The sequence below is a fragment of the Grampus griseus genome, assembly GCF_964374135.1.
Source record: "Grampus griseus genome assembly, chromosome: 10".
NCBI classification, from domain to species: domain Eukaryota; kingdom Metazoa; phylum Chordata; class Mammalia; order Artiodactyla; family Delphinidae; genus Grampus; species Grampus griseus.
The window spans coordinates 86,359,017-86,487,847 of NC_139004.1; the positions used below are offsets into that span (position 1 = coordinate 86,359,017).

General features: G+C 41.7%; 2 protein-coding genes across 2 annotated transcripts; both read right to left on the reverse strand.

Moving 5' to 3' along the window:
• Positions 1-18,900: 18,900 nt before the first annotated feature.
• Positions 18,901-19,398, reverse strand: LOC309827879 (large ribosomal subunit protein uL11-like; the record flags this gene model as incomplete). Its single annotated transcript, XM_082662772.1, has 1 exon — positions 18,901-19,398. One exon carries the CDS (start codon positions 19,396-19,398, stop codon positions 18,901-18,903), a length of 498 nt encoding a protein of 165 aa, XP_082518898.1.
• A 5,643-nt stretch (positions 19,399-25,041) lies between these two features.
• Positions 25,042-114,070, reverse strand: SHQ1 (SHQ1, H/ACA ribonucleoprotein assembly factor). Its single transcript, XM_082664661.1, has 11 exons — positions 113,833-114,070; positions 108,909-108,973; positions 107,100-107,222; positions 105,945-106,105; positions 99,880-99,992; positions 93,284-93,411; positions 83,043-83,197; positions 80,735-80,788; positions 78,230-78,353; positions 61,204-61,324; positions 25,042-26,235 (listed from the first exon to the last, which is right to left on the reverse strand). The coding sequence occupies exons 1-11, from the start codon at positions 113,973-113,975 to the stop codon at positions 25,665-25,667; spliced, it is 1,758 nt and encodes a 585-aa protein (XP_082520787.1). The 5' UTR covers positions 113,976-114,070; the 3' UTR covers positions 25,042-25,664.
• Between the last annotated feature and the right edge of the window lie 14,761 nt (positions 114,071-128,831).

Genomic DNA, 128,831 nt, shown 5'->3' on the forward strand with positions numbered 1-128,831 from the left:
TTATATAAATTTCTATTAAATAAATTATATTAAAAATAAAGGTCATAAATACTCAAACCACCTCTTCCTAAGTATTTTACTATGTTTTACTATTATGTGTACTTCTGAGGTTATTTATATCTCCTGTATCTGTAAAGTGGGTATAGCACATAAGGGCATACAGCCACACAGCTCTTCTGAAACCCAGTTTCACTGACATCACGTGGGTAGCTTAACACAGGTCAAAGTAGGAGTCTTTACACCATAGACATTGGCCAACACTACACATCAGAGCTTAATCTATTGTTTTGTTGATTGTCTAGACTTAAGAGAATAGTGGCGAAAATGTCAACAATTAAGCGCATCGTATATACAGCTGTTACACTGTGAATAGAGCAAAAATCAAGGAAACAGTCTTCCAGTATTCAAACGCTGTTATCCAATTCAGCAAAGAAGTCACTCATGCCATTGATGAATGCATAACGTCCTGACATATGTCTTTGTTGTTTCACTTTCATCTTCCTCTTTAATATAAACAAAAATATCAACCAATATTCATGTCAGAGCCGCATTCATTTGTCAGTTGTAACTGCTGGTTGGATACTGATAGGAGAGTTGGGCAAAAACCAACAAAAGCATTTTGTGAAAATTATTTGGCTATGTGGAATGTATAATATTCTATGTTTTATTATTTTAAATTGTATCTTATACATCACTAATATCAGTAAACTTTATAAGCACATGGTATATATGCAAATACATATATACATGTGTATATATACATAATACATATATATACATGTATACACATACATGTACTTTTTTTTTTGGAGAAGCATTTATTAAGCATTAAACGTTCACCAACACATTGCTGCATCAAATCCTCCTCACGTGAGGAGGCTGGGGTCCAGAGGGGAGAGCACCTGCTCCAAGTAACACATCCAGGTCTCCCGACAGCCCCACCCCTGCCCTGTTCTGCTGTTTCCACCGCATCACAGCACCACCTCCCACCCTGTGGGGTTACAGGACAACCCAGCAAGATAGGAAAAGTCCCTGGGGTTCCATCATTTATATTTGTTCCTGAAATCCTCTCCGTGCCATACCAATAGCTAAGCCATAAATCCTAAGAGGTGCATAACTTCATTACTCTTATTATGCTTAATTAAAATAACACTGAGCCGGGGCTAGTGATTAACTCTCTCTCCACCTCCCTCAGCCTCACATTAGGGAAATTCACTTCTGAACCCACTGAACAAACACAGGCCAGGATTGTGTTTTTCCTCTGGGTATTTTAGTTATTTTTCACGATTATTTTCTTACCCCTTGAGGGTCTAATTCCTCGAGATGGACCTTACTTGGGAAAGTGGAAAGGAATGAAGGGCAGACAGACCGTCGTTCAAAAGTGGTTCTGAGGGCTTCCCTGGTGGTGCAGTGGTTGAGACTCCGCCTGCCAATGCAGGGGACACAGGTTCGTGCCCCGGTCCGGGAAGATCCCACATGCCGCGGAGCGGCAGGGCCCGTGAGCCATGGCCGCTGAGCCTGCGTGTCCGGAGCCTGTACTCCTCAGTGGGAGAGGCCACAGCAGTGAGAGGCCCGCGTACCGCAAAAAAAAAAAAAAAAAAAAAAGGGGTTCTGAGACACCATTAAGGAGATGAAAAGGCTGGCCACATACTGGGGGAAAAATCATATTATATAATGTAAATGTGTAAATGTGTTCACAATGTATAAATGTACAAATGCACAAAAATAGTATATATAAAGCATCATTTAACCTCAGTAATAATTCGACAAACAATCCAATTAAAAATGGGCAAACGATCTGAAGAAATACTTCACCAAAGAGGATACATTACTGGCCAATAAGCACATGAAAAACGATCAACGTTATTACTCGTTTGGGAAACGAAAATGTAAGCCAAAAGGAAGCACTGCTGGACACCCAATTCAATGCTGAAAGTTAAAAAGACTGACCACACTAAAGGTTGGGGAGGATGTCAGCCCGTTGGAACTCTCACACGCTGCTGGTGGGAACGCAAAGCGCGACAAACACTTTGGAAAAGAGTTTAGCCATTCCTTCTAAAGTTAAACACAGAGTGACGATACAGTGCAACAAGCCCACTCCTAGTCATCTACCCAGGAGAAATGATAATAGATGTCCACACAAAGCTTGTACAAGAATGTTCACAGTGGCTTTATCTCTAATAGACCCAAACCGGAAACAATCCAAACGTCCAGCAACAGAGAAACGGATAAAGAAGTTATGGTCTACCCATATAATAGAACAGCCCCAGCGCTGAAAAAGGAATGAACGGTTGTACACAGAGCAACACGGATGAATCTCCAATAATTATGCTGGGCCAAAGAGCCAGGCATAAATGAGCATTCGCTATATGATGCCATTGTATAACACGTTCCAGAAAAGGCAAAAGTATAAGGGCAGGACACAAATTAGGGGTTACCAGGGGCTGAAGGATATCGACTGCAAAGTAGCACAAGTGAATTGTTGGGGTGACAGAGAGGTTCTGCATCTCGCTTGGGTGATAGTCACGTGGGCGTATCCACTTCTCAACTGCACATTGAACGTGGATGCTCTGTATTATGTGAAATTTATACCTCAACAAAATTCATTTTTAACGTAGCTTTAGAAGTGTAACCTTGGGCAAGCTATTCTACTTTTCTGGGCCTTAGTTTCCTCATGTGTAAAATGATGATAATAACAGTTGCTATGTCATGAAAATTAACGGAGAGAATATTGCAAACACTGAGAATTTGGATGTGTACAATAAGCTTGGTTTGCTTTCCTTGTTGATTTTCATTAAACTATAAAAGGCCATATAACGGGTATTCATTCATTCATTCATTCAAGCAACAAGTATTTATTAAGCACCTCCTACATTCCAGACCTTGTTCCAAGCAAATGAAACACACCAAAGATTCTTTCCTTCTTGAGATTTAAAATTCTGTTTGGGGAAGACAAATACTAAATAGTAAAGATAATACAAATAACGTATATATGTTATACACAATATTATATAGGTATGTTAGAAGATGACAAGCGCTATGGGGGGAAAAAAAGAAAAAGTAGAATAAGGTGACAGAACGAGCATTCAGGGCTCACACAGATCGCAATTTGAAGTAAAACAGCCACGAGACATTTTAGTGAGTAGACAATGTTTCAGCAAAAACCTGAAGGATGCATACTGATGAGAAAAAGGAAAGAACAGAGGCAGGAAGGAAGGGAGGGAGTAATCATTATTTCCCAATTCAATAATCTATCAGTTGTCTAAAGCTGAGTATTACTTCTACCAAGTGGTGGGGGGGGGAATCATACTCTTTCTACCGTATCAGTTGGAATGATTTTGCTGGAGTATAAACACTGAGGAAACGACAACTAAAGTGAAGAATGTTCACAAGTCACAGGAAGGCACACTGGCGTCATGAATTCGAAACACCTAGACCGAAACGTCAGCACAGCCACCTATTAGCCACATGACCTCTGGCAGGTCACTCAACCTCTGGGAGCCTTAGTTTCCTACCTGAGGGAAGGTGATAAGGGCCCCCAAAGCGCTGTGAGGGTTAAAGGAGATAACGGAGGAAGCTTCTGGCATAATTCCAGGTGCCCTTCTTGGTTGAGACCCACTTGGATGGGCATGGCTGCCCCAGGGAGCAGGGCCCCCTCACTCTGCCTGCCACGGAACAACAATGACTCGTCTGCTGTCTGCAGTCCCAACACTGCTTCCCTGACTCACCAATTAGCTTGTGCAATTTCAACACTTCTCCAACGAGAAGATGTTAACTTCACATTCAGTAATTTATGGAAATGGATGCTGGTATCTTCCCCTCCCTTTTTTTCTTTTTTTTAAAGAGATTGCCCAATTTCTGACACTTGACGCAGTCGATGAGCAATCTGCCCGACGGCTGAGCGGTGCCACCTTTGTCGGAGCTGGGCCTCCTGGGGAGACCCAGGAGAAGAGAGCTTTCTCAAACATTCTAATTGTAAGTGGAGCTCATTAGTTCAGATTCCTTTACAATAAATTATTAGTCACTGCTTTCAATCTTAACAAAAATGGACGCCGCCATGATTAGAGTCTCCTATGTTTGTAGAAAGACCCTATAATAAACCTACACTTGATGATAACAGCAGCAGATTGGTCCTCAACCAAATCGGTTATTTGTCCCAAGAGGGAAATCCCCCCATCTGACAATCAAAATAGAAGCCTGGTTTGCTTACACTCAGAACATTAACACTGATCCACACGCAAATCCAATCATGGCAGGTGTTGGCTTAAAACCCTCCATGGTTTCTCATCATGCTTAGGAGAAAGTTCAGTCAAAAAATAATGTTCAGAAAATAAAAACCCAACTCTTTTTTCCCCAGTTGCATTGAGATATAACTGACATATAACATTGTATGAGTTTAAGGTGTACAACATAATGATTTAATATTTGTATATATTATGAAATGATCACCACAGTAAATCTAGTTAACATCTGTCACCTCACATAGCTACAACTTTTTTTTTCTTAGGATGAGAATCTTTAAGACATACTCTCAGCAACCTTCAAATATACAACGGTACTGTCAACTGTAGTCACCGTGCTGTACATTACATTCCCAGAACTTATTTTATAGCTGGAAGCTTGTACCTTTTGACCCCCTATATCCATTTCGCCCACTCCCTACACCATCTCTGGCAACCACCAGTCTATTTGCTGTATATTTTTGAGTTCCGGTTTTTTAGGTCCCACGTATAAATGAGATCACATGGTGTTTGTCTTTGTCTGTGTGACTCATTTTACTTAGCATAACGCCCTCAAGGTTCACCCATGCTCTCACAAATGGCAGTATTTCCTTCTCCTTTATGACTGAATAATATTCCATTTATATGTACACCACATTCTCCTTATCCGTTCATCTGTCATTAGACACTTAGACTGTTTCCATGTCTTGGCTGCTGTGAATGATGCTTCAGTGAACACGGTGGTGCAGATATCTCTTTGAGATACTGTTTTCTGAAAACCCAACTCTTATTGATATGGGATAAAAATGTGTCAGATGTTTATTTAACTCATTAATGAGAGAACCAGTGATATAGTAGAGCTGGTTCAAAAAGCATTTGATGACAGGGGGTTAAATAGTCCCTCAGGAAGGATGTATGGAAGTCAAGTTTTATTTACTTGTTCCTTTTTTTTTTGGGCCACGCTGTGCGACTTGCGGGATCTTAGTTCCCCGACCAGGGATCGAACCCGGGCCCACAGCAGTGAAAGTGTGGAGTTCTAACCACTGGACCACCAAGGGAAATCCCTACTTGTTCATTTTTGTAAGTTAGAAACAAAACTGACTAAAGTCCTTCAGGGTAATAAAGCGAGAAGCTTTGGGGTGGTCTTCTCTACCAGACCAAAAGCACTGACTTCTCTGCAGAAGGGCAGCTCTCTGCAGATATACATGTAACTTCAGAGAGATCAGGCCCAAACAGTAAAGAGTAAAATCAAACAAAGGTACAAGCTCATAGAGAATTAAGTCATCCTCGGGTGGGCTGAGTAAATAATGCTCTGGTCTGACATCAAAGAATCTGTGGGCTTCCTTTTTGCCCTCTTTCTAAGTTTTGGATCGTTTTTCTCACAAGTTCTAAGTTTTCAACGTGGCGGACAACATCAGCTCCTCCCCCGGCCCAGCCCATCCGTAATGCTGCCCTCCTGAGACAGCTTCCCCAGCCTGCACCACCACGGTCGCTTCCTTTGTCTGGAAGCACAAACCTCCTTACTCCTCCCCTTTCCTACTCCTCTGCTCAAGTCTTCAGCTGAAGTCTGTCCTCAGGGGAACTTTCCTAACCCCCTGGACTAGGTCACACCCCCATGAACACCTAAGGCAGCCTTCTGTGGGCCTCCCTCTAGCACTTCGTACAACTCCGGTCAATGACCTCATTGTGCAGTTAGTTGTCCAAAGTCTGGCTCCCTGACTGGACTATAAACCCCCTGAGAGCAGGGGTGGGCCTGTTTCACTCATCACCGGATACCTGGGGCCAAGCACATAGCCTGAAATGGGAGAATGGGGGAGGGCAGCATCTCTCCTTAGGACCCAGAGTCTCCACCCCCGGGGCTCTTGTGCCCAGATCTGGACAAAATCCCAACTGAGCCCTTCGTGTTCCAGGAAGCTCCCGTGAGGCCGGCTAACTGGTCACGGGGACACAGAAGCTGCACCCCCCTGGCTGCAGCCGCCTTCACCCCTCACCCCCATTTTGCTGGGCTCTTGGAAAGTTTTCAGACAGATTTCAATTCGTTGTCAACACTCAAGGTTTGGAGTCCAGAATTTCCAGTTCCTCTTGGAAAATCATTAGGCCCAAGAGGACACACTTGGCGGGGGCTGAACAGCAGCGATTTCCTATGGTCTCTTTGCTGACCGAGCTGGATCACCAGCTGCGTCGACCATGGTGTAGGCACCCAGCCCATGTCACATGCATCTCCCTAGTACGAGGGCATTTGAGTTTTCAAGCCTTGCGCTGAAGTCCCTACGAACCAATGAGGTCATCAGAAAGAGACACATTACTCTGGCTCCCACAAATATATCCCGCCCAGCCCACTGCTGAGATTCCGTGATGTCCCCTCCCTCTACTTTCAGAACTCCCCAGAAGGGAATCTCCATACATTCAGAAAAACTAAATCATCTGAGAAATTTAAATTAAAAAGTTGCTGAGAATCTTCCATCGTATTTCTCAGTTCCCCTTCTACAGAGAACCTCTCAAGAATGTCCCCTTAGCTTTAGCGGAAGAAAACGCTTTTCTCTTTTAGTGATCTGCTCTGCCTTGTTTTATTAGCAGATGAGAACTCTGAAACCCACTCACGTTTCTTTCTGAGCTTCGGCTGCCAGGAAACTCAGGGTTAAATTCTGAGCTTGCTTACAGCTACATTCTTTAGTTTCTGGTTTTCTGGCAACTTGGACACTTTGCTTACTCTGCCCTACACCCTCACTTCCCTTTTGGAGAATTATTCCTCCTGCCCAGACCCCCATCCTTACTCAGAAGCAGCCAGGATGTCAAGCGTGACCCCACCCCCACTCTGGCCATAGCTGATGGGTCCAGGAATGGACTCCGGGCTCAAGCCAGCCCCTAAGTCCTTAGCTGAGGCATGCTGGAACTGAGAGATGCATTGCTCTTGAGACGCTGGACTGTGGAAGTCAAGTTCATATAACAAAGGAGCTGTTGGCTCCATGTGGATTGGGGTGTAGAGAGCACAGAGAAAACCCAACATGGGGGTGGAGAACTCATCCTCCAGTGTTCAAGCCCAGATCTGTTTTTGCCCATAGCTTCTCTGAGACATTCCCACAGTCTTTTAAGAAATCTTCCCTTTTGTTAAAGCTACCTAGAGTTGGATTTCTAAACGTTTTAAAATGGTGAAGGAGGGGACTTCCCTGGTGGTCCAGTGGTTGACTTCGCCTTCCAATACAGGGGGTGCGGGTTTGATCCCTGCTTGGGGAGCTAAGATCCCACATGCCTCACGGCCAAAAAACATAAAACAGAAGAGGTATTGTAACAAATTCAATAAAGACTTAAAAAAAAGAGAAGAATGCAAAATACTAAAAAGAAAAGATTTAAAATGGTAACGGAGACTATGCCATTTGTCTGCTTCAAGCACCCAAAGTCCTTAAAATAAAAGTCGAACACTTTACCCGATAAGGCCCTGCACGATCTGGCCCCACCCAACCTCTACACACTGCTCTCCTTCCTTCATTTTGCTCCAGCCACAACAGCTTTCTTGCTACTCCTCCAACTCTCCCAGCTCCCACCTACCTCGGGGCCTTTGCACGTGCTGCTCCCTCTGTATGGAAAGTTCTCCTCCCAGAGCTTCACATGGCTGGTTCTTTCTTGTCACGTCACCTTGTCAGAGAGGCCTTTCCTGTTCACCCAACATGTATTTGCCCTCCACCCCACTCCGCCCTTTCACTCCATCCTGTTTACTTTCCTCATGTCTCTGTCACTCTGAAATCATCTCATTTATTTGGTTGTTTACTTGGGCTTTGTACAAGTAACACTCAAATGCAAGCTCCACGAGGTCACTGCTGTTAAGACCAGCAACGAGCATGCTGGCTGGTACGCGGTTAAGTGATCAGTACATAGTCATTGGATGAGTAAGTGTTCCTTGGAGCCCAAAGAGTCCTCCTTAATACAACAGACGACAACCCTCTCTCCTTACCCCTTTCCTTATGTGGTTCTTGAGTTCCTCAGTCATTTTACTGGTCTTTGTGTACCTTCACTGGTGGATTCCTCAGAGCCTTTCTGGAGTGGACAGAAAAAAAGTAAGAAAATTTACTTATTTGACAAATACTATGGGCCAGGTATGTTTCTAAGCACTTTACCCATATTAACTCATTTAACCCTCCTAACAACTCTCTGAGGATTGTAGCATTATTATCACCCCATGTTACAGATGAACAGACTGAGGCGACAGGGGTGGAGTCACTTTCCCAAGGAAAGCAGCCTATTAGGGGCGGAGCGGGGATTCACGCCCAAGGAGTCAGGCTTTGAGCCCACGGCCAGTCCCCTCCCGGGTGAAGGGGAGGAAGCGTCCTCACTCCTGGTAGGCGGTCATGAGTCCTTGGGCCCTTTTCTCACTCTTATATCTGGGCTCTTGAGCAGGACCCAGGAAAGCATGTACTCATCCCAGCACAAAGCCAGGGTGAAGCACGTCTGGTGAGGACTGTGACAGATTGCAGCGCGACACTGCAGGATGATTGAGGGCTTCGTCTAATCACACCAATTGGTATAAATTACTATGTTGGCCGCCCCGAGCGGCATCTGTGGGATTTACACCTCATTAGATCAGCAGTGCCAAATGAAGCAACAGGGTTGGGCCATCCCCTCCTCCGGAGCTGTGTCTGTGCTGGGCAAAAATCGTCAAGGGGAGCTGGAAAGTAGGATCATAACCCTCCAGGGAATGATGGCAACAGAACTGGAGGAAACAGAAACTAAAGTAGTCGCAATTTTGCGTTTGGGCGTTTCTGATTTGAAGCAACTCTTTACACTTCTGCCAAACTCCTGCTTCAGCTCTTCTGCAGTTGGCCATTTAGCCTGAGAACAAGCAAAACTGCAGCCCCAGGTGGTCCGGGGAGAGTGCTGGAAGGCGCAGAGGGTTCTGAGGTTTGGGGGTTCAGCCGAGGCAAGGATTCAGCTTTGTTGGGGGAGATGCCAAGGGTCAACTGAGCCTCCTCCAAGTTTCCACTGGCCACCACCCCCATTAAACAAACAACGTCAGAGAAAGTGGCACACACAGCTTCCAGATCACCCAAGCACTGCGCAAGTCCCACTCCAGGGCTTCGTGCAGTCACTCCAGGCAGCCGCCTCCTGCTCCTGCCAGCCCTGCCGGAGGTCCAGAGGATAAAAACAGGAAGGCAGGAAGCCAGGAAACCTGGATTTCCTTATTGGCTTCCGAAGGTGGGGGGTGGGAAGGGAAAGAGGCAGAAAATGAAGAAAGGGTACATCAGAGCCAGGAACAGGGCCCAGACTTGATTATAAAGTCAGGAGGCTTTATGTCATGATGATGCTTTAGCGGCCATGGGCTTTTTCTCCAGACAATGTCACAGATGGGTGTCTATGCTCACCCTGCAGTTGATGAATGGGCTTGGAGAGGGGGGTATAGATAATCACTTGGGTCGATTAGATCCAGCAGAATAGAAGTCTTGGACCCGGCATCAGGTTCACGTAAAGGGCGCCCGGGTAGACACTGGCTCTACCCTGCCCAGACGTCCTCTGCACACACCTGCAACCAGGGCAGCTCATCAGGCAGGAGGGCTGTCTGCCACCCCAAGAGCACAACCTGCGTGTGGGGAAAGAGGAACAGCCCCCCAGAAGCAGCCCTGAGTGATGGCCGATGAGGCACTGTGATGACTTCAGGGCAATGTTCTCTGCTGTTCCCCAGAGCTCCCCGCGGCGACCTGGGGCTCTGGTTGTCCACAGTGATAACCACCTTGATACATACCCAGATAATTCTGCCTCCCCCTTCCCTGTCTTACTTCCCTCCTCCCTGCTAGTGCTTCCTGGGATCCCCTCCCAGACAAAAGACTTGCACTACAATATTGGTCTCCGGGTCTGCTCCCAGGAAAACCCAAACTAAGACAGTGTCTTTGTACAACTTATTAAGAGGCACCTGTCTGGGTAGATGTGGTCTCAGGGGCATAGGACTTGACAGGCAACCCTCTCTGGCCTGATGAAGCCCAACGCCAGTGTACCGACCAGCAGGTGACATGCGGGCTAGACTTCAGCCCCGATTCCTCTGCTGGGCATCTTTGCCCGACACAGAGGCACCGTGGCATCTACCTCTTCTCTCTTCTCAGTTTCAGGGAAGGAACAATTTACTGGAAGGGACGCTCATCTTTTTAGAGGCATAGCAGAAATCCCACCAACATACTCTTGAGAGCCAAGGAATTCCGGGCAGCAGCAGAGTATGAAAGAAACAGTGCAGGGTTTGAGTGTGACTGCTCTGAATTCAAATCCCGCCGCTGCCACATCCTGGCTGTGTCACTTTGGGTTCATCATTTTAATGCTCCGTAGCTTCCACTGCCTCAGTTGAGAAAGGACACATGTGGCTTGAGGCATGAAGTTAGGAAGTAAATCATGGGTGCAGTGCCTGGCAGTCAGAAGGTGCCCTTTCAGTACTGGTCCCTCCTCATTCCTCCTGCGCCCCTCTCCCCAAATAGCCAGTGGGGCTCGCCGAGTGGTCAGGGCCAGACTGGAATGCATGCGCATGCGTCTCCGAGGCCCCCTGATACTCAGAACCGGGTCAACCCCGTGCTAGTGTTGAATGATCCCGCTGTTAGTGCCAGGCTATAAAATGTTAATGAAAGGAGGCCACCGATCAGGTGACGGTGACAAAGCGCCCGTCCCATCTGTTCTTCCCCTCCCTCCTCTTCGGGCTGGCATGAAAATAACTCCTCCACTACTCCTCTGCTGGGTGAAGTGATACACAAACACACCCCCCTCAGGAGACCCCACGCCAGGAGAGGGTACCCGCCTTCTCTCTGTATTTCTTGACTTTTGTGCTGTGAGTGTAAGGGCCATGGTTGTCACTGGATTTCTTAGCAGGTCCTCCTGGGTTTGGCACCGTCTAAGGTTTTCCTCACCTGGAGGTGCTGACCGACCATGAGTCCTGGGCCTCTTTACCTAAGCACAAACCTTGCCAAGCTTATTGTTTCACTCAAGGGAAAGAGCCAGGAGGACCTGCAGAAATAAGATTCTGGAAGCCTGAAGACCCTGACAGCACCTCCTCCAGGCTCCCCATCGACCCACCCCCAGCCAAGCAAGCCTGTTTTATCCATTAGGACACATGCATAGACACACGCACGTGGACACACGCACGTGGACACACACACACACACACACACAGAGGCACACACGCACACGCCACCTTCCAGGTCTCACAAACATGTCAGAGAAGAGGAAAAAATAAAAGGCACTGGCTTGAAACATTTAAAGAAAGATATGCAAAATCAGAATGAATAAATGTCTAATTCAATGTTTACAAACATTAGGTCCACTTTGTTCACTGTCAAGTTTAGTTTTCATAAAGATTGTATTACATACGAAGACAATCTGTGAGTTGGTTACCTTGCTTTGCAAGAGCTCTTGATTATGCGTGATGATTACTTAGAAAGCAGAGCCAATAGCAAATTAAATGAGTGACTATTCATAGCCGAGTAAGTTCAAAAGTGAACTTCTAAAACTTCTTTACAATAGAGATAACGTATAAAAATAAATATATCTACATATGTACATATGATAGGAGTACGTTATAATATGTATGTGGTATATATAATATAGGTATTATATATTATATTGTATATATATTATATAATATAGGTATATATAGTATATACTGTATATATATTATATATAAGATAGGTATTATATATAATATGTATGTATAATATATAATATAGGTATTATATATAATATATGTGTAATATATATTATATATTATATATATATACTTACGATGTGGTTGCGATGTAATGTTTGATACAACATATAATGTAGGGTGTGTGGCTCTAAAAGGGGAAGCAGAGCCACTAGCATCTTTGAATGGCCTGCTATGAGGCAAAAGTCACAATCGTTACTTATTCTTGGGGAACTCTTTACTAGAGTATAACTCCCTCCTGAGGAAACCCCTATTTTTTTCCCCTGGAGACTCTCAGCCACTGGTCATGAAAGATGCACACGAATAATTCCTGCCTATTATTTCAACATAGGAAAATGGCCATTTTGCCCCTTAGAATTAACTAGCAACCCATATATATGCCTTCCTCTGCCTCGTGTCCTACAGATTTGCTGCCACATCCGTTACCTCCAGAGATTTCTAGAAGCTGGTTGCGTTCACAGGCAACTGAACCTCTTCTTTAAACCTCTGAAATCTTACTGCCTTTCCCCCACCCCTGCTCCACCCCAGGAGCCAGCGGGGTGCACCAGGCCTCCCAGGGCGGCCACCGCAAATGTGCAAGAGATCAGGCCCCCCATCTTCTGTCCGTGATTCTCAGAGGCTGTGCCCTGTGAAACCTCTGAGACTAGAAAGCCACGTGCCCCCAACCCCCGCCCGGCTTCTGCCAGTCTCTTCAGAGCAAAGGTGTGAGGGGGCTGTTGGCCACAGGTCATTAGCGGAGCCTGAGCTGACGTGGCGCCAGGGCGATCCCCTCACAGTGGGCATCTCTCAGCCTTTTGTTTTCATGCCGCTTCAAGGAGCAAATTGATTTCAAATACACACTTTAGAGCCTCTTGTTCGCCCCATCATCTCTCCAATTAAGGCAAAAGGCTCAGGGGCTCGTCTTCACTCTGAGGAAACCACGGGGGTGCTGGGCAGCTCAGGGTACGGAGAGGTGTCAGCAGAGCTGACTGGAGACAGATGGGTGCTGGGCTTGTCGATGAATAATTCACACCCTGAGAGCCCTGCCGATACTTGGCGTTGAAGAAGGATTCTTTCTGAGCCCGGCCGCTGTGCAGATGCGGGGGGGTTCTCATAGGCGGAGGACCGGACAAGTCTGGGAGAAGGAAGGAAGAGGCACGGCTGGAGCTGCATCCACTGACTGCTTCAGGACACGCGTCAGGCAGCTCCAGCGGCTAACTCCCAAGCTGCTCTCCCAGGCAGGGCGGCCAGGGCTGAGCTCTTAACAACACTGCAGGCCACTAGACCTGGCTCCTGGAGGGCTGTTGAGTGAGATGAGCGTGGATCTTTCCCCTCCTCCAAGCAAAGCTTTGCTCCTGGATCCCCCTCCGCCCCCTGGTCCCAACCACTGTTGGGAAGCCACTGTTAATCACATGTGACAGAACTGCAGACTCACAGAAAGAGAGAACTCAATTCAACAAACACGTATGGAGTGCCTGTGATGTGCCAGGCACCGTTCTGGTGCAGGCAATACGGCATAAACAAAATGACCAAAAACCGACTTCTCAGGGAGCTTCAATTGCACTGCATGGACTCTCTGGAAACCTGTATGATTCAGTCTACTCTGGTGGAATAAAAAGTAAAAGGGGGCTTCCCTGGTGGCGCAGTGGTTGAGAGTCCGCCTGCCGATGCAGGGGACACGGGTTCGTGCCCCGGTCCGGGAAGATCCCGCATGCCGCGGAGCGGCTGGGCCCGTGAGCCATGGCCGCTGAGCTTGCGCGTCTGGAGCCTGGGCTCCGCAACGGGAGAGGCCACAACAGTGAGAGGTCCGCGTACCACAAAAACAAAAACAAAACATAAAAATAAAAAAGTAAAAGGGATTGGGCTCCAACTGTGGCCTTAACGATGTGTCAGGAACTTTATATTTCTCATTTGATTCTCTCCCTCAAGATGAAGTTATCACCCCTCCTCTAGAGACAAAGAAATCGAGGCCCAAGGAAGTTTGGTAAGATGCTCCAGGTCACAGAGCTAATGGGCGGTAAATCCTGACCTGTCTTCAAAGCAGGTGATGGGTGTCCTTCATGAAAGCTCCCCATTTCTCTAGCCCATTATTAGTCTTTCTTTAAAATAAAACCAAGTTTAGTTGCTAATGCCAATATTTCATATCTTTGTGAGCTTGGGCAAGAGACTTGGTTTTGTCATCTGTAAGATCGGACTCATGGCACCCATATCCCTGAGTTCTGGTAAGGATTAGGGGAGATCAGGCCAGTAAAGCCCTTTGTCCAGAGACTGGCACTTGGTAAGTGTTCAATAAGTGTGAGCTGTCACTAATACTAGTAGCAGTATTTTTGTATATGATATGAACAATCTCATATAGGGAGAGAATTATAAATTACACCTAGCAAATCACCCCTAATAAAAGAATAAAAACTAAGTCAGAGAGACTTTTATACTAAAAGTAAAAGCATACTGTCAGGCCTATAGAGGAACATGTGCTGGGGCGCATTATGAATGCAGCAGGTGTTCAATACACTGCAACCTTTTGACTCTGACTGTCACAGCTTTAGGACATAACTAAGAAAAATTAGAAATTGTGAGATGTGTATCTGACCACTCCACCCTAAAGACAGATCTGTGCTGGCTGTGAAAACTGCAATGAACACTGCCCAGAATGGCTGTCAAGGGGCAGGGCCAGGCACGGTGCCTACCTGGGTGGCCCCTCTCACAACTCAGTAAGTGTCAGGGGCTCCACGCTTAGTACAGATATACCTCATCTTATTGTGATTTGCTTTACTGCCATGGGTCCACCCCTGTGGTGGGACCAGAGTGTAATGTCAGCCCTTCAGACAGTCAGGGACAGAGCACCATTATTACAGAGGGGGACAGGAATGGTTTCCCCGGGAGGATGCCAGACGGACCAAACGACATGTCTACCATCGCCCAGGAGCTCAGGAGATTATGGGAAGATGCTTCGTATGACAAGCTTTGAAAAATGTTCAGAAAAGATGGGAGAAGGACTCCAAAAAGGGTTACAAAAGGGCCACAGCTTTTGGAAAGACGATCCTGAAGCAGGACTCCACCATTCCTACTCTCAGGAATGATAAGGCAGTTCTAAGTCACTTCCCATCCTAGGAAAACACGTATGACCCTGGCTGGCCCCTGTGACAACTACCAATGGGTTTTTTTTGTTTTGTTTTGTTTTTGAAAGCAGCCTCCATCCCCTTCCCCTTAATTGCCCTCCCAGACTGGCCACAGAAGCCTCACCCCTCTCACCCCAGCCTCTCTCAGACCCTCTCCCTGGGAGGGCCTGGAAAACCCCAGAAGCCCCGGGCCAGGCACCCCAAATGCTACTGCATAAGTACCCATATCCCAATTCTAAACCAGGGGTCAGCAAACTTTTTCTGAAAAGGGCCAATTGGTAAAATAGTCTAGGCTTTGCGGGCCAAGAGGCAAATTCAAGGCTATTACACAGGGAAACACACAATGAGATATAACATATGACAAGAGAAAAAAATGTCTACAAGTTCTTTTCAATCATTTAAAAACATATATATATATATATATATATATATATATTTAAATTCTCAGTTTATGGGCTGTACAGAAATAGGTGATGGGATGCATTTGGCCAGAGCGAGGTCTGCTTTGTGGACTCCTGCCCTAAACCATCCAAGGGGGAAGGAGCCATAAGTGAGCAGAACTTATAGTGAAGGGAAGGGGGTGCTCTAGGATCAAAATCACAGCCACAGAGGGGGAAGGAGGAAGAAGGGAAGGTAACTGTGGGGACAGAGAGTGAAAGAGAGAGTCAGAGAGGTTTGGAGGGGAAAGGTGACTTTTCATTTGGGGGCAGGCAGAGACTATGATAAAAGAGTGATAGAAAACAAGAGAGTAAGAAACAGAGAGAGGGAGGGGGACGGATTTACAATATTTGCTGCACCTTACAATGAAATTCACCAGGGACTATAATATTCAATTGCTTTTCACTTATTGTGTGTACGGGGTTTTCTTTCTCTCTCTCTCTCTCTCTCTCTCTCTCTCTCTCCCTCCTCCCCCCGCCCCCCGCCCCCAAGTCTGGGCCCACAGGGGCATGTAATTTCTATGGGTTGCTTTTCCAGTCCGCTGGGGTAGCTAACTCACCTCCCTCTCTGTCCCAGCCATTAGAGCAATCTGGTTCTCTCACCCATCACCGTCCCTCCACCTGGGACACGCTCTTCCCACCCCACCCTCCGCCTGCTTAACCAACTCCCGTTTATCCTTTCTTTCGCAATGTGCCTTGACTCCTACTGAGTCCTCGGCTCCCGCTGCGCGGTGTCCTCCCCCGGGAAAGCCTGAGCGCCTCTCCGCTTCCTCGCTTTGAAATGGGCCCACCCCTGTTGAAAACCAGGCAACGGAGAAGAAAACTGTAAAACTCATATTGGCGTTTGGTTCCAAAGACAGCCTACTTCCGATCGTCCCCTCTGTGCCTTCCACCCCAGGTGGTACTTCCATGGGCCCCTGGAGCCAGGTCTCCACACACGGAGAAATAACGTTATTGGGAGGGGAATGAAATACGCTTGTAATTTAAGGATCTGCTTCAGGCCAAACAATGTAGTCGGCTTTGGGGGTGGGAGCGGGCGCTCTGACTTCTCCATTACAGCCTCCCGGTGTTCCAGGTGATTATTTTTACGTATCAGGAAATTCTGAGCGCGCCCACCCCCAATTAAAGACGCAGATGTCTGCCCTCCCCGGCAGCTCCCAGCCTGCTACCTTCTCGAGCTCGGCTCCGAGCTCCATTTGAACCTGCCTCCTATAATTCTTAACTAAAACAGCCCCCTTCGTCGACTGTAATTAAGCATATACTCAGCCGCGGCGAGCTTGGCATCTGCACCTGCCGCTGGGATCCCCTTTCTCCCGGCACCTGCGCTCCACCGCCCTCCTGCCCCGCCCCCACCCTCACGCACGCGCAGTCGCGCAGCCCCGCCCGCGCCCCCTCGCCCGCCTCCCGATGGCGCCGGAGGAACAGATGGAGCGATCATCCCCTTCATTCTGCCAGAAGGGCCCCGTTGCTCTGGGGGGAGTTCTGCGGTTGTAAGACACATAATTAGACACTTCAATGGACAATGCGGCGGATTAGAGGGGGTGGGGCTCGCGTCACGGAGGACAGGCGTCCTCATTGATGTGCGGCCCTCACACCCCCGCCCAGCCCGGAGGGAGCAGGGGCCAAGCGAGCGCATCCCGGGTGGCGGACCGCCCGCCTGCTCCCGCGCTTTGAATTCCCGGCCCTCTTCAGCGACGTCTGACTTTTCTTTTTCTTTTAAAACACCGTGCCAGGACGAGTTATGCGCAAAGGATGACGGGCATGTTGACGGCTCACCTGTCAAGTCCCCAAGCTCCGCGGGTCAGTGGGTCCCGCAGCCTGCGCGGTAGACAGACAGTGACGATCTCCACCGACAGCCCTCGTCCCCCAGGTGTGAAGAAGTCTAGAAAAGCCCTCTGCAGTGGACACACGCTGGGACTCAGCCTTTCCTCCCACGAGGAGCTGGGTGACCTTGAGAGACTCAGGCCACCTCACCAGGCTCCTCGAGGACAGCATCTAAGGTTGTAAAGGGCTGCAGAGAGGTGAAGATACGATTTGGAATCCAAGGCTTGCCCCTTGCTGCCTGGGTGACATCAGGCAATCTACTCAGCCTGGAACCCTGGTCTCCTCGTCTGTATAGTGTTGGGGATCGTCTCTGCCCCTCAGGCACTGTGGGACTCAGTACGTTTGAGCTGAGCTCCTTTGTGAAATTAGAGGTTCACTTGGAAAACCAGGGTATGTCAAGGGGGTCCTGTGGGAAGCAGACGCCAAGAGAGAATTACAGGTGCATCCTCTGTGAAGGATAAAGAGGAGAGGAGTCAAGAGTAGGAGGAGAGGGCCTCAAGCAGAAAGAGGACTGACATGTGTGAAAGAAAGGAGGCAAGGAAGATCCGGTGGAGAGCCCCACAGGGTCCTCAGCCTGACAAAGTCTCAGAGCTGTGAAGGAAGTCCCACAGTGGGTAGCAACGGCCCAGCACTGGCACCTGGGAACAGCCTGGGGAACATGTGGCCCCCACATGAACGCCATGCTGTACCAGGAAATGAAGCTGTGGCGGCCTGTAGCTGTCGGCTCGCCACATTCCCCAGCAGGTTTTCCCTGGACCGCGGGCTGAGCTGACACTCCTCTGCCTATCCTGCTCCAGGGCTGGCCACCTGACTGAGAAAAAGCCAGCCAGCACATTTCATTGGCCAACCGTGAATGACTGAGTGTGTCCCTAAACTGATCCAATCAGAGTGAACCTGAAGACACGTGCTGTGGATGCTGGAACACAAATACTCTCTTTTCTGGATGGATGTTAAGAAGAAAGTAGGTAGTTGCAGGGGCTGCTGGCAGCCGCCTTGGGATGTGAGAGGTGTCCAAACTGGGATGAAGCCAACACTGAGGATGGCAGAACAGACAAACAAGAAACAGGGCTTTGGTCACAAAGTCAGCAGCTGGGTTAAGCCTCTCCTGAAATCTACGCTATTACCGGACTTTCATCATGAACTAATAAACCCTCTTTACAGTTTGAAGCAGCTGTCTCAGGTTTCCTGTTACTTTAAGAAAGACCTCTGATTTGACCAGCAATAAGGGAAACGGATGCTCTCTGATCTCAAAGAGTAAGCACAGGCATACAGTCAAGCCTAATGGAACTGGAATTGGTGAGAGGGTGGTGTAGGGATCCAGGGCTGCTCTTGGGTCCTCTTAACAGCTTCAGGTGTCTGCATCCTTCTCCATCCAGCCACTCTCCTTTCCATGACCAGCTGGTGTCTTCAGCCCTCTCTGCTGTTATCTTTTCTCCACTGCATAGATCCTCCTAAACTCGTATTTCTTTGCCCTCCTCTCTGAGTTTGCAAGACCAGCTCTAGATCCCGTTCAGTGCATCTCTCACCCTCAGCATCTGTTGCCAAGGGCCTGATGCCCTCTGCACTTCCCAGTGCAGATTTCTGAGAGCATGAATTTTTTTTTTTTTTTTTTTTTGTCAAATAACACTTGATTAAATTATTTTTCTTTGCAGTTCTTAACCAGCTGGGCATTCCACCACACAACTGTTGATTTCATCTATGATATCATGAGAGTGATGGTCATTAACACTGCAGCCCACAGACTGGGCAGTCCCCAGGATCTTTTTAATGGTTCCAGAGAATTCCCTAGCTAAAAACCGATGCAGCATCTGTCGGGCAATGCTGACAATCTCATCAAAAGTGATGTTTCCACTGTGCTTAATGTTTTTCTGCTTCTTTCTGTCTCTTGGTGGTTCCTTGATGGCTTTGATGATCAGGGCAGAAGCAGAAGGTACCACCTCAGTCTGGGCCTGTCTGTTCTGAATGGTCAGTTTCACTGTAATCCTCAGAGTCTTCCAATCACCAGTTGCCTTGGTGATGTCATCACCAGTGTTTTTTGGAGACATACCCAGGGGGCCGATCTTGGGGGCCAGGGCAGATGTCGCACTGACTTCCCTACCAGTGCACCTCAGGTACACGACTTTGACCTCGTTGGGGTGGAACTTAGGCGGCATGGTAGAGGTGGCTGGTGTCAGATGAACCCGGATTTGGGAGGACCGAAGAAAGTCACACCTTGACCTCCTCTGAGCCGAAAGCCGAAATCGCACAGGAATCTTATTATTCCACTTTTTGCCTGTTTAGACATCCCCAGAGACTCTGATTCCATTGTCTTCAGAGAAGACTGGGTATCAGTATTTCTCTAAAGTTTCTCAGATGATCCAAGGGTGTTGCGAAAATCGAGAATCCCTGGTTTTAATAAAGCATTCCGGACTAGCAGATCCCACCCTGGGTCAAGTTCAAGCCCGATCCAGTCAGCTAAGAACAGAGCTACCTGGTCTCAACATACCCAGAGCTGCCCCCATCGGCGGGTCTATGCCTGTAGAAGGATTGACGGGGAGACAGGCCCTGCGTGACGTGCTTAGGACAAGACGAGCCTAGCACAGAGCTTGGTACCATGCAGTGGCTCCACAGTGACGGATGTTATGAAAATCCTGCCTCTTCTCTAATTCAAGGGTATTCTTTCTATAAAATACACCAGGCTGCAGTAATGCAACTGAGGAAAAGTTGCCAAGGAAGTACCTAGAGAATCTAGGTGCCCATGCCTGGCTAATACACTACACAGCAGGAAAACCCTGATTAATACAATTTACATTTGAGAGTAATCTCGTCTATTTCAATAAGACTACATCAGTGCAGCTAGGAAAAGCCTCATTTTGGGAGGTTATTCAATGACTTATGAAAATAGTCATGACCTCTTGTTAGGAGAAAAAAATGGATTTACAATTTATGTAGTGCATGATTCTAATTTTTTTTTAATGTGGGTATATATATATATATATATCTGTATACAAATACACAGAAAAAGACTGGAACTACAGATGCCAAGCAGTTAACTGTGATTCTCAGGTGAGAGGGTTTTTCTTGTAGGTAAGTGTGTTGGATTTAGAGGACTATTATTCTGAAAGGTCTTTTTACATTTTTGATGCTAACACGTTTGTGTGGAAGCATGGTTTCAGTAGAATACGGCCTGTGTACATCCATGAACAAAATTAACCACTGGCAGCCTTGTACTCCTCCCTGCCCCGCACCCTCGTTTTCTTGTTTCTAATCTTAATTTTACAGAAGTGTGAATACAGAACTCTGGAACCCACTGCCCTAGGGGACAGCCTGGTAGGAATCTCTCTTCCCTGCTCCAATCCCTTCGTCTTTCCTTGGATTCCAGGCTCTTCCAGCAGGACCTGGCCCTGATTCAGTGGGAGTTCAGAGGAGGGAAATTATTTCCAGCCAGGAAGAATGAAGGGTGACCTCCTGGAGGAGGTGGCATTTGCATGGGCCAATCTGGGCAAACTCACAGGGAGAAGAGAAAGCAGTGCACGAGCAAACAGGTGGAGGTGGGAAAACACAGCATGTACGGAAACAAAGACAGTAAATATGGAACTCTGTGCTGTAGGTGAGGCTCCACGGGAGGCCCTGGGTTGCAGTAGGGCTCCTGTTTTCCGGGGGGTCTCTGGGCTGGTGGTGAAACTGCTGGAGCCTCAGGCTAGATGGGACTATAGACAGGGCTCTCCAGTCGCTCAGCTACTCCTTCCCCTGAATGCTCACTCCAGCAAGAGGTGGGGAATGTCCCCCTGGAAAGAGCATAAGAGACGATGCCCTACCACTTGGAATACCTAAAATAACCAGAGGCAGAGCCTTCAGCATGTGGTCCCAGCCAGGACCGAGGCTCGCGTGGCCAAATCGCTGCTTCCAGCATTTTCTGGGGGGAAAGGAAAGCGGATCCATGTAGCAAGATTCTTCTGGGAGGTACATCCTTTCTGTTTGTTTTTTTTCCAAGTGCTAAGGCATCTGCTCCCACATCCATCCTTTTCCTCCAGCTTATCTTTTCATGACTTTGGAGAGCAGTCTTCCTTATCTAGGAAACAAATGGTCTCTGCAGAGAGTTCAAAACAGCCGAGTCATTTATCTGTTTGACATGTGTTTCCCTGTTTGTTTTCTCCAGCCTTGAGACAAGAGTTGTGTCAACTGTGGATGGCTGAGCCCCAGTCACTGGAGAGGCATGAATCAATTTCCAGCTGCATTTATCACTTGCTGCCTTAAATCAAGTCTAATCAATGCTTCCTTCATTTGCTATGGATTGAAACTATACATGACGCACTTAGAAAATGGGCGGGAAAGGGAGCAGCCGATCACGAACAAAAACTCCATCGGGGATTTAGATGGAATGATGTTAAGATTTGCAATCTCTGATTTGCTTTCATGGAGACGCCTGACCAAACAGTCACAGAGATTTGTGTTTATGAAGCTTTAACTTCAATCTACCAGAGAGGCAATGACATTACATGACAGATCATTTTATACAAGAGGAAGAGGATGTCTACATCTTCCAAGATTTTATAATTTTCTGAAGAGTTGGTATATTTTTAATACAGCGGCAACTCTAAAGCTGCCTAGAGTTTCCTTCCTATATCGTCTTTCATTCATTTCCATTTCTTTTAGATGTATCTTTTGTCACCATTGACTATATGGGTCAATTTCTAGTTACAAGATAGAAAATAACAATCTCCTTATAACAAAATAGATATCCAGGAGTTCCCTTTGATTTAGAAGAATTTTATAAAGTCTTATGGCTGAGAAAACTTGATCCTTTCTCTCATATGCCCAATTCTTGGTAATAGAATTTGATCCATGCAACCCAAATGGATTTTTCACTAGCAGGTGTGAAAACCACCCCCCAGCTGTTCAACCAATTTAGAATGTGGTAGGGAGTAGCCCTGTGTCATTTGTAAATTAATCCCGTGCCAGTGAAAGATGGTATCAGTGTAGTCCCTGGCACCTAAAACCGATCATGTCCACGGTGAGGCCCCGTGTCATTCTTCAAGGATGATGGGAGGAGAGACAGAACACAGAACACAGGTCAATGATCATGCCCGCCCAGAAGATGAGGCAGTGCTGTGATTCACTGATGTAATTAATATTTCTGTCTAATCTGCTGAACTGTGTAGACTTTTACCACGAGCATGCCTCAGAAGCGACTGACAGGGCTCTCATTTTCCAAGGGTTGGCTCCCCCAGAAACCTGTTGTGAGGTAGCTGAAAAGAGCCCTGTGCAGCACTGGGGAGTGTGACAATAATAATAAACTCTTATGCTGGTTTAATACTTTCCAGTTGATAAAATGATGTTTTGAACATGCAGTCTCATCATCCTGTAAGATAAGCAAAAAAAGTCGTTGTATTCCCATTTCCAAGAGGAAGGGAGAGGCTCAGAGGTTGGCGTACCTCCGAACCATGGCTCTGGGACTCAGTGCCTTGTCTCCTCAGCCCCGAGGCCCTGGTTCTTGCCACTGAGCTGCAGCTAGGCAGTGCTGAGGTCCCCTCTCTGTGCTTTCCCTAACTTTTTATTTTTTCTTCCATCACCCAGGGTTCTTGGGAAATGCATATGGTTATAGGAAATCCCTCGAGTTGCCTGGCAGGTCATCTAGTTAAAAAATATATTAAAGGCAGCACCCTTGGATGTGTTTTGGGTTACACACATGGTATAGTGTTCTTAACTCATCTTAAACAAAGACAGGGTAATGCGATATTACAAAGCTTTAACCCTCTGAGAACAAAGAAAGGGTAAAAGTAACGCGGCAGACGCGGAATCTAAAATTAAGGCGCTCACTCACATTGTTTTTAAAACTCATGAGAGTCGTTCAGCGAGTTCCTCTGCTTTGAGGATGTCCGGGAAGGATCATGTTTGCCCATCCTTGGAGGAAGAGAGCAACAGATTTTTCTACCCAAGACAATTCTCACCAAAGTAGATCCTGTTTAGATTCCTAAGTAAGGACAGAAGGTGATGGAAGGAGAAATTTCCACGGCTTTAAACTTTTAGACAAGAGTGGATTTGCTCAACTTGACGTCAGTAGAAGTAAATGAGGGGAATGACAGATAATGCATTTTCAAACTGGCCTCAGGTCATGTGCTACTGAGGAGAAATGCATTTTCAATGGTCACAGGGATTCTGAAGGTCTCTGGGGAGCCTGAGAAAAGTCTTGAACACATTCTAAAAAAGCTGTTATGGTGTTCAGGAGTTAACATGTGTGTCAAATAGCACAGTCACCCCAACTATCCTGTTAATACAAACTGGTATTTATAGTGGAAATACAAATACTTGCAACCTATACAGACCCAGAGTAAAAGGGATCATACCCTTTCCTGAAATAAAAATGCTACTGAGATTAATACATATCAGATTTCATTTCATTTCCTCCCTAAAGCAAATTGGTTTATTTCATTTGTTCATTCATTCAGCAAATATTTATGGAGCTCTGAGAATATGGGCACTGATGATTCAGTGGTAACAAGACACGACACAGACATCACTCCCTAGGAGCTTACACTCAAGTAGGAAAATTCACATTTAAATTATTAATGGAGGCTTACGTTTCCAATCAAGATGGAGTAATACGGACCAGATGAATTTTCCCTCCTGACATAACCAAACAAGAAAAACAGAAATAATACATGAAACCATGGTTTTCAAGACACTGGACATCAGGCAATGAAAGACAGTGATCCCAAGGGATGGAAAACAAACCCCAGGAGCAGTACGAGGGTCTCGCCTACTGCCCTGGAAGAATGTCTAGGCTGCCCAGGGAGGGGCGACCCAGGCAGAACCCAATGGACTCCGGAGTTCAGGAGACAGAGCTGGGAGCTTGGGGAGTCCAAGGCAGCCCGAGTCTGCAAGACAGGGTAGGGGAGAGGGGAGAGCTGTAGAGAACCCCAGATACCTGGAGAGGGTCGAGGACTCAGAGGAGAGCCTATAAATGAGGCCAGGCAAGAACCACATGAAAGGATTAGAGGGACCAGTGCTCAGCACTCACACAGGTGTCTACTTCCATCAGCCGGACTGGAACACTCATAATCCCTGGGGCACGGGAAAATCGTTCTTTAGGACGGGGAAACAGTGTGTCCTAGACAGAGCACTGTTCCAGACCTGCCTAACAAATTACAAAAGCAAGACCCATAAGGATCAAACTATTTCCAAGTAACTTAACTGCATCCCAAAACAAAGCTAAAGAATATTTATAAGAACACATACCCGGTACCCAACGAGGTAGAATTCACAATGTTTATCCAATCAAAGATTATCAGGCATGCAAGGATGACTCCTCTGGGGATTTGTATCTAGAATTTATGAAGAACCCTCCAAACTCAAAAATAAGAAAAGCAACCCAACTTAAAAAAATTGACAAGAGATCTAAACAGACACTTCACCAAAGATGACAAATACACATGTGAAAAGACGCTCAACATAAGAAGTCTTAAAAATGCAAAATAAAAGGAGATACCACTTCACACCTATTAAAATGGTAAAAATGTTAAAAATGGACCACACCAAGTGATGACAAGAATGAGAGAGAAGCGGAGCTCTCACAGGCTGCTGGTGGGCGTGTTAAATGGTACAGCCACTTTGGAAAACAGTTTGGTGGTTTCTTCAACTGTTAAACATACACCTACCATACGGCTCTGTCATTCCACTCCTAGATATTTACCTAAGAGAAATAAGAGCATATGTCCACACAAAGACTTGCACACAAATGTTCATAACAGCTTTATTTGGAACAGCTGAAAGCTGGAAACAACCCAAATGTCCATTTAATGAACTACTACTCAGATATGGAAAAGAAAACACCGCCAAACCTCGATACACGCTACATCAATGTATCTCAAAATAATTATACTGAATGAAATAAGCCTGACAAAGAAGAGTACATGTTATACGATTCAATTTATATTAAATTCTAGGAAATACAACCTAACGTACAGCGACGGAGCAGACGGAGGCTTGCCTGGGGAATGGGGGTGGGTGGCATGCAGAGGCGCGGGTGGGAGAGGGGTGACGAAGGGGCAGGAGGACACTTGGAGATGGTGGGTAAGTACAGCATCTCAACTGCAGTACTGGTTTTATTCGGTGTATGTATCTGTCACCACTTGTCACACTATCTGCTTAAGATGTTTGCGGCTTACTGTATGTCCTGCGTATCTCTGTAAAGCTACTCAAAGTATTTTAGGGCTCTACCTTCTAGAGATTCTGGCAGAACTATTATTCTTATCTCCAAATATTAATTACACTTTGCTTTAAGAAAAACTTTAGAACTTTATTTTTAAAGGTGCAACAAGAAAACCGACTGGTGTCAACATTAGCTCACTGACAAACAATGTTGTATACACTAAGGAAAAGTACAAAGTGAAAATGAAGAATTCTCATTCGGTCAACAAAACCAAATCTGACGTAATTCTCAATAACGAATGAGACCACTCGGAGTCAATTCTTGGGTGTCTGCCGGCTGTCTCTCTTCAGCACGCTGTCCAGCAGCAGAGCCCTTGGGCTCAGAAATCTGAACCGAAGTCTCCAGTTGTTCTCCAAGCTCCTGGATTAGAGGCTCAGATGCCCCAGGAGCCCGGGGAGAGGCGAGCGGCTGTCCCTGACCATCATCAGACCCTGGGAGGACCACGCTTCTGCACATCCCACCATGGTCAGGAAGCAGGGCCGTGCTGCTTTCCTCAACAAAGGGACCGAGCAAGGAAGGCCCTGCCTCACGTTCACCACCTCTGGGCTCCTCGTGTTCCGAGCCTGAGTCCTCGGTCTCAGACGATGTGCTGCTCTCTGATTCCTCCGAATCGCTTGTCTCAGAGCTGGAGGAAGGCGTCTGCTGCCCGGAAATGCATCGGGCTCCTGCGTTCGATGCAGCTTCTTCCTCCTGGACCAAGAGTGCCGCTGCTTCCAGTTCCTGCAGTTCCAACCCCAGCTGGGCCTTGGTCGGGGATGCTTTCTTTAAGGCTTCCGCAAGAGCTGCCAACTTTCTGGACCTTGAAGACCATTTTAAGAAGAAATGTTAGGACTATTCATTAATTGGTCTGGGGATAACAGGGTCCACAGCTTAAAGAGATAACAAAATAAAGCTGGATCCATACTTCATACGGCACACAGGATGAATCCCCAAACAGATCAATGATATGGATGGAAAAAAGGAACCAAGTACTACAAGGACACGCAGGAGATTTCCCTCATGAGCCTAGAATGAGGAAGGCCTTTCTAACTAGGACTCAAAATCCAGAAGCCACAAAAGAAAGGCAAAGATTGATAAATTCTAATAAAAATCTACAAAAACTAATAAAAATCAACAAGTTGTGTAGGGCAAAAAGAAAAAAAGATTACAAGAAAAGTCAAAAGGCTAATGCAAAATTGAGAAAAATATTTGCAATTCATATCACAAAACAAGGCCTAGTTCCCCTAACAGAGTTCTTAAAAATGCAGATAATAATCCATCAGGAAAATGGGCAAAAGACACAAGCAGACAATTCCCATACAAAGGAACACAAATGGCTCTTAAATATACGAAAAGATGTTCAACAACTTCAGTCAAATAAGAGAAATACAAATTAAAGTCGTGCTGAGATATATTTTTCATTTATCAGATTGGCAAAAATCCAAACGTTTGGTAACACTGCCAGCAAGGCTGTGGAGGAAAGGCACTTTCATACACTGCTGGTGAGAGAGTTAACAGCTACAGTCCCGATGAAGGAGAACCTGGCAATACCTTTCAAAACTGGAAACGTAACATACCCTTGACCCAAGCAAACCCGCATCTGGAAATTAAACACGTAGGCTACACGACACAGGCCCAAGGTACTATTTACTGTGGCATTGTTTCTAATACTCCAAAATAAGAAACACCCAAATGTCCATCAACGTGGCATACGGCTATGGCCTATCCCACGAAGGAAAAGTCTACAGCTATGTAACAGATGAGGTTCTCCAGGGGCTAACCCAGATATATCGTGTAACAACAAAAGGCCTGCCACATGTATACGCTGCCTTCTATGTTAAACACACACAACAAAGGAAAGACATAAAAACATACTTCATTTGCTTGTACACTTATCCAGGAACTCTGGAGAGCTACAGAAAACACTAGTATTTATGTGGAGGGGGCACTGCAGGAGCTGGAAAGATGGAAGATGATGGTGAGAGGGAGACTTGTCACCACATATTGGGTCTTATTTTTAAAATTTTCATTAGAGTATAGTTGATTTACAACGCTGTGTTAGTTTCTGCTGTACAGCACAGTGAATCAGTTATACATATACATATATCCACTCTTTTTTAGATTCTTTTCCCATATAGGTCGTTAGAGAGTATTGAGTAGAGTTCCCTGTGCTATACAGCAGGTCCTTATTAGTTATCTATTTTATATATGGTAGTGTGTATATGTCAATCCCAATCTCCCAATTTATCCCTCCCCCCGCTTCCCCCTTGTTAATCATAACTTTGTTTTCTACATCTGTGACTCTATTTCTGTTTTGTAAATAAGTTCATTTGTACCCTTTTTTTAGATTCCACATATAAGCAATATCACACAATATAAAAATATGGAACACTTCACAAATTTACGAGTCATCCTTGCACAGGGGCCATGCTAATCTTCTCTGTATTGTTCCAATTTTAGTATCTGTGCTGCTGAACCAAACACTATTGTTCATTTTTAAACCTATGTGAATGGAATACCTATTCAAATTTTTTAACTAAAAAAGAAATAAAAAAAGCAGTCAGAGAGCAACATGGAGTGCTTTTCATTTTTAGCAGAAAACCATCTCATGCTATTTCAGAGGATATTTTTGCTACATTTATAACATTACATTATACTGAACAGATAAACTTTTTCATTAACCTGGATTCATTTTAGTAGTTCTGTTTCTGAAGCAACGTGTAAAGCATACTGCAGTTCTCCAAAAATGATATCTTTGCTGTTCCATAGAGGAAAATCTGGTGTGACAAGTGAAAAAAAGTGGCAATGAGTGACATGTCTTCTGGGTTTCCCTAGCTCCAAAGATTAAATGAGTGGCTTGAGACAAACTGGATGAGGTGAGTTCACAGGATAAATTCATTCGTCAAAGCGAAGTCCATCCCATAATACTGGGGAAATGAGACTTCATTTCAATAGAGCTTAAGTGATAGATGGGGACTTGGGGACTTTCATCTAAGTGCCTGGATGTACCTGAGACCCCTTTGTCTCAAAATACTTAACGTTAACAATGAGCTTCCGCGCCCCGCCCCCGGCCCTCCACAAGTGTAACCAGGACCCGAAGCTTCCACTGCAGTCAGTGTCCAAGGGAGGGTAGGACAAGGACAATGGCCGTCATGGATGCACAACTTTCTCTTAAATGAGGAAAACCCCATGTATTGGTGCTGGGATTGCCAGAGCTTAGAAAAGGAAAGATGGTCCGGGGTAGAGAGGAAAACTGGGATGAGATCCACAAGAGCTGGTGAATGATTCCCAAAGGGCTATAACTCTGAGTGAACCCTGGTGGGTTTGAGACATCTTTAAAAACACAGTTATGAAATAAGACGATTGCAGTATAATCTACATCCACGTCCAAGACAGCTGTAGATGATGCCCACCGTATATTTTGAAACCTTGGCTACCAGTGGCCACGGATCTGGTGAGAGCCAGTGGACCAGTTTAAACCCTCCTTACTGCAAGGCCCTGCCAGCCTAAGGACTAGTTCACTGCCATCTTTCTCACTGAAAAAGGTCCTCTCTGGGTAATGACACACAGCTTCAAGAGATAAAGAGCCATGAACTTGGGCAAGGAGACAATGCCTCACATTAAATTATCATATGCAAAATAAAAATCTGAACTAAAAGCCTTCACACTTCAGTAAGCACACACCTCACATGTTTAAGAGCCACGCTAAACACTTTCAACAATACGTGAAGGACGGCGCTCCACAAACGTCTCCTTGCGCTGGCTCCTAACCACAAGCCTATGAATCGGCTTCATTTTTATCCCCACGTGACACATGGTGAAACAGAAGCTTGGAGAGGTTGAGACCAGCTGAAGTTCACCCCGCTCATGAGGGGCAGTCAGGACGGGAAGCCCAGGCCTCTGAGCTCCCGCACTCTCTCTTCCCCACCACAGGGGCTCCCAGGAATTCTCAGGCTCTGAAAAGCTTCCCTTCTTAAGCCCACATTCTTGATTCCTTCCCAACGTGATACCACTCAACACCTCAAAGGAGCAAGTTCTGACTTGCCTAAGGCCCAGAATTCTCCAGAGAAACTAGGACTGGTCCCTTTGGCTCAGCAATCTTAAATGGAGTATACATTTAAGCTTTACCTACAGGGGTTGTAGAATCCCAGGGGGAAAAAATGTGAATTGTTTTTGTGGATATTCCTGAATACAGTAGATATATCTACTCAAGTTAAAACTATGTATATATTTGTTATTGTCTACTATAAAAATATTACATCTATCACTTATAAGTGCATGAATTTGGAATTTCAAAGCTCCCTACCTGTCATCTTGGCTCTTTTCAGAAAGCATCCCTCACAATGCTGGGACTAAAAAGTGTCAACTCTAACAGGCAGGAAGGTGGCAAGGATGAGGCCCAGGACCCAAACAGAAACTCGTGCCTCTTACCAGCTGAGATGACTTTTTATGCTTCCGAGAAAAGTTTGTTTCTCACTTTTAGCACTGTATTATGTTTAAGATGACCCATTTATATAATGTGTGTAAAAAACAGATTATATGTTTCTGTTTTTTATTCCTTGCCACCCTGATTCATCTCTCTCTTTTTTTTAAAAATAAATTTATTTATTTTATTTTTGGCTGCGTTGGGTCTTTGCTGCTGTGCACGGGCTTTCTCTAGTTGCGGTGAGTGGGGTCTACTCTCTGCTGTGGTGCGCGGGCTTCTCATTGCGGTGGCTTCTCTTGTTGCGGAGCATGGGCTCTAGGCACGCGGGCTGCAGTAGTTGTGGCGCACGGGCTTAGTTGCTCCGCGGCATGTGGGATCTTCCCAGACCAGGGCTCGAATCCATATCCCCTGCATTGGCAGGCGGATTCTTAACCACTGCACCACCAGGGAAGTCCCTCTATTTCTTATTATCCCACTTTTACTACCTCAAGCTGTCTAGTTTCCCAAGTTGATATTAAACTTCTTATAGAAACTTTACAGAAGAAGCATTTTGACCTCTCAAAGAATGCTGGGATAAAAAACGAATTAAAATGTTCAAAATATCATTGGTTTAGAATATGACCCAACAGCCTGAGGAATGAAAGTTGGGTTTGTTTCTATTCAATCATTTTACACAGATAACTTAGCAGTCACTGTTCACAGAAAAGGAAATTATTCCTTTGGAGAAAAAAATTAAGCCATGAAAGAGTAGCCTCTTTGTTCTTTCAAGCACTGGCACAATTGGAGTTGGTTCTAACTCTGCCACTTCTTGTAAATTCTAGAATCTAACTCTGTAATGGCCTTTCCATTTCAGAAAACACCTCATTTAACGCAGTTAGTGGTTTCTCACTGTCACACTCAAAACAGACCAGGCTAGGTTGTGTCAAAAAGCCTTGTCAAGTGACATTATTAGTTAACTAGAATGCTTACAAAAACCAGGTACGTGTGGATATACTCAATGAACACATACACTGAGTTACTAGTTGTACTTATAGTATATATTTTATATCTAAGTGAAGAACTCCTACTCGTTAAGATGTATTAATTACAGAGTGAAGAGATTCAGCATTTAAAAGACACATGATAGATCGTACCAATGTCGTATTTTAATAGAATTATACTCAACACAGGTTTTTCTTAGAAAAGTTTTGGAAATGTAATCCTGCCATGTAGCTTTAAAAAAACCCAAAACCCTGCCATTCTGTTTATAGATGTGAAATAATATCCTATCTGGAGGAATTTTTTTTTTAATTAAAGACTGCCTTCTGACAAGTTACAGTAAATCCAACTGCCATGAAAGAGTAACAGTAACAGCTGAGGGTATATGCCTTTACTGTGGCTAAGCTGATATAAAATTTCCTCAATTATTTTATATTTGGCAACTGAATTTAGGGGGGAAAAAAATAAAGGGAACCGTAGCCTTATGAAACAGCCAAAACAAAGTGCAAAAGGAGCCCTGAAATGCAGGAAAAAGAAAACTAGGTATAAATAGAAAGCATACATCCTGTTTCTTGCTGTAGAGTTTTGTCTCAAACTATCAATCAACTTTTCACCACTTCCTGCAATAGCAGGCCTACTATAAATCTTGTAGTAACTGACTAGGTTTCATTTCCTCCGCCAAACCCTGCTAACCTGCCAGGCATGACATACTGACACTAGAGCCAGCAACTGATAACGTAGGACACGACTCCAGTGAGGCCACTCCAGACACATTTCATACTGGATGATGATGGAATACGCTGACTTGGCCTTCTAATTTCAAAGCGCAGACACACACACAAACACACACTCGGGTTCTTTCTGGGAACAAACGGTATATCAACTTTCTTTTTAAAAGGCAATGATGATAATGACATATAATCATAATTCTTCTCTACTGAAAAGAACCAGTTCCAAACTTCAAACTCCTCCGCCCAAAATACATTTATGCAACCTGATCTAAATAAAAGGTAATGCATTAGCTTTAGGTAGAAGTTGCTGGTGAAACTCTACTCTGAAAAGTGCCATGAAAGACAAACAGCACCTGATGCACAGATGAACACAGCCTGTCCTTACTCTCTAAGAGTAAAAAACGTTTCCATCTCAGTCATTAACAGAAACAACTGATCTCTTGGAACAAGACATTACCGATTCTGTATGTCATCTGACATACAGAAAATACTGCAAGATAAGAGTCATTCATGGAAGCAACCTAAGTGTCCATCAACAGATGAATGGATAAAAAAGATGTGGCACATATATACAATGGAATATTACTCAGCCATAAAAAGAAACAAAATTGAGTTATTTGTAGTGAGGTGGATGGACCTAGAGTCTGTCATACAGAGTGAAGTAAGTCAGAAAGAGAAAAACAAATACTGTATGCTAATGCACATATATACGGCATCTAAAAAAAAAAAAAATGGTTCTGAACCTACGGGCAGGACAGGAATAAAGACACAGACGTAGAGAATGGACTTGAGGACACGGGGAAGGGGAAGGGGAAGCTGGGACGAAGTGTGAGAGTAGCATGGACATATAGGACATATATACACCACCAAATGTAAAATAGACAGCTAGTGGGAAGCAGCTGCATAGCACAGGGAGATCAGCTCGGTGCTTTGTGACCACCTAGAGGGGTGGGATAGGGAGGGTGGGAGGGAGACGCAAGAGGGAGGAGATATGGGGATATATGCATATGTATAACTGATTCACTTTGTTATAAAACAGAAACTAACACACCATTGTAAAGCAATTATACTCCAATAAAAATGTTAAAAAAAAAGAGTCATTTATGCCATATTGAGTTTGGGCCAATGAAATAATTTTTCATCCTATTTTCAACTTGACTTAATACCATTCTTTGGGGCTGGATTATGATAAACAACACCTAGTCCATTAGACCATTAGAATAATTTTCCAAAAACTCCCTGTATTAGTTTCCAGTGACTGTCATAACAAACTACCACAAACTGGGTGGCTTCAAACAGCAGAAATTTATCCTCTTACAGCTCTAGAGGCTAGAAGTCCAAAATCAAGGTATCAGGAGGGCTGCTTCCTTCTGAGGGCTCAGAGGGGAGAATCTCTTCCATGCCTATCTCTTAGCTTCAGGTGTTGCCAGGAATCCGTGGCTTACAGACACATCACTCTTAAACTCTGCTTCTGTCACCACCTGCCTTCTCTCTGTGTGGCTGTCTGTCTTCCCCCTGGATGTGTCTCTTCTCCTCATAAGAATACCAGTCATATTGGATTAAGGGTCCATCCTACACCAATATGACCCCATCTTAACAATAATTTATACCTACGACAACCCTATTTCCAGATGAAGTCACATTCTAGCGTTCTGAGAAGGATATGAATTGGGGGGGCACTATCCAACCCAGTACAGCCTGTCTTCTAGCCCCCCCAATTCATGGCTGTCCCACATGCAATATACATTCACCCGTCTCAACATCCCCAAGGTCTCAATCCATTCTAACATCAATTCTAGGTCCAAAATCTCATCTAAACCTCATCTCAATCAGGTTTAGGTGAGTCTCTGGGTATGTTCCATCCTGGGGTAAATTCCTCTCTGTCCACAGACCTGTGAAACTAAAAAACAAGTTATCTGTTGCAAAATATAATGGTTGGACAGGTGTAGAAAAGACATCCTCATTGCAGAAGGGAGAAAATGGAAAGGATAAAGGAGTTACCACTGCAAAGCAAGTTCACAACGCACAGGTCAAATGCCATTAGTTTTTTTTTTAAAACATCTTTTTTGGAGTATAATTACTTTACATTGTTGTGTTAGTTGCCGCTGTACAACAAAGTGAATCAACTATACATATACACGTATCCCCATATCCCCTCCCTCATGCGTCTCCCTCCCACCCTCCCTATCCCACCCCTCTAGGTGGTCCCAAAGCATGGAGCTGACCTCCCTGTGCTATGCAGCTGCTTCCCACTAGCTATCTATCTTACATTTGGTGGTGTATATATGTCCTATATGTCCATGCCACTCTCTCACTTCGTCCCAGCTTCCCCTTCCCCTTCCCCATGTCCTCAAGTCCATTTGCTACGCACAAGAGCAGACTTCTAACCCCGATCCAGGCGCCTGTCAAGACCAGCTGGTCAGCAGCTCAGCACACACACCACACCCTGCTGGGTACAACCACCTCTCGCATGTAGGCAATGGACGTAAAAGTCTGCTCAGGCTTGGACTTTCAAGAACTGCCTTAGGAAGCCTTGGATTTGAAAGCCACACTGGACAACAGTGCTGACAAGCGTTCACCTACAGAAAATCAGAACCGGGGAAGGCCAGTTTGCTTAATGGTTGCTTATGTTCTCTCAAAAACTACTTTAGGTCAACTACAGTGAAAAGCACTTGTCTATCGGAACATCCTTAAGTGACAGTCCCTAGCCTATCCAAGGAGAATTTTCAAAGTCTTAATGAAGGTAACTGATATCAATGACGCATATTTCGTTCCTCTCCTTAATAAAGCCCTGCTACTTAAAGTGGAGTCCCTGGACAGCAGCAGCAGTATCATCTCAGAACTTGTGAGAACTGCAAAACCCCAGGGCCTATCCCAGACCCCTGAATCAGAATCTGCAATTTTAACAAGCGCCCAGGGGACCTGTATGCTCAGTGAAGTCTGAGAAGCACTGCTTCAGACAGACGTGACCGTGTCGGAGTGATGATTATGACCACCTTACGCTTTACAGCTCTCAGCATCGCTGACTCAATCTGACCAAACAGCTGGCAGGATGGGACTGGCACGAGGCTCTCCCCCGCTCCTGGGTCAGCTCTGAAGCTTCAGCCTGCAGCCACTCAGCCACCTGGGCTCCAGGTCAAGGTGCGAGGAGCCCTTCTCTAATGGCCCTTTGGCTCAAGAGTTCTCTCCATGGCCTTTCTTCTAGGCCCGCTTGATCCTGAGGCTCGTTCTCAGAAACATCTCATCTCCCAGCACCGATTCTACAAAGCTGGGATCAGCTGCTTTCTTGCACAAAATCTTCAACCTCTGCAGAGATCTCTCCCAAGGCCAGGCTCCAGAAGCCTGCTCCTCCCCCACTCCCTCTCCAGCCCGGTTAGACCCCACCCAGGCCTGCCCTAGCCCCGCCCTGCCCTCCTCTGATTGCTTCCTTACCTCCAGTATGGGCCTCTCGCACAAGTAACCTCTACCTCCAGGTCTCACTGAAACAACGCGGCAGACGCATTTCTCATTCATTCATTCAATATCTACCGAAAGTACTATGTGCCTAAGCACTGAGCAAACAGATAAGGACCCTCATACTCATGGAGCTTATACTCTTGTTTAGGAAAAGATAGACAACGAACAGAAACTAAGTAAATACAGAGTGTGCTAGATGGCATAACTGCTATGGAAAAAACACAGCTGAAAAGTGGCCCAGGAGTGCTAAGGACAGAGGGGATTCAATTTTTTACGTGTTTAGAGAAGACCTCACTGAAAGGTGACATAAGGGACCAAATACATTGAATAGCCTAAAGTGTGAGACCTGGCTTTATTCTTGCTTTTTACTTAGTCCATTTCTTCCTGGCTTGAACCTCCAGCCCACTGAACTTGGTACAATACTCACATCCAACCCCTGCTCCCAGCCTAAAAGCCATGTGGATGTCAATTCCCACGTAGCTGTCTCTAATCTCCAGATCATGTATCCATGCCTAGAAAACTGCTTCTCCTACCTTCCACTCACCTGAGCCTGATACCCAATCTGTGCTGTCCCATGTTCAAGGAAAATGACAACGGGCTATCTTATTTCTAAAAAGGAAGACCCAGAGGTTTAGTAAAAGAGGAGAAAAATTCTGGCCAAGCCAGAATTTTATATATTTCATACTCTAAATATAAGCTAGATAAATTACTTAAGGGCTCAAGAATGTATCTTTCTACAGCTAACTTTTCTCTGCTAAGAAACTGTGAAAGATGCCATAGGAAGGCCTCATGCTCAGCCACCAGGGAAACAAGGGCAAAGATTACAGCAGATCCCCGCCCCTGGTATGGGTGGAGGATGGGGCATTAAAGGCACAATTAATTCTCCTTTAAGGACTGAGCAAGCCACTCCGTTGAAGTCTACACAAACACAGGCTGGAGGGAACCTGATAGATAACTGAGCCCAGGGTGGTCTGGCAGAGCTTTGCGTGAAGATGGAAATGCTTTAGATCTGTGCTATCTAACGTGGTAACCACGAGACACACGTGGCAACTGAGCACTTGAAACGTCCAGCGTGACTGAGGAGCTGAATCCTAAATCTTATTTTAATTAATCTACACTAAAATAGCCTCACGTGGCTATGCATACAAAATTCGACTAACAAGATCGAATCGAAAGTCCTAATTTCCTGTGACAAAGAGTAGGTCTAGACAAAGCTAAGAGTACAGGGCTACCACAGCCTGGAGCACTAATATTCCGCACAGGCACCAGACTGGAGGGTTCTGAACTGCTTTCGTATGCGTGAGCCCGTGTGATCCTTTCCTCAGTCACATGGGCTAAGCAGGTATGAATGACTCTCTACACTTCACCAGTGCTCACAGGCCAACATGGGCCTGATGCCAGAGGGTAAATCCGGGGGATGGCCAGGGCTTCTAACACGCAACCTGCTGTGTGCTAGCTCCCACCGAAGCAGTGACACCATCCGGGTACTCACAGGGCTTATTACCTACGTGAAACAAGAGGCTGGAAGACCACACTAGCCAGGACAATCACTGAAGAACCTTTCCTATGTTGGGGGATCCAACCCTTGGCAAAACATTTACGCAAATTAAGCCTGAAGAACCTTTCCTATGTTGGGGGATCCAACCCTTGGCAAAACATTTACGCAAATTAAGCCTTCTAGGATACTTGTATCAGGATGGGAACTAAAATTTATTCTCTATTTTAAGGTAGTGACCATGACTCTCAAAAATTAGTTTGTTGGACATCGCTTAAGAATTCTGTGTTCACTTTAGCATCAAGACATACAGGCGAAAACTCTGCTATAATGAGAACTGAAGAGTTGCCAAGATGTCCAATCAGACCCAAATTACTATCTACGAAAATTACTGATTACTAAAAATAAGAATGAAAAAGTGGCTCCAAAATATCGTGTGACTAAATACAGGAATACACAGCACAACTGAAACCCCCAGTTAGAGGGCTGTGAGTACCAAACCTGCTGGCTGAACAGCATTTCGTGTTCCTACGAGAACTGGATGCAAAAGCCTAATTATGGTTAGATTCAAACGATGTGATCAAAAAGCTTCCCACGTGGGGCGAGAGACGTAAGGGCTTTTCTCCTTTCGTTCCTCGTGGGGGCATCCGGGTAAGCTTTTTCTTGCAGCCACCTCACTCCAAAGGGATGAATCCAGCCCCACCAGGAACACTTGACAAAAAAGCAGGGACGGCTGTCGGCGGGGAGCGCGGGGCTGGGCTTTGATCGCAGCTGCGGCTCCCACCTGTTGAAAAAGGCAGCCATGGCGATGCGGCACTTCCTCCCCTTGCTCACAAACACGAGAAATCGGCAGAGATAAGCTGACACGGAAAACATTACACAAATCGCTGACCCTGCTGCAGGCGGAGAAGAGCTGCCTCTGCTCGGCTTTGATTTTCTGGAGCCAAGCCCGGGGGGGAGAGGCGGGTGGACTTTATTCTTTTCCGGGGCTCCCATGGCAAGGTGAGTGCAGATGGAGCCCAGAGGCACACCACGTGCAGAAGAAAGGGAAAGAAAGAAATAAACAGAACAAGAACCCGGGCTAAACTGAGCCGTGGCAGAGAGCTGCCATCCGCAGCCAGGAGGAACGATCACATCCCTAGTGAAAAGTAACTAGGGTTTTACAGGATTTGTGAAATCGCACAGAGCAGGGAACTCTGGCTGTGCTCTCGGTCATGCTGCTGTTCCTGCTGAATGAAGCCAATAAGTATGTGCCTTAGGTCTTCCTGATGCATTTTCCACTCCTATTGTTTAGTGTGTGTCCGAAGAAGAGAACAAGAGCGTACCTCCCCGGGTCCGGGAATGGGGCTGGAAACAGAGCAAAGCACAACCAGCAGTTTTCTCCTTGACACACACGCAGACCAGTCTCCACTTCATAAGTGGCCTATTTGCTGCTTAAGGGTCATCCACAGTTTGCCTTTTTAAAAACAGGGCTTAAAATGAGCCACTCGGTTGATTGCTGTGCACCTCATCCGTCTGTGTTCAGCTTCAGAAACTGAGCCTACTGTAACGTGGTCACTGCTGCCACCCGTGTGCCACACTGATTGAGGGCCCGAGATCTGCAGGGCGTTTCTCTAGCCCGAGCAGCACAGCAGTGCCCAAGCAAAGTCTGGATCCTGCTCTCATGGAGCCTGCAGTTTGAAAGGAAGAAAGGACAGGGTCCTCTGAGCCAGTCTCAGAGCCCGTATCCAAGAGGCCAAGGTCACAAACTCTGTTGCCCTCACCAGTCAGGCAGATGGAGTCACATGGAAGGGGCGGGGGTCTGTGCAGAATGGGGCACCCTTGTCCCATACAGGGGAGACAGCTGGCCTCAGCTCTGGCCAGTTGTCACCAAGCGGGGACGTGGGCTCAGCAACTGCCAGAACTTCTCCGTTAGTTCCAGAGCAGCTGTAAATCCAGACTTTGACATAAAATCTTCCAGTTTTTAAGTGCTGACAACCAATTCGAAGTTTTAGAAAACTCACCGAGAACCAATAGTGACCCAAGGGCCACCAGCTTGCAACTCGTACATGCTGCAGACATAACTGCATCTCCCCAATGCTCTAACATATTCTATATACCCCAGCACATTCCCGCTCCACCAGCGCGACCAGTTCACCACTGCTCTCACTCCCAGCACAACTGTTTTAACTTCGCGGATTTGCCTCAAGTTGTGTCCCTGCCTTGCACACCTCCCTCCTTTCTCTCTGTGCCTGGTCAGACCCCACCCATCTTTAGTTCCCAGGTCAAGCCCCGTACTCCACTCAGCCCTGTAGACCACGCCAAGTTCCCTCTTCTCTTAATCAATACCTTTTATTTTATTTTATTAATTTATTTTTGGCTGCATTGGATCTTAGTTGTGGCACACGGGCTCTCTAGTTGTGGTGTGCAGGCTTAGTTGCCCTGTGGCATGTGGAATCTTAGTTCCCTGACTAGGGATCAAACCCACGTCCCCTGCACTGGAAGGCGGATTCTCAAACACTGGACCACCAGGGAAGTCCCTGAATCAATCTTTCTTACGGCTGTATCACCCGCTGTATCACTGGCAATGAGGCGGATTCTCTCCGTAATCCACTAATTCTGCCATTTACATATGTTTTCTCCCCAGCAAGACTAAATGCTCATTAATAGAAACCACACTGGATCTTCGTCAACAGAGACAGAGCATGCAGTGTTAACAGAGAGGGTGGGTTAATGTTCTGGAAGATGACAGGGTAATGACTGACCACAGCAAGGTGGTTAGGAGCTCAGGTTCTGACAAGCAGGCCTGGGTTTCTTCATCTCTTTGAGCCTCCGTTTCCATACCTGTAACCTGGGGCCATAATAAAATGGGGACATAACCCAAATCATATAAAACCTATGAGATTAAGAGACATGATGAATATAAAGTACTCAACACAATGCCTGGCATGCAGTAAGCTACTATTATTATCATGGACCGATTGCCTGATTCAGCCAATGGCATTGTTAAGCAAGCAATGCATCAATGGAGGAACTGTGTTGTTTGCAAGCCATTAATTGACTACTTAGTCTGTGCTAATGTGCTCTAGGCATACTGCGTGTGTCAGCTCATCTAATTTGCCTAATTCTACCAATTTTGTGGATAGCTGAGGCACAGAAAGTTTAAATGACCTGTCCAAGGCCATACAGATCTGAAGCCAGCCAAGTGGCCCACTGGCTCCCATAACCTTAACCATGATACTCGATGGCCTCTCTACATTTCTAATGGCAAGGGACAAGTTTTCGACCTCAACCTTTTCAAGTCAAAAACAGGATTTGGCTTTGTGGACCATGGCTTAAGATGACAGAATGATCAGGGCTTCATTTGGACCAGACTATATCTCACAAGTCCCAAGAAGAAGGAGTTTGTTTTTCTGTCAATTTGGCCAAGGGCTGTCTGTTCAATAAAATGAGAATGATGAAGAAAAGAGAAGAAGGCCCAGGAAGTACCATAAAATTACAGCTATCATTATGGAAGGCAAAAACTGTGACACAGATTAATACTAACAGAAAAGGCATTTTGCTGAGCACAGAAAAAACTGGAGAGGGGATAAGAACAATGTTTCTAGCCTCCAACATCCACACAGAAGACAGGAAAGAGGCAAATGCATCTTGCTTATCTTTCAGACGGTGAAGAAGGAAAGTGATGAAACTGCAGACCGTGAACTCAAAACCCATGAACTGTGTGCATTCGGAGATGAAGTGGTGTCCCCAGGAGCTGGCATGGGTTCACAAAAATAGATGCCATCCCTTGGACTGGCCTCAGCCTGTGAGCCCTGGGCAAAGATTGTGCCTGGGTTTTAGGAAGGCATATGACAGTCTCCTGTGGCTTCCTTATGGGTGAAATACAGAACATGGGGTGTATGGTTATAAAGCTGACTGGATTCACATTTGACCTTACAGGTAAGATTAATTTCCACCTGAAGGAAGGCACCTAGTGGAAGAGTAAAAAGTTTTGACGCCAGACTTCTTCATTCAACGTGTATTCACTGTCTGAGGTGAAAACATAGAACATTCATTCTAATTCCTTAAGGGCATAAGCCTTACTAATTCCTCTTCAGTTCCCGGGTCCCTCATCTTGTGCTTCGCATACAGAAGAAGCTCCGAAAATGATTACTTATTGGATTTCAGGAGTCAAGTTTACAAAGAGTGTTACAAAAGTAAAAAGATCAGGAAAAGATCAGGAAATAGCTGGGATGATACATTCTAGTTTCAAAAAAGTTAAAGCAGGTGCATGGGACAAAACCAAATTCAACAGGGTAAAAACCAGGGAACAGATACAAAGTTCTCAATAGCTGATACATGAGAAATTATAATTGTAAATAATTAAATAACGTCTGAGACAAATTATAATTAATTCAACAACATCTGAGACAAAAATCTTAAGGGTTTTGGTTAATGGCAAACTAGGAATAAGGAGTGTGTTGAGGTTTCCAACTATAAGTAGATGAGCTCCCAGACCACATTAATACAGAAATGGTGATAAAAAATGAGAGTGACAGCTCCTTTCTACTTTCTGGCCAAACCTGGAGGATACTTTAAAAGGGTACTGACCCCAAAATGGAGAGGGGAGGCACTGAAAAAGTACAATTTGCCTTTTAAAAAGAGATCAGGAAGGGGGACGTCCCTGGTGGTCCAGTGGGTAAGACTCTGCACTCCCAATGCAGGGGGCCCGGGTTCAATCCCTGGTCGGGGAACTAGATCTCGCATGTATGCCGCGACTAAGAGTTCGCATGCCGCAATTAAGAGTTTGCATGCCGCAACTAAGACCCAGTGAAGCCAAAATAAATAAATAATCAATAACTAAGTAAATATTAAACAAAGAGAGAGAGAGAGAGACCAGGAAGGGCAAAGAAGTAGAAATTTTGGACCTGTAAGAATCATTTAAAGGCAGAAGAGGCTGATCGAGAAGACTCAGAAGGAATGCGATAGCAATCCCCTAGACAGATAAAAACAGGTATTTGAAAAGAGAAAGGAATTATTCCATGTGGGTCCAGAATTAAAACTAATGAAAAAAAAGTAGACTTCAGTCCAATTCAAAGGAGAACTTTCAAACAATCTAAGGTGCTTCAGAGTAGAACCAGTCCCCTCCTCCATCAGTCAGTCTCCAGACATGCCAAGTGCCTCATGCCAAGAACTAGAAATCACAGTGTCGACAGTGCACAGGGAACTGCCCCACAAAGTAAAGGCTGGCAAAGGAGGAGATTTTGCCAGACATCTCAACTCTATGACTGACTGGATTACGATGATCATCACCAAGACAAGTGATGCCAGCATTAGCTTCAAGCCTTACAATGGAGAGATGACTTTGTTGGTGTCATTAGAGAAAGCTTCAGGCAAAATGTAACATTTCTGGTAGAGAAAATGGAATGTACAAAGGCAACGAAGGGCTGAAGCTCTTGGCAAATTTGGGAAATGCTGAGTATATCTGGAAGGAGAGAGGGAGGGTGCCCAATCAGCAGGAGTGAGGGAAGAAGTAGAAAAGATGAGGAAGAGGACCCAAAGGGTCTTGAACCCAGCTCAGGCATCACTTAGGCTCTTAACCTTGGCAGGAGGAATTGTGGAGGACTGCTGAGCAGGACAGCCATGAGCAAAATGGCATTTCAGGATGACAGGGTTGGCATTGTTGTTGGAAGAAAACAAGACAGGGAGTGAGACTCTGGGGGCAAGGAAAACATAGGGGACACTCTGGCAGGAAGTGAGAAAATACAGGCCTGAATTAAAGGAAAGGCAGTGACACCAAAAAGAGGAATTTAAGTGAAAGAAGTTATATAGGACACATTAAAAAGACCTGCTGGATTGATCCAGTGTGGAGTGGGGCGTCAGAGACAGACACACTTGAATCAGGGAACCCAGACAGGACAACGTACCTAACAGTAAGACCAGAAACCCCCAAAACATCTAAACTGGTTTCTAAATTACTGATCCATCACAGCTGTATATCAAATGTTCAGTATACAAAAAAATATAAGATTTTGTAGTTATCTTTGAATCTGAAACCAGTCATCGAAAGTTTATTGAAACAATGTTCACAAAAATTAACTCCTCCAAGGACAGAAAGAAAATATGCCAGGCAAATATTAACCAAAAGAAAGCTGGGATCTCCATACTGGTATCAGACAAAATAGATTGTAAGGCAAAAAAGCATTATCAGTGATAAAAGAAGACCACTACATAATAAACACTGCAGTTCTCCAGGGAGCTATAACTGGGAGACAAAATATTAGTTATTGTAAACTACTAGCACCAAATAACATGCCTCAAATCATAAAGTAAAAACTGACCACAGGTTGACAGGAAGAAATTGACAAGTTCACTAATACAGTAAGAGACTTTCACACACCTTTCAATCCAAAAATTGATAGATTAAACAGACAAAATAAATCATTAAGGATATAAAAATGTAAACAGCCCAACCGACAAGTTTCAACAATAGACAGACATACAAATTAGCAGCTAACAATCAGAGCATAAACCTTACTTTCAAGCTTCAAAATTTAAGAAAATGATCATGCTAGGCATAAAATTAACCTCAACAAATTAAATTCTCTGACAGAAATGCAATGAAGTTAGAAATCAATAATAAAGACATTACATAAAAACCCCATACACTTGGAGAAACACACTTCTAAACATTTCATGAGTAAAATCAGAAAATTTTAGAATAGAATAATAATGAAAATTCAGTATATTTCACAACCTTGAAGATGCATACAAAGCAGGTATTTGGAGGAAAGTTTATAGATTTAAATGAAGAAAGGTCCAGAGTTAACCAGTTAAGCATCTATATAAGAAGTCAGAAAAAACAGCATAACAAATTTCCCAAAACAGAACGAATAAAATGACATAGATAAAAGCAAAAAGTAATGAAATAGAAGACAAAGAGAGAGGATCAAGAGAGTAAAATATTGGTTCTTTGATAAACTAATCAAATACACTCTCTTGCAAGATTGATCAAAAAAAGAAGAAACAAAAACAAGAAGCACAAATACACAGGAATGTAAAGTAAGAAAACTATAGATGCTGTAGAGAAGAAAACAGATAAGAGGAAATAAGAACAACTTTATGTTAGAAAGTTTTGAAAATTTAGATGAAAGGGACAAACTTCTAAAAAAATATAATCTATTAAAACTGACTCAAGGAGAAACAGAGAACTAGAATACTTGTATAGCAATTGGAAAATCTGAATGAATAGTTAAAAAATTTCAAAAAGAAAAAAGTCAAGATGGCTTTTGGGGTGAACTTAACTGAAAATTCACAGATGAGATTGTTTCAGTCTTACATAAGCTATTTCAGAGAACAGAAAAGGCAACAACCCCCAATACACTTTATCAGGCTGGCATAACCTTGATAACAAACGTAGATAAAGATAGTACGAGAATGGAAAATCATAGGCCAAACTCCTTCCCTTCCCTTCCCTCTCCCTTCCCTCCCTGTCTTTCTCTCTTCGTCTTCTGTTTCCCTCTCTTGCACATGCAACTCACACACACACACACACACACACACACACACACACACACACAGTTAGCAAACCAAATTCAGCATCATTATTTAAATAATGCATCATAATCAAGATAGGTTTATCCCACAAGTGCAAGGGCTAATTTAAGTTGGAAATTTTATAAATGCCATTCATTATGCTAAAAAGTTAAAGGAGAAAACACTTAAGGTCATCTCAAAAGATGAGGAAAATATGCAATAAAATTTGATGACCATTTGGGATCAAAACTCTTAGCAAACTACGAATAACGTGAACCTTTCTTAACTTGATACAGGCTATCTACAAAAACCTGCAGCAAACATCACATTTAATGGCGAATTGTTGAAAGCATTTTCTAAAAAATAAAGAGTAAGATAGGGAAGTACGTTACCACCATATCTATTCAGTATTTTACTAGAGGATCTAGTCAGTACAATATGATGAAGAAGAATAACAAAAAAGAAATGAAAGATATGAAGATTGGAAAAGAAGAAACCTAACTGTTATTATTGCACTGCTATTATTGCCTATATTGAAAACTGGGGAGAATCTGTACATAAGTTAATAATAGAGTTTAGCAAGGTAGCTGTATACAGAAATCAATATAAAAAAGTGAATTACATTTCTATATACTTTAAACAAGGAGTTTGAAAATAAAAAATTGTTTAAATACCATTTACAATAGCAACTCAAAAAATAAAGCAATAAATCTAGCAAAGACGTATAAAGTTTTTATGGAGCATATTATAAAATTTTATTAAAAGACATTAAAGAAAACTTAGAGAGTCACACCATGTTATCGCAAAGAGACTAAATGTTTTAGTCTCCCCCAAAACTGATTAATAGATTCAAAGCAATTCCAATTAAAGCGTTATTCATGGAACTTGACAAGCTGATTCTAAGATACAAAGCTGCAGTAATTAAGAAAGTATGGTATTGGTACATGATAGACAAGTAAATCGGTGAAACTGAAGAGACAACCTAGAAACAGATCCATGTGTATATGTAAACGATGTATGACAGAGTGAGCACTGCAGGATGCATGGGGAAAGGATGGACTATTTAATAAATGAAGCCGGGATAAGGTTATCCATATGGGGAAAAAATGAAAATGGATCCCCTATCTCATAAAATACACAGAAATTAGTTCCAGGTGGACTAAAGACTTAGATGCTAAACCCAAAAGAATAAAAATTTTAGAAGATACTATATGAGAATATCTTTATGACAAGCAAATCAAAAAACTTTCTTAAACAAGAAACAAAAAGCATACCCATAAAGGAACATATCGATAAATTCTACAACATTAAAATTAAAAACTTCTGTTTATATAGACACTACAAGGAGACTGGAAGATAAACTACAAACTGGGGAGAAATGTTTGCAACATATTTAATCAATAAAGGACTAGTATCTAGAATACCAGGGAAACCTAAAAATCAAAAAGAAAAAGATAGCCCTAATAAAAAGTAGGCAACACAACAGACAGACATTCACAGAAGAAGGGACATGAATGGCTCACAAATACATGAAAGGATGCTTAGCTTCATTAGTTACCAAGAACATGAAAATGAAAATGACAAAAGAAACTCTTTCACACCCATGGAGAATGCAAAATTTTAAAATCTGAACAATACAAGTGTTGGCGTGAAGGTTGAGCCAGTGAAATTCTCATTGCTGGGAGTATAAGTTGAAATAAATTGGTACAGCCACTTTGGAAAACCCTTTGGCATTACCCAGTAAAGTCTAACTGGCCTCCAACCATCCCCTAAATCCCAGCAATTCCATTCCTCGGTATAGGGCTTACTCAAAAAGTTGCACAAGTGTACCATGAAGCGTGAACAAAGATGTTCAGAACAGGATTTTCCTAATAACCCAAAATGGGAACCATTTATCAACAATCCAATCTACATTACAATACATGAACAAACTGCAGTCGATTCAGATAGCAGGAAAATAAATAAACTACACCTCTGTGCATCATCATGGTTAAATCCCCCCAAAAAGAAAAAGCATTACGTGAAAAATGCAAGTAACAGAAGAACACATACAGTATGATTCCATTTACATACAGTTCAGAAGCAAGTAAAACTAAAACTAAAACTAAACTTGGGATAAATACACAGATGGCAAAACCACAAGGAAAAGCAAGGTAATGATTAGTACAAAATTCAGGATGGTGGTTACCAGAGGGAGGAGGGAAATATGAGTGGGACTGGTCTCATGGGGTACCTCTAGGAAACTGGTAATGCTCTATTTCTTAAGATTGCTGGTAAGTACATGCATGTTCACCTTTTTATTATTCTTTAAACTGTACACATATTTTATATTATTTTAATATTTTATATTTCATAAGAAAATATTTTAAGAAAATAACCAAACTCTATACACATACAAAAAAGGCAAATAAGAGGTAACGATAATTGAACCCAATAGTTCCATTTAAAAAAAAAAAGGGACTTCCCTGGTGGCGCAGTGGTTAAGAGTCCGCCTGCCAACGTAGGGGACATGGGTTCGAGCCCTGGTCTGGGAAGATCCCACATGCCATGGAGCAACTAAGCCCTTGTGCCACAACTACTGAGCCTGCACTCTAGAGCCCACGAGCCACAACAACTGAGGCCGTGTGCCACAACTGCTGAAGCCTGCGTGCCTAGAGCCCGTGCTCCGCAACAAGAGAAGCCACCGCAATGAGAAGCCCGCACACCGCAACAAAGAGCAGCCCCCGCTCGCCGCAACTAGAGAAAGCCTGTGTGCAGCAACAAAGACCCAATGTAGCCAAAAATAAATTAAAAAAAACCCCATAGAGGCAAAGAAAGAAAACTAGCCATTACCCAGAATTATGAACTATAGTGCAGATCACCACAAAAGAGGCTAAGTTCTGTGAACAGAAGAACTTCTCTAACAAAAGCCAACTGCCTGAGAATTATTCTTCCCAAATGAGGTCTCATCACTTGTTCAGCTGCGCAAGCCACAGACTCAGGCGCTGTCCTCCGTGATGGCTTCTCCCTCTCTCCCCAAATCCATTTTAGTCCCTAAATCCTACTTCCCTGGTCAGGCTACACTCATCCCTCACAAGGAGCTTTCTAGCTGATGTAACATGCAATTCACACTACTACCCCAGTGATCTTCTCCCATCGTGTGCCTAAGATCCTTCTCCAGCTTCCCACAGTTCTCAAGACCAAGATAAAATTCTTAACATTGTGCAGAAGCTACTGTACAGTCTGGGCCTTGCCTGAATCACCAGCCGCATCTTGATCCATCCACACACACATATACCTTTTATGTTTCAGCCACCCTGGCTGAACATCCTAATGTTCTTTCAATTTCTTGAACACATACAAAACTCCCTCCTGCCACATGACCTCTGCAAGTAGTGGGCCTCCTACATTCTGTGAAATCCATCACCTCACTTAAGTTAACTCCTGCTTGTACTTTGGTACTCAAAGCAAGTATTTCCCCAAGGAAAGCTTCCCGGGTCATTATCTGCCTCCTCCTCGTATCCCCCCACCAGACCAGGCTGGATATAATGTGCTTTCACAGGAGCATGAATCTTTTTTCTTGGAGCACTTTCCAAGCTTTTGCTTTTACGTTTTGTGTATGCGATTCTTTGATTAACATCTCTCTTCCATTAGACCATAAATTCCATGGGGCGTGGGAGCACGTCTGGTTTTTGCTTACCACTGGAGGCTCAGAACCTTAGCACGGAACGCTGCCCATAGTAAGAACTCATAAATATCTGTTGAATGAACAGATGGTTGGGAGAACAGATACTCTAGCCTATAGCAGTCACAACTTACAAACCACTATCACCGCCACTTGGTAACAAGACCCCCAAAGATGTGAAACAGAGTAGGTGTGTGGCCTCACCTCTCACTCCCAAGCCTCAAGGGGAGAGCCCATCTTTGACTGGCAGGTGACCTTTGAAAAAGTATGATCAATGGAAACATGATGGAAGATCTGTGTAAGCTTGTGTTAACCAAAAACAAAAATGTTTTCCCATAAACCTGGAGCAAGACTGGATCTTTCTGATAAAAAGGTAACATAAACCTAGTACGTACCTCCTGAACATTCTAGATTTGAAATTTCCATCTGAAATCATGGGTTACGATAACACTTCTGAATCATAAGTATGTATAGTATAGATGTGTTCAGAATAAAAGCTTCACAACTTCCTGAGTTTTGAAAGCTTGTATTTTATTAATCTAGTATTTAGTCAAGTGGAGACCTTTTGCCAATAGTTTTATTCATTCAGATGGCTTTAGCTTACCCAGCTGAAGTGAAATCCTTTTAACTGTTTTATCTGTTAAAACAGGTATATAGGACGTGTGCTGACAACTGTAATTTTAAACATCAAGTTAGAAATGAAGTGAATTTCTTTCAGTAAGAACTAAACCCTTATTTTCTTGAAGCTTTAGGATATTCTACGGATAGAAAATCTAAACTGGCTGGCAAGCTTACTTGGAACGGCCTAGGGTACTTAATACTAGATGTGAGATGGTGTTTTATTCTTTGCTCAAAGTGTCTTTGAGTTCTAGGAAGGTATCAAAAACGAGATCGCCGAAGAACAACTTTGGGTGTGTACGCGGCTTGAGGTTACAGGGCGAGAAAGAGCCTGAAGAAAACAAGATCCTCAGAACAGACATCACTTTTCACATCTCACCATCATTTAAGGCACACCACATAATTATAAATCTGTGATGTAAAGTGATATTTCATCCATCACAAGGCTAACAGCAGTTCACCTACACAAAGGACAAATACGCCATGATATCAGAGTATATTCTGCCACTTGATGTATTGTAAATCTGAGAACAGATACACAGGAGACGTCTAATGGTCTGGTGTCTTTTTTCTGCTCTATATAATTTTATATTGAATAAATAATAAAATGGTGCACCCAGCAAGGAGAGAAACTCCACATCTGAAGATAATGTCAAATTGCTACTTAAATGCTAAGTTCATATTTGAGAAAGCTCAAGCAAGTACTGATAGATTATCTATTTATGTCTACTTCATTTCATTCAGGACATAAGGGCTTTCTTTTTTCATTCGTTTACTGATTTAGTTGGGCCTTAAGTGCAGATCATCACACTTTTTACTTCATTCAGTTCTGTAATATTCTCTTACATGTAAGGAAAAAAAAAAACAAGCACTGATATCACCCTTGTAATTTCCTAAAATGCCCATCAGGGAAAAAATAAAATACATGTTCACTGTAAACACACCCAAAAAGTAAGTATAAAGTAGAAAAGCCACCCATAAATCCACAAGCCAGAGATTACTTTTATCAACATTAATGTGCTTCCTTCTAGGGTTTTTGTTCTGTGAATACGTCTTTTTTCTTTTTTTTTTTTTAACAGTAACATCACTTTAGAATGAACAGCCATGTTGGCCAGACTTTTATTTTATTTTATTTTTTAAATTATTTATTTATTTATTTTATTCATTTATTTTTGGCTGCGTTGGGCCTTTGTTGCTGCGCACTGGCTTCTCTAGTTGTGGCGAGCGAGGGCTACTCTTCGTTGTGGCACGCAGGCTTCTCATTGCGGTGGCTGCTCTTGTTGCAGAACACGGGCTCTAGGCACACGGCCTTCAGTAGTTGTGGCACACGGGCTCAGTAGTTGTGGCGCACAGGCTGAGTTGCTCCGCAGCATGTGGAATCTTCCCAGACCAGGGCTCGAACCCATGCCCCCTGCATTGGCAGGCGGATTCTTAACCACTGTGCCACCAGGGAAGCCCAATACATATTTCTTAACGTGATTGAGCCATCTCAGCATATACAGCTCTATACACGTGGCTTTTGCCATTTAATTTTCCAGTTATGATTTTTCACAATAGTGTAGTGTCTTTAACCTTCCCAGACAGTGGGTTCCTTGATGTGGAAATTTTGACCTTGATCTAACCTCCAGCACTGAGCACAATGCTGGTCATAGTAGATATTCAATAAATTTTGGACTCAATCAGACTCTGAATTCATTTAAACAAATGAACCACAAAGAAAAGAAATAGTTATAATTACAAGTAATTGAGTTTAATAATTAAATAATTATAATTAATACACTATTAATAATTAACAAGCAATTACATCTATAAATATTTTAGATAAACAAGGTGTGATCTAAGACACTATTACACATAGGTATCTCCCTTTTGGAAAGAGAATTAAATTGAATGGCTATCCATGACATCCTTCAGTTACACAGTGGATCGCCCGTCTGTCTCCTGCTCGGGTGTGTAACTTGGAGATGACCTGGGGAATGTCCTGGAATTGAAGGCCAGAGTACCCTCCTCCTCCTCAACTGGCTCATGTTCTCTGTCTCGGGACTTGCGGACAGCGTGTGGCTGCTGGTCCCTTGATGGTCGATTCTTGCGTCTGACTCCTCGGGGAGGTTGCAGGGCAGTCCCCACACCAACCTCTGGGCCAATACTGCTCAACAGTAAGCAGGGGACATGGAAGTGATCTAAACATCCATCCATCCAACCATCCGAACCTCCACACACTGCTCTCTCTCCTACACCTCCAGCCCATTTTGACTTTCTCAGATCTGAGTAGATAAGCACCCGCAAAAAGCTCTGTTTCCTTTGGCATCCATCTGGACACGTAACATCTGTGTAGGTAAGTGCATGTATCCTTATCTTGTGATTAGGACAAGAAGAACAGGACATGCGCTGAAGGTCCTAGAGACAGAGGTTTAGTATCGTGTAAAGAGAGGGTAAAACTGCTACTTTTCATTGAAGCTTTTTACTGAATTAGAAAGAAAATTTTCAGTTCCATGAGCATTTACTAATAAGTGACCGGCATTCTGCTAGGTGCCAGGGTACCAAGTTGAATAAGTCCTTTGCCCTTTAGGACATTCACAGTCCAGACTTCTTTGGCTCCTTTTCTTTGGATCAGTAACTAACAATGAAATCACAAAATCACTCCTCATGGAATCGTAACATCTTGAGACTGAGCCTCCGTTACACTCCACTCCCAAACCTATATGAGCATCCATTTCACATTTCATTCTTTTCTTCTCATAAGGATAGTCGGCTTTTTGTTCTTTCACGTTTTAAGTTAATACATAAGAACCCCGAAAGCAAAAGACAAGGTGTCTGGGCACAAGAAATACATGTTATCATCATGACAAAGGCTCTGCATTCCCGAGTTAGGCTTCTTTCTCTCCACTCATCAAACAGAACATAAAACTGAAGCACGAAGGGACCACTTTACATCTGGCACAAATCTCAAGCTCTGGAAGTTGAGTTTCTCTGTCTTCAACTACGTTCAAGCAACTAGCAGAGGCTGACTGGAGTCCCTGAACCCCAGCTCCAGTTTCTTAGGCGAGACAACCCCTCCCCGGCCATAATTCAGGCTTTGAGAATAAATGTACTAAGTGCTTCCGTTTGGAAATAAAGATGGTTATTCCTCTAAACTTTGGATCAAGTAGCCCATCATTAAAAAAGTCTGGGACCCACAAAACATGACTTTTGCCGCTGATCCATACATTAAATATTAGTGAAGCTTAAGATTCTTCTTAATCAATAAACACTGAGCTATTATAGTTTTCCTGCACTCTAGAAAGATTGTTCTACGCGCTCCATGGCCTTAAGTGAAGCTCACTTTAGAGACCACTATAACAGAAGATTTGGAGAATAAACGTCTAAATCAAAATCACAATGTTACAATATCAGAAAACTATCCAGGAAAAAGAGGTAAGACAAACATATAATAAAAATGGAAAACAGTACCTCATGAAAATACTAATTTATCATTTTAACAAAAGCAGAAGCTTCTATGAGGAAAAAACAACATAAGCATCTAAGAGTTGACATTTTCTTTAGTTTAAACCTTCCAAAAGGCCACACTAAGTAAAAACATCTAAAACTGGATCAGAAATTTGCTGAAATTGGGCTTCCCTGGTGGCACTGGTTAAGAATCCACCTGCCAATGCAGGGGACATGGGTTCGAGCCCTGGTCTGGGAAGATCCCACATGCCGCGGAGCAACTAAGCCCGTGCACCACAACTACTGAGCTTGTGCTCTACAGCGCATGAGCCACAACTACTAAGCGCCCGCATGCCACAACTACTGAAGCCCACGCGCCTAGAGCCTATGCTCCGCAACAAGAGAAGCCACCGCAATGAGAAGCCCGCACACTGCAACGAAGTGTAGCCCCCGCTCGCCGCAACTAGAGAAAGTCCGCACGCAGCAATGAAGACACAATGCAGCCAAAAATAAATAAATAAAATTTTTAAAAAATTGCTGAAATCTATACACTTAAAATACACTCTGTCAAATTCCTCCAACGCTCTGTTAATATCTATATTTTGAAAGATAAAAACTATCCTTGGAAAGCTGTTTAAACTGAGAACAGCAAATAATCAATGATAAAATTATCTACAATTAACATCATATATCACTTACAATCTACGAATATACCTCAGGGACGCCGTTTTCCCACCCATGGCACAACGGTACTCTCTAAAGCTCTATTTATAATTTTCCCAGCTTCTATTTATTCAGGAAAGTAGTCAGAGCAGGAAATGGGACCAGTCAAATGATCACAATCAATCTCATCACCTTCATAACATGCTGTGAATGTAATTAATCTTCTATTTGTTTAGGGGACTTCACACCCCTTACATTAAGGCAGCAACTCCCAGTTGGCTTCAGTTGAGATAATTATGTTATAACAAGGATTGGGTTTCAGTCATATTTGGCAGAAGAAAAAGGAAATTGTACTTGAAGTTGTCAGTTTTTTTAAAAAGCTTTCTTGTGACTCCATTCAAAGGACGCTCTTGACAAAGCTCTCCTTAAACAGAGCACTTTCTAAGTAAGATAACCACACATATGCCACATTAATCAATGTAAGCCTCTTCTCTGAGTGAGACGTGAAGAGCATCCGAGCACAAGGAAAATTCTGTCTGAAGCAGAGAATACGGGTTCACAAAACCTGACTGCATCAATTCCCACCGGAACTCACTTGATCCTGCCAGTCTCCTCCACCGAGAATCCTCCCAAGACCTATGACGTGCAAAAGTACATTAGAACAGGGAGGTGAAGGAAAATACCAATTTGCTCACATAGTAGCTAATTATACTCTGTGAAAAGCCAGGGCCCCAGCAAGCCAAAACCAAGGATTTAAGAAGTCTGGAGCCAAGTATCTGGGAACAAAACGAGTAAGGACAGAGACAAAAACCAAACACAGCCACGCAGCCGTAGTCCTCGAATGGCCTGACACGTACAAGCCTCCCTGTACAGATAAATGCCCTCATTTTCCAGTCTGGGAGCTGCCCACTCACCCCGGCAAGTCTGTATCTTTTTTATAAGAACTTGTATTCACACTTTATCCTCTAATGTCTACCACCTTTAGAAAATTAATATGAAAATATAAAGCCTTGCTCACTCTACTTTTACAAACCTCAATTTTTATTAATATAGCAAAATCACAATGCCCACAGTACAGGTAGAAGTAAAAATGATAAATGAATTATGTTTCCAAATTTCTAAACATTTTCCCATCTGCCAAACCTATTTTTTTCAAGGTCTAGATTAGAATGTTTGTATGTAGTAAGCCCCTCAGGCATCTTAATATATCTCAATAATATTTCATTGCCTTTCAATAGCATTTAAGCTCTTGGAAAAACGAAATGTGCAAGAAACGGAGCTTTACGGATTTGAGTTCCAGTTCTTAGTAAACAACGAAACAAAATGTGGTATCCTAAAATAGGAAAAGGACATTAGGTAAAAACTAGGAAAAGCTAAATGAATCTATGGACTTGAGCTAATAATAATGTATCAATAATGGTTCATTAATTGTAACAAGTTACCATACCAACGTAAGAAGTTAATAATAGGGGAAACTGAATGTGGGGTATCTGGGAACTCTCTGTACCATCTTCACAATTTTTCTGTAAATCTACAACTATTCTAAAATAAAAAAGGTCACCTTAAAAAAAAAAAACAAGGATATTACACATTAAAAAAAACAAAGAAACAACAAGTAAAACAACAACAAAAAGCTCCACAAAACCTGAACATTCATATATAGAATTCTTTGGCTAGTTTTCTCAATGTGTACAGTCACATGGAGCATTCGTATCTTCACAAAGGCTTATTTTGTCCTGAAATCTTTAGGAACATTCGTAATCTCATGATTTATTGGCACATTTCTTGTTAGAGAAGTCTAATGAAGAGCAGCAGTCCCCAGTGGGCATTGCTGAACTACCGGTGATAAGGTGAAGAACCATTAAGTAAATCCTTTCTATATGAAACCGCACTGAAGGGCTACGGTGAATGGATATTGGCATGTACTAATCTTTTCTTATGGAGATAAAACCCACTCCCGTCCAGGACGAATTGGTGGATTTAATTAAAAATAAACAGTAAAACTGAGGAGCAACCTGACAGGCCTCAATAAGCACCTTCCCAAGAATGATTTCAATTCAAGGGAGGTTTAACTTGCTTGAAATTCTGCACAATTGTTTCTTGAAATTTCTACATGCTAACCGTTAGCAGCTAATGTAACCCTTAATGTTGTACCACTGTCAGAGAAGTAACTTCCCCTGCAGAAGTGGAACCACCTAGAGTCCCTGATGATCAGCCTGAACTGAACAGCCCTCTGAAATCAGCCTCAGCACTGTATTTTATTATGAGTATCAGTGACACAGGCAGTGGTAGGTGTCAGGGCTCGCCCTTAGCTATGGCTCAGAGTGCTGTCATGGAATTCCAGCAGCATCCTCTTAAGGGGTCTGCATGCCCCACAAGCACCCTGCTCTGAGAAAGGCCACTCACTGGTGACAAAGTGGGCCCTGGGACCGTGTGTGTACCACGTTAGGGGGCACCCCCACTCCACGCCCTCTGTGACCAAGGCAACTAGACCAGGAAAAAACACGGACCCATGCTGGGCCAACCACATTCTCCCTCCCTTGGAATCATAAACAAGGGACTCTAGTCCATCTCTACTGAAACTAGGCACATGGAAACTCAGAGCTGTAGAAGAGCCATTCTCCTCCATATGCACCAAAGGGAGAAGAGCAGCAGGGACCTGCAGAAATAAGCAACTCGAGGGACCACATGTCACCAGAAAGTAAGCCAACCCCACACTTCGTGCCTTGAGCTCACGGGGCCCAGCTGTACTCTGCACCTGGGTCCCAGAAGATAACCTGTAGCCTCCTAATAAAGTCCTCATTTTTACTATAAAAGTCCGACTGGTTTTCTCATATGTAACCAAGTGATTTTTTTTTTAAATTTATTTTTGGCTGCGTCAGGTCTTTGTTTCTCTAGTTGCAGTGAGAGGGGGCTACTCTTCGTTGCGGTGCACCGGCTTCTCATTGCGGTGGCTTCTCTTGCCGCGAAGCACGGACTCTAGGTGCGCGGGCTTCAGTAGTTGTGGCACGTGGCTTCAGTAGTTGTGGCTCATGGGCTCCAGGGCGCAGGCTCAGTAGCTGTGGCACACGGGCTTAGTTGCTCCGCAGCATGTGGGATCCTCCTGGACCAGGGCTCGAATCCACATCCCCTGCATTGGCAGGCGGACTCGTAACCACTGTGCCACCAGGGAAGACCACCAAGTGATTTCTAAGTCAAAAATACCGTGACAGTCTCCAGCACACCGAAGGGAGAAATAAGCGTTTCTGATCTGGCCCTGTTACTAAAACATCATGACCTCAAGCTAACTGCAGACTCTCTTACTTAACAACAAAGGGAAACTAAAGGACAGATAAAACTGTGATCCAAAGGCAAAAACGCCTCACGTCCATTCTTGCCCTTCTAAGCCACCAGAGCTACAACCAGGAAATCTGTTCTCCACGTTGCTTACACGTTTGACTTGTCGACTCCTCTGCATGATGCTATTTTCCCAGCCTGGAATGCATCCACTCCTGATTATCATTATACTCATATGTGTAACAGTACTGTACAACCAGATACCATTTTTTATGTTTTCCTATTAATTCATATCCCTTCTTTGTCCAACTCTTCTCTATACATCTTTTCCAGCTGTGATCCAAATGTTCCCGACTCTTTCTTTATGGATACTCCTTAGAGACCTCAAATCAACATTTCTGAAACTGAACTCCTCGTCTTTCCACCCTCTCACTTCTCTTCCAAACTACCCCCCCCAGTATGATTTAATTTCAGCAAAGGCACCTCCGACGGCCCCGTTAACTGGCCCAAGTCAAAATCCAGACCTCACCTTTGACTGGCCCCATTCTCACTCTCCCCTGAGATCCAATCCTTATTCAGTCCTGTCTCATCTACCCCTTAAACCTGACCACTAGTCTCCTTCCCCACTCTCACTGCCCTGGCTCAGGCTACAGCTGCCTTTTGCCTGGATCATTCACCTCCTAACTAGCCTTTCAGCCTTGAGTCTGAGCTCTGCCCTCACCCCAATTCATTCCCCACAATGTAACCTGATGGATCTTCCCAGAATCTAAATCTTACTGTGTCGCTCACACAGACACTCCATCGCTTAAACTCTTCAGCTGCTCCACACTCTCCCAGGACAAACCTCAAACATCTTCATGTGGCCAATGATCTACAAGAACTCTCCAGCCTCACTTCCTTTCTCTCATTCCTGTACCAAGATCCAACCGTTCTGAGCTCTTTAAAAGGGCCACATTCCTCCGTCCCTGTTGTCTGAAATGCCCTCCACCCCTGCTTCCCCATCTGCATCTGACCACTCCTTCCTGACCTTTCGGCTCTCAGCTTCAACTCTTCCTTCCGGAAGTGGTTTCCTATACCCCAAGACTAAGCATGTGGCCTCCTAGGTGCTCCTATAGCACCCATACTTCCCCACTGTAGCTGCTGCTATCAGGCTACGGCATAACATTTTCCTTCTGTCTATGTTCCCCACTAGAAGATCAGCTTCAAGGTGTTGTGTCCCTTGTTCACCGGAGTATCCCCACCACCTATCTCAGTACCTGGCATAGAGTAGGGCTCAATAATTAGTGGCTGAAAAAAATAAATAATTCCGTTTCTACATTCAGTGCCGATGTTTTACCTCTGCATATGCGTGACCCCCCACTCCCACGGCTTTTGGCAGATAAACCAGGAACAAGAGAAAGCCAAAAGGAAGAGAGCTACACTGTTCTCAGGAACATAACCCTATCCCCTACCAAAGCACATACACAGAAGAAGCAAAGCAGTATGAAGCAACGATATGGTCCTAAGTTTTCTAAAATTTTAAGATTTCAGTGCAGAAATGGCTCGGGTTTATTCACAAGTGAGGAAGCTGAGGTCCAGGATCTATCAAATAAAACAAAACTATTAGGTGATGGAGTTGTTTCCCTCTACAAACTTTGCACATTAGTGTCCAAAGGGTTGCAAAGTAAGATTTCATTTTGGGGGGTGGGGGGAAGAATGCAAAAAAGCAGTGCAAAAACAAATGCATGGAGAGTATTAATCACAGTAAACCATCTATCAGTTCAATGTAAAAAGGTTCAGTGTTTCAAAGACATACATTTTCTTTTTCCCCCTTAAGCACCTACCTTAAAAAACTACACTAGAGAACACAAAGATACAGAACCTTCATGACAAGCTCAGACTTGTACTAAAGTTAGCTGGGATTTTAGATCTTAATTTCTTTTAAACAAAAATAGACAATCAAAAATTTTCCACGCAGAAAAACAAAATAACACCATATTCTATCCCATGTCATTTCAAATTACACCATGCATTAAAACCATAAAGTATCAAGTTTTCTTCAGTGGGTGTGCACTTCTTGTATAATGAGGAACCAATTAGTTTATTTTAAAAATACTATGCTATGGATATTATGCTATAAAGGAAAATGATTTATAGGGTACTATTATAAGTATTAAACACGTTACAAAATGATATGTGCAGTATTATTTCCACAGGTTTAAAAATGCACTGGAAAATAGAGAAAATACTAAAATACTAACACTGGTGCATTAGATGAAGTGATGGAGTGACTTGCTAAGGTCTTACGGTCCATGAGAGGCAGGGCTGGAACATATTTTACAGGACAAGCTTTTCCACCCCAGCTTAAACCAAAGGGTGTAAAATGCTAAACTTTCAGTACGTCAGAACTACCAGTGCTACTGGTGAGTGCAGCCCACTGGAAAAGAAATGAGGGGAAGGGCGAAGTCTTTTATTGAATGTAGCTAAAAATGACAATAAAAATAAGTTAGAGCTAATTTACAGTTTGGTTCAAAAAGAAAAAAATGAAATGCTCCTTCAACTGGCTCTACTAGATACCATTCAATTCAACTAAAATTTACTGTGCTCACAAGGAACTGTAATGGGCCCAGATAGGTGCTCATTCACATGGACTTCAAAATTTTAGAAGGAGAAAGAGGTATGCCCAATGTGAGGCAGACAGGACATGTGCCTAAGTGATCTCTAAACCGAGTGCTATGGGAATATCCCGGAGGAAGACAGATAAATCTTTAATCCCTCTTCCTATAGGAAAAGCGCTCTACAGGGAGGGCTCCCCGCACACCGCCTCCCCCTGCCCCCCATACCATGGGCAAAGACAACGGCTTGTCTAGGTGGTATATCTGCAAAAACATGAAATCTGGAGCCAGAGGACCTGAGACTATCACAGACCTGTCTCTTATAAGCTATATGACCTCAAGCGAACCACTCTGCATGCTGCCACCCAGGGTGTATTTGCTGCAGGGGCCACCACACTCGAGAAACTTCCAATGAAGCTTACAGCAAAGGATGGCAGGAAGCGTTCCTTTTCAGAAAAATTATGTGCAGAGTCTATAACTCAAAAACGCAGGAGCTTCAGTTTTTAAGCTCTGCAAATGTGCTCTACAAGACACATATCACGAGGAAAACTAACTACGAAGCACTAAAGCAAAACTTACCACAGTTGTTGCCCTAACGTCATTAACTCAGTGTAAGAATGACTTTGCTACCCATATTCCAGTAAGTTTTTGCCAAAGTAAATGTCTGACTGTAAAAATGGAATGCTAGTCAGAATTTAGCACTTGCCTGGTATTTCAAATAAAATTTCACACAGTCATTATTATTATAATCAAAAACTTCAAATAGAGACTAAGAAAAATGCAGAACTATTTTAATACATAAAAATAAGGTGCTAGATTTCACTAATAAACTGTATGGGAAAGAAAGAAAATAGAAGGTGAAAAGTAAGGAAGAAATTAATTATGGAAATTATGGACATTCACCACAGTATTATTAATTCAGAGCCAAGAAAGTTCACAGTAAAGATGATACTGGAAAGTTCAATTATGCTGTGCTTGAAAAATTAAGAATAAAATTAGAAAATTTGATTAAAATTAGGTTCTCTTACTTCAAGGGGGAGGGGAAAACAGCTGGGTTAGACTAGAGTTAAAACGTAACACACAAAGTGAAAACGACACAGCTTATTTAGGGATAGAAAAGTTACAGTCAAATTGGTAAAGATGAAATTTTTTTTTCCAAAGTAATTTGAAGAGTTCCTGCTGGTTTCTCTCTTCTACCTTGCTCGCAATACATTAACATCTTTTTTAAAATTACTATTATCATAACAATGACTAGAAACCTAAGAATGTCGTTTTATTTCCTGCAACTTGAAACCCAGGGAAAAAAAATTTTTTAAGTGAAAAAAAGTCCTATTAATCCCCACATCAACTTGAGGGTGTATATACCCTTCTAGTTCAATGAAATACGATCTTCTCTCTAGTCAATAAAGAATGCCACAAACAGAGGAAGGAGGCATCCACAGAAATGGGATCCTAGCACAAACGTCGATGCTCATTACATGCTTATAAAATCCTCACCCTGAAAGAAAAAAAGAAAAACCTAAACCCTCACAAATAGGCTATTTCAATTTAATTTTATTATGAAAACAACTGGAAATGGCAGCAGGGTATTCGATAAGCTCAATTAGCAGGAGGATCAAATGAAGTGATGACATACCATCATGACCTCAGGGGTTAAAGATGCAATTTTCCATCTGGCGAAATCTAGATTTCCAACTCGAATGCTGACACCACCTGCTGTATGTTATTGGCAATATCTTGAGCAGTCCCTAAGCATTTTGCTTACAACAGGTAGGGCCTCAAGTTTTTTTCTTATTTCACTCTGCAATATAATTGCTTCCCCATGAACAGAAATCAAAACTAAATTCTATATAATGGTTCACTCAAAACAGGCATTAAACGCCATCCTAAAGCATTCATTTACCAATCACACTAACAGTAAAAATATCATGATCATTTTTCTTCTAAGTCACAAATGATGTTGTGCCATCTTTTTCTCTAGCACCTAAGAATTATTCCAATCAAAGGCTCTCTTTGTATGTTCTCCGTTAACAGTCTCTTGCTACTAAAATGGATATTTTGGGCACGTCTGGTAAGAATCAGGTCTATAAAACACCCTTTACAAAATGAAAATTCACTGCATTTTTAAACTTGATATGCTTCCTTGAGTGAGGCAATGGCAAACAATTAAAAAATTCTTTACAGGGCTTCCCTGGTGGCGCAGTGGTTGAGAGTCCGCCTGCCGATGCAGGGGACACGGGTTCGTACCCCGGTCCGGGAAGATCCCGTATGCCGCGGAGCGGCTGGGCCCGTGAGCCATGGCCGCTGAGCCTGCGCGTCCAGAGCCTGTGCTCCGCAACGGGAGAGGCCACAACAGTGAGAGGCCCGCGTATCGCAAAAAAAAAAAAAAAAAAAAAATTCTTTACATACCAAGTTCAAGGAGGCCATTTGTAAATGTTCAGACCCTTAGATACATTTTATTAGGCCCTGAAGACTTTCGTTCTTCTACTCTGAATAAAGGATTCTGTAAGCCAGAGATTAACCAAAGAGGGCACAGCTCTCGTTGTGATTACATTTGATTAGGTTTGTATCCTGTGATGTTTACACATATGCCTGCACACACACTCGCATTCACACCCCACTGTAATTAAACCACAGACACAGGTTCAGATAGACCAGTCTTGCGATTTCACTGAGGACAGTCAATAGCGTAACAGTGAAGAGTCACAACTGTCAGTTTTAACACATATTTTCCAGGCGGTACCAATTTCTTTCTAGGAAAATTAACCTTTTTGTCATCTGCACCTCCTCCCTAAGCAACTTCACCAAGTTCCCTATGCTGATACAGGACTTCTCAAATGTTTGGTACCTGTACGGGTTTGTCTCTGATTAAAACTTGTCCTCCAGGTTATTTCATTTTCTTCCTCCCAGGTAAGTAGGTGTTCCGGAAATGGGAGCATGTAAAATTCGTAACTGAAAACTTACTTGGCTTTCTGAATCCACACACAGTAGTCTGAGATGTAGAGATCGTTTAGAATGTAAGCTGGGTCATTTTCCTGAAAAATTTTGTGAATGTCCAGTAGACACTTTAAAACTGCACTTTTACCTGAAGGAAATTGAAAAAAAATCAAATCATCCTCAAGGAAAAACATCTGATTTTTTTTTAACTGAGAAATTCACACACTGAGGGGTAATATATTTACGGCAGCTCAGAGTTTTAATCATTATTTGAATATTTTTCATATTCTTTTATTGCAAGAAATCATATCAGTACTAAGTCCAAACCTCTTTATTTCTTTCCTTAAGAATTATGAAAAAATCTTTATACTCTATTGTTATAGCTGATTAATTGTGGTTACCTTAAAAATAACATAAAACATGAGTAGGTACATTAAATGACAGGGAGAGAAGCTTCCTAAGTAAATGAGTATTTAAATGCATCATAACTTTAGATAATGTTCTTCTATTTCAAGCTTTCAAAATACCATGGAAAATTATATTTTAGTTTTCAAATGTCTCTATTTCTTACATCAACATTTTTTGTCAAGGAATTATCTAGTACAAACTTAAATTTTTTCACCTTGAAGAACTGAAGAAAACTCAGACTGAAAACTAAAATATCATAGCCCTACTTCAAAAACAAGCTGACAAAATCACTTGGAAAAAAAAGCCATCAAATACTGAAGTCTTGTTCAACCTAATTACTTCCTCCTGGTTGTTAAATGAACCTAATTTTAATCCAAACCCAAGCCTACAAAAGGAATCGCACAACTCGACAACAATTCCCTAGGTGTTCCAAACTTCAAGACGGTCCCTGAAATTTATTAACCATAAGGCAAATGACTAAATCTACAGTAGTACCACTTCCTTAGCTCTGTGAAATACGGCATTTTCAGCTTCACTGTTTTATTCTTATCTTTATAGTCCTAAAACGTGAAAATACTGTACACTGATTTCGTGAGGACACTGGATGTGCTCTCATCGACATTTCCCACTTGGCTTTTAGATATGATAAAAGGATCGTGAGCTACCTAATGACATCACAAGATGCCAAAATTGCTGCCACTAAATTTTTAACACAATTAACACTAGAAAGTGAGCTTCATAAGAGCAGGGACTTCTGTTTTATTTAGTCATTAATCCCCAATACCTAGAACAGAACCTTGTAGCAGTACATTTTCAATTGAAGTATTTTAAGGATGAATGAATGAATGACACAGTAATCACCTGCTTAAAGGCTCACAATGTCTTCCATCCCCTAGCCTCACACACCAAGCCCTGACGATTTTTCTCTGGAAATGCCTCTTGTAGCTGCCCTTTCCCCACCACTCCCCGACCACCCATCCTCACTCATGCGGAGATTATAAATTCTTCCACGTCCCTCGGACTCTCTCCCGCTGAGCCCGCTGACATTGCATTTTGATGCACTGCTTTCATCAGGGCCCTCCCTGCGCTTGCTTTCAAGGCTCTGTGGACTTGTCCGTGGCCCATTGCTCAACTGCTTCCCCACACCTGGAAGGCCTTTTCCTCTCTGTTCCACCTGGAGGGATCCTAGCCTGCCTTCACAGCCCAGCTCAAGCCTTCATCCTGCAGGAAGCCCGGACTGACTTCCCTAATCGTCAGAGCTCTTACTAAACCCTGCAAAGGAGAGAAACGGAAAGGAAACTCGGCTGATTCTCCTCATAACCTCCTTTGCTCACTTCACAGAAGGAGAAACTGAGGCTCAAGGACCGTTAAGATACAGTGCCACTGAGTGGAGGGCCCAGGATCCAAATTCTTAATTTACTGACTCTCGAAGCTACCCGCTACGCTACCCATGTGTTCTTGGGCCATTCGGTCTACATCACGTTTTTATTATTTGAGTTAAGCAGGTAGTAAGTTCAAAACAGGGGCCATGTTTTTTTCAAAAATTTTCACTATGTGGCTTCCTCATACGCAGAGGGGAGGAATGTCAATAAACCTCCACTGCTCAACGGGTTAAAAGAAATACTTAGAAGGCCTAAAACTACACTTGGTTAAGTCAAGGTCTTTGTGTCTTATCAAAGTGGCCCAGGGCAACTATGTGTAGCGAAGAGTGGGGATCCCCCCACGCCCCAGGCCTAGAAGGCAGAGTCTGATGACAGGAGGAGAGAATACAATCAAAACTCACAAAACTATGAAACCAAGTTAGCCGTGTTATCCAAACAGAAAAAAATCAAGGGAGAACTAACTAAACTGTGAGAATTTTTGGAACAGTTTAAATTGCAACAGAGAAAAAATGTCAGGGCAAGGGTATGCCAATTTCTTACTCTCTCTCTCTCTCTCTCTCTCTCTCTCTCTCTCCCCCTCTCGTTTGTGGGAATGGGGACGGGGGGTTTATGAAAACTACTAACTTAAAGTTTTAAAAGTCAGCCATAGGTCTTTATCCAAAAAATAAACCATTCACTTGAAGCTTGTATAAGCTCCTCTATAGCGTGATGCCCCTGAATACTGCCTCTCGAGGACATGCCTTACTAACAGAAGTGGGTTAATAGAAAATCCAGGACTTGGAGCTGGGCCTCACAGCAAATAATTCAGCAAGTGAAGAAAAGGGGTAGGTATGCCAGCTTGGAGGGCGGTGTGAAAAGGAGCAGAGTGGGACTTAAAACAGGGTAGGTTTGGGGCACAACAGAAAAAGACCATTTAGGTGGAGCAGATGGTTCCAGGAGAAGAACAAAGGGAGTACACGGGCAAGCCTGGGAGAAGCCAGGCTGTGACAGAGAGCAGGAGATGAACGCAGTCAGGCAGGACGGTGGGGACAACACCTAAAGGCAGGTGTGCACGGCAGCGACAGAAGACCCTACACACCAGAGAGTTTTCTGAAAAGGAGTGTGGAATTAAGGTCACATATTTAATGAGAACCCATTGCAACCGTTACCTAATGAAATTAGAGGAGCTCTCTTCCATTGATACTTGCTAGATGGGATGCTGCCCGATTCATGAATCACTGAATAAAGCCAATTAAATCTTCAAATTAAAAAAAAAATTCCTAGTTTCGTTTTGCAGACATGCCTAAAGTGAGGTTGTCCCTTGCTAAGGGCCACAGGCAAGTTGAAATCTTCCAGTTATCACAAAATAACAACAATAATAATAATAGCAACACCCAAAGTAATCAAATTTAAAGTGAAGCTGCATTGTACTTACATGTTTTGATCCCTATTTTCTTAAAAAAAAAAAAAAGACAAATACACATGGAAAAAACTCATAAACACCACACATGGGATTACAGTTATTCTTCTTTAAACTTTCCCCTATTTTCAAAATTCTGCACAATAAACATTTATCTATTTAACAAAAAGTCAGACATTCCTTACTACATAGCTAACCCTTGAAACACTGACAAAGAATGTTAAAATTTTTAAATTCCTATTTCAATTTTCTTTACCTTGTATTTTTGCAAAACTGAGAAGCAATATTTAGATCAGGTGATTCTAGAAAATCACACGCGAGGCACTTTTGAAAGAGAAAGTTACGCATTCTTCAAAAGCTTGTGTTTTCATTCTCAAACTATTTTCAGTGTGCTATGTGACAAGTAAGTTAAATGAAAAGTAGGCTCCCGGCAGCTGACACTCTAGAACAAAAAGTACATTAAAACCATCCTGCCCCCAACATTGTGTACTGTTACCCCAAGGCCATACTTGACCTCGTGTGTTCCCACTAGATCACCAGAGGTGACTACAGCATCAATAGATGATTACATTACAGCCAGGAAGCTCAGGAAGCATGCAGCTTTTTTTTTTTTTTTTATAACATCTCTCTTGCACTGACTGCTCCTTCTCTCAGGTTGCCAACCACTTATCCAACAGCTATCAGCGAAGGAAAGAGCTGGCCCTCCTCCAGGCTGTCACACAGCCAGTGGTTAGAAGGGGACTCAGTGTACCTGCCTCCTGTGGGGCTGTATCCAGTCATGGGCTCGTCACACATCTCATGCGCCTGAAAAACTGCTCAGGCCTAAATCTGAGAGATTCATTTCTGCTCAAAGGCACTGCAGGAAAGTGACCGTTTTTTGCCAGCTCACTGCCTGGTCCAGAGCAGGAAAAAGCAGGTACCTTGCACAGTAACCATGGTAACTATTTTCACCACAGAGATGCAATAACAGGCCTGTCCAAAGAGTTAGGGATTCTCTATGCTCAACCTCGTCCTCATTGAAGCCAACCCTATCCATGGAGCAAAGACTTCTGACACCAAGATCTCTCCAAGAGAGTCTAAAACCAGTGAAGGCAGTTTAAAACCAGTAACCTGGCCTATAAATGACAAGGGCCATGAACGTTTTACCTCAGGGAAAATGACTGTCTAATGACAACAGAGAAACATAGTAACAACATTAAAAAAAAGGATGATAGTAACAAGCAGGTAGGCAGTAAACAGTATCCAACACAGTCTCTGGCTACGCATTCTCCAGCTTTTCTTTAAAGGGAACGTAAACTAAGAACAATGTGCTTTCCTGTTCTGGACAGATGCGGCATCTCAGGTTAATATATCTTAAACCAGAGACGAGACTGAGCTGTTCTACAGTAGAACCCACTGGCTATTTGAAATCTTCCTATTAGCCGACGAGGTTTGGCCATAATCGCTCACTGACAGACCAAGCTCATGGTTGAAGGCTCTTAAGAAATGGCTCCCATCTCTAGGAGATTAAAAGGATAGTGGATGTTTCCACTGGCTAAAAGCCAGCATAGGAAAAAAATAATAAAAACTGCTAACTCTATATAGCAAGAGCTGAATTTCTTTTCAACTCTTGGTACATTATAGCAATGATATGGCTGTGGTTTTCAGGGTAGCTATTTCTGTCCTTGAAAGTCTGAGCCATACAAGACAAGAAGCCAGAAAGAGTAAAGGAAAAAGAGGTGGTTATTCAAAACACCTGGAGGAAAGCACTGCTTGGTCTTCATTTGTAAAATCATCTCAAAACGAAAGCCAACAGGGCTATCATCCTAAAATGCATAACTCAGTAGATATCTGGCTAGAATTCTGGGATTTTTGATGAGACCACATTATCAGGAGGGATAATTCATGAATTATTCTTAACATTAATTTTCAGAGATCATCTGACCATAAAGAGATGACAGAAGAACTGTGTCAAATTAATCCAAGTTAAGAGAATCGAAGTGTGGTAATTTGCTTCAATATCAGGCCCTGCTAGGAAGTAGCATAAAGTCCAGTCCCTAACAATTAACACAAACATGCGTTAAATTTAACTTTATGAAAGCTTCTCAGTCTGTTTAGTATTTTTATCCTCAACTTCCTCAGATGCCATTTAAGCTCTTACATTTTGGGGCTGTAGTAAGAAACAAATACTGGAAGCCATGATAGTTGTTATTTTGAGCACAAATTCACAGCCCTAAATAAATTTTTAGATTCTTTTTTGTTATTAAAATTACATATACTGTCTGTATAGCCACAAACAAAATCAACACAAAGCAAACATACACTCTGTAAGTGTTCCCTCTGCCTGCAATGCACAAACCTCAACCCAAACCTAACTTACCATCAAGTCTCACAAGGAGCATATACTTCCTTAGGAACTGGCTTCCCACTCACCCAACCCCTACCCCGACCCAAGCCGGTTTGAGTTGCTCCATAACGCCTGCCACACTGTCCCTTATGGTAGTTAACAGCTACCCACTTCCGCTGCACCAAGTACTCTCCATACACTGCATCATTTAACCCTACTAAGGTCGGTGACCTCCTGCTCATTTCATACATGAGGAAACTGAGACTCAGTGTAATGAAAGAGTTGGCCAAGATCACAGCTGGGAAGCAACAGTCAGGATGAAAACAGGTACATCTGCCTCCCAGCCACTGCGTAATATACAGCGTCACTATTTATCACATTGTGTGGCAACCTCCTTGACAAGAAAGAACACGGCTCCTCATCTGTCTTCCCGGGTCTAGAACAATGTCTGGCAAACTGTAGGATCCTGTTCAGTAAACACTGGCTGTTAATGTAGCCTGGCTCACACAGAACCTAAGTTTAAAAGCACCTGGTCAAATTGCTCAGTTAACACGTACTAGTTGTAACACCTTTGTGATCTGTACACTTAAGCCATGATGTCATGACAGATGTGGGCTATACAATGGGCTTGCCTCTCCTTTTTATTTCTATTCCCTGACAAGAAAAGGATGTAGCTGTGCCAACTTTCTTCTATCACCACACCATCAGAAGTTCAAATAATGAATTTAACCCAAGGCTGCTTTTTGCCTTTTCTGCTCTAACAATCCCTGCCAGATTTGCTGGTTTGAAAGGACAGCTTGGACATTCACTCTATCCTCCTCCTTAAGTCACCTGTCAAAGCAGTGGTTGTGTCAGTTTAGAAATACATGGCCGGATGTCATCAAAATTACATAATGGCAGCATGACTAATTTTTCTTCAGACAGTTAAGAGTGAGGCATCCAAGTTCAAGGTAGAACATTAAAAAAGAAAATCCCATCTATACAGTAAGTATAAAAGTAGAAAGGTTAAAAAGTTGAACATGCACGGAAAAAAGCTCTTGGAACAGTTGCAATGTAGACCTGAATTAAAAACAAAAAAATCCATAAGCACCTAAAACTTCTTAATTCTGTGGATAAAATTTTATTTCAACTCTTCCACCTTATGAATACAGCATGTATCTCAATACCGGGCAGCTCAATTTAAACTAATTTTTTTGCGTTGCTCCTTTAATTAAGACTATTACACTGCATGTTCCCAGGAGCTATTACTTAATATGAAAAGTTCTGACTTTTTTTTTTGGAATTAGCTTAGTTTCCAATTGGGAAAACTAAGACTGTACATGCAGTCAGAGAGAAGAAACATATAGGAAGAAAGACAACTGGATTCCTTAAATGGATCACAAAGGGGAAAAACAAACCCAGTCCGACCAGACTTACGAGTCCCTTTTGGTGATGGGAAATACTGACCAGGTCAAGGTAAAAGGAAAAAAACCAAAGCCTTTCGACACCCTCACTGTATCACAGTTGAGAATGTCTGTGATGGCTGAATGGTTTACATACTGGGAGAACCGAGTTACGCTTCTTCACATTTTAATCAGTGTACTGGAAACAGAATCTAGTAAAGATGGTTACATATCTCTATCTACATGTAAGTTTAATTTATATTAAAAAGTTACATAAAAACTTTGATTATGAAATTAAGGTCTAAGAATTCTAGTCTCAAAATTCTAAAAGGCTAAGGAAAGATCATTAAAAAGCTACACATAAATAATCTTGTGCAGTTCTTAGCTAATTTCTTTACAAAGTAAAAATAACAATGGTAACTCTTGCACTGTGGAACAGTTGTACAGCCCAGAATCTGCTTGCCTTGGTGTCATTTCTTAGCTGTTTGGTACTTAATCTGAATCTGTTTCCAGGTCTGTAGATGGAGAGGGGAAATTCTTCAGAATTGCTGTGGGAATTGAGCGAGACAAGGACATGTAAGCACTTTACAGATGACAAGGGAAGGAGGACATCAGGTCATATGGGATCAAGGGTTCCGGGACTCCCCTGACTAGCTCCTACCCTTCTACCTGCAAAGCACGTGCCCACGTACTCCTTCCTCCTCCGCACCACTGCTGGCACCCCAGTCCAGACCCAGTACCTGTCCCCAAACTACTCGGCTTCAGGTGAGAATGGCGGTCTCCTCTATTCTCCACACCTCGAATCTCACCCCCTGCAATGACTTGGTGTTTCTGCCAGATCAATGTGACTCCATGGGCCTGTCACAGACCCCAACGCCAGACTCTGCAGTGGTCCCTCACTGAATAAGACCTACTCTCCTCAGAGGAAGACAAATCCTGTATGGTATCATTTATATGTGACATCTAAACAATACAACAAACAAAAGACACACACTCACAGAGAGAGAGAACAAACTAGTGGTTACCAGTGGGGAGAGGGAAGGGGGAGGGGCAAGATGGGGTAGGGGAGCAAGAAGTACAAACTATTAGGTATCAAGTAAGCTACAAGGATATATTGTACAACACGGGGAATATGGCCAATATTTTGTAATAACTGTAAATGGAATGTAACCTTTAAAAATTATATATAAAAAAAACAGAGCCAGTCTCCTTAGGAAGCACTGCAGGCTCTCCACCGTGCTCCCCAACACACCACTCCCGCCTCTTCCTTCAACTCCCCTCACAGCCCAGGCCTCCAGACAAAGCAGAATATTTGTCATTTCTTAACGTGTAACTCTTTTCTTTTCCTCTCCCTGATTTTCTTTACTTTCTGCTTTCTCAGGAAATACCTTCCTCCACTTCTTTTCTAAATCCTACACATTCTTGAAGTAATAAGGGCCGTGCACCTCACGCATCAGGCCGTTTGCTTCTGCCCTGTCTAGCCCCTCCCCTCCCCCGTATCAAAAGCACCCTTTGGAGTCCGAGTGAGGAGGCATGGTACTGGAATCCGGGGACTCATTCCCTCCACCCGGACCAGGCTAAGCTGAGGAGGGTAGCAATACAAAAGCAAGTAGAAAGAGAGGTAAGGGATCTGGGTTTTGTTCTGTTCCGCTTTTTTAAGGTTCCTGGTCATAGTCACTTAAGAGAATGCAGGACCTCTACCTCCTTCCCCACCTCATCTTGGAGCCCACACCAGGGGGAGACTGGGTCTCAAGCTGCGACGGAAGGAGCAGAGACCCGGTACAAGGCCTCACTGCAGCTGGAAACGGGCAGGACCAAGAGGGTGTGAGAAATCAGGCTGGCAACTTAGCTTGCTCTAGAGTCGAAATCATAAACTGATGGCCCACACAGGCTGACCTGGGTGCCCAGACATGCCATGGCTCTTATAGTATCACATTAAATCTTGACATCATTGTTCACATTCAAACTTTTGAGCAATTTTATATTAAAGATCATGACTTTCCACTTCTTTTTAAGTCCCTAAAGGTGGCAACTCTACATATCCACATGGCAACAACAGGCTACCGATGGAGCATGTATGTCTCCAGTTCACACAGGCCTCATTGCTCCCATGTTTCTTCAACTCTGCCACCCTCATTCATTCGCCTGCTTGGCCAAGCAGGCATCTGTTTCTCCTAATGTTGAAGGACCTACTATAACAGGAACGAACTAGTTCAGGTCTGTCTCATCCTGTGGGGAGGACAGAAACAGCTGACAGGATCCCCTTCAACACTGGCTACTACCTGCAACGGAAGGCAGCCAAAGACTTTGGCTCACTTGGAGAGGGCTCCCCTCCAATCCCGTACACAGCTGACCCTTGAACAACGAAGGGATTAATCCGCATGTAACTTATAGGCAGCCTCTGTATCTGCAGTTCCACCCCATCCACAGATTCAACCAACCACAGACACTGTAGCACTACAGTGTTTCCTACGGAAAAAAATCCACCTAGGAGTGGACCTGCCCGTGATCAAACCCACGTTGTTCGAGGGCCAACTTCAGGTATACCTATAGCAAGGGGAGGCACATTTTTTCTCTGAAGAGCCAGAGAGTAAATATTTTGCCTTTGCAGGCCACATAATCTGTTGCAACTACTCAACTCTGCCACTGTATCACAAAAGCAGCCATAAACAATACCCAAGTGAAGGAGGATGACTGTGTTCCAATAAAGCTTTTTTTCTGGGCACCAAAATTTGAAGTTCATATAATTTAAATGTGTCATGAAATACTATTTTCCTTTTGATTTTTTTCAACATTTGAAGATGTAAAAAGCATTTTTAACTCACAAGTCATACAGCACGGATTTGGCCTGTGGGTGGTAGTTAAGGTATTTTCTTAAGGGATTTTTCTCCTTTGTGTATTACAAATCCTTATATTTTGTATACTATCTTTTGTCTTATCATTCCTGTTACACAATAAACTCAAGAGCCAAGGTCAAGTCATACATAGTCTCATAACTCTTTGATGATTCTCCTTTAATGCCTTGCACTGAGAAGGGATTTGATCTGTGTCTGTTGAATAAATATCTGCTTGCTTGTTACTTTTCAGTATTAATTCCTATTGAAAGAAACCCTAACTTGCAAAAATAGGATTCTTCCATGATTTCCATTTAACATATAAAGTATTATTCAACTTACTTCATCTAGGTCTCAGTATCACCATGCAACAGGACTTTCACTCATTAGGGTAAATAAAATATTTTCTCTTTGTTCTCCCAAATTTGTCTTAAATATATACATTTTCCTGCCTTTATCTGCTTACTTAAAGAACGTAAACTTACAGTTACTTCCTTAAAAAAAACATATCAATAAAAAATATCTCTAAACTGACTTTAGATTTATTAAAAGAGGCACTAACCAGAGAAGTTTTTTTAAAAGCCATAATATCAAACCATGTAACTAACCTCCTGGGGGTTCTTTTACACCACTCAGCTCAGAAACTGCAGAAATTAACAAAAAATCTTATATAAATAGTACAGGAAATACAACGTAGATTTAAATTGGATATATGTATATATATATATGTGTATATATCTATATCTATACACGCACACACATATATGTAAATATTTAAGAGATCAGCAGTGGATTTTGAGCCATCACCCACCCGTAAGATACTTTAAGTGATTTTTTTGGAGCAGAATAACCATAAGATCTTAATCATCTGTGGCAATTAAAAGGCATTTGTAAACCATAGAGGAAATGCTGCCCCCTAGAGAGTAGTTTAAGGGAACAAAGAATGTTTTATACAAATGTAATAACCCAGAGATTATGACGTGAGCAATCTAAAAAAATTTCAGAGATTAACAATATTCAATGATTAACAGGCTCCTTAGAGGAAACAAGTGTCTATGGAGTTGATCGGAATTTGATTTTGCTCCCTTTAATGTTTATGCACATACACAGCATCCTTCCATACAAAAGTGTATGTATCAACCCACAAATGCTCTGAGGGTAAATAATACAGATAGATACCAAGAAGGTGCCAATTTAAGACTGGGAACCCAGATTTAGGCTCTGATGAAGAGGTGTGAGTAAAAGAAATCTGCTTTGCCTGGTGGAAGAAACCCAGGAGAGTGAGGCCAAAGACTGGCACATGGGGACCTCCCAGCAGAGTCCTCCTCTTTCCCACACACGTTCCAGCTGCAGCTCCCACGCACCAGGGCTCAGAAGCCCCTCCTTTCTTAGGTTAGCTGGTATGCAAGTAAGCAGTCAGCAAAAGCAGGTACCAAAAGTACTTCAATATTTGATCTGAATTCCACGCTACTGAAATTTCCTGAAAGCACTATGGTTGTTCCATTCTTTGAGACATTTTGTGATGGGGAATTGACTAGGAAATGAAAAGTTCAAGCACAATTTAGAATGAAGAAGAAAACAGAAAGAATTATCATCTCCTGGCTGGGGAGCAGGGAATTAAGTGATCATATTAGGGAAGCAGAGAAATCAATTCTGGAGACCAGCTGACTCAGGTAGCAAAGGAACTGTCAACTAGTTTTAGAGGCTGCAGAGCAAATCTCAGGGTCAGAGAGCCTATAACTCCCAAGTTTCACTGATGAAATCATGCTCCTCTATGAACTGCCTCATGCCCCGCACTCACAATATTTAGAACACTTCTCCTACTCTTATGGCCAGTACTGCCCACCCTTCAAGTGCCAATTCAAATCTCATGTCCCAAATGAAGCTTCCTCTGATCCCCAATGAAATGTCACCTCTCCCTGTTTTGAACTACTTAGCTGGCATTTCGTGTAAGGTGCTCACCACTGCCTACCCTGTATTTTACATTTGTGATGGACATCTTAGCTCCCCTACTCATGCAGGTGCTCCCAAACACAGTACAGGAATCTAATTCAGCTTTCTGCTGCTCTTCGTATGTACAGGGCGCTTTGTACGTAATAAATAGCTTTTTAGTAGGTACTGACAAAATACCTACTGAATGAATAAATAGATGGACGCATCAACCAATGTACAAGTACTTCAGAGCAACAGGAAATTGAGGAGCCAATAATCTGAAGTCAAATAAGGCAGAAGCTCCCCTCTGTAGGAGGTTAAACGTCTTACGTGACTTAAAGCTCAGCCAATTTTCCTGGCTTTATGTTTTCGCCCGCTGTATTTCTGCTTTGAGCTACTTATTACGAATGTAATTTTTTTTTTTAAACCTGGTAGCTGTGTTATTCCAGGGCCCCCATTAGAATTTTAAGTTCTCTGAGTGCGAGTCGCATCCTTCCTGCTCGCTCCTGGATCTTCAGACCCAGCTCAGCACCTTCACATAGCAAGTGCTCAACCAACACTTGTTGAATAACCCTCAAAATCATTTTACATAATGCACTTGAGGAAAAACTAAAAGGTCTAATGGTTCCTTAAAATGTCCCTAATAGAGAAGCCACAAAAATGAAATACAGATGAATGTCAACACCGAAAACTCCTAGCGATTTCATCTTCTAGTTTTCAAGTTAGAGTAATCTTTACAATTCAATTAAAAAGCAGCATTTGGACTTTTGACTAAATAGAATTCAAACACTAAAAACAAATTCATCTTCCAGGTTGCGTGAGGACTCAGAGCTCACACAACATACTGGCCATAGCTCAGTTTCTTGAACTATCATTTTCCTTAAAGGAAAAGATCAGCCCCCAAGTCCTGTGCTGTGGTTCTTTTCTTTCACATTGATTGTGTTATTACAACTATCTACAGAGGAGGTTAGTAAAGCAGTCATTTCTGACAAATTGATTATTGAACCCAGTGAGACTAATATGTAAGGGTTATTAATTGTATGAAGTAATGCCAGTTTTTACTTGGTAACAATAACTGATCTCCAGAAGCCTGTTTCTTAGGTTATGGTCTGCCATGCAGCCACTAGGCATCAGACCCCAAATGTTCATGGAAAGGCAGGTTTCTGGTTAGCCCTAAAAACAAAACAGAACCAGAAATAATAATAATAATACCTTCAAATGTGTGTTTTCATTAGCCAAAAAAATTTATACAACTGTCTGAACAAAAAGTATAATATTTTCTACAAAATGGTGAACAGGGGTTAAGAGTCCAGACTTAAATAAATAAACAAAGATCACAACATGTACAAAGAGAGACCACAGGACGGTGAATCCCCAAGTACTCATCACCCAGTTTCAGCAAGTACCAACTCGTGGCCAGCCTTGGTTCCTCCACACCCTGCCCACTTTCCCCCGACCCACTGTGGATTATTGTGAAGTGAATCCTGGCTTCATATAATTTCCTTTACTATAACTATTTCAACACTTCAAAGGGCACAGACTTTGAGTCAGACAGACCAGGCGTCCAGTCCAGGCTCCGCCAACTCCTAGCGGGGTAACCCTGGGCAAGTAGAGTGAACTTCCTTGAGCTTGTCTTCTATCTGCAAAATGGAGACAGAAATCCCGACTTCTCAGGAAGACAGTGTGGATGAAATGAGGAACTGAGCCTAGCACTGGCACACAGAAAGGAGTCAACAGGGCGCTGCAGCTAGAATGCCTACTGTGCTAGCACGTTAAGGCAGGACTCTCTCTGACTCACTTCCAATAAGGCTCACAAAGGACAAAAGAGATATCGAGTGTTCCCATATAGTAACAAGACATGCTAAAACCCTCTGGGCTAAGCTTGTAGAGACACTAACCAAAAACTGATTTATGACCCCTTAGAACAATATTCACCTCTGGGAATTTAAGTGTAAAGAGGTCCAGAAAGTCTCTTCGGATAAGGTCGCTGGAGCGCTATGGGGTTTCTACCACCACTCAGGAGGAAGAGGAGAAGGTACTTTCCTACCACCTTAAACCCCCAAGAGAAAGGGGGTTTTGTGGGGGAACCCTGGAGAACGTAACCTACCTGGCCCGGAAGCTGTGGGGATATAAAGCCTGGTGTCTGACCCGAACCTGATCACAGGCCCCCAGGGAGAAGCATGAAGGAACAGCCCGCGGCCGAGTGGAGGGCAGCTCTGGAAGCAAGCAGTGCTCTGCAGCAGGGCAATGGGCCCCTCGCCACTGCTGGCTTCCCAACCTGACGCAGGCCCGAGCTGGGGAAGGCAAGATTTATTTTTTTAATCAAGTTCAAAGGAAACACTTTGAGTACTGAAATCAGACTCCTCTTATAATCTAAAGCAATAGAAAAAGTTACAGAATATCATACATTATAGGATATACGTGTGTGATGTGATATTTATAGGATACATATTCCATCCAGAAACAATCAAAGAAAGACTCCACAGAATGAGCTCAAAGGGGGGAACGGAGAGAAAAAATTAAGTTTTTCCCCTTTTACCCCTTGAAGTTTAGCCCTTTCGATCTAACAGTTACATTATATGTTCAACAGCGGCACAAGAGTATAAAAGAAGAGTAAAGAATCCCTTTGGAAAGCTGAATGAAACGTAGACAGGAGTACTAACAGTAAGTTGTATAAACAATGTATAATCAAATACTAAACTATGTCACTTCTAAAGAGAATAAAATTTCTTAAAACATATTAGAAAAGCTGCTCTCTTTTGATTCCTTTTGTTCATTTATTTTTCAGTGAGTAACAGCACCTAAGTGATGCCATGAAGGATTCTTCCCACCCTTCCCCAAAGAATGGAACAAGGAGGAGGAAGTGAAAATTGCTAAAGAGACAGGAACAGATAGAAAAAATGGGGATGATCATGTGCCCCAAGAATATCAATTCAGGGAGAGCAATTCCACATGCAAGGCCCTATGTTAAGCACTAAAATAACACTCACAGGGACAAAGTAGGTTTTCTGGCCTTGCAGGAATTTGAGCGAGACATACGGTAACAGTGAGAGATGAATGTACAGTCTTCCGGGGTGGGGAAGGTACAGCAGAGAGAATGTAAAATTGAAAATAGCCAAAGGCCCAGTGAAGAATCTTTGTAAAGGCCTCTGTGAAGTCACGTAAAGCAAATTCATGGCTGTTTAAAAACCTAGCTCTCAGTCAATCTTCTGTGGATTCTGACACCAGCCTTCCTTCATTGGTTCTGGAAGCGTGTTTCACTTGAGGTTGGTATTTCTTCTGCGGCAAGACTTATTTATTACTTTCAACTATGGAAGCACTATACTGACCTTTATAATAAAAGTGTGATCACTCTTTTGAATTATAAGTAGGCACGAATTCATTCTTGGAAAACATTAAATGCCAAACCAGAGCTACCTGCACTTAAATTATAAGGTGTCTAAACAACTGAGACTCTTCCATGGCATTAAAGGCTTCCCGGTGTCACCCACCTGTATGAACAAAGGTTTCAATCCTCATCCAGAACTTGCCATCCCCTTAGCTTATGGTGTGAACTCTAGACAATCCAGCTCTCTGTTTCAGCACTAACGAGCCACAACCTAAATTAGCCACAGAACATACTGTGCATGATTTATAGAGGGTTGGTATTCATTTTCAGCGCGCTACCTCAGGTTTTCTGTTGCTATTACAACACAGCTGATAAGCCTATTTTTTGTCAGATAGATAATGATTTCAACCTACTAAAACTCTGAGTAATTGACTACAGTGTAAGTCAAGGCAATCAAATTTATTTTTGGTTATGAATCACAGAACTGCTTACTTTTCAAATAAAAATGCAGAGAACTAGATTATTTCCCAGAATGAAAAGTAACAAGTAAGAGGGTGTGTGTGCACACGTGTGTGTGCACGCACATGCACATGGGGGTTTTGCCAGTTTTCCATCTCGAAGCCACGATATAACAAGATAATCACCAACTGCATTCTCACTGTTTAAATCTATGAATAATGCGCAGATAATCTAGCATGACTTAAACAAGAAATTAACTGTGATGTAACTCAAGTTCAACAATCAGTCATTTACAGTAGATTAATTTTTCAAGGTAATTTTTGCAGTTCAAAAAATATCCTGGACAGAAGGCAAGAAGAAAGAACATGCAAAAAACAAAAAAACCAAAAAAAACAAAGCAGTTTGTTTCCCACTGTTAAAGAAGACAGAGTCCTCAAAGGTAGTAGCTCTGCTGTCCTATAATCAACAATCCTTTAAAATAAAATACGGCCAGTCTGAACCAACAGGATTAATAAAAAAGTATCTTCCATTTAACTATGATTCACTTTTACAATTATTATCTACTTTGAAAGAATCTACTTCAAACATGACTTTTTCCCCCAGAGCAAGAAGACTATAGGTTACACAGAAGTCAAAGAAAAACCGAGATAAACCTCGAGGAGGGACAAAACATTAGAGATGTGATTCTTCCCGTTAAGCCAATGAAGTCACCTAGATATAAAGGAAAGAACAACTTCCTTTCTTTCTCCTTCTTATCCTCAAGTCTGAAAACTAAACCCCCAGAAGCATTTTTATCTAAGGACAAAGAAATAAGACTCTCGGAGGAAAAATACAAGAAACGACCATAAAGTACAGCAAGTGACTTTTGAATAAATGTGCCAGAATTAAGACATGCAAGTGGATGTCGCCCCTTCAAAGTCATCACCTTGGAAACTATATACTTAATCCAATGATGCTGTTATAGGCACTTCGGAATCTGTTTCAGAGCTTAGAATTTGCCACATCCTTAAAAATAGCAAATATCTGTCTTTTCGGGTTTGATATAGCAATAGTCAAAAGTCCTCGGAGTAGCTGTGCTTTCTTTGCAAAGCCTTTCCTGACCTCCCAAGTCCAGGTTCCATGCCCCCTCCTATGATCACTCTCCTTCCCCCAGCAGAGAACTTTTCACTCAGTGTTGGAATTGCTTACTTACTTACCATCCGTCACCCTGGCAAAACCATAAACTTCATAGGAGCAGGGAACTTATTTATTATTATACTCACAATCCTAGAATAATGCCTAGAAAATTATAGGCATCTGAATGACACAGAAATACTGCACGTTACAATCTACTATAACACAAGATGGTTTGGAAAACTGTCTCTATTTACCCCTCCTACTCCTCTCTGAAAAGAGTACCATACTTCTCTGTGTGATTATACACCTATATGGAGGGACTATTACTTTATACAATACCTGGGAGGAAAAGGGGTTGGATGGGATGATTTTCATTACTTCTTTTTGTATGGGAAAAAAAAAAAGCAAAAATCATGATTATAGCCTCACAGACTATAAAAGTGTTTAACTTTTCACTCTCAAATTTGCAAGCATAATAACATCTTACCTAGTTGCAACATCTTTATAGTGTCTCTGTAGGCTTGCATCACCAGCTTGAAATGGCGGTAAAGTGGATAGCACAAAACTCTTCTTCCAAAAGACACCAGGATTTCATGAACATTAGTCCAAGTCTGTGAAGTATCATTTAAATGAGTAATCGTTTCCATATTACACAAAACAAAAGCACACAATGAAATGTAAAACTATTCTCAATTAAAAACTAAGTTTGGATCAACATGAAGCCAAGTGGAAGACAAATACAAAGCCATGAAGTGAGACTCTTTCTGTAAACCTTACAATAAAATTTTTATCTCAGTCTTTGTAATTTCTCATACTTTATCAACGTATCACAAATGCTCCTTAGAAATCACATACGTAGGAGGAAAGTTTTAAAAAGTCTTTTAAGAATTACCAATATGAATGTAAAACACATGGCACTAACAAAATACAGATGCACATAAAAGACATTTCTAAATGATATATGTTTCATGTTTTTGTCTTTTAGGACCATTCGAGATAATGCAGATGAAAAATATAGAACTCTTTAGTGAAGTGTGTTCTCAGTTCCCCCTTCCCCCTCTTTTGATTTTTTGTTTTTTTTGGGGTTTTTTGCTTTAGGCATGAGTAATACATGGTATTTACTTCAGTAATTTGCTTTCACTTTTCAAAGAGAAAACTACTCATTTCTGGAAAAAAGGCTTTATCCTGAATGGTAATGGTTAATGGTAATGATACCATTAACAATGCAAAACTTACCAAAAACACTAAACAAAGGCAATTTTCTACAAAATTGTTTTTTAATTCGGTTTTGATTAAAAATGCATTAAAAATGTAACCCACATACAAAAATTAAAATATAAAATTAAAAGTAAGGGAGTATACATCACTTCCATGTATCTTCATCCTTAACAAATGAGTGAGCTGATTATGAATACTGAGTACCCAACAGAGGATACTTTATATCTAAAAAGGAATGATGAATTTCTAAAATATTCTGGCAAAAAACTAAACATTTATAAAGTCTGACAGAGCTAGTTACATGCCTGGCAATTCTAAGTTATCTCAAAAACAATAAAAATGTCAAAATAAAATCATAAATAGGTGGATCTCTTCATGCAGACTTTTATAACTAAACTATGAAATTATCTAGTCCCCAACTACTTTGTTTTCAATATTGGAATAATCAATGCAATTATTACGAAAGCCAGCTTCTCCATTATATGCTGATTATGGAAATATGTAGAACTCAAGGGAAGTCTGGAGAACAGCACTTCTCCATCTGAAACGTGCATATGAACTCCTGGAGATCTTGCTAAAGATTCTAACTCAGAGGGTCTGGAATGGGATCCTGACTCTCCATCAAGCTCCCAGCAGAGGACACTGGTCAAGCTGTTGGTTCATGGACATTCACGAATAGCAAGATTCTTTGCTAAAGTGCTTCAGTTCCTGTTTACATGTTATCTATTATTTGAATAAAGTGATGCCATGAAACAACTTTGATTTTCCAACTTAAAATGTACACTGTCTAGGATTCAAACTGGAAAAAAAACAGAAACAAAACTAGTTGCCTTAATAGATGATGCAATGATCAACTGTTTAAATAAACACTGTTTTAAAGCTTCTGCTTTGATGGACAACAGTGTGTTCAAAACTAGTAAATTTATTTTATTTTTTAAAATATTTATTTATTTATTTAGGCTGCACCGGGTCTTAGTTGCAGCATGCAGACTCTTAGCTGTGGCACGCGGACTTCGTAGTTGCGGCATACGAACTCTTACTTGTGGCATGCATGCAGGATCTAGTTCCCCGACCAGGGATTGAACCCGGGCCCCCTGCATTGGGAGCGCGGAGTCTTACCCACTGGACCACCAGGGAAGTCCCAAAACTAGTAAATTTAAAGATAATATTCTTTGCTATATTTGGTGAGCTCTACACAACTATTTTCTACAAAACAGATATAAAAGCAATTATTACTCTATTGTAAGAGTTACCAGATCTAAACATACTAACTGTAGGACCCAGGATAAGTTATTTAAGCTATATGATCTGTTTCCTCATCTGTAAAATAATTCTATCTCACACACTTCAGTAGAAAGGAATAGGTGAAGTAATATACACAAAAGCCTTATTAGCACAGCTTCTGGTGGTAAGTGACACTTAATAGTAGTATCACCTAGGCTTTCTGCCCATCTTTGAGCTCTGAGCCCCAATATATGCCGACTTACATACATGCCTCAAACTCAACCTAACATCTTCCTGCAACGGACAGTATACCCATTCCTTCTCCAAACTTCCAAGATACCCTACAGCTGGCCTTATTAGTGTACTATGATTAAAGTAAAAGTAATAAATAAAATCAGTTTTATTAAAAAGATGGAAAAAAACTTTGTACAATAAAGCTATCACTTTTAAAAAGTTAAGGAATTGCTTGAATTACCCCAAATGAGCTAATAACAACAAAAAAATAACTCTGAACAAACAAAATCTAAACAACTGCAACTGACAATCATACCTCAAACCAGCAGAGTGTTGGACTCAGTTTTCTGATATTCCACGCGGATTCAACCTTTATTTGTTTTGAAGAAAAGGATAGTGTCACATTAGAGGTAAGGTCATTCAAAACTAAAGCAAATAGATCCACTTACTCAACTAGTATATAAATAGTATTGACATATGTAAAACCTAAGAAGCATCTATGACTGCAGGAAAATAATGGCTTTACTGATGTCAAGGAGATCAAAGGCAAGTTTCGGTCTACTTTCCTTGGAAATTTATAAAGGAAAGCTGTTGCACTGGTAAGAGCACCAGAACACAAGAACACAAAAGCAAGGACTTTGAAACTAAAGCAAAGCAATGCGTGCTCACTTTCCGTCCTTCTCAACTAGGTTACCTGCCTCCCAAATATGCTATAAATAATCTACCAAAAGACTCAAAGATAATGTTGAAGTGCTCTTTCTGGCACTTAGATAGCTGCTCAAGAATTTGGCCTTTCAGAGAATGCCTGTGAGAATAAGTGCATTCTAGAGAAGATTCTGAAGTTGCAAGACTTCATGATTTCAAATATGTGAATCCAGGAATCAAATCAAAAATGCGAAGTTACATCGAGCATAACTAAACACTCTCACTCATCTTCTCAAGCAGTATGAAGCACTTTTTTGTCAACGAAAACATTTTCGCTGATGATGGTATTCTAAAAAGATGAGCGGAAACAAAACCCATTTTCAGTTATAGTATGCCCTTGTTACGCTCATTAATATTCATTTTGGAAACAAATCCAAATCTCAAAAGTCACCTTTGAAATTTTCAGAATCCCAGCAGCAAAAGGTTTGGCCCATATCAAATCCTTATCCTAACACTATGCTCATGCTATGATGGTGAGTGAGAAAAGCAGGTTAAATAATAGTATATACATTATAACCCAATGTAAATACACATACACAACGAAAGAAGCCTAGAAGAGAAACATCACCTTGTTAAGTGTGGCTACCTCCGATGGCTGAGATGACAGGAAATCTTAATTATTTTCTTCCTATGTGTATTTTTCTTTACAATGATATGAATTATTTGTGTAATTTAAAAAGAGGGAGGGGGAGGGGCATGATGGGGTAGGAGATTAACAGGTACAAACTACTATGTATAAAATAAATACAAAAAGATAGTGTACAGCACAGGGAAATATGGCCAATATTTTATAACTTTAAATGGAATAAAATGTATAAAAATACTGAATCACTATGTTGTAAACCTGAAACACTGTAAATCAACTTTTACTCCAACTGAAAAAATTTTTAAATAAAATAAATAAATGAAAAACAGGGAAGCATATGCACAGCTCAAAAATAATCCCTTGAGCAAAGACTACTATACACAGATGCAGGGACACATTAACTGGAAAGTTTTTTTGTTTTGTTTTGTTTTGTTTTCCAGCCTTGTTTTAAATATATGCCATCAGTGACATAGGTGAGAAAGAAGTTTAGCTCTTCATTTACAAAATCAAGTGTGGTTTAAGAAGAGATACAGTACAGTCTATATTTTTAAAAAAAGATCATTTAAGAAACAACATACTTTACAAAAGGATTTACTTTTACAATAGGATTTCACCGAATACCAAAAAGATACAATCCAGGTTTTTAAAATCTGATTTATATACAATTTTTCAGAAGTACACACACTATTTAAATTGAGGGCTTCCTTGGTGGCGCAGTAGTTGAGAGTCCGCCTGTCGATGCAGGGGACGCGGGTCCGGGAAGATCCCACATGCCGCGGAGCGGCTGGGCCCGTGAGCCATGGCCGCCAAGCCTGTGTGTCCGGAGCCTGTGCTCCGCAACGGGAGAGGCCACAATAGTGAGAGGCCCACGTACCGCAAAAAAAAAAAAAAAAATTGAGGAACACCTGCAGATAAACGCTTCACATTCCTTTCTTTATAAAATACTATACCTTATGTCTGTTAATGGACAGGTCGGAGAAAGACTAGAAATGGTTATAGTAAAGTTTACCCCTTGCCAATGTCAAGTGTCATGTAGCAACAGCCCTCTCATTTGGTCAGTTCATCTCCTAAAAGAGATGAGAGCTCAGGATATCCTTTTTCTCTACCCTCAGCTTTACTTCCATACTCTGCTATTTGGCAGAGACTAAAGCCAAGAGAGAAGAAAAAAATAGACCAAATAAAAACATTATTGGTACCCATCACCAACACACCTGTGCACCTCCGCCCAGAGCGTCACTAAGTAACTAATCACGACTGGTCTCACTCATGACATTAATGCAGTTTACTCCATACAACAGTCTATGCCAACCTGCACAGACACACATGCACTTACATTCTTCTCTCCTTCGGTGACACGAGTTTCATAGCAATATGCCAGAAGGATATCAATCAAACTGTAGTACACTTGACGACAGGCTCTCTTGTCCAGCAGGTAAGATTTATTGACAAATTTCCGCAGCTGATATTTCTCTTCTTCAGAAAAACACACTAGAATAAAATGCATTTAAAAATTAGTTCCATTACGTGCTGCAAAACCCCCATTGCAGAAGATTCGTCAAAATTATAACTTGGATTACAGAAGCTAAAATAAAAAGTTATTTAACTCTGGACATAGAAACAACTTTTTAACTAGACGTCACAGTTTTATTAAGACCTATGTATTTGCTTAAATCCTAGTAGAGCTAAAAAAAACAGAAAAAAATGTCTAAACAATATCTATTCCTTATTTCCAGACCCCCCCCCAGCCCCTGATCTTTTCCCGCTACACTGTTCTGTACTCAAGGCAGCTAAATGACAGTTATTGACTTTAAGATAATTACATTTTGACAACGGAAAACATATAAAAGCTAAATGAAACACTCTGTAAATATTCATTATCTACTGTGAAAGTTCTATACAAAGAAACGGAAATATTCCCATGTATTAGTCAATTTTAAGGGCATCGTATTTTTTAAATATTAGTTACACAGAGAAACAAAGTTTTACATAAATATGCAAATGTGACCATACCACACATATCAGACTTGTGGGAAGAGGAAGTTTCCTTTTCTCCTTTTGCTTGGCACCCTGTTTCCATCCTTAACAACTGCCTCCCCCATGTTAAAAATATCTAGTATATATCACTTCATATTTTTCTTTACAACCAGACACAAAAATGTGTATACAAGCGAGTTGATACTGTCCCCCCCACCCAGAGAATTAGATTTTTTTTTTCCATCTAGCCCATCTCACTCAACAATACCTCTAGGAAATCCCCCCAAGTCACTTGGTACTTAGCTAATTTTGTAAAGGAGTAGAATACTCCATGGTGTAGCATGCTCTATCCAACCACTCCCCCTACTGATGGGCATTCACTCTGCTTCCAGCTTTATGTCACTGCTAATAATGCTGCAATAAATGTTATATCATATGTCACTGGATACTGGAGGCTTTAGATTTACTGGGTCAAAAAGTTTATCTGTTTTTAAGAGATACTTTATTTAAGGGCTACAACTCTCCTTTCTAATGGTCATGGATAAGTTCCCTTTCCTACACATATCTCTTGCCCACTCCCAGCAATAAATGCTTTTTTAAAACTCATTTCCAGGGACTTCCCTGGTGGTCCGGTGGTTAAGAATCCGCCTTCCAATGCAGGGGACGCGGGTTCGATCCCTGGTCGGGGAACTAAGATCCCACATGTCACATGGCAACTAAGCTCGTGGGCCACAACTACTGAGCTCACGCGCCTCAACCAGAGAGCCTGCGTGCTGCAAACTACCGAGCCCATGTGCTCTGGAGCCCGCGCGCCACAGCTAGAGAGAAGCCCATGTGCTGCAACGAAGAGACCACACGCCGCAACGAAAGATCCCACATGCCTCAATGAAGATCCTGCATGCCGCAACTAAGACCTGACACAGCCAAATAAATAAAAATCAAAAGAAATTTAAAAAATCAAAATCATTTCCAGTTTAATGGATGCGAAGTGACTGTGGTAAGAAAAATTGTAAAATGACCCCCAATGAGTCACATCATTTGGGTGTGGGCAGGACCTGCAACTTGCTTCTATTTAAAAAAATATGCCAACGGTGTTATAATTATTATGATTATGTTCCATTATCAGCAGACTGGAGCCAGAGACTCGCCTGCTGATTTTAAAGGACTAAGATGCCATGTTGTGAGGGGGCCACGTGGCAGGGAGCTGTGGGTTCCTCTAAGATATGAGAGTGACCCCGGCTGAAAGCCAGCAAGAACATGGAGGGTCTCAGTTCTACAGCCGCAGGAATCAAATTCTGCCCACCATCATGTGAGCCTGGAAAAGGACCCTGAACTCCAGAAAGGATCATGGTTGCCAACACCTATTTTAAAAAAAAAGAAAAAGAAAAGATGGCCACAGTTGTTTATATCCTTCCAAGACCCTGAGCAGAGGACCCAGCTAAGCCATGCCTGACTCCTGACACGTGGAAACTGACTCAGATTAGAACTGTGTTTCTGTTTTGTGGTAACGTGTCATGCAGCAGGAGGAAACTAATACAGTGACATATCATTGTTACTTCAGTTAGTATTTCTCTAACTGCTAAACTTTGAACATTATTTCACAGGTTTGTTGGCAATTTGGATTTGCTCTCTTGTAAATTACCCCTGAGAATATGTCTCGCCCAGTTTTTTCTGGATGGCTTGTCAAATATTTAAGAACTCGGCTATTATGGACATCAACCCCAGTCATCTCTCCAAATCTACGGCATCTCTACTGACTTTGCTTAGGGGATCTTCTGCCATTGAATTATTTATGTTTGTGTGTAGTCCAGTATATCTATCTTTTTTTCTTCACCAGACTATGAATTTATAGCCTTTGATAAGGTTTCCCCAATCCCTGAAATTGTACATGGAGTCTCTCAGCTTTTCTTTAAGATTTACTTGTTTTCTCTTTTAAATTTAAGTCTTTAATATGAAATTGAGTTATTTGTAGGGAGGTGGATGGACCTAGAGTCTGTCATACAGACTGAAAAGTAAGTCAGAAAGAGAAAAACAAATACTGTATGCTAACGCATATATATGGAATCTAAAAAAAAAAATGGTACTGATGAACCTAGTTGCAGGGCAGGAATAAAGACGTAGACATACAGAATGGACTTGAGGACAAAGGGTGGGAGGGGGAAGCTGGGCGAAGTGAGAGTAGCATCGACATATATACACTACCGAATGTAAAACAGATAGCTAGTGGGAAGCAGCCGCATAGCACAGGGAGATCAGCTCGGTGCTTTGGATGATCTAGAGGGGTGGGATAGGGAGGGTGGGAGGGAGGCTCAAGAGGGAGGGGATATCGGGACATGAATATGCATAGGGCTGATTCACTTTGGTGTACAACAGAAACTAACAGAGTATTGTGAAGCAATTATACTCCAATAAAGATCTATTAAAAAATACATCAATAAAATTAAAAAAATTTAAGTCTTTAATCCATCTGAAAGCTATTTTTTCAAGTTTTAAGATTTTCGTTAATTCCAGATGAAGAGTTAATTGTGCCAGCAGTCTGTTCACTAATCCATCTTTTCCACTGTATTGAACCACCGATTTTATCAAATAAATCTGCTGCTTTTCTTGCTAAAAACTACTTCCAAGCACTTTCGGGTTTTGTCACCTGCAAATATAATATTTTTCCCCATTCCCAATAAATTACTGACAGAAGAGTGAGAAGCTATTTCTTTTTATGTATCAGTCACCTTACCAAATGTTGGCTACCCGGACCAAAAAACTAAGATATTTAATAAAAGCTAATGATTTAAAAAACACCTTTATGTCTACATTGGGAAGGCAAGCAAGTCTAAGACTGTAGTTCCTTCCAAGTTGCCTTTAATGTCTACAATTTAGGTAAGCTATCATAAAATATATATCTTCTCAAGTTAAGAAAACATGAGCATTATCGTTCCTCATTATTATACATAGAAAGTAAAATACGTCTTGTCTTAGAGCAAGACTTACAGAGAGAGTAACAGCTAATCACATAGACGTGCTGAGTTCCTAGTTAAAGTAAAGAGTAAAACACAGCCTACTAGTTCCTTAGAACAATTTTTAAAGAAACTTAAGCATCTAGATATATTGCTACCTCTAAATCAGAGCGTTATCGATCTCTTCCCTTGCAAAGTAATCCTTAATTTTCCTTCCATGTCCTATCAGACAACCACTTTCAAATTCACTTTAAAAGCTGTCCAACCCAGTCAAGAGGGGCATTCAGCTTCTAGTGCCAGTGCATATCAAAGTAATGTTAAAATAACTTTGAAGCCTTTTTCTCCAGGTTTTAGAACTGTCCATTATATGCAGGTCAGGACAGGCTAAACTGTTGTATCAGACAGACCCAAAATACGGTGGTTTCAGTAAGACAGAAGTTTTTCTCTCATGCTGCTAATCGGAGTGAACGATCCAGGATGGGTGGGCATCAGAGCCTCCACCATATGACTTCCATTTATGGTCCAAGATGCTGCTCCAGGTGCCAAAATTTTCCAACCAATGGGAAGGCAGAAGAGGAGGACAAACACCTCCTTTCTAAAGACTTGATCCAGAAAGTACACACAGCACTGCCACTCACTTCCCATCATCGAAGACTTAGTCTCATGACCACACCCAGGGGCAAGGAAGGAAAGAAACTCGGTCGCTAGCCAAGTGGGCGTGAGCCCAGCTCTAACTCAAGAAGCCTCTTTTTAGAAGGGTTAATAAAAGACACGTGTCTCTGACACCTTCTCAGAGACCAAAAATTATTAAACTGCCTTTTTTAATATTCCCAGAGCACTCTCTTGATACCTAGTCAAGTCCCAGTCCCTTTCTGTCTCTGCTCAACAAAAGACTGCCCTTCTGTTCATCACAACTGGGCAAAAGCCAGAAGGAAAAGAATATGACTGATTACTCCCACATAATGGTCCCTTTTCACCTATCGTTTTCCAAACTCACTTCTGTACTCTCTTAGGAGCCTTAAGTTTAACATGGTTTCTTTTTGCTGTAAGGCTTCCTTCCAGCACTTTTTAGCAGCCTGTCCTCTGGGGGAAAAAAATCTTAAATACACTTACTTGATATTACGAGAAGCAATATTCCTTTACTCACTAAAATATATTTAGTGCCAAAAAAACAACAACAAGGTTTTGACATAAAATATGTATTTTTTCCAAGCATGTTAAAAACCTTATGATTAAAAAAAAGTTTTAAATGTATTTATACAAGCATTGCTTACATAAACAACAAATAACTATGCGAATGTATTTATTTAATTTGCTGGCCAGCAATATAAAGAAATGTGTATATTTTTAAACTTAATGCAGGCGAGTGTCAAATGAAGCATTCTTTAACGACTGACATTCAAAAAAGAAATTCATGTGACAGATCAACTGGGTGTTTAGTGTTCCATTACGGGGCTCGTACGAAGATTTCTCAATTTAAAGAGAATCTCTCGGTTCACTTAAAGTGGTCTGATGTAAGGAACCTGTAAGGAGGAACATTTCTTCACTACATGAAGAACGTATTATCTCACAAAGTATTTGAAGACCCCTAGAAGGGCTGAGACAGTATTCCTTCCCTTAGGTACAGTTTTGGAGACGTTCATTAGTTTAGCTAATAGCAAAGTGCCAGGTGTCCGTGACCACAGTATCTCACTAGAGGGAAAGCCTTTAGATCCTAGTTGGTTAATTAAGACTTCTGCTTCCATGGAAGTCTGAATCACAAGGTAAGCGTGCCCAGAACCGCTGAACGACACATCAACTCATCCACATGTTTACTCCTTACTCTTTGGTCATCACACCTGTATGTGCTCAGTGATCTGTAAAGGATGACCTGGGAACTGCGTGTTCTGATGTTACATGACCCACAAGTTAAGTGCTTCCACATATAACGGGTCACTTCCCACAACCGTACACACAAGGAAGGCCGACTTGAATGTACTCTTCTGAATTCCTGAATGCTGGGTGCCCCTAACTTTCCTTTAAAACACCACCACTGGGACTTCCCTGGTGATTCAGTGGTTAAGAATCCGCCTGCCAACGTAGGGGACGTGGGTTCGATCCCTGGTCTGGGAAGGTCCCACATGCCACGGAGCAACTAAGTCCACACGCCTAGAGCCTGGGCTCCACAACAAGAGAAACCACCGCAATAAGAAGCCCGTGCACCACAACGAAGAGTACCCCCACTCGCCGCAACTAGAGAAAGCCCGCGTGCAGCAACGAAGACTCAACGCAGCCAAAAAAAATAAATAAAATTTAAAAATATATATATAAATAAAATTAAATTTTTAAAAATGAAACACCACCACCTTTTTCTGAGTGGTTTTGAGTTCCATTTTGGCCTAAGTACTTCATTAATAATACACAGAAGTATTTAAATTCTGAAATTCAAAGAAACCAGAGATCATAAATAACAATAACAACAGCCTGGGAAATCACTAGAGAAACCAAAAGTCTGAGCTCCCCCAGGCCTTTTTTTTAGAGCTGTAAATAATATCACCCAAAGGGGATCTTGGGGAGGTTTGCACACAATCAGGTCTAACCAAGCAGCAACGCTAGAAATAAGTACAGACACGGTGCCAGCAATACCTGGATGATTTGCCACCACAAGTAACATTTGTCAAGCATTCGTATGACTTAGCTACACGACAGAGCAACTTTGCTATATATTGACAGTTCACAACATTTCGGTCAATTATACTTCTACACATAATCTACAGTCAAAGAAAAGCCAGCTTAAAGCTCAGTTCATTTGGGGAAGAAACTGGCGCCCTAACACTGAAGCAAAGGGCCCAGGACCAACTCCCAACATGAAATACCCCATCAAAACATTTGAGGACTATCCGGGGGCTCCCATCAAAGTGGAAAGTGACCTTGTCACTTCACTTCGAACATCACCTCGTTTGTTACTTTTAAATCTTCTCTTCTGCCTAATTCCCCTCCCAAACATCCCTGTCTTCCACGGGTCAACAAATAAATCAACCATGATCTGGCTCCTCTCAGAGGAATGCAAATGCATCACATTGTCCACTTTCTGGAAACAGATCAAGGGAATCAGAAGAAAATGTGCTCATTCAAACCCTTGGTCCACATGGGCAGCTCCACAGTGCTGCAGCTTTCAGGGCTGATGCTGACAGCTCTGCAAACACTGGTGCCAAACAGGATGTCCCTGGTAGGAAGTTCATTGACTATAAATGTTATGTGGTGTCATAACAAGCAATCGTGTGCCAAGATTCCTGGGCTGAGATTAACCACTGAGAGACAACATGGGAAATGCGGGAAGTCCATCCTCGTGAAACCAGAGCTCAGTGCGAGTACAGCATTTAACACTTCCATTTACAAGCCTTTGGGGAGGAAGATCCGGATCATTACAAAACTGAAGATGGCAATGAAAGTCTCCGTGTTGTAACTCAGGGCGATGATGAAAATGACAAGAGCCATAACCTCGTCTTTGGCAAGGCAAAGGCGGGGGGCAAAGTTCACCACCTAAGGCTTATCTGCAAATCGAGACAAACCAGCTTAATAGTTTATGAGGAGGAATCAAAGGTGCACCCCTCACCTGCACCATTATATATGCCTGGCAACGTGCCACTGCAGGGACAGAGAGGAAGGCCTGGGAGGCAAAGAAGAAAAAAGAGGAAGAGGAGGCAGGGGAAAACTACAGCAGCATCACGCTGCTTGAGTGAGCTGAGAACTTTAAGGTTTATTTTTTGGTTTATTTCTTTTTTCTCCTATTTGAGCCTGGCTCGACACACTTCAATTCACGCCTCCAATTCTGGGTGTCTCAAATATTTGAACAAGAAAAAGAAACTGAAAGAGGAATCATGTTAAAGAAGTTCCCCTTAAAGCTGTGTAAATGTATAAAAATTATGATTTCAAAAGGAAGCCAGGTAATTCCTGGCTCTCCTGCCACTGATTTACTCTATGATGACAATTTCCAACACTTACAGTATGCTAAGGATTTTAAGTACATTGTCTAGTTCAATCCTCATGACAAGTCTATGAGGTAGGTACAGGATTTCCACAGCAACCCAGAGAAGTTGCAAAGTCACACAGCCAGCCTGTGGAGGAGCAAGGCATTAAACCCAGAAACCCGCATTTCCTTCTATGCATAACCTGATACTTGGCACATTTACAAGAGGTACTTTCTGTACAACACTGAATTCAAGTTGTTCTACCTTTATCACATGCCCTTGCTGTTTTTAAAGGCGATTCTTAGAATGAACCACCGTAACAGCTAGCAGAATATGAGTGTGCCTGAAGCACCAGTATGGATATATGCCACAGGTCAGATAAAGATAAAGGGTCAGGAAGGCCAATGGTTAAAGGCACCGACTGGCTTAACCTTCTGTTAAAATTACACATAGAGAACTAACTCAAAGCACGGCTGACACAGAAAACAGGACCTAGAACAAGCTGCAACGGATCAAAGCAGAGCAAGTTAAAATTCAAATCAAAGGTAATGCCGTCTCTCGATTTTTAGGGCAACTAGCGCACCCTTGTGGACAGAAAACTTAACTACACAACCACCAATTCCTCCCCAGACCACTTCAGTAAAATACTGAACCCAAACTGGGGAAAATGATTCACTAGAGAGCACTGATGATTTAAGTTTGAGCAAACTTTCTGAGCAGATCCACATGGCACATACAGTTAACTATCTAAATTGTGTTAGCAATCTTGTACCTGAAAATTCGCCTACATGATATGGGAGGTCTCTGAAAGATTCTTAAACTCAAATCAAATATAAAACCAAGGCTTTGTTGAAAACAATGTAAACAAGAGTCATTACTTATAAAAGAGTTTCCGTTGTGCAATATAGAGTCCATTCCAAAAAATTACAGTGGCAATTTTTCAACCTGGTAGAGATCACCTAAACTCTAATGAAACCTAACTACAAAAATATTTACTGCAATATTTATTTATTCTACAAATATTTACTGAGTACCTATTACATAACAGGTTCTTTCTAGGCTCTAGAAATAGAGCAAATAGCAGGATATTGCATTGCTATGCGGAGGATCAAAACATTGTGCTGCAACAGCTACTTCAGAATGAGTGGTCAAAAAAGACCACTGCAGAACCCTGTAAACAACCCGAATGCCCACCAGTGGTAAACAGACCACGTGGCCACTAATCACGACACAAATATACAACAGAACACTAGGCAGCCATTAAGAGCCTCAGGTAGGACTGTAAGTGCTGAAGAAAGAGGTACAATATACACTGCAAACTGGAGAAAGCAGTGAGAAGAGAGTGTATATGAGTCTATGTGTATACATTTCTTAAAGCAAATATTTAGATGTCAGGATATGCATTAAAAATACCCCAAATTGGGCTTCCCTGGTGGCGCAGTGGTTGAGCGTCCGCCTGCCGATGCAGGGCATGTGGGTTCGTGACCCGGTCCGGGAGGATCCCACATGCCGCAGAGTGGCTGGGCCCGTGAGCCATGGCCGCTGAGCCTGTGCGTCCGGAGCCTGTGCTCCGCGATGGGAGAGGCCACAACAGTGAGAGGCCCGCGTACCACAAAAAAAAAAACAAAAAACCCAAATTGTTTGTAGTGATTACTTTCAAGAAGAGGAATTTGGAGTGGGGAAATTCTATATTCCATTTAACGTATTTGCGTGTGTGTGTGTGTGTGTGTGTGTGTGTTTGTGTGTGTGTGTATTCCTTTCATTTAAACACTAAATTTTGCGGGGGGGGGGTTGTAAAATTGTTCATTCTCAAATACTGCATAGAATAGACTTTTAAAATTTTAATACATGTACTTTTTATTATATAATTTTCAAGTATACAGCATTAAAATTCAGCATTTGTATATACTACAAAGTGATTTGTATATACAGATACTGATTTGTATATACAAATTCAGCATTTGTATATACTACCACAACCACACCACAAGTCTAGGTGTAGTATTTTTAATCAGTGTAACAGAAAACACTGACCTACTAGAAACTGTTTTAATTCTAACTTACAGACTTAACACACCAACCTCCCACTCAGAGAAGGTGTTAATACAATGCCCATCTAAGAAATGACTCTGTGCATAACATTTAGCTTAATATTAAATATGGCACAGCAGTCTCTTGTGGCTCATAAAACCCCCCAGCTCAGCCTTCGCTGGTAAAAACTGGCTCACCTGCTCTCTGTAAGGTACGGAAGGGAAGATAATTAGTTCTGCTTCCACATGAAACCACATGTGAAAAAACTAGGAAGAACTTAACAAATTCATTCAACAGACAAAGGAATTGAAAACTGGGTCTCTTCTCACCATTTCTAATACTCAAATGCCCTTGCCACAGAGGAATGGTCAGATCTCTCAAGCAGATTATTCAACAGCTACAAATATTCTGTTAGTGTCCCTAAATTTGATAAAAATATAAAAATTTTTTTAAAAATTTAAAAGACCCCAATGATTCAAAAGTAAAACATATTCCAAAAGAATTTTCCAAGACAAGTAAGTGTAATTATTGAGTGGCATTTCCCAGTCTGGGATGAAGACCCATTTCCAAAATTAACAAATCAAAATAACATCTTCACTCTATGAGGCAATTATAATTGTGTGCTTAGGAAAGGCAGTAAACAAATGACCTAATTTTGAGTTTCTTACCTAACGCATCAAGATCTTCTTGTTCCTGACTCTTTCCCAAAGAAGCCATCATTTTTGAATACAGATCAATCCACCACGGATTATATTCCAAAACCTGTTTAACTGCCTCATCTTCAAAAAAGTCAGCTCTGGGGAAAAAAAAAATATGAAGGGGCTTGTTACACAGAGTTAGGCTGGTTTTCGCTTTTTAAAATTTTACCTTAACTCATCACATCTGCACCAGAAATACAGACTAAAAGTACATTTCAAGGAAAGACTGAGCACTGCTATTACTTTTGTTGTGGTTACTAATAGTCATAAGTAAAAAGTAAGCACTGGACTAAAGGGATATTTGACATCTGTGATCTCTTTAGACAGAAAGTACAGAGAAGACCAGTCTCCTTCTGAAGTCCCATGCCCTGTACCACAGCCATGTGGGATGAAGTGAATCTGAACACACAATGGACTGAAGCCTAGGGCTTGTGCGAGGTTTGCAAATATCACAGATTTTTGTAAGGTTATATAGTTAAAGGAAAGCATCTTTTAACTCCACCAACAAAAAATAAATAAACACATGAGAAGATTTAGGATACTACATATCCACAGATGTCATACACACACACACACACACACACACACACACACACACACACACCCCTTATTTTTTTTAGCACGTGCACTCATGTTTCCTTCCATGATGCAATCTATTTTATTTAGCTATGCTAATCTTAATAGTTCCTTAATTTAAAACTATTGCAAAAGATAAAAGCAACCTTTGTAGAGAACAGAAAATTAATTTTCCCACACTTTACTTTCTCAGTTTTAACTAGGAAAATAACTGCTACATTCAAAATATACTCTTGGAGGTCACTTATTCAGAAACTATACGGTCTTGCACTCAAAGTTGGAAACTGATATTCTTGGGAAAAGAATGACAAAAAGTATATAACTCATGGTGGAAAATTCATTTATATTTCAGGTAATTAGAACCTCAACACACTGGCTGTTTTGGTAAACTGGATTTCCTAGCTCACAGTTTTGTGACCTTAAATATTTTTTCTTTCAACCGAGATACTGAAAAATTTTTTTTCATTTATTTATTTTTGGCTGCGTTGGGTCTTCGTTGCTGCGCACAGGCTTTCTCTAGCTGTGGCGAGCAGGGGCTACTCTGTTGCAGTGCGTGGGCTTCTCATTGCAGTGGTTTCTCTTGCTGTGGAGCACAGGCTTTAGGCACGCGGGCTTCACTAGTTGTGGCACACGGGCTCAGTAGTTGTGGCTCGTGAGCTCTAGAGTGCAGGCTCAGCAGTTGTGGCGCACAGGCTTAGCTGCTCCGCAGCATGTGGGATCTTCCTGGACCAGGGCTCGAACCCATGTCCCCTGCATTGGCAGGTGTATTCTTAACCACTGTGCCACCAGGGAAGTCCCTGAAATATTTTTAAAATTAAAAGGATCACAGATAACTCACTGAGTTCTTTGGATGTGCCAAGCACTGCACTAAGTACTCTTCATCAATTATTTCCTTGAATCCTCACACCACCCCCACAGGCAAGGGGTGCTATTAATACTCCCCTTTTACATGAGTAGAAACTGAGGGCTGGAAAAATTGTATATCATGGTTAAGGTCAAAGAACCAGTAAGAAGTGTGGCCACAATTTGGATCCACTGAAGTCTCAGTCTGAAACCCAAGCTATTAACCAATACAAACATTCCATTTTTATGACTGAGGACATAAGGCACATATTGGACAAAACTGAACAGCAATTATCTTGAAACAGTAATTCTCAATATCAATTCCTGTCAGGATCAGGCTGCTGCCCAGGACACTGGCCTTGACAATTCGGTGGACTGCAGTGCCCTTTGCTAACTTGGGATGTTAGCAGACACGACTGGAGAGGGAATGGCTTCTGCTTTGGGATGGGCTGCTTGAGGTGTCCTTGCAGGACATACAAGCAAAGACCTGTCCAACAGGCGGTCAGACATGCAAATCTGATGCTCAAGAGAGACCACCTAGGAGTCCTGAGCGTTCAGACAGTTACTGAGGCCAGAGAAGAGGACAGAATGCCCAGGGAGAAAGAAGTGGCACAGTGAGAGGCAAGGGTGTCGAAAGCTGGGGTACCAAGGACATTTAAGTCAAGGGTAGAAGAAGAGCCCATCTGAAAAGACGCTGTTTTCTCCCCAGGAGAAAAATACTGGGGAAAATTGCTTCTGTAGCACAGTATCTCTGCCACCTTCATGCCCTGCCCCCCAAAAACTTTCAAAGTGTTTTGAGTAAAATCTCACTAATACAGTCCCTCATCTAAATTGGGATGGTTTATTCTTTATGATGCCCAAGATCTGAGGTCAACTGATGTTCTACTTTCCCGAATAAATTATTTTCAACTTTTTAAATGCCATTAATTCAACGAGCATTCACTGAGGGCCCTCTATATGCGGGGTCGGGCAGATGAAGATCAGTAAGACTCAGTCCCTGCCCTTCAGGGCACCACAGTTTAACGGGAACCACAGACACAAACCCAGAATGTTACAAAACCATGCAGTAAAAACAAGATGAGCTATAACACACGAGCAGCTCCTATGCCAACTTGGAAGGAAGGGTGCCAGGGGGTGACAACTGAGCCCAGCCTTAAAGGGTAAGTCAAAGTTTTTCAGGGAAAGCGGGATGGGGTGGGGAAATAGTCAGCAAAGGGAAACCAGGAGTAAAAAGTGTGTGAGAAGCGGTGTAGTACAGGCGGGGAGATGCAAACATTCGTCACCGCCACAGTATGAAATGTGGGCAGGGGGTGGCAAGAGAGATGCTACAGAGGCAGGTGGCGTCCAGATCACAGAGAACTTTCTATACATGCTAAGGAGTTAGGAGCTTATGCTGTAGGCAAAGGAGAACCCAGTAAGGGTTTAAGCAGATTTTCACTCTCAGTACGTAAGACATCCTGCTGGTAGTCTTATGGTTGATGGATCTGCAGAAGTGCAGGCTGGAATGAGAGATGCCAACTGGGTGTTAGGGGACAGCTGCAACAAGCCAGACACAGACCACAGACGAGGGCCAGGAAGAGACGGAGTGAAGGACAGAGCAAGGAGATAAACGGTACAATTTCAGGATTGATTGAAAGCGTGGGATAAGAATGAAGTCAAAGATGAACCCCAGGTATCTAACCTGGGTGACTGGGATGAAAAAAAGGGCTTTCCACCAAGCAGAAAATTCAGGAAGACTTTACAGGTAACATGATGAGTTCGATTTTGAATATGTTGAAACAAAGGAGTCAGTGAGATGCCCAGTGGCTCTGTAAACCCTTAACCTGGCTTTTCTTCATAGCACTTATCACAGTCCAAATACTATCCACTCCCCCACTAGAGTGCAAGCCGCATGAGGGCAGCTACCTCGTATTCACCACACTCTCCCTGCTGTCTACAACACTGCCTGGCACGGAAGTCATTCAAACAAATATTTGTTGAACAAATAAGTGCGTACGTGAAAGGATGAATAAGTGACATGTTTATCCCAGTGCTTTTTCCTAAGGTTGCTGTTTTGAATAAAGAGCCACCTTGGAAGCAGATGATCCTCTTCTCAGCCTTCTAATTACTACTTGTCATTTTGAGATTTCCTCAGTAAATCCAGAACCCTGATCAGTCTGTCATCTTCTTTAACACATGTGTAGCACTGTACATTACAATTTTACTTAACACCCCGGATTAGGAGGTACAAACTACTATGTATAAAATAAACAGGCTACAAAGATGTACTGTACAGCACAGGGAATATAACCAATATTTTTTAATAACTTTAAATGGAGTATAATCTATAACAATTTTGAATCACTATGTTGTACACCTGAAACAAATATAATATTGTAAATCAAATATATCTCAATAAAAAATAAACAAACAATAAAGAGGGCCTTCTCTTGTTCCAAAAAAAAAGGCACCCCAAATGCTATACGATCATTTTTGTCCCTTTTCTTATCTCATAGATATTTTGAATGTTGACTAAATTCTTTTACTTTCTCCCAAAGAAGGAAATAAATGAGATTTTATGAACTGGTTGAAGTAAAAAATATGCCAACAATTAAAAAACACTTTGCCTGGGAAGGAAAAGAAAACACCACTCTCAGCAAGAGAAATATGAAAACTTAGCTATAATAAGCAAAAGGGAAAGGACTATGAAGGAATGTTTCAAGATGCCTTCAACATATTTTACTGTAAAAATACTACTCAAAAGGAATTATAAATGGCAAGAAATGGATAGTAAAAAAAAAATAATTGTTTATGGATCATCTATATGCCCAGCATTCTGCTGGGCTGCAAAACATAGGGGGCAAAAAAAAAATCACACACTGGTACCCATACTTTACAAGAGAGGATTTTAAAAACAATAATAATCTGAAGTCATTTATATGTGCCTTTGAAACGTGTACATTTTTGTATATAGTCAATTTACCTTTCCGCTTTAGGATGAAATTAAAATTAGTTTTCCTTAAGCTCCTAAAAACTCCGACAACATGAAGAGACATCATGACTTGTGAGGACAAGTCAAACAACTTGAAAATGTCATATATTATGCTAACGTAATATATTTTATATTATGTATTACACTGGCATGTACATGCATTACGTATTACCCATTTACGTATATGGATATAAATGTCCAATACAATGCATGCAATGTACTGTCTGCATGGTAGATAAGAATTTACAATAAACTTTTTCTTCCACTGTACTAACCATTAAGAACAACAAAAAAAGCACTGAGCTAAAAAAATGTAACTGAAAATTTAAAAGAATTTTGCTTGCACTTCATTTAATATAATGCATTTGGGTGAGTCAGTCAGCTAATATAAATAATGAGTAACGCAAAAATGACAATTTGCCGAAGTCTTATTCCTACCAGAAAAGTCACAAAGAACCTTTACCTCCTGACACCCACTCTCCAACTTGCCTGTGACTAAACTTAAGTCACTCGTGTAAAAACCTCTTCCTGGAGAAATGCGAAGAGCATTTCGTGCATACTATTAAAGAAAATGTGGTTTTCTGGATAAAGAACCAGAAGACGGAGAAAAATAAGGGCTGCTTCTAATATCACACTGCTAAGTATAAATTCCAGTTTCTTGATTTTCTCAGGCCATATCGCTATACTTCGAGTTTTAGAAGAGAAGAGATAGGCAGTTCTGCTAATTAAGCTCCCTCCCACTCGAAATTTCTGTCTTGTAAGGCTCAATCTGTTCTCATGCTTGCCCGGGAAATTCGGTGACAATGAAATCTTTCTGCTTTAAATATTCAGCATGATTTTAAATGCATTTCTTCAAATTATTCTTCAGTGGACCTTTAAAATCACAATTGGAGAGATAAAGGTAATTAGAAATGGCAATGTAAATGGAGTTGAATCTCCCAGACGTCCTCCAAAATATAACCCAGCCTGCTCTTACTCAGCTTCCCTCAGGATGTCCAAGAGTTCCCCCATTCATCACTACACATCACTCAGCCCATTTGCACATCACAGGATATATTTCTGCCATTCCAATTAGTCTCCCACTGTGTCACAGGAGATAGAATGTTAATCACAAGAGCAACAGCAGTTAAACTGAGAGTGTACATGAAAAGGAAACACAAAATGACAAATGGAAAGATTCTTTTCAAGTCCTGGCCGAGCCACTTAGTAGTGGTGTGACCTTGGATGAGTCCCTTAACCTCCTTTCCTCAGCTGTTGTGAAAACTGAATTAAATAATCACATGAGAGCACTTGACAAGCTGAGAGCACTATACAAGTATAAGGGAATATGACGATGACAGCTGCATATATAACAGTTTAAAAATCGTGGGCCCGGAACTTGGGAAGAATAATAATTGAGGTCTACATCAAAACACGACTCACATCCTAGGAAAGCCACCGAGTACCCACAGAGGCCCGGGGACAACCACTTCTTTGAAAGAAGTGCTGCTATCGAGGCCAATGAGAAACATCACAATCTTTCCGAGGCAAGTGATTATTTACCTACCCATTAATTACATCTGTTCCTTAGACGAATATAAGCCTGACAGAGACACACGATGGCTCAAGACACAATTAATGCAGGTGGGAAATACAGCAAAACTTAAAAGTAGATTTTGTTTATACCCTACCCCAATGAACAGTTATTTGTTAATTTGAAACAGATCCTCGATTACAGGTGCCAGTGGATGAAAGTGTTGGGAAAACCCTGGATCAGCCAAGAAACGTGGGACATGTAGATTCAAATTCTTAAAAGAAATTGAAACATGTTTTCAATTATATATACCATTAATCACAGCAAAGAGTCTCCTGAAAAGAATGGTACCTACTATTCTCATGGATGCAATGTTCTATTTTTAAGTTTGGCGAGGAAAAAACTCAAAGTACACTAAAAGACTTCTCTGGTGCTGCAATGAGGTAACGAAAAACAGTATCTTACAAAGATCACAGAGGTATAACAGTTGTAGGCTAATTCAAATGTCAACTAAGGTTGTGAGCCATCACTAAATTCTAGAGTCCAAAAAAGCACATACCTAACAGTTAAAAAGATACTCAAAAAATTTTTAAATACTCAATGTCAAGTAAATTATTCAATTCTCAAAAAAAGCAAAACAAAAAAAAATCCCTCAATACTCACAGGTAATGATCAGGATCAAACTTCGCCAGCTCAGCAGCCAGGCGTTTCTGCCTTCGTTCAGCTGCAGGGGTGGAATCTGGATCCTTAAGATCGATAACATCACTCAATTCATCCTAAGAACACCCAGGAAAGAAAGAATAATTGCTATCTCCTATTTTAGCGATGAAAAATCTCATTTTGTACAAAATGCCCAAACACAGGAAGAATCTAATTGATTGGTAAGCCGTGATACCACGTGTGACATTTAGATTCAAATCCAGCAAATGTTTGTTAGACACCTACTACCTGCCAGGCCCTGTTAGAAGCTTTCACATCAATTATGTCATCTAATCCTTAAAACAAACAAACTGATTAACATAGATTAAGGCTATAAAAGTTTAACATGAAAAACAGGGTAATCCTCTGCAAGCAAACAGGAACATTTAATTCTGCACTCATTCCCCCATTTACTCCCAGAGATTTGAAAGTTAGGAAAGGCAAGTTGAAATGAATTTCTAGACCCAAGACAGAGCTGCTGCTGCCAGGGGTGCCACGTCAGCAAACCAAACCTTGGTAACTTCCGTGTCCCTGTAAATACTCGCCTTGAACAGAAATGCAGGCTATCCAGTCGACCCCCACCCCAAGGCCAAGCCAACTGTGGGCTCTGTCCTTATTTCCTGGTCCCTTCTCACCCCTAACGAGAATTGTTAAGGGCAATTTTGATAGATATGACTTTCCACTTGAAAATTTACAAATCCAATCCCAAGTAATATTCAACCTTACTGTAATCACCTTCACCTGGATGAGTACATACTGCTGTATGGCTTGTTTCCTAAGCCCAACCCTACAGAAAACAGGTGTATTAGTAAAACCACCTACAATGCCACATGGTCTTCTTTCTTGTGATCAGAATTATGAAGGAAAGAAACTTTGTACAATGCAAAATACTCCTAAAGCTCTTTTTTTTTCTTTCTTCAGTCTGCCCTTTCCTACTACCAACCGCAAGGGATAGTAGGCAAACCGGAAGCAGCTTGAACACTATTAGCTGAAAAGAAGTCAAGGGAAATAAGTTGGTAGACAGTTGTGGACGCAAACCATTAGAACAAACTTGTAAATTGAATGGTAGGTTAGTGCCTAGTACCCAGGCTTAAAGTCGGCAGCTATAGCACAGCAAAATCACTACAATGAAACCAGCTACACAGAATCGGCCAGGGAAAGACTAGGATACAGAACTCCCCACACAATCATAATTTCTGCACTTAAAAAAAAAATCTCTCTTCCCTATCACAATCCACTGAGCTCAAGTAACATCAACAACATTTAATATAAGCACATTCTAGTACAATAAAGGGGCCCGGGGAACTTTCTGGAAGTCACATCCAGAACATCTTAATACTTTTAAGTACAAACATTCTGGGCAAAAATCAGATCACTGGCTGTCCCCAAGCTTAGGAAAATTTGCATTCCAAAAGTTCTTTTACAATTTACTTTTGGAAGACTCAGAATGTATTTTCCTATAGACATACTATGATAAATAACAGAGAATCTCAGGGCAGCCCGCAAGTTTATTCAAGTCAAAATAAACTGTAAATAGAGCACTCACAATACAAAGTTCACAAGTGTGCAGCAATGCTTCCATGGGAAAACGCTTTCAGAGCTCTAGTTTCACCCATCAGAAGCACCTCTCCCCTGAGCAGGACAGCCTGGACTCTTCCTCGCTTCTCTGCCTCCTTACCTGCCTGGCATCAGCTCCTCAGCCACAGAGCCAGGAGGGGCGGTGAAGCAGGCCCTGCGGGAGACAAGGATGGTGCTGTGTCCGCAGGACTCCCCTCCGCTGGATGAGTACTCGGAGCCGCTTCCTGCCCGGGGACCCCAAGCCCCTCTCCCCAGCAGCCTCCAGTCCCCGGATTTGTTTCCTCCTTCGAGCCCCAAGGAGTTCCCTGCCTGCTGCCCACCACGACACACACACATTTCTGAAAACAGCCTGATGAGGTAGAAGAACCGTGGCTCTGGAGTTAGACAAACTCTGAATTTAAAAGCCAGGTCCAGTCTAACTGTGCAGCCTCTCAGCCTCAGCACCCTCACTGTGAACAAACTAGACACGCCTCCGTCACGAGGCTGGGACTACTTTCCTCTTGCTGCTGTAACGAAATGCCACAAATGCGGCTTAACACAACACAAACGTAGAGGTCTAGCGGTCACAGGTCCAAGGTCAGTCTCACTGGGCTAAAACGAAGGCGAAGGCGAAGGCAGGGTTGGTTCCCTTTCGGACGTTCCGCGGGACTGTGTGCTTTTCTGCCCTTTCCAGCTTAGAGGCTGGCTGTCCTCACTCCTGGCCTAGGAGCCCCTCATCACAAGTCTCCTTCTCCCTCGGCTTCCGTCATCATGCGCTTGCTTCTCTGTTTTCACTTTGACTCTCTGACCTCCCTCTCGTAAAGACCCTGTGCTTAGACAGGGCCCACCTGGATAATCCAGGATAATCGTCCCATCGCAAGATCCTCAGCCTCTTCACATGTGCGCGGTCCCTTTCGCCATGTACTTAGTACATGGGGTCAGTACGGGGACATCAGGGGCAGGGGTGAGGGACAGCATTCTGTCTCCCATAGGCTGTTAGAAGGGTTAAGTGAACTAATATGAGCAAGGCCTAAGTACAGGGTGTGATCATTCAAGAACGTCAGTTTCCTTCTCTCTGACTCCCTGCTCCACTGCTGTTCCCTGTGGCTCAGGCGCTGACTTCCTATTGAGCGCACATACCCTCCCTCCTCTTCAGCTGCCTCACTTGCAAGTAGTAAGAAAAAAAAAAAAAATTGGGGACCCAGGGAGGATTATAATGTCCTGCTTCATTATTTCATCTGGACCAGATACAAGGTCAACAACGGGGTATAATCTTTCAGACTCACATTTCAGAGGATAACTGGACCGAAGTAACTCCAGGCATTTCAAAACCTTAACTGCACCAAGAATAAACCCAGACTCTTACCATGGCTCAAAGCGCTGCAGAATCTAGCTGCTGTCTTGTACTTCAACCTCATCTCCTACCTTCCCCTTCTGGCTCAAATACACAGGAGCCACACACCAGACTTCTTGCCATCTCTGGAACACTGAGTCTCTGCGCTTACAGCACCCTTCTCGTCATTCAGGACTCAGCAAATGTCACCTCCTCCAAGAGGTCTTCTCGGGGCCTCCTGGCCAAAACAGCACCACCCCGCCCCGGCTCTCACATCACTCCCTTCTCCTTCACTTGTATCTGAAATTATCTTGTTGATTTGCCCTTTAGACGATTACTATCTGTCTCTCCACTAGAAACTTCCATGAGGGCAGAGATCTGGTCTGTCTTCTTGCTTACTGTACCCCCAGCACCCTGCCTGGTGTTCACTTTCAAATTGCTCATTCAGCAAACAGCGTGTGAGGCTCTGCTCTGAGCTAGACGCTGCTCTGGGCGCTGGAGACCTGGAAATAAACATACAGACAAGGCCTCTGCTCCCGTGGGAGTGACAATTCAACAGCCAGAAGAGAATTCTCCCCCTCCTCCCCCAGCCTCCAGACTCAGGGCGTCCACACAGCTGCGCAGCTCGTGCCCCGCAGAACGTGAACGTCCACAGCAGTGCAAGCCCCGCCCAGGCCTGTCCTTCGCACCATCATCCGCAGCGGCCCTGTGCCCACTGGACCCTCAAGAGAAACTGGAACTAAAAAGTAAAGTTAGCTTGGGGTAGTGAAATCAGTCTAAGGCATCTGTCAACCAAAGGGAAGGAAGAAAAGAGGATGAGAAATGACACACTACAGCAGGGTGAAAGTGATTCTCTTTCTGTTTTGAAAGCATTGCTAAGGTCACTGCTAGGAGAGCTATTTAAAGACCAGAGACTCTAGGATTGTTGCTGCTGGCAGCCACTGTCACCAGGAGCCTGCTGTGAAGCCCTGACTTGGAGCAGCCAGAGCAGCTTTCCAAAGGCGCCCTGTGGCTGGCAGCAACTTCAGAAAGGAGACAGACAGACACAGAGAGAGAGAGAGAGAGAGAGAGAGAGCGAGCGAGCGAGCGAGCAAGCGCGCGCACGCGCACGTGTCTGTATGGGGAGGGGGGTGACAGATTTTGTTTCAGCACACGTATTTTTATTTCCATCTCAGTATCAGTATAAAATACCGATGCTCACAAGCCAACCCTGTGTAAATGGCTGGTGGGAAAAAAAGTATGAAGGACTATACCCTCTCCCCCAATAAAGGGTTAAATTATTCAATTCAGAGAAGATACCAGGGTATTGGAATTCTGGAGGATGTTTTACTTTGTTATACTGTACTTTCAAAATGAATACGTATCACTTTTATCATCAGAGATAAATGAAGCTATATTTCATTTAAAGGGGTGGTGGTGGCAAGAGACTAAAAATACTAGTAAAGTATGAGTAGTCAGCAAAACTCTATGGATATTTTCTCATCCAAAGGCAGCACCAGAGAAACTATAAACTTGGGAGAAAACATTTTCTCACTAGTTGAGAAAACAGTGGTTTCTTAAACACATCATTTTAAAATAGATGTTCTCAAAGCTCTTATTTATGCAATAGTGGTCTCAGTTTCCTCTAGCTGGTTTACTAGCAGAGAAAGGTCTTGGGTGGGGGAATAAACTAGGAGTTTGGGATTAACATATATACACTACTATATATAATAGATAACCTACAAGGACCTACTGTATAGCACAGGGAACTATACTCAATATTTTGTAATAACCTATAAGGGAAAAGAATCTGAAAAAGAATATATATATATATATTTTTTTTTTTCTCTCTCTCTCTCATTCCTTTATAGCTTTAGACGGGTAATCCCCAAATAGACTAATAATACTCTCAGCCAAACAATTAAGATCCATTTGCTGTAGTTTCTGCTGTAGAAAAAACTGACTCTACTCTTACTACCTCAGAGATGACCTGGGAATGTTATTAGGGAGAGAGAAGACAGAGAAACGATAACTCAGCAGAAAAACATAAGGTTCTGAACGAAGTATCTCATCAGCAATAGTTGCTCTTAAGTAACTCCCAATTTTGTTCCCTTTAAGGAGTCTTGAGAGCATTTTATATTTCTCAAGGGCAGAGGTCTTTCTAGCATCCTATTCTTCTTGTCAAAGAGTTTTCACAATGTAGCATCTCCTTAAATTTTCTAAATGGCCTTATAAAGTAGGTGAGCAAATTTATCCCTGTTTTACAAAGAGCAGACAAAACTTATTTGTGGTCAAATAACCGGCCTGCATCCGAAATCTAAACAGAGGTACAAGTGGGACTAAAACATAGGTCCTTTAACTTTCCTTAGCAGACTCAAATATGTCATACTATAATAAACCACATGCTAAGCAGGTTTAACATCCTCTACCCAGACAGGGATGAAGTTAAAGTAAAAAACTGTTCGCCACCATTTCTTTCATTTAAAAAAAATTAAGACCCCATTATGTTGTTTTCTGTAGTACAAATAGAAAATAATCCAGAATCTCCATTTCATTCATGAAGTAGAATTTACTAGAATGTTTGAGGAACAGAAAGACTAATGTCATTCCTTTTTAGCCTAACTGACAAACGATCAGATTTTAACAAGAGATTACATTCAACCCCCATCAAGAGTAAATAAACAAAAGTGCCTACTTGTATATCAAGAACTAAACAATTTCACAAAAGCCACAAACCCATTCTCACCAGGAATATTCTGTCTCATTTACATATAAAACAGAAGAGACATCAAGCCACAAGTATACGATTTTCATTTTTTAGAGGTATAAAACATAAAGCTTTTCAGGAAGTATGATGAGAGAGGGGTTCTGTTCTGTATTTTGGAAACTTCATGTCCACAATAGCAAATGAAGTGGAAAAAAAAGGAGACCAGGGCACCTTCCATGTGTAAGCGCAGTGAGACTGGGCAGCACAGCCAGTGCAACGGAAGGGAGTGAACGTCCGAGTAAACGACTACGTACAAGGAGCTGTGGTTTGTGCTCTAAATACGTCACCTCCTACAATCTTCATAAAAAACCTCCAGGTATAAGCAGAACTGAAATTAAAATACGCAAATAGTAAAACCCTTGGTATATACCAAAGTCTTTTAGAAAAACATACCTGTAACCGCTGAAACACCCCTGAGCGTAAGTTTCCAAACCCATAGCGGCACTCCGGATTCAAAGTACTTTCCGGTACCTCTTCATAGGGAGACTGTTCAATTTCCCAATCAAACTCTTCATCGTCATCTTCTACTCCTTCCTCAGAAACCTCAGAAGCACCTAAATGTGCGAAATACTAATTTGTTAAAGCATTGGATTTCCTAGGTACAACCTGGGGAAGAAAAAGTATAGGAAAAAAATGCCTGCCCATGTACCCCAAAAGACATGTATAAGGATATGAATAGCCCCGCTATTCTTTTTCTTTCTTTAATTGAAATACAGTTAATGTACCATACTAGGTTCATTACAGGTGTACTACATAATGATTTGACATTGGCAAACATTATGAAATGATCACCATCTGTCTCCTTACAAAGTTATTAGACTACTATTGACCATATTCCTTACACTGTACATCACTGTGGCTTGCTTATTATGTCACTGGCGGTTTGTACGTCTTAATCCCCTTTACCTATTTCGCCCACCCCTAGTCTCACTAATCTTATTAGCGAAAAAAAAAAAAAAATAGAGCCAACCCAAAGTTCCATCAGTAGCAGGATGCATAAATAATAAATGCAATGAAAGCAAAACATATCTCAGCTATATGTGGATAAATCTCACAAAAAATGTTATGTGAAAGAAGCCAGATAGCAAACAACGCCTGCTGTATGAATTATATATACAATTCAAAACCAGGCTACACTGAGGGTAGTGGTTACCTTGGAGAGTAAGGAGGGTGAAATAACCAGGGTAGGATTCCAGGATGTGGGAAACGTTCCATTTCTTGACCTAGGCAGCGTCCATTTTATATTTACTACACTGAATTGTAACCTTCTGATTTTAGCTCAAGAGGCCAATATTTCGCCAAACACAGAGATGCTATTTCAATTCGTCCCAAAACATGACTGACCTACAGGTTCAACAGAGTTGTTTCTGTCTTTAACTTATGTGTCAGCAAATGAACTATTTTCACATGGTGTCACATGACTTCCTTATCTTGTCACCTGAAGTATTTTCTCCAATTTCCTATTTGCTATATCCCTTTTCCCCTAGAAACACACAGCATTCCAAATATTCGTTTACCTGTATTTCCTCCCAAAGGCAATAAACATACCTATTTCTTCCACAAGTGGTTTTGCAGTCCTGGATTTTCTTGGTGCCAGTAGAGCAGTTAACATGTTCAGCCCTTCAAAATGCTGGCCAGGAGTTTCTTTGGGCAATCGAATGGTAAAAATTCCTTAAAGATAAATTTGTTTTATGCTTAGCTAGATTTAAAACTACAAAGACTTCACAAATACAGTTAAGAAACAGTAATCTTGGTAAACTGTAATTCTATTACATAGAGCTCCAAAATTACACCCTTATTACATAGTTAGTGAAAAAGGCTCAAACAAGACTTTTCAGAACCACTGTTTCAGCTGTCACCTCTATGAGAAATTAATCTGTTAAAGCCACAGAATACTTAAATCCTACCCAATATCACCTTCACCTATTTATAATATTAAAGGTTCAAGTCAAAAATGCAATGGCCTGAGAAGGCAATAGCTTAGAGTTACCCGTAGCTACTCATAAGATTTATTTCTGGACTGGGGGCGGAAATCAGGATATTTAATCCAATGAAGAAGAGCAGCAGTTTCAAATACACATGAAATCTTAAATAAGGCAATGACAGCTTGATAAAGTTCTTGGTATCTCAAGAAATATATCCCTAAAGTCTGTCTAACGCAGACCCAGATTCCATCTGTGTACTCCTTTTCTTTCCTTGACTGGGTTTATCAGCTTCATCTAGGCTTGCCTATGAATGGATTACATTATTCACTACTCTTACATTTTAAAACAGTTTACCTCTTTCAGTGCACTTAACCCATATTCTAATGTATCAGCTACAACTAAACCCAAATATTTCCACATATACAACCTTCTTAAACCCCCATGTACTTTCAAGATTTAATAACTTTACTCCTGTATGCAACTTACTGCAATTAAAAGCAGATTTACTACCTAGAAAGGCAGTTTCATTATACTTTATTACCACATTAGTTATATTGTGCTATGGGTTAGAACTTTGTCATTTAACTCTTTCATCCCATCTTTCCTCCCTTACCCTAGTTCACTGAGGTCAATAAATAGTCACTGAATAAATCACACAACAGTACACAAGTTTATTCTTACTCCAGATCCAGTGACAAAGGAAAATCCAGTGGTTTCTACAGAAGGAAAATAAATGGTTTCAAGACGAGTTGAAATGAAGGGCTTATCAATTAGGAGTAGAAAATTCAATCAGCCTTTAAATGCCCCCTATGGACAGTTTCTCTCTCACCTACATGTAATTAAATTTTAAGACTGAAAATTGCACAAGAAAAAAGAATATATATACAAATACATATATATATATATATAAACATGAATATATATATATATACTGAATCACTTTGCTGTACACCTGAAACTAACACAATATTATAAATCAATTATACTTCAATTAAAAAATAAAATTTTAAAAAGAAAACTGTAATTTTTTAATTAATAAATTAAAAAAATTTTTAAAAAGAAAAAGAAACATTCGACTCACAACTTACAAAAATCATCCACATCTTTTCTAATCAGTCACCTCCAACAATCTAACTTACTAAATGGAGGGAGAAGTAGGAAATAAAACTTCTAGACAGCAAAGCCAGAGTATATGACTAATTGAACTTTACTTTAAAGAATATTGTGAAGTACTTTAAAGGACTGAGGAAATGTAATTGTTAAAAATCCATGAATAACAGGCACTGGACATTAAGAAACGATACAGAGTGACAGGGGCAGATTGCACTTGCCATACACCTAAAGGTCCCCATAGTACATGAGATTATTATTTAACTACTCCAACAGGAAGAATCCAAAGGAAAAAAACTAACAAAAATTCCAAAGGCAATACCTTTATCTGCAGCATAGGATCCCTGCTCGCTTCCATTTTCTACAATTCTTCCAGGAAGGGTTAATCTGCAGATGTAATAAAAGGTCTCATGAAGTCCTTAAATTACAAAGCATCATAAGGGACCATCCGTGATATTAAACATCAACAATTTTAGAAGGATAATCCTAGCATTTAAATTTTACAAACTAAATAACTTACATTTCTTCTCTAGCTAAGAAGAAAGAAATCAGAGGTGACTCATCTTTCTGTTTGAATAGGCGCTGTCACTGATAAAACACTTAAAAAGAAAAGCCACAATAAATATTAGATATCATTACTGTTACAGTTTTTTCCCTTCCTAGTGAGAGTTATTTATATACCTGGTGCCTGATACAGCATGGGCTCAATAAAAGTGTACTAATTAGCTTCCAAAAAAAAAAAGAATCAAGAAATAAGAAAGAATAAAGAACCAACAAAACCAACTGTTTATATTGGGAAAATTACTACTTTTAAGTAGTACAAAAAAAGGCAGAAAGCAAAAGTGTTTTTCTCATATCTCACTAATACTATATGGGGATTTCCCCCTCTTTCCTACTAAAGGACATGAACTGATTTCCCTGTTTGCAGTTTCACTCTGGGTCAGTCAGTCTTCCACTTAGGCCCCAGAAGAATTCTTCTAAAACAGAAATTTGATTGTCACTTTTCTATTAAAAAAGCTTCTATCGCTGCCTTGATACTGACTAGATAATTTAAACTCACCAGTACTACATGAGGCCAGCTCCATTCCACTCCAAACTTAAAATATGAACCTCCTTTCCTCCCACACCCCCCTCCTCCATGCTACCTATTCTAACATCATCACCATCATCATCATCATCATCAAACTTGGCAGACCCCCAAGAGGTCCGGGGCTTTCCAACTTACCTACCTTTGATCCCAATGTTTCCTGAAGCTACAACACATTTTCCAAACAAAAATCTCTTCTAAACTCAGCCTAAAGATTCAGTTACGAATAAATTAGTTTGTTATCATGCACACAAACACTAACTTTACTCTCAGAATCTGAATGGAGTCCATTTGTGGACTTAAGTCTAAGTTGTGCCATTTACTAGCTCTGTAACTTTCTTGGTACAAGTTCATTAACTTCAAGGCTCATATTCATCATTTATAAAAAGGGAAAAATAACAGAATCTATCCTAGGGTTACTCTGAGGAAGAAAGGATAATGTAAAAAGCTTAGTGGCTAGTACAGTAGGCAAGCATTCAGAAACTGTAAACTATTATTATCATCTCCCTTCTCCTAAACCCTTTGTAACTATAGAGTTAAATTCGTAATGCATGATGGTGAAATCATATTTGCTCACAGATCTGCCTTCCCCACTAGACTCTCAATTCCTCAAGGACAGGGGTGAGGTTTTATCCATCTCTGGTATACTGTAGCAAACTGTATTTCCAAAGATGGTCCATCTCACATCACTCCTCCCAACAGTGCAATCTATGTCCCCTCCCCTTAAAAGTGAGTGGGCTTCTGGAACTGTTTTAACCCATGTAATATAGCAGAAGTGACACTGTGATTTCTGAGGTTAGGTTATAAAAGATGACATGGATTCTGCCTTGCTCCCTGGAATATCTGCCCTTAAAACCTTCAGGTATCATGGAAGTGGTCCAACTCCCTGAAGGAATCACAAACTAGACCATGAAAACAGACCACACAGGGAGGTCCTGAGACCACTCGAGAAGAGATTCCCTCCTCCACCCACCCTATCAGCCCCCAGTTGCTTCAGCCCTTCCTGTCCCAGGTCTAATCACCGTGTGACTACAACTAAATTAAAGACCTCAAGCCAGAACAGCTCAGCCAACACCTTACCAAATCCCTAAGGCACAAAAACCAAGAGAGGGAGTTAAATGATTGTTGTTTTACACCATTAGGCTTGACTGGTTATTTAGCAGCAGATAACTGCAACAGTAAGATGCTCTTAATAAATAATAATACCCACCATTTACTGAACACATAATTACCAGGCACAGTAATAAGCATCATGCATGTATTATCTCAATCCTCACTTCAACTCTTTAAGATTACTAATATTAGTTCCATTTTACAGATTAGGAAACTGAGACTAAATAACTTGCCAAAAGTCACAGAACTTTAAGTGTGCTCAGACCCACAACTCCCGAGCCTCTGCTACCCAAGGAATGGATGAATTTGTATTAAAACTACTCTTTAAATTGCTTCACACGTCCTCTTACTTGGTCTTCATCAAAACTCCCAAACTTAAGCAAGTGGCTTTTATTTTGAAATTTTTATTGTATTGCATTTATTTTACAATCCTCTCTCATTTAATATCTTTTCTCTGAGCCTCTGCGCTCTCATCTGTAACATGGGTAAATAACAGAACCTACTTTGTAGGACTGTCCTAAAATCAAGTGAGATAATTTACATAAAGCAGTAACCTGAAGTAAAAAGTCAATAAATGTTTCTTAACACCATCATCGTCTTCTACCCATTCTTCATGTTCTGGCTTAAATGTCACCTCTTCAGAAAGGCTTTCCCTGGCCACTTTGAATAAACCCAGGCTCCTTTTTATTCTCTATCAGTGCACTTTACTTTCCTTCAGAGAAATTACCACAATTTGTAGTTATATGTTTACTTGTTTATTGTTTTTCTCTCCCCACTAGAATGAAAACTACGTAAGACACCACCACATCCCCAATACCAAAAACAGAGTCTGGAATATACCATGAGCTCGATAAATCAAGCGAAAGAACGAAAGAGTGAAGAAGTACGGAAATGCAATATATTCAGATAGATGGATTAAGTTAAGGCCTAATAGATACCTGAGCAAAACTGGTTCAGGCCTAGTGAAGGAACCAGCTCAACTCAAGAGCAATGTCTGTGCTGGGAAAGTACTTAGTTGGGCAGGAAAGGTAGGCTGGAATGAGAAAGATGAGGAGAATGGATTTTCCCTTGGTGGAAAGGAGAGAACAAGGTATTGACAACGTTAAGTAAGAATAATCTGGCTGTGTCCTCTCTAAAATGGGGCTAATAATAATGTCTATCTCTAAGGATCGCTGTCCAGGTAAAATGAGACAATGCACACAAGTACTTAACCGCCACTTACACGCACTGCTTGCCCGCCACACGAAAGGGGAGGAGAAGGGGTTAGCTGTTACCACTGCTGTTACGGTTCTTCAAGGAGAAAAATGCAAACAGACAAGTGCTGAAGGTCCCTCCCTGAGGCTTGGGGGGCGACAACCACAACGAGGGGGCAAAAACCAAACAGAGAAGCAGACAACGAGGAGGTAGGAGAACGAGAGGACTTTGGCGTCGGCGGGGCCAAAGAAGGCGAAAATTTTAGGGAATAGGGAGCAGTCAGCCAAGAGGTCGGGGAACAGAACGTGGACTGAGAAAAGTCAAATGGACGGGTCAGCTGGGAAGTCAGCGCGCGCTGTCCCAGGGCAAGGATGACTAACGCAGAGCGAAAAGAAAACAGAAAAAGGGACAAGAACTAGGGCAACAGGACAGAAAATGGAAAGGCGATATGGTCCCAAACTCCACGTTTTACAGTGGCTCCGGAATCTCTTCCAGGCGGGGATGTAAGAAAGTTTAAGAAAGGATGACCTCAGAATGGGAGAAAATATTTGCAAAGGAAACAACTGACAAAGGATTAATCTCCAAAATTTATAAGCAGCTCATGCAGCTCAATAACAAAAAAACAAACAACCCAATCCAAAAATGGGCAGAAGACCTAAACAGACATTTCTCCAAACAAGATATACAGACTGCCAACAAACACATGAAAGAATGCTCAACATCATTAATCATTACAGAAATGCAAATCAAAACTACAATGAGATATCATCTCACACCAGTCAGAATGGCCATCATCAAAAAATCTAGAAACAATAAATGCTGGAGAGGGTGTGGAGAAAAGGGAACACTCTTGCACTGCTGGTGGGAATGTGAATTGATACAGCCACTATGGAGAACAGTATGGAGTTTCCTTAAAAAACTAAAAATAGAACTACCATATGACCCAGCAATCCCACTACTGGGCATATACCCTGAGAAAACCATAATTCAAAAAGAGTCATGTACCAAAATGTTCACTGCAGCTCTATTTACAATAGCCCGGAGATGGAAACAACCTAAGTGTCCATCATTGGATGAATGGATAAAGAAGATGTGGCACATATACAATGGAATATTACTCAGCCATAAAAAGAAACGAAATTGAGCTATTTGTAATGAGGTGGATGGACCCAGAGTCTGTCATACAGAGTGAAATAAGTCAGAAAGAGAAAGAGAAATACCGTATGCTAACACATATTTATGGAATTTAAGAAAAAAAATGTCATGAAGAACCTAGGGGTAAAACAGGAATAAAGACACAGACCTACTAGAGAATGGACTTGAGGATATGGGGAGGGCGAAGGGTAAGCTGTGACAAAGCAAGAGAGTGGCATGGACATATATACACTACCAAACGTAAACCAAATAGCTAGTGGGAAGCAGCCGCATAGCACAGGGAGATCAGCTCGGTGCTTTGTGACCACCTAGAGGGGTGGGATAGGGAGGGTGGGAGGGAGGGAGGGAGATGCAAGAGAGAAGAGATATGGGAACATATGTATATGTATAACTGATTCACTTTGTTATAAAGCAGAAACTAACACACCATTGTAAAGCAATTATACTCCAATAAAGATGTAAAAAAAAAAAAAAAAAAAAGAAAGGATGAGCTTCTGCAACATCCAGAACGCACGCCTGGAAGAGTTCGCTTCCTCAGCACGTGCTGCAGGGACCTCGGGAAAACGTAGTCGTGATGCTGAGAAGTGCTCTCTTGTTCTTTCATCCTCCCTCGATAAGCAGTTATTTAATGAGTGAATAAATGTATAAATGGATCCCCAAAACACGCTTTTCCCGGAGCCAGGCACCCGGAACTCGCCTGAGAAAGTACGGCTTGGCGTAGAACCTGAAGTCGACCCCCTCGAAGTAGACGTCGAACTCGGAGACCCGGGCGTAGGGCACGCGGATAGCGACAGTCAGGAAGTCGGGGTCCTGGCTAAGGTCGAACGCCGGGGTCAGCATCACCACGCCGGACTCTGGGGCCCAAGTCGGTCACTCTCGCAGCAGTCGCAGTCCTGCCGCTCAAACTCTCCAAGAAGTCCCCACGCTCCGGTGCCCCTTCTGTTAGACACGGCGCTTCCGGCTCGAGGCGGAAGTGCTCGTGCGTGAGAAAGGAAGTCCCGCCCCACGGCGATCTCCGTGGAGACGGGACGCTGTTAGTGGGGAGGTGGAGAAGGAACGGGGTGAATGAGCCTTTGGGCGCAGAAATTGAACCCAGGGCATAACTTGGAAGAACCTGGGCTAGAGTCCGCCTTGGACCCACCAAGCCTCTTTGGAGGTTCTTAGAGATGATTTGAACATTGGCTTTGCAGGCAGAGAGACCCGCGTTTGAATCCCTTCTCTCCAATTCGCAGCTGTAAGACCTTGGAGAAGTTACAAAACCTCTCTGTACTTCAGATATCTCTTCTATAAAATGAGGCTGGAACATAGACTCGTAGAGATGATGTGAGTACAGCATGGAATTATGCATGTAAAGCTCTAACAACATACCTGGCAAGTTGTCAGTGTTCGGTGTGTTGGAGCCGTCACCGCAGTAGCCACAGAAGCATCGTTACTGTGGTTTTCCTTAGTTCTCACCTGCTTTGTCAACAATTCCCCTTTCTCCCTCTCCCTCTCCCTCTGTCTCTACCGATTTCTATCTCCTCCTTCTCGCCCTACACGTCCCTCTCCCTGTATCTTTTTCTGCCACTTTCTCTCCTCTTCCTAGCTCCTATTTAAACAGAATTTTCTTGTTTAGAGAGCGTCCATCCCACTTAGCTCGTTTAATCTACACCACGAACTCCGAAGAACACGACTCACAGAGATTAAGCAATATGTCTTATGATCATGCATTTTACAATTACCAAAACCCAGAATGTCTGACTCTTAACCACTGTTAGTGCCTGCAATTGACGAATTGCAATGCCTCTGTACTTTCCCCTCTTTCATTTTCTCACTTTTCTCCTTACACTCAATCGAGGTCCTCTTTTCTGTCTTTTTTCCTTCTCTTCCTTGTATTTCCCCTTTTTACTCTATGCTGGTCATACTCTCCCAATGCCTCTCTCACTAGTCTCCCTCCTCCCATGCATATTCCCTTGGCCTTCCTTCCCTCTCATTTTATTTCCTGTTATTCCACCAGTAACTAGAATAGTCCAGGAAATGTTTTTATTTCCTGGGTTTAAATATCAGTGGAAGATGGGTGAAAGTCATCTCTGGGGACAGTGGGCCAGATAACCTCAAAAGCCTTTTCAACCTCCAATTTTTTATGAGTCTTGAAAATTAATTAAGACTCATTAAAGCATATTAACAGGAGTAAATAAAATAAAAAATTCAAAATAAAAATCATTCAGCTTAAATCTAGGAGTTTTGATAAAGACAAAGAGGTTACGTGTAAAACAGTTTAAAGAGCACTCTTTACACATTCATCCATTCCTTGGGTGGCAGAGGAATTAATTGAATTGACTGAATACTCACTGTGTGCCAGCACTGCACAGTATCCTTTATAATGATCTCATTTCCCCATTCTGACAGCTCCGTGAACTAGGCTTTATATATCCCCATGGTTTGCACAGGATTACACAGCTAGTGAGTGGTGCAATGGAAATTGAAACCCAAGTGAGTCTGATTACTGAGCCCAAGCTCTAAAATACTATAGAGCTGACTCCCTTTAATATTACCACATACCCAACTTTTTTCCCATTGTAAGCACAAGTCTCGCTGCTTTAGAACATATTGGGCCTTATAAATAATAGGCACTCAATAATGAAAATAAATTGATACAAACTTGGAAATAGTAAAGCTCTCAAAAGGTCCCTTGAGATAGACCTTTGGCTGGATCATTCCAAATTAGCTTCTCTAAAAAGAATCTTTACACTTACCATGGGACCTCATTCCTGGAGGTCACAAGCATTAATTTTTTAAATTATTAAAAGCTATGCATGAGGAAAGTCTGTTTGAAAGCACTTTACAAAGTAGAGCTGTGCATTTCCTGGATGTTTTACTCTTTGTTTGGCAACACACACACACACACACACACACACACACACACAAGATTGCAACACAGAAAGACTATATGGTACATTGCTGCTGTTATTTATTTATTTCGATGAAATATATATTGCATTTGCTATATCATAAAATACTGATATATATAACAGGGATTTGTTTACTTGGATTTCTAATTAGTGATAAATTACACAAGTTAGAAGCTCATTCTCTTTTTTAAAAAACAGACTACAGATAAAGTTCCCTTGATTGCTGTCCAACTTCGATCTTTTCTTCTGCTTCCCCAAGAGTGATCCATCTAGCCACTCTTGCAGAGCTTTTTATCTTTCTATGTACATATTTCTAGGCACCCTGTTACTTTATGTCTGTATGTGCATGGGTACATTATCACACTATAAATGTAAGTCTGCAACATTATTTTATTATTTTTCTTGGGTACTTTTTTAGGCATATCAATATCGATTCAAAGATCCAGTCGAGTTCGTGTTTCTAGATATAGACGTTGCTTGAAAATAAACACATCCTTTCAACGTTTCATTTTAACTCTGCTTTAGAGGGAAAGCAAACAAGAATGAAAATTTTCATCATTTTTGAGCATTTGAAGTTGCTGTATTTATTTATTTTTGTTTGTTTTTTCCATTTTCTTAAGGCCTACTTTTGGATGGCCTTTCACTACTTTAAAAATAGTTTTTTCTGTGGCCAATTTATTGAGGACAAGCATATAACCTGCCATCTCCAATTATATTAAATTAGCCCCTCTTCTGGTCTAACAAACTTAATTGTGATTCACAAGGCTCAAGATTAAATGTCAAATTAAAAAAATTTTTTTCCATAAACAATTCCAGTTTCAACCCTATTACAAAGTGCTACTATTAGGAGTCTTTTAATGAAGTGCTCCTAGCTTCCAGAAGGTGGTAGGCATTTAGGCAAGTAAGACAACCTTATCTTAAAGAACATACTTTTAACCTATGTTGGAAATAGCTTCCTGAATAAGCTGTTTATAACTCTAGTTCATTCTCTGAGCCATTTTGGGGAGATGGTGGGATCTTACACAGAATCTGCAAACTACACCTTAACCACTGTTATTATTTTATTTTATTTATTTACTTTTTAATTCACATTTTTCCTCTTTATTCCTTTAATCAATGATTATGATAATAAGGTGACAGTACATTTCAGATACAAAAATTTCTATAAACTTCTTATGTTCTAATATTTTCTAAATCAATCCTCCCTTCTTTTTCCCCCATTTTTATTATTTTTTATTTTTTTCACACACACACACTGTATTTTATTTTCACAAGAGATAAATAAACTGACAGCAAGCATTGTAAATGGATGACCACAACAAAAGCAACAATGATTGCAATTACCAAACATGAAACACACTCATACGATGTCATAATAGTGACATTCAGTGCAGTAATCCTCCACTGTAACAGCTCCTTTACTTTGCAGTGAAAATTGATTTGTATATTTTTTGCCTCTGAGTCCTTGTGAGATTTTTCGTTTTATTCAAACAGAAAGTCACCAAAATTATAGTCATCCTCATCAGTTCACTCAGTCCCATCGAATTAATTTTTTTTCGTCTTGGTCTTTTGTTAGCACTTTTATGAATTCATCAGTTTTCCATTAGAGTTCTGAAAATGCTTATTCATTCAGTTCAGCAGTATAGTCAGTTACCAGAAACCTGTACTTGTCAGAGTCTTTTCCATGAATTCCTTGAAGATGAAACCCTTTTATAGGAACATTTTTGCAAAAGCATCAGAGTACACCCAGAACTGTCTGAAAATGACAAAAGACTTATTAAATGACCACTGTTAACGATTTCATGAAAGTTCATAATAATGCAATTGACAAGGAAATTTAGTTATTTCTGAGATATACATTTTAAAGTAATAACTAGTATCATGACTTCTAACATTATACCAGATCATACAAGATTTTTAGAAATTTCATGTAATGTCTGAAAAATTTATATTAACATATTTCCATACAAATAACCCAAAAAATTTAGTATTAGTTGTTTTTTTGGTTTGTTTGTATGCTTTTTTTATACTGCAGGTTCTTATTAGTCATCAATTTTATACACATCAGTGTATACATGTCAAACCCAATCGCCCAATTCAGCATACCACCATCCCCACCCCACCATGGTTTTCCCCACTTGGTGTCCATATGTTTCTTCTCTACATCTGTATCTCAAATTCTGCCCAGCAAACCAGTTCATCTGTACTATTTTTCTAGGTTCCACGTACATGCGTTAATATACAACATTTGTTTTTCTCTTTCTGACTTACTTCACTCTGTATGACAGTCTCTAGATCCATCCATGTCTCAACAAATGACTCAATTTCGTTCGTTTTCATGGCTGAGTAATATTCCATCGTATATATGTACCACCACTTCTTTATCCATTCATCAGTCGATGGGCATTCAGGTTGCTTCCATGACCTGGCTATTGTAAATAGTGCTGCAATGAACATTGGGGTGCATGTGTCTTTTTGAATTATGGTTTTCTCTGGGTATATGCCCAGTAGTGGGATTGCTGGGTCGTATGGTAATTCTATTTTTAGTTTTTTAAGGAACCTCCATACTGTTCTCCATAGTGGCTGTATCAATTTGCATTCCCACCAACAGTGCGAGAGGGTTCCCTTTTCTCCACACACTCTGCAGCATTTGTTGTTTGTAGATTTTCTGATGATGCCCATTCTAACTAGTGTGAGGTGATACCTCATTGTAGTTTTGATTTGCATTTCTCTAATAATAAGTGATGTTGAGCAGCTTTTCATGTGCTTCTTGGCCATCTGTATGTCTTCTTTGCAGAAATGTCTACTTAGGTCTTCTGCCCATTTTTGGATTGGGTTGTTTGTTTCTTTAATATTGAGCTGCATGAGCTGTTTATATATTTTGTAGATTAATCCTTTGTCCATTGATTCGTTTGCAAATAGTTTCTCCCATTCTGAGGGCTGTCTTTTCGTCTTGTTTATGGTTTCCTTTGCTGTGCAAAAGCTTTGAAGTTTCATAAGGTCCCATTTGTTTATTTTTGTTTTTATTTCCATTACTCTAGGAAGTGGATCAAAAAAGATCTTACTATGATTTATGTCAAAGAGTGTTCTTCCGGGCTTCCCTGGTGGCGCAGTGGTTGAGAGTCCGCCTGCCGATGCAGGGGACACGGGTTTGTGCCCCGGTCCAGGAAGATCCCACATGTCGCAGAGAAGCTGGGCCCATGAGCCATGGCCGCTGAGCCTGCGCGTCCGGAGCCTGTGCTCTGCAACGGGAGAGGCCACAACAGTGAGAGGCCCACGTACCGCCAAAAAAAAAAAAAAAAAGAGTGTTCTTCCTATGTTTTCCTCTAAAAGTTTTATAGTGTCCGGTCTTACATTTAGGTGTCTAATCCATTTTGAGTTTATTTTTGTGTATGGTGTTAGGGAGTGTACTAATTTCATTCTTTTACATGTAGCTGTCCAGTTTTCTCAGCACCACTTATTGAAGAGACTGTCTTTTCTCCATTGTATATCTCTGCCTCCTTTGTCATAGATTAGTGGACCATAGGTGCATGGGTTTATCTCTGGGCTTTCTATCCTGTTCCATTGATCTATATTTCTGTTTTTGTGCCAGTACCATATTGTCTTGATTACTGTAGCTTTGTAGTATAGTCTGAAGTCAGGGAGTCTGATTCCTCCAGCTCTGTTTTTTTCCCTCAAGACTGCTTTGGCTATTCGGGGTCTTTTGTGTCTCCATACAAATTTTAACATGATTTGTTCTAGTTCTGTAAAAAATGCCATTGGTAATTTGATAGGGATTGCATTTAATCTGTAGATTGCTTTGGGTAGTATACTCATTTTCACAATATTGATTCTTCCAATCCAAGAACATGGTATATCTCTCCATCTGTTGGTATCATCTTTAATTTCTTTCATCAGTGTCTTATAGTTTTCTGCATACAGGTCTTTTGTCTCCCTAGGTAGGTTTATTCCTAGGTATTTTATTCTTGTTGTTGCAGTGGTAAATGGGAGTGTTTCCATAACTTCTGTTTCAGATTTTTCATCATTAGTGTATAGGAATGCAAGAGATTTCTGTGTATTAATTTTGTATCCTGCAATTTTACCAAATTCATTGATTAGCTCTAGTAGTTTTCTGGTGGCATTTTTAGTTTTATACATTCTATGTATAGTAACATGTCATCTGCAAACAGTGACAGTTTTACTTCTTCTTTTCCAATTTGTATTCCTTTTATTTCTTTTTCTTCTCTGATTGCCGTGGCTAGGACTTCCAAAACTATGTTGAATAATAGTGGTGAGAGTGGACATCCTTGTCTCGTTCCTGATCTTAGAGGAAATGCTTTCAGTTTTTCACCATTGAGAATGATGTTTGCTCTGGGTTTGTCATATATGGCCTTTATTATGTTGAGGTAGGTTCCCTCTATGCCCACTTTCTGGAGAGTTTTTATCATAAATGGGTGTTGAATTTTGTCAAAAGATTTTTCTGCATCTATTGAGATGATCTTATGGTTTTTATTCTTCAATTTGTTAATATGGTGTATCACATTGATTGATTTGCGTATATTGAAGAATCCTTGCATCCCTGGGATAAATCCCACTTGATCATGGTGTATGATCCTTTTAATGTGTTGTTGGATTCTGTTTGCTAGTATTTTGTTGAGGATTTTTGCATCTATATTCATCAGTGATATTAGTCTGTAATTTTCTTTTTTTTTGTAGTATTTTTGTCTGGTTTTGGTATCAGGGTGATGGTGGCCTCATAGAATGAGTTTGGGAGTGTTCCTTCCTCTGCAATTTTTTGGAAGAGTTTGAGAAGGATAGGTGTTAGGTCTTCTCTAAATGTTTGATAAAATTCACCTGTGAAGCCATCTGGTCCTGGACTTTTGTTTGTTGGAAGATTTTTAATCACAGTTTCAATTTCAGGGCTTGTGATTGGTCTGTTCATATTTTCTGTTTCTTCCTGGTTCAGTCTTGGAAGGTTATACCTTTCTAAGAATTAGTCCATTTCTTCCAGGTTGTCCATTTTATTGGCATAGAGTTGCTTGTAGTAGTCTCTTAGGATGCTTTGGACTTCTGCGGTGTCTGTTGTAACTTCTCCTTTTTCATTTCTAATTCTATTGATTTTAGTCCTCTCCCTCTTTTTCTTGATGAGTCTGGCTAAAGGTTTATCAATTTTGTTTATCTTCTCAAAGAACCAGCTTTTAGTTTTATTGATCTTTGCTATTGTTTTCTTTGTTTCTGTTTCATTTATTTCTGCTCTGATTTTTATGATTTCTTTCCTTCTGCTAACTTTGGGTTTTGTTTGTTCTTCTTTCTCTAGTTCCTTTAGGTGTAAGGTTAGATGGTTTACTTGAGATTTTTCTTGTTTCTTGAGGTAGGCTTGTATAGCTATAAACGTCCTCTTAACACTATTTTTGCTGCATCCCATAGGTTTTGGATCATCGTGTTTTCATTGTCATTTATCTCTAGGTATTTTTTGATTTCCTCTTTGATTTCTTCAGGGATCTCTTGGTTATTTAGTGATGTATTGTTTAGCCTCCATGTGTTTGTGTTTTTTACTTTTTTTCTGTGTAATTCATTTCTAATCTCATAGTGTTGTGGTCAGAAAAGATGCTTGATATGATTTCAGTATTCTTAAATTTACTGAGGCTTGATTTGTGACCCAATATGTGATCTCTCCTGGAGAATGTTCTGTGCTCACTTGAGAAGAAAGTGTAATCTGCTGTTTTTGGATGGAATGTCCTATAAATGTCAATTAAATCTATCTGGTCTATTGTGTCATTTAAAGCTTCGGTTTCCTTATTAATTTTCTGTCTGGATGATCTGTCCATTGGTGTAAGTGAGGTGTTAAAGTCCCCCACTATTACTGTGTTACTGTCAATTTCCTCTTTTATAGCTCTTAGCAGTTGCCTTATGTATTGAGGTGCTCCTATGTTGGGGGCATATATATTTATAATTGTTTTATCTTCTTCTTGGATTGATTCCTTGATCATTATGTAATGTCCTTCCTTGTCTCTTGTAACATTCTTTATTTTAAAGTCTATTTTATCTGATATGAGTATAGCTACTCCAGCTTTCTTTTGATTTCCATTTGCATGGAATATCTTTTTTCATCCCCTCACTCTCAGTCTGTCACTAGGTCTGAAGTGGGTCTCTTGTAGACAGCATATAGATGGGTCTTGTTTTTGTATCCATTCAGCAAGCCTGTGTCTTTTGGTTGGAGCATTTCATCCATTCACGTTTAAGGTAGTCATCGATATGTATGTTCCTATGACCATTTTCTTAATTGTTTTGGGTTTGTTTCTGTAGCTCCTTTTCTTCTCTTGTGTTTCCCACTTAGAGAAGTTCCTTTAGCAGTTGTTGTAGAGCTGGTTTGGTGGTGCTGAATTCTCTTAGCTTTTATTTGTCTGTAAAGCTTTTGATTTCTCCATGGAATCTGAATGAGATCCTTGCTGGGTAGAGTAATCTTGGTTGTAGGTTCTTCCCTTTCATCGCTTTAAATATGTCATGCCACTCCCTTCTGGCTTGTAGAGTTTCTGCTGAGAAATCAGCTGTTAACTTTATGGGAGTTCCCTTGTATGTTATTTGTTGTTTTTCCCTTGCTGCTTTCAATAATTTTTCTTTGTCTTTAATTTTTGCCAAGTTGATTACTATGTGTCTCGGCATGTTTCTCCTTGGATTTATCATGTATGGGACTCTCTGAGCTTCCTGGACTTGGGTGGCTCTTTCCTTTCCCATGTTAGGGAAGTTTTCAACTTTAATCTCTTCAAATATTTTCTCTGGTCCTTTCTCTCTCTCTTCTCCTTCTGGGACCCCCATAATGCAGATGTTGTTGAGTTTACTGTTGTCCCAGAGGTCTCTTAGGCTGTCTTCATTTCTTTTTATTCTTTTTTCTTTATTCTGTTCTGCAGCAGTGAATTCCACCATTCTGACTTCCAGGTCACTTATCCTTTCTTCTGCCTCAGTTATTCTGTTATTGATTCCTTCTAGTGTAGTTTTCATTTCAGTTATCGTATTGTTCATCTCTGTTTGTTTGTTCTTTAATTCTTCTAGGTCTTTGTTAAACAGTTCTTGCATCTTCTTGATCTTTGCCTCCATTCTTTTTCCGAGGTCCTGGATCATCTTCACTATCACTATTCTGCAGTCTTTTTCTGGAAGGTTGGCTGTCTCCACTTCGCTTAGTTGTTTTTCTGGGGTTTTATCTTTTTCCCTCATCTGGTACATAGCCCTCTGCCTTTTCATCTTGTCTGTCTTTCTGTGAATGTGGTTTTTGTTCCACAGGCTGTAGGATTGTAGTTATTCTTGCTTCTGCTCTCTGCCCTCTGGTGGATGAGGCTATCTAAGAGGCTTGATGAGAGGGACTGGTGGTGTGTAGAGCTGACTGTTGCTCTGGTGGGCCGAGCTCAGTAAAACTTTAATCCACTTGACTGTTGATGGGTAGGGCTGGGTTCCCTCCCTGTTGGTTGTTTGGCCTGAGGCAACCCAACACTGGTGCCTACCTGGGCTCTTTGGTGGGGCTAATGACAGACTCTGGGAGGGCTTACACCAAGGAGTACTTCCCCGAACTTCTGCTGCCAGTGTCCTTTTCCCCATGGTGAAACAGAGCCAACCCCCGCCTCTGCAGGAGACCCTCCAACACTAGCAGGTAGGTCTGGTTCAGTCTTCCCTGGGGTCACTGCTCCTTCCCCTGGGTCCCGATTCGCACGCTACTTTGTGTGTGCCCTCCAAGAGTGGAGTCTCTGTTTCCCCCAGTCCTGTCAATCAATTCCCACTAGGTTCAAAGTCTGATTCTCTAGGAATTCCTCCTCCTGTTGCCGGACCCTCAGGTTGGGAAGCCTGACGTGGGGCTCAGAACCTTCACTCCAGTGGGTGGACTTCTGTGATATAACTGTTCGCCAGTCTGTGAGTCACCCACTCACCAGTTATGGGATTTGATTTTACTGTGATTGCACCCCCTCCTACCATCTCATTGTGGCTTCTCCTTTGTCTTTGGATGTGGGGTGTCCTTTTTGCTGAGTTCCAGTGTCTTCCTGTTGATGACTGTCCAGCAGCTTGTTGTGATTCTGGTGTTCTCACAAGAGGGAGCAAGAGCACATCCTTCTACTCCGCCATCTTGTTTTCCTCCTCCTGTTATTATTTTAGAATACATCTTTTCAGACTCAGTCTATTCATAAAATTCATAAAATATATCTTCTATTCATAAAAAGTACAGAACAATTTTAAACAAAAATGGTATCATTCTTATTTTCACTTTTTCCACCTAACTTAGCATTATAATATTTCAATTTGACTACTTTTTTGTCAAGAATATTATAGCATAATTATACCCTTTTTATTTATCAATGTTAATATTGTTAATTCTTAAGAAGTTAACAAGGTGATGATTCATTTTGAGAGAGGAAAAAAATGAAACCAGTAGTAAAATCATAAGCATAGATCACAAAACTAGAATAAAAATACAAAAGTTAGAATACAAACTAGATAACACATTTTGAAGTTTGAAAAACAATTATCCTTTTATATACAATGGGACTAGATATCCTAAGTTTTGCAATTCTGAGTTATAAACTGATTCTAAGAGGGCTTGGATGAATTCATAGATAACTTACAGATAAATACTGGATTGTAAAAGAGGATTAAGAGATGGTCCCAACAGGATACAGACCATGAATCTAACACTGGTGATGTCTCCAAAGTTTTTTAAACCCCTTTATAAGCACAACTATTTTTGATCCTTGCACCAATCCGTCAGCCCATTCAAATTACAGTTGTTAAAAGAGCACAGTGTTGGCAATAATATAGCACAGTCATGGGTATTTCTGGTAGGATTTAGCCTGATTCCAATTGTATACATACAAGCTCAGTAAAGTTCTGAAGAAAATCTAAAACAGTTACAGCTGATCCCAGGGTATTTTTGTTTTGTTTTGTTTCGGACATTTTTGTGCAGTGTGTAGCTAAGGGCTTAGCAACATATATTTCAAGATGCTAGTCCCATCCCATTAGATGAAATGCAGATCACAGGGGAATGCTAACCAAACTGCATTTTGAACTTCCTTCATTGTTTTTTTTTTTTTTTTTTTTTTTGGCCGCCCTGTGCAGCGTTGTGGGATTTTTCTTCCCCCACCAGTGATCGAACCTGCACCATCTGAAGTGGAAGCCTGGAGTCCCAACCACTGGACCTCCCGGTAAGTCCCATGAACTTCCTTCATTGTTTAATGTTGTATATCTAAAAGACATCTACAGAAGGTACCATTTTGATGCCCTGCCCAGATGTTCTTTATGGAACTGGGGAGCCCATCTGTCACTGGCTGCAAACATTGGGGATGACCTCTTCTCCAAAGACTTTCTCTAGTCCAGCGTTTCTCCACCTCAGGTATCTGGAGCCAGATAATTCTTTGCCGTGGGGGGCCCACCTGTGCATTGTGAAATGTTCAGCAGCATCCCTGGCCTCTTACTTCTCAATGCCAAGAGCAGCTCTGCTATGGTGAGAACCACCAATACCTCCAGACTTTGCCAAACGTCTCTTAGGAGGCAAAATTGTCCACAATTGAGAATGACTGCCCTAGATTGATGGAAGGCTCCCGAAGTAATTACCACCACAACCGTGAGGACTGGTACGGGGTACAGAAGACTGCCTTAAAGGGCAGATGAGTCCGGTGTGGCTTACGCTCCAGAGTTCCTTACAGGATCAGGCCAAGGGTAGATTTTCCCTGCCCGTATCTTTGCTCAGCACTTCCCCTCTCCCTGTCCTTCACTTCCTCCCTTACAGGTTTCCCCTGGGTAACACCCCACAATAAATCCCATGCATCCGAAACTTTGTCTCAGGTTCTGCTTCTAGGGAATAGGTTGAAGGTACCTGACCTATGTGCACATCTTGAGGAACATCTTAACATTCCTTACAGTCCCTCAAAACTACTGGAGAAAAGTATCTACAATATCTATGGAGAATACATGACACAAATTTTTATGTTACTTTTTTAAAAGCTCTTATAATCCTGTTATCCTCAGCATAACTAATCTTTTCCTTAATTCATAGTGAACATGATTTTAGTCCATCACGCACAAATGATTTCTACCCAGCTCTTTTGGCACAAAAGATTGTGGTGGGGCCTTCCCTGGTGGTGCAGTGGTTGAGAGTCCGCCTGCCGATGCAGGAGACACGGGTTTGTGCCCCGGTCTGGGAAGATCCCACATGCCGCGGAGCGCCTGGGCCCGTGAGCCATGGCCGCTGAGCCTGTGCATCCGGAGCCTGTGCTCCGCAGCGGGAGAGGCCACAACAGTGAGAGGCCTGCGTACCACCAAAAAAAAAAAAAGAAAGAAAGAAAAGATTGTCGTGGGATTGTAAATCGGTACAACCACCTTAAAAAATTATTTGCCAGTATCTACTAAAGCTAAACGTATGTATGCCCTAGCATCCTACAATTCCTCTTTTTGATACATAACAGAAATGAGTGGTAATCGTGCATTAAGAGATATGTATAGGAATGCTCATAGATGCATTATTCATAACAGCCCAAACTGTATACAATTCAAATGCCCATCAAGAGTAGAATAGACAAATTGTGGTATATTCACTCAATATTGCTAAACGGAAGTAAGAAAGAATGGACTAAAGCTATATACAACGTGCATGAATCGCATAGGCAAGTTAAGTCAAAAAGACCAGATCCAAAAGACAATACGGTATATATACAATGGAATATGACTCAGCCATAAAAAAGAATGAAATAATGCCATGTGCAGCAACATGGATGGACCTAGAGATTATCCTACTAAGTGAAGCAAGTCAGACAAAGACACATACAAGACACCACTTATACATGGAATGCAAAAAACTGATACAAATGAACTTATTGACAAAACAGAAATAGACTCATATAGAAAACAAACTTAGGGTTACCAAAGAGGAAAGTGGAGGGGGGATAAATTAGGAGTTTGGAATTACCAGATACACACTATTATGTATAAAATAGATAAAAAACAAGGACCTACTGTATAGCACAGGGAACTATATTCAGTATCTTGCAATAACCTATAATAGAAAAGAATCTGAAAAAAAGCATATATATATATAAATATATCTATATGTTCAAATATATTATATATTTGAATCACTTTGCTATACACCTGAAACTAACACAACATTGTAAATCAACAATACTTCAATTTTTTAAAAATAGTGAAAAAAAAATTTTTAATCCAAAAAACAGATACCCTCTGCCTTTCTAAGTAATGAAATCACTCAGATAAGAGAGTTATTAAAGAACGTTTATATGTCAGGGAAAAAAAGACCAGATTCAAAAGAGTTCATACTAGACGTTTCCATTTACACGAAGTTCAGAAACAGGCAAAACAATCTATGGTTGTAGATGTGAGAATAATGATTACTTTTGTGGGGATGGTTATTGACCGGGAGAAGGCATGAGGAAGCCTGCTGGGTGCAAAATATTTACTCTATATCTTGATTTGGGTGGGAATTATGTGGATATATACTATGTAAAAGTCATAGAGCCACACACATATTTAAGATTGGGCACCTTACTGTATGTAATTAATCAATATATAATAAAAGAAATTCTGTGCATGACTACAAAACAATAAGAGCTGACTCACCCCTGGATGCTGGGAATATAGGCTGCTGATGGCTCACAGCCGTGTCCCTCACAGGGCATTGCCCTTGACTGCAGAAAACTGCCTTGTCCAAAGTTACCCACCTCCAAAAGGCTAATGCAGGATTCAAAGGTCTGGCTCGCTGCCTCAGACGGGACAACTCTGAAAGCCATCCCGGCTCCAAAGCTCCCTGCAGGATTGGCAGAGGCCTTGGTTGCAATGGCACTGTGGGCCTCTGTCCAGTGTCACTTTCTCTTTACAGGTATATCTCCCAAGGCATCCCTCCTAAAACCACCTTCACTCAATGGTCCTCCTCAGAGTCTGTTTCCAGGAGCTCCGATCTAAGATGCCATCTGTGCTACAGGTCTACTCTTCCAAATAGAGTGGAATGCCCACCTTGCTTTCAATATCGAAATTCCTAAAATTAACTCAACAGCCTACTTCTTGGTCTTTCTGCAGTGTCATTTCCTGGCATTTCTTCACCAAGGGGTCTTGAAGCCATGATTTTGCCTATATTTAAAAAAAACTGTTGCCAGGACTCTCTTTCTTCCTGAATGCCTTTTGATTATTGCAGCCACGCAGAAGAAAACCAGTATTTTGGAGAAAATACTAAGCAAAACTATGAGCTCTAAGGAGGAGAAAAATAGGTCCCCCTGCAATTTGAAACAATTTCTGTTGGTTATGTGTATTGTAAACTCACTGTAAGTACTTCTCTGTAAAAGTGAAACAGCGTCACTGGATGATTTTACGTTATTTTCCCAGAAGAGTTCACATTAGTCACTTTTTTCCTAAATAAGAATAAATCCTTTCAACTAGAGGCCATAGTATTTGAAATGCAGGTAGTAGTTATGTCATTGTCAATAGTACATAATGAAGACCTAGCCTTGAATCCTCTCCCAATCTTCTCCCTTGGCTTTGCTCCATTCTGCACTCTGGTTTTTGCATAGTTTCTAAGTGTTCATTCATCCGTCAATTTATTTACACTTCTTCTCCTACCTTGACATTTCCTTCATTTCAAATCAAGATTTTTTCCTTGTGGGTTTTGTTTATTTACACTTGTTTTTCTTGGTCATTTCAGCATTTAACAATCTTTTTATTGTGATTTTTTAGGTCATAATTTGTAGCCAATTAGATGTCTTCTTTCTTTATATGAGACATGAAGAAATAAGAAAATTTAAACTTACGTCTTCACGGCATCAGACGTCTCCAGCCAATGGGA

What these genes read in the sequence shown, in the direction of transcription:
- SHQ1 (XM_082664661.1), bottom strand. Translation starts at nt 113,975, where the DNA reads ATGCTGACCCCGGCGTTCGACCTTAGCCAGGACCCCGACTTCCTGACT. An exon ending in CAACACTCTGCTGGTTTGAG is followed by an intron (nt 78,354 to 80,734) that starts GTATGATTGTCA and finishes GATACTTCACAG; the next exon opens with ACTTGGACTAATGTTCATGA. An exon ending in TATAAAGATGTTGCAACTAG is followed by an intron (nt 61,325 to 78,229) that starts GTAAGATGTTAT and finishes AATTTCCTTCAG; the next exon opens with GTAAAAGTGCAGTTTTAAAG.